The sequence below is a fragment of the Mixophyes fleayi genome, chromosome 2, assembly GCF_038048845.1.
Source record: "Mixophyes fleayi isolate aMixFle1 chromosome 2, aMixFle1.hap1, whole genome shotgun sequence".
Classification (NCBI taxonomy): Eukaryota; Metazoa; Chordata; class Amphibia; order Anura; family Limnodynastidae; genus Mixophyes; species Mixophyes fleayi.
This window is the reverse complement of record NC_134403.1, coordinates 216,188,976-216,333,154: the sequence shown is the minus strand read 5'-3', so window position 1 is coordinate 216,333,154 and position 144,179 is coordinate 216,188,976. Positions and strand designations below refer to the sequence as shown.

Here is a 144,179-nt window from a genome sequence, read left to right as displayed (position 1 = left end):
CTATACCATTGGACCCAGCATACTGATAAATGTAAGCAATGTCTCTGCAACTACCCATGGCTTTTAGGCAATTCTATGATCGAAAGAGGCAGAAGAGAAGTTCAAATGGCTGTAAGTTTATTTGAAATTAAAGTAAACATACACAGAAACTAATGATCATATTCAGTGAAAAGCTTGCTACTGATTTGTAAACACAGAACAAAGTCTATAGAAATGGCAGTCTCCAGAGGTACTGGCAATCTGTATTGCTTCACACAGAATAATTAAGGCACTGACTTGTAGAATTAGACACAGTACTCACAAGATGCAATCTTGGTAATGAAGAATATCCATTCTTCCTGATCTACCTGGAGACAGCAAAAGTTCAAGCTCAACTGAGATGAGTCCAGAGACTCTCGGTGCCATAATCAGCAAGCAGAGTAATATAGAAAGATTTCCTTCCTAGCCAGCTGACTAATGTTTAATAGTCGATGCAATGTTCAAACTGCTGCACTTAAAGAGAGAGGTTACAGTAAGCAGGATGCTGGAATGCTAAGTTAGAGTTAAATTGATGTTGTCAGGTGCCGTCCCGCTGTCTCCTCGGGGCGGCCGCCTGCGCCATTGCCCAGTGTGCCTGGTTGCCAGGCAACCAGACGCGAAAATTCTGGCCGCCTCCGACACCTGAAAAATTTGACGGAGATCCCAAGAGGTGCAGGGGTTTTCTGAAGCAATGTGCATTTCAGTTTGAAAGTAACCCAGGAGCCTTCCCATCAGAACGCACTAAAGTGGCATTCATCATCTCCCTCCTCAGCGGTCAAGCTCTCGTCTGGGCCTCATCGTTATGGGAACGAGGGGATCCCCTCCTTAACAACACCACCTCTTTCATCGAGGCCTTTAGGAGAGTCTTTGATGATCCCAGGAGAGTCGCTTCTGCAGCCACTAGTTTGTTGATCTATCTGTGGGACAATATGCAGTTCAGTTCTGGACTTTGGCTTCCGAGTTAAAATGAAACAACGAAGCACTAGTGGCAATCTTCTGGCAGGGTTTGGTCGACCGTATTAAGGATGAACTAATCTCCAGAGAACTTCCTGCAGATCTTGATTCCCTCATCTCAATGTGTATTAAGGTGGATCTGCGCTACCAGGAGCACACGCAGGATTGTCCCTCTAGTAAACGGTTCATACCACGACTGACACCTCAGTTCCAAAATCCCATCCTGCCAGTGGACGAACCTATGCAAGAAGGACGCTCTAAATTGTCCCCGGAAGAAAGGGAGAGACGCTTCAAGCAACGTCTGTGTCTTTATTGTGGAGATCCAGGACACCTCCTGTGGACTCCGGCTCCTCCGGGAACTTCATTTCTGCGAATCTTGCCTCGCAGCTCCAAATACCTTTGGAAGCCTTGCCTCAACCATTATCTTTGACGGCAGTCGACGGTAGTCGTGTCACTAACGGCTCCATCTCCTCCGTCACCTCTCCAGTTCGGTTGTTGGTAGGAGCACTTCATAGCGAGATGATCCAACTGTAAGCTCTACCCAAGTCCATTAACCCCCTTATCTTGGGGCTACCGTGGTTAAGGATGCATTCACCTCAAATGGATTGGAATTGTGCTCAGGTTACAGCATGGGGATCTGGATTTCTTCATAGATGTTTATCCAAGGTTTGGCCTCCCAAGCCTCATAGTATAGCTCACTCCAAGCTATCTTATCTTCCTTCAGCATATATGGAGTTCCAAGATGTATTCAGCAAGATTGAAGCAGAAACCCTGCCTCCTCATCGTCCATGGGATTGCGCTATTGACTTGTCTCCTGACCAACCGATCCCCAAAGGGCGGACCTATTCGTTATCTCGTCCAGAGACTTCGGCCATGTCCCAATGCATCACAGAGAACCTAAAACGGGGATTTATTCGTAAGTCTACATCCCCGGCTGGTGCAGGCTTTTTCTTTGTCAAGAAGAAAGATGGGTCTCTTTGGCCTTGTATCGATTATCGTCCTCCTAATCGCATCACCGTCAAAAATCGATATCCACTACCTCTCATCTCTGACCTCTTTGACAGACTCAGTGGATCTCAAATTTTTTCCAAATTAGACCTCCGTGGGGCCTACAATTTGATTTGCATCAAGAAAGGAAGACGGCCTTTAACACCACAGATGGGCACTTCGAGAACCTGGTGATGCCCTTCGGCCTCTGTAATGCCCCAGCTATCTTCCAAACATTCGTCAATGATATCTTTCAGGACCTGTTATACACTTCTGTGGTGGTGTATTTAGACGATATATTAATATTTTCTAAAGATTTGAAATTCCATAAGGAACAAGTGAAAGAGGTCCTACGTAGACTCCGGAAACACCACCTCTACTGCAAGTTGGAGAAATGCGTGTTTGAAGTCACTCAGGTACCTTTTCTTGGTTTCACTGTGTCTGGTCAAGGTCTATGTATTGATCCCACTAAGGTGACAGCCATCCTGGATTGGCCTCAGCCACAAGGCCTCAAAGCGATCCAAAGGTTCATTGGCTTTGTGAACTATTATCTCCAATTTATTTGGGGATTCTCCTCCATCATTGCTCCCATCACAGCCTTAACCAGGAAGACTGTCAATCCTAGGGTTTGGTCCCCGGAGGCCATGTCTGCCTTCGCAACACTAAAGAAGGCATTCTCTTCAGCTTCAGTTCTTTCCCAGCCAGACCAGGACCGACCCTTCTTCCTAGAAGTTGATGCATCTTCTGTAAGTATTGGAGCTGTGCTTTTTCAAAAATCTCCTTCTGGCTCGCACAACCCGTGTGGCTTTTTCTCCAGATGATTCCTTCCTAGTGAATGTTATTATGGAATTGGGGCTAAGGAGTTACTGGCCATCAAGGCTGCCCTGGAAGAGTGGCGACATCTGTTGGAGCGGGCCGTATATCCTGTTACGGTGTTTACTGATCATCGAAATCTAGTATTCATTCAGGAAGCTTGTTGCCTTAACCCTCAGCAAGTCCGATGGGCATCCTTCTTTGCCCGATTCAATTTGACGCTCACATTTTGTCCTGGAGCCAAGAACGGATGAGCAGATGCATTATCCCGCTCATTTGATGATTCTGATCACCTTAAACCGTTGGTACCTCAACACATCATTGATCCTTTGAACATTGTGGCTCTCACCAGAGCCAAGTCTTCCTCTCCTCCTCCAGGCCGCTCATTTGTAGAACCTTACCTACGGCTTAAGACTCTACAGTGGGCTCATTCATCCCGCATTGCCGGTCATGCTGGAATAGAAAGGCTACAGCATTGCTTTGTCAACGCTTTTGGTGGCCTACTGTACGGGCTGATAAATGCAAATTCATTTCTTCCTGTACTACCTGTGCCCAACACAAAACTTCTAGAAAAGCTACGGCAGGACTGCTTCGACCACTTCCTATGCCCAATGTTCCCTGGGAGAGTGTAGCTATGGATTTCATCACAGATCTACCTCCCAGTGCAGGGTTTACCACTATCTGGGTGGTCATTGATCGCTTTTCCAAGATGGCACACTTTATTCCTCTCCCTGGATTACCCACTTCCGGTCTTGCAGACATCTTTATTAAAGAGATCTTCAGGTTACATGACTGCCCTAAGGAGATTATTTCGGACCGCGGAGTCCAATTCACCTCTCTGTTCTGGAAAACCTTTTGCCATAAATTGAGTGTAGAACTAAAGTTTTCTTCGGGGTATCATCCCCAGACCAATGGGCAGACTGAACGAATTAATCAGCTCCTGGAGACTTTTCTTCGAAGTTTGTTTCACTTCTGACAACCAAAATAAGTGGTCTCAATTTCTTCCCTGGGCAGAATTCTCCCACAACTAACATGTTCATGAATCCAAAGGATTCTTCCCGTTCTTCATTGTTTATGGAAACCATCCTGTCTTTCCGGATCCCTTCCCAGTATCCTCCTCGTCAGTTCCAGCCGTTGATACCCTCTATCGAGAGTTTGCTCTTATCTGGGCCAAGACTAAAACGGCGCTACTCAAGGCCACACAGCATCACAAGATCTTTGCAGACCGTCATCGAAGATCCACTCCCCTCCTGAAAGTAGGGGACCAGGTATGGCTTTCCACCAGGAACTTGAAACTAAAGGTTCCTTCAATGAAGATGGCTCCACGATTTATCGGTCCTTACACCATCCTGCAAGCCATCAACCCTGTGTGCGTTAAACTCAAACTGCCTCCTTCTCTGAAATGTCATAATACCTTCCATGTATCTGACTACGTCCATTGGTACTCAACAAATTCTTTTGGGCTACCTGCCGACCTCCACCAGTACAAACTTCTATTGGAACCGAATTCCAGATCAATCGCATCTTGGCCTCTTGCATTTTTCATGGCAAAAAGCAATTTCTCGTCAATTGGAAAGGATATGGTCAAGAGGAGAGATCTTGGGTGGACGAGCAAGACGTTCACTCCGCTAGGATTCTTAAGAAATTTCTTCTAACAGGAGGAGGAAGAAGAGGAGGGTATACTGTCAGGCACCGTCCCACTGTCTCCTCGGGACAGCCGCCTGCGTCATTGCCCAGCGCGTCTGGTTGCCTGTAACACCCCTTAATAACTCATGCCCAGTTAAAGAGGCAATGGCAATATCCTAATAATGGTTCTTACTAATCTCCCACACAGAACACTGTCTAATGCAGCGATTCCCAAAGTGTGCGCTGCGGCTCCCAGGGGTGCCGCGGCGCTGTCACAGGGGTGCCGCAGCCAGGTAGAGAAACAAAAAAAACAACTTACCAATCCGGCGGCACCCGGGACCCAGCGTCCTCGCTTCTAACTGAATGTCGGGCGTGACGTCATCACTCTCGACATTCAGTGACAAGCGGCATGAGAGAGGAGGATTCTGGGTTCCGGGAACACCGGATTGGTAAGTTGTTTTTTTGTTTCTTTTTTTTCTCTTCCTGGCCCCTGCGATGCAGAGGGGGCACAGAGTGTGAGAGCGGAGGCTGCAGAGGGGGCACAGAGTGTGAGAGCGGAGGCTGCAGAGGGGGCACAGAGTGTGAGAGCGGAGGCTGCAGAGGGGGCACAGAGTGTGAGAGCGGAGGCTGCAGAGGGGGTACAGAGTGTGTGGTGATGAAGGAGGGCACAATGTGAGGTAGCTGTAAATTATTCTTTGACAGAATTATAATTGAAAAAAAATATATAAAAATATTCTTTTTCCTTGGATTTATGTGTATTATTTTTGCATACAACTAAATAAGTATTTCTGTCCTGACCTAAATACTTATTACATTTTTTTGACCAAACTACTTAGAAAACGGGACTGCTCTGTAATTATTTTGAAGGGGTGCCTTGAAAAAATTATGGAGACTCTAAGGGTGCCGCGAAATGAAAAAGTTTGGGAACCACTGATCTAATGTATCTCTTGATAGCAACCTTCTCACTCTGCATCTTGATTGGCAATACTCATCTCAACATACCTTTAATTACCAGACAAGGTCAAGGCTATCTCAATGATCTTGGGCTTGAACTCGAGTCAGACACTCACAAACTCAAACTGGCTTCCCAGAAAACCAGTTATGAGTAGATGGTTAACATTTTCAACTTATTCTCTGTACTCACATCTCTATATCCACTAGCAAGGATAAACACTCTCTCAATGTATTTGAACCTTCTTTACTCTCATTGCACTTGATAACACATCTGCACACACCAGCACATCAGCCCCATGCAATTGGATGGAGCCATTTCTAAATGCTTTGATCCGACAACTCGCTATGGATTCTCTTCCCTCCCCTGTAACAGAACCACTAGTCACCACCAACATGAGCACAACCCCCTATGGAGTGCTCAGCCTAAGGAACGTTACACATATAACTCCATATTCATACTATTCAGCCATGTGCCCACAACTTACAGTTCTAGTACCCACCACATACTGCACCATGCCAGCATAACATTTTCATGTCCACCAATACAGTACCATGCCAGTCATTTTTATTCCCATTGTAACACCACATTGCGGATGTACCAGAACCATATTTTAGGGATTAGTTGAACACAGAAACCTTTAACAAAAGATCAAGATATCAAACCAAATCTAAGCCCTACTATGCAAGAGAAAATTAGTCATTAGGTGCCTCAATTATATTTTTACGTGTCATTTTAGCTGAAATTTTAATAAAATTTGTCATTTTATTACCAGAAGTAATAATTATGCAATGAATTTATGACCATAAAGGCACAGCTCTTTAGTTTAAGCTTGTTTTCCTGTTGTTGAAACTGCTTTTGTGCCACTTGCATCTGGTTGTATGTCACAGTGGACAAGGGTGCAAAGCAAGAGGAAAAGGTTTACGTTGGATGATTTGAAGGTTGTGACATTTCTTATGCATAATGGTCTCTTTGCATTTGTGAACCAACATTAAGTGGAAAAAAAAATGAAAAATAGAAATTTCTCTATGCATGCAACATACTTAAAGCTACAATCTGGTGGAGACAGAGCAACTTTGCATGGCAGGACTTTTTTTCACAGAGCAAAAGACATTGATTTTAAGACCTCATTGGATGTTGTGTTAACAACTGCTTTTCAATGGAATCTCATTTGAAAAGGAGGAAGCTGTAATGTATCAGTGTATTCTTGCTTTCCAGAGTCCAATGATACCTACCTGAGGTTCAAAGAGCAGCACATTTGAAGAAAAAAGGAAACGTTGAATCTAATTGGCGGCAGTCCAAATAAGGAAGTAGATTGTTCCTGGTTCTACGTTTTTAACCTTTGTACACTATGCATTAGGGACACACAACAAACAACAGCAAAAAACAAAATGTTTGGATTCTGATGCGCTGGACAAAAGTCTTGCTAAAAACACACACACTTCTGTTGAATTCTGAAATGAATCATGATACCATATACGGTGGTTCATATCTGTGTGTTTCCACCCAATGTCCAAAAACATATTGGTAGGTTAACTGGCTGCTGACAAAAATGGACCCTAGTGTGTGTGTACTTGTATTGCTATACTTGTGTGGACATTGACCTGTTTACACACCAACAATCAAGAGAATTGAAGTCCTCTGCTGCAACATAGAACCGAAAGTGTCCTCAAAGGACCAGAAGAAAAGGAGATCACAACTTCCCCTCCTAATTACATATAACACAAATCAGAGAGAGAGAGAGACTGACTATCACAACATTCTCCTGCCAAAAGGAAGGTAGGAACAGTAGAGTATGACATGGATATTATAGCCTGGATAGCAGTGGAGATAAGTATGTCCCTGACTCTTCAGAAGAGAGAAGACACCAGAAACAGCAGTGAGGAGACACCATTGCAGTGAAGAGGTACAAAAATAAAAAACAGAGAGACCAGTTCTATATCCAACGCTTCTATACCAACACCAGTGTTTTAAACACTCAAGGCCGGAGCAGTGTCTGTCCAAACACTTTTCGAAATTAGAGATGGCTCCAGAGTGTATAACAAAAAGCACTACTGCCTATACTGTGAGAAACCTGCTTCAATTCTAGCCAGCATATGGAGCATGTTCATGATAATGAGACTGAGGTCACTTAAAGGAGAATACAATTTCAACACCTTCAAAATAGAGGCAACTTTCCACACATCTCTGAGGTAACAAGGACATGGCATGGAGTTCTGAGTCTATGCAAACAACCAAGAAAAGACCTGGTTCATAAAGGTTTCATGCACTGTCACTTGCCAAGGATTTTTGCAAGAAAATACATGCACATGAAGAAATGAAAACTAAGCCAAAAGTTTGACAAACCCAAACCTGGCAAAAACATCACACCTGTCTGATGGCTTTCTAAGTTATGTTTTGTTTAGACATACTAAAGTGTGCCAGTACCTTAAAAAAAAGTGTAATGTCAGGGGCTAGATTATGTGAAATAACCTCTGTCTTGTCCTCTTATTTAATGTTTTAGTGACTATTATAGATGGTCGGCAAGAATATTCATACTGTGTTTGCCTCACCTAAAGCGTAATGAACATATAAGAAGCAATCATAGTTTCCAATAAGAGATTAAACTGGCCACCAGCCTTTCCTTTGTCTTGATCCTCCAAAATACCAATCCTAAAAGCAACCAAAACACACACACAAAGAAAATAAACATAAAACACCCAAATACATACAGGCAACACCTGCCTTGTCTAGTATGTAACAAGTACATTGTTGCAGACTTTGCTCAAAACTTTGTAGCAACCAATACCCATTACATTAGACCAGACTTTGCCTATTACATTACAATACACCAATCTGCACCCACATGTTATAACAAACTATGGTCAAGACATTATGGGGCAGCATGGTGGCTTAGTGGTTAGCACCTTTGCCTCACAGCACAGGGGTCATGAGTTCAATTCCCAACCATGTGTGGAGTCTATATATTCTCCCCATGTTTGTGTGGGTTTTCTCCGGGTTCTCTGGTTTCCCACCACAATCCAAACACATACTAGTAGGTTAATTGGCTGCTATCAAATTGACCATAGTCTGTGTTTCTGTCTGTCTGTGTATATTAGGGAATTTAGACTGTAAGCTCCAAAGGGGCAGGCATCTCATGTGAGCGCGTTCTATCTACAGCACTGCGGAATTAGTGGCACTATATAAATAAATGATTATGAATATTCTGTCTCAGAATTACATTAGCCTGTGTCATTCCAACAATATCTCACTCCAAAACAACTTTATAGTGATATACACAATCACAGATAAATAAATGTAACATTGTAAAGAAAATACATATGTAATACAGATCAATATGAATGATATAATACCTGGAGAGCTTCTAGTTCACCAATGTGGGACTATTTATCAAGCATTAAACCATGCAGCAATGGTTTAGTCATAATTTAGTAATTTAACAAAAACCTAACGCAGGAGATATCTCCTGCAAGAAGTTAAGTATCGCAGAATACTGCAGTCCCCATAATTCTTAATGGTCTGCACCAATTTATCAAGCTCCAAAAAGCTTAGCTTTTCTGAACTTGACCCCAATGGCTGATGCCATCTTCAATGGTGTTAGACGTTCTTCGGATCCGTTTTTTGGGTTACTCTCCAGCAGGCTTATTGCTGTCCTGTCCATAATGAAAACTGACTTTGCATGACGTAAGATCACACATGCAAAGTAAAGACACTGGGTAGGAACCCTGAGTTCTTAGTAAAGCAGAGTCATCACCGGTACAGCCACTCTTATCAGATGTGCTCTCCCGACATAAATTTTTGATAGCCACCGATCGGATTATAGCTATCGTTTATTTTGTATATTCTACAAAATGATGTCTAGAATCTGATTGGTTGCTATAGGCAACATCTGCACTTTTAAAACCCGATGGAAATTCGCAGCTTAATACATTTAACCCCAGGAGTTTATGGTATTTTTATAACAAGCTAACTTCTCAAAATGATCCTTCAAACATACTTTCAGACTCTTTTCAGTAATCCCTTCATATTAACACTCATCTACAGATTCTGGCCCTCATACACATATATAACACTCTAACATATCTCCCTACCAGACATACTCACTGGTGAAGTGATACATTGCCACACCAACAATTTCAAACCTATTTATTACTTGTTGAAAACCTATATCTGTCATATGACTACATCTTGTCTGGCATTCTGTACTAGTTTATTTGAAAATAAAAATAAAACTTTAGTAGTTAAAAAAAACCTTAATTATATTTAATGGAACTGTTTAAGACTAATAATTATTTCATGGAGATTTGAAACTATATTTCCATATATATTGCAAATGTGTGACCTATGTTATTTGTACCATTATTTAATATAAAATGTAGGTTAAATAGACTTACCTTAGCCTGTGAGATGCCATATCAACAGGTACAGTCACAACAATAAATTTTGTGTATGTGTGCATTAATGTGTGTAATACACAGCACACCCTCAGCTGATAACTATCATCAGTTCTATACCAAGCAGTGACTTTTATATCAAAGCTAAGTGACATCACAAAGACTGTTTATGTTGTAAGTCAGTCACATGGTCAACTAGTCAGCTGTTCCATCTCAACCTACCTGATATTCACCACAGAAAGTAAAAACTTACCTTTTGCTTATAGGGAAAAAGTCATTGTTCCATGGACTAGAACCTAAGGTCCAATCAAGGTGTTTCCAATATTTTCTGTCAATTGTGACCTAAATGCTGTGTTATACTGTCTGGGTGTGTGTATGTTAGGGAATTTAGACTGTGAGCTCCAATGGGGCAGGGACTGATGTGAGTGAGTTCTCTGTACAGCACTGCGGAATTAGTGGCGCTATATAAATAAATGGTGATGATAATTCTACAGAGCACATTGTGAAAACAGGGGAGAAATCACTAAGAGACCATTTCAAATGGACTGAAAAGACAGAGAAATGGTTCTTCAGCTGCAGAAATAAGGACTTATTTCTTAATTTGATAGCAGTACTTTTTTAAAAATGTATACAAATTAGGTAGTACATAATAAATCACAATACATGTATTGCAAGATTTTTTGCTTATGTTTATAACCACACAATCCTTTATAATATGCTAGTGACCACTAAGCAAACTGCTACCCCAAAATACAAGCTCAACTGGAAAGCATATTTGTGCAGGCCATCAGATGAAGTCACATGGTCTACAGTAAGGGAAGATGTGACCGGATGGGCTTACTTCACCACCCGGTCTGTAGGGATAGCCCAGCCTCCTGATCCGACCAGGCAATGAAACGTTTCATATCCCATTAGATATGTTAACATCAAACATCAGGATATAATCTAATCTTGCATCTAACACAATTTAACTTTCACATCAACCTGATTTCCTCAAATTTGCTGTCTACATTGTTAGGAGGTTTCCTTTCTCTCTAACAAGACATGCAAGCAGCTAATTTTGGCATTCGGGCAAAAGTAGGTGTTTGTCACTTCTGAGACGAAAATACTTAATTAACTTAATTTAGGATTTCCTTTCCTCCTTACACACATTTTCTCCACCATTGCTACTGCATCAGAAATTAGTACACTTCTAATACAGAAACATAATACAGTATCAAAATCAGTACATTTGCAATTATATAAATTGGCACACTGCGCTAATAATTTAACTATATTCATACAATAAGTTATATATAAGTGATCCAGCCACAGTAGGGTATCGAAGATCTCTAGCTCTAGTCTCATTAAAGAAGATTCCTACAAAATCTACTACAGGTGGTAGCTGTTGCTAATTACCTTAGGGAGGATCCGTAGCTCAGCCTCATCCCAATGTTGGAGAGGTTGCGGAGAGGTCAGCTCTTTCTTCCCTATCTGGTGGACCTGCCCCAAGATATATCTTTATTGGGTCAATATTGCTGTCCCCCTCACTAATATCCCCCAAACACCCATCTCCAAAACCCATGGTCTTCCCTTAAAGGTCTCATATTTGAGGGTCTTGACCTTTTCCTGCAATCCCTCCATATTAACACTCATTTTCAGCTTTCGGTAACTATGCATATATACAGTATTACCTATAGCCTGTTACTTAGTACTGTGAAAATTTGACTTTTACCCACTGGGATCCCTGAACCTTGCTGCAACCCCCATTTATTTTATCCCTCCCTTTCCCTGGCCCTAATACATTCTGTACACATATATAACACTCTAACATACCTCCCTACCAGTCCTACTCACAGGTCAACTTACATTTCCAGTGTTACATTGCCCCACAAGCTATTTCAACCCTGATTATTACCCATTGTGCAACTATATCTTTCATATGACTATATCTTGTCTGGCATTGTCTGTACTAATTTATTTGAAAATAAAAATAAAACTTATTTAATTGAACTGTTTATGACTAATAATTGTAATAATTGCTTGACGAAGATTTGAAACTATATATTCATAAATATTGCAAATGTGTTGCCAATTGTAATTGTAACATTGTTTTAATATAAAATGTACATTAAAGAAGCTTACCTTAGACTGTCAGATGTGATATCAGGAGGCACAGTCAAATAAATAATGTGTGTCTATATTACTGTATGTGTGTAGTACACAGCTCACACACATCTATCTGATAAATAACTGTTTAATGCCAAGTAGTCACTTTTCTACCAAAGCTAAGTGACATCACAAAGACCGTTTATGATGTAAGTCAGTCACATGATCAGCCTAGTCTGCGGTTCCATATCAACCCACTGGCATTTCACCCAAGAAAGTAGGGATTTACCTGCTTCCTTATAGGAAAATAATCAATGCTCTATAGCAGGCCTGTCCAACCTGCGGCCCTCCAGGTATTGTGAAACTACAAGCCCCAGCATGCTTTGCCAGTAGACAACCTGTTGATAGCTGGAAGGGCATGCTGGGACTTGTAGTTTCACAACATCTGGAGAGCCGCAGGTTGGACAGGCCTGCTCTATAGACTGGAACTGGAGCTCCAATCAAGGTGCTTTTAATTTTTTCTGCCAGTTGTGACCTACTAGCCAAACGTTACCAGTGAAACTGAACTGTGTCTGCTTAACTGTTATTGTACAACTCCAACTTGACTCTCTCCTCTCACACTGTCCTCAGTACATAGCACAGTCTTTGTTGTGTGTGTATTCACAGATCTCTCTACTACTTAGTAATTTCCAGCACTTTCCTTTTTTCTCACGCCTCTCTTTTGCTCACTTCTTCTCTTTTTACACTTTCTTCACTTTTAATCTGATTATATATTATCACTTTGTCCGATTTTCATTCTGTCCCTATCTTTTCACTCTCAGTTTATCCAGACACAGGGATCTCTCTCACTGATCCTGAGTATCACACTCCTCTCTCCCTGTCACACCTGGCAACCACCATCCACTCCCAACTGTCACTTCTCCCTCAAGAACCTTTTTTTTTTTTTTTTTAAATCTTTATAAACACTTATAACAGGTGTCGAAGTCAGCAAATTGGATAAAGTAATTTCAATTTATATCGAGCAAACTTGGTTGTCTTTGTCTGAAAAGATGCGTAGAGCACGCTACGGCGTGGAAGGGCCTATCCAGCCGCAACACGTGACAGTTTTTACACTTTTACACACATTTGCACAAACACACACATTTGTAATTAGTACACATTAATTGTAGTTGCAACACATAGTTATTTATGTCAAAATTTAGTAGTATTTATGTTTAATATTATAAGTTATATGCATGTTAGTAAAACATAAGGTTCAGGTTATTGGAAATGTGTCATGTCTGGCATCATTTTAATCCCCTATTCATCAGCAGTTGTCCAGCTCTTTCGCCGAAGAGATCGCATATTGCATACTCTAGTTAGCGATGTTAGGATATAAATGTTTAAAGTGATACTGACTATAAAATGCTAATAGACTAGTTGAAACTGGATTCTTGGCGGAAAAGTCGGAGCACATCCCCTGGAGAGATGACCCTCACCTTTGAATATTTTGGTTTGAACTGGCCTTTGATCTGCAACATCCTGGACCTTCCTGAAACCTGGACCAATAAAAGCAAGCCACATCATCTGCATTGTTTTACTGTATTTCTGATTGCATATAAGCAGGTGCTCTTGATCTAGTGACCAGTCTTCTTTGACCACAGACTTCAAACCTGAATGACTGTTCACTGGATCCAGGCAACTGCGATAACTAATGGCTGTACTTATTTTCGCTTGAATTATTCTGCTACTTTTGGATAATAAATATCTTTGTGCGTTGGAAACACAAATTGAGATTCGACAATCGTTATTGGATAGCGACAAAACGTGCATAACAATTTGGGGGCTTGCGGCGGAAGTTATGCTACCTGACGATACGCAAGACCAACGGATTTCGGTTCCCCAACAAAAGGTGGAGACGCGTCATATAGGGGTAAGAACGCAATGTGTTCAGAACCTGTTTATCATTCTGTGTTGTAAAACCGAATGACCGTTTTTGCATAATCTAAGGAGTGCTAACTTGAACTTAGGGACAAAAGAGAAAACTGTTTATTTTTATTGTCATTTTGCATTTTAAATGTATTGCATTGCTTAGCGTATGTGTACTTCCTGCCTAGCCCATGTGAACTTCCGGTAGATTTTCCACATGTTTAAACAATCGTTTTGATAGTTTGTTATACATGCATAGTATAATCACTTGGGAAAGCCTCTAAAACGTTATTACTATTGTTGGGAATTTGATTTTCTGCACAGAAAAGGTGTATGTCGTGTGATTTGGTGACTTAAATACACTAACGTTTGATCTATTGTTGAATAGAGTGTCAGTTGCTGTCTGACAAGGCAGGTGCACAACTGGTGTACGGTATACAAGGCAGGTATACCGGTGGCGAAAGCAAAGCAAGTTTTTGCGACGTGCGCCCAATAGTAATCGCAAGTTGTAATAAACTCAACAGATTTGCTGGAGAGTCAAGGGTATCGAGGAGCTGATAGCCCTTTAGTCCTCATTGATATTTCTGTGTTAGGGGTCCTCGTTTAGCACGAGAGGAAGCGAGTGGATGCGGCTTGTAGCTAATACGTCCACAGGCCGGTAAATATCTCTAGCGGTAGATTGCAGGTGGCAGAGTGTTGAAAGTAGTGGCTGGATACTGTGATATTCCTGGGGCTGGGGCGGGGGGCAGGAGGGGCATCGGTCCCCCGGGCAGCTCCGTCTGACCCCTGTTCGGGCCCCCCCCCATGACTGCACGTTTTTTTTAATATTTACCTGCGGCCGCATCGCAAAACACACGATGCGGCCGCGTCAGCGCACAGGCGCCCGCATCACATGACAGGCCACCTGTGCGCTCCCCAGGCTGAGATTCGCCAGCCCGCGCCTGCCTGGGGCCTTATATTGCTCAACATGGCTGCTAAGCAGACGCTAAAGATGGCCGAGGTACTGCCTAAGGAAGGAGGTAAGGGTTGGATCAGCGCTCCCTGTATAATGTAAAGCAGCCACTCAGGAGATGGGATTGGGGTGGATGGATGGGGGGGGATAGATTGCCGGGAGAAGGGTAGCTCAACCCTGATGCAAACTAAGTGGTGTTTCCCTGGGCGCTAATGGAAAATGGATCTGCAACATGAAACAAGTAATAAGCACATTTAATTGTAAAAATGAGTTGCAACTCAATTGACAGTAATCAGTGACATGTCAGCATGGCTTACAGATTGAAGCACAGCATCCAAAATATAACACAACTTAGTTATGCTAATCGGATGGATATTACACAAAAAAAACAAAAAACAAAAAAGCACAAAACAAAAACAAAAACAGAAACACAATAAAACAGAGAAGCAAAGTATAGTCCAAATACAAAATAAAGTCCAAAGAACCAAGTCCTGTGAGAAATAAATTCCCACTGCCAATCCTTGTATGGCTAAAATTAGAAAATTACAATTAATCAGTCCTTGGACAGTAGCTGGTTAATAGATAAATTCCTTATTCAAGACCTAGGCAGTAGTGTCCAACGGATGAAGACCAGAGATTGAGGCTGGTAATCGGACTTACCCTTGAAGTTTTCAGGGCTACAGCTTAGCTGCAAAAGCTTCCGTATACCTAATCCACTTCTGTGTTACCTCTTGCTGGTTACCGCGGGGACGCAGAAAGCTTCCTGCTGCCAGGCGGATAGCTTGATGTTTCCAGAGTGTGGTGCACATGCGCATGCGACGATTCAATCCCGTTTATGGAGCGATGTGTAGAAAGGGTCCACGATAAATGTGGTGACAGCCTTGGTTGATGTGTTGAGTATGGGAGTATACAACCAACACGTTTCGCCCTGCTGGCTTCCTCAGGGATCGTAAAGAGGAATTCACATAGACTAGAATACTCACACCTACCCGCGCATGTTATAGCAGCAAATGCTGAGCAGGAAAGCGATAGTCAGCGCTAAGGGTCAGGTCAACCAGTGAGGTTAACAGAGAGTCTGAGGGAAGAACCAACAATGATAGTTGATATAGCTGGTAGGAAACAAACTTTTCTTGTAGATACAGGGGCGGCCAGATATGTGATAACCTCTCATTTCAATCTACAGGTGACCAGTAAAACTATTCCAGCTATGGGGGTAACGGGTAGAATGTTGCATTACCCCTTAACTAAACCCACAGAAGTTAATATCGGGCCTCTGCATACCAAGCATTCGTTTCTCTTGGTTGCAGCAGCTCCACTAACTTGCTGGGAAGGGACTTGTTATGTAAAATGGCATATACTGTACTCCTGATGGTATATTCCTAGATATACCCGAGAAGGTTGCGCATGAGGTACAGGATATATTGGACACCCTACAAAGGTTAATGTTGCACTCTACCGTTATAGAACAAAGTCCATCTCAGGTAAAGGGGATGTTGCTAGAAATACCGGGTTCCCTATAGACCAAAGATGGACAGGACACTGGATTGATGGCAAATGTAGCTCCTGTGATGGTAAATCTAAAAAGTGGTAGGATAGCTCTAAAAATCCCACAGTATCCATTAAAACCGGAGGTGGAATTAGGGGTGTATCCTGTTATTGAGAGGCTGTTGCAACAAGGGATCTTAATTCGTACATCCACCACAGCAGATATTCCCATTTTCCATGTGAAGAAGAGTGGGGGGAGGGGCTATAGATTAGTCCAGGACTTAAGGGGAATTAATAAAGTTGTTGAGAGCCAATTCCCCATAGTGCCCAATCCAGCTGTCATCCTCATGCAGATTCCACCGTCTGCTAGTCATTTCACTTTCATTGACCTGTGTTCTGCCTTCTTCTCAGTCCCTCTTCACCCTGACTGTCAATACCTTTTTGCAATATACATGGACCAGACTGTCCCAGGGGTTCATTGACAGTCCCAGTATTTTCTCCCAAGCCTTACATGACTGTTTACAATTCTTTCAACCAAGCAATGGGTCTGTTATGATTCAATATGTGGACGATTTGTTGTTGTGCTCTGATTCTTTTATGTGATGTTTACATGATACTAAATTGCTGTTACTTTATCTCTCGCAAACAGGGCACAAGGTGGCAAAGGACAAGTTACAGCCATGTCAGACTAAGGTTAAATACTTAGGACACTGTCTTACCCAGGGGCTAAGACACTTGACAATGGACAGAATTGAGGCCATACAACACATGACTCTGTCACAGAGCCTGAAGCAAATCCGTACCTTCTTGAGGATGTGTGGATACTGTAGATCCTGGATCCCAGTTTTTCTATTCTGTCATTACCATTGCAGGAGCAAGTTTCTTCCTCAAAACCAGAACGTGTTGTACACACAGAGGAGTCAGAACAAGAGTTCTTTAATCTTAAAGATAGTCTGACTAGAGCACCTGCATTTGGAATACCTGGTTATGAAAAGCCTTTTGAGCTATACTGTACGGAAAACAATTGGTTGTGCGGCAGGTGTCCTCACTCAGAAACATGGTGATGCTAACAGACCGGTAACATACTACAGTGCACAATTGGACACTGTGGCAAGATCACTCCCAACATGTCTCAGAAGTGTAGCAGCAACTGCTCTTCTGGTAAGTAAGAGCGAGGACGTAGTAGGACATAATTCAACTGTCTATACACCCCATGCTGTTTCAGCTCTGTTGAATTCAGCTCAAACCAGACATGTCTCTTCAGCTAGATTCACAAAATGGGAACTAGCTCTGATGGCACCCTCAAACATCACCATCAAACGATGTAGCACCTTAAATCCAGCTACATACCTTGCAAATGTGTCTCGAGAGACACAAAGAGTGGGAGGTGAGGAGACCCTGGTTGGTGATGAGTTTGGCAAGAGTACTGATACGCATGATTGTATGGAATACCTGAACTTTACTGCAAGGCCCGACATACGTGACACACCCTTAGAAAATTTAGATTTTACGTTTTATACAGACGGAAGTTGCCATAGACAGACGGAGACGGGAGAACTATGTACTGGTTATGCTGTTGTAGACGATCAGAACGTTGTAGAAGCTGGACCCCTTGGCCCACCTCACTCAGCTCAAGTGGCCGAACTAGTAGCATTAAGGAGAGCTTGTGAGTTGGCAAAGGGTAAGTCAGCTAATATATATACTGACTCTAGGTACGCCTTTGGGGTAGTGCACAATTTTGGGGCCCTTTGGCGTCTTATAAACTTTATGACAGCAGCAGGCACGACAGTGGCACACTCACAACACATAAAAGGACTTTTGACAGCGATACAGTAACCCAGGACAGTAGTCATCATAAAATGTAAAGCCCATACCTCTGAAGAAGACCCAGTGTCATTGGGCAACAATAGGTTGGACGAAGCTGCTAAATGGGCAGCAGGGCAACCTATGACTGTACAGTCCAAGACTATGATGGTTTTTCAGACATTAGACATGCAGAAATTAATTGAAATGCAAAATTTGTGTTCCCTGTAGGAAAAGGCAGTCTGGAAAGCGAAGGGATGTGGTCAAGAGTCCTCAGGACTCTGGAGAGATGGACAAGGTAAGCCTGTAGCTCCCAGAACATACTATCCAAGCCTGGCTGAAGCAACACATGGTGTGACTCACCTGGGTAAAGAAGGTATGTGCAAACTGGTGAGAGCATTCTGGTGTGCACCTGGATTTTTCTCTCAGGCTGGTAAGAAGGCAATGTCATGTCTTACTTGTTTGAGGAAAAATGTCGGGAAAACTATACCAACTGAGCCATCCCATATCCCTCCTACAGACAGACCTTTTCAGGTAATACAAATTGACTATATCCAATTACCACCTTGCAGGAATCTAAAGTATGTGTTAGTATGTATTGATGTGTTTTCCGGTTGGGTAGAAGCATATCCAGCTGTAGAAGAACAAGCTTGGTAAGATAATGGCTGAAACTGGGTTGGCGAGGCCTGAAGCTTTGCCACTAGTCCTCCATAGCATCCAAACCACTCCCAGACCTCCTCTTAATCTGTCCCCCTTTGAGATACTGTTACGCCGACAATCTCATTTAATCGTGAGTCCACAAGACGACTTGAAGTGTAATAATGAAGTGACTGTGCAATATCTTATAAAAATGAGCAGACAGCTAAAGCAATAACAACAAAAACTAAAAATGCTACCACCTGGTATGCCAGAAACGAACTGTCATCATGTTGAACCTGGGGAATATGTTATGATCCGCAATTTATTACGCTCAGGTTGTTTAACAGACCGTTGGGAAGGCCCGTACCAAGTGCTGCTGACCAGTACCACATCACTGAAGGATGCAGAGAGAGACACTTGGGTCCATTCCACCCACTGCAGGAAGGTCAGTAACCCGGAGAAAGTGCGAGATACTGACGGCACCGATCTGTCACTCATAAACCTGTTCTGGGAGACCTAAAGCCAGCAGTCAAGACACCTGAGCCAAAGACGTTGCCCCAAAACTATCTTTCCAGCGATGGAGGGGCAATTTTTGTTTCTCTGTTGTTCCAGGATATTTCTTGTTTTAACTTTTTATAGGACACTCAATTTTTGTGAAGGAGGATGGAAGACAGAGGCAGGATCTGGTAGTAATACCGATTAGATGGATGTCGAGGAAAAGTTATTAGAATACCCAGAGCAGACCATTATCATGCTTGGTCCAGGGGTTATGAAAAGGTCTGCTAACCTTGGAACTCGGAGACAGTGTGAGGGGCTATTGTCTGATGAATATTGTATTTGTAAGTACTGTAACTCCCTAGTTGAAGAGAAGTGCATCCAGCGATGCCAGTCCAATAATAATGTGGACATGGGCGGGCATCCTCTGGAGTATTATCGCTCCTTAGTGGGTAAGGTCCTAAACCAAACTGATTGCTGGGTGTGCTCTCATGTACCTCAGGGACAGCATAACATAGGACTTGTGCCGTTCCCACTAAACATCTCTGAGGTGCTCGAATTAAGGGGAGGGAGGTCCATAGAAGGGAAGTACAATAACACTAGGTCCCCTAATCTGAAGCTTCGACAATACTCCTTAGACAGATCTTTACTGTGCCTAAATATCTCACAAAACATCTGGAGAATTGGGAAGCTGACCTAACAGATCAGACAATGGCTCGCCACACTCATTTTGGAGGGAGATTTACAAGGTCACCAATAGGCAGGAATATTGATGGACACCATAAATTAGGACGTGTAACCAAACATAAGAAAGTATCCATTAGGAAGGTCTCTACAGGTAATTTTAAGAATGTTATCCATGCTGACACATGTCTTGAACAAATGGAGACACTAGGCATGGGTAGTTTTGTCAAAACCTTATGTGATATAATTAATGGGCATACTGTTCCTTATGTTCTCAAAGATGACGTGTACTTCGTGGGAGAAAAGCTTATTCCTGGGTGACTCCATGTTCCAAGGGTTTGTGTCTCTTAGGTCCTGAAATCATAACTATTACTCATGAAGAAATGGTTGGTATTCACAAGACTACATCCCCACCATATATACACACACACAGTATGAAGACCGTGGCAAGAGAAATATGATTCCTGGTGAGGAACCCATAGCTACAAAATTGATTAGTGAAACCTCTGGTTTTCAAGTTATGGTTGTTCGAGATCTTACCAGGAACGCTCGGGGAACTTTACATTTTAAGTATATTCAAGATCTGGCTAAATTGATAGACAATATCACCGAGATGTATGATGACACTTTCAGGTATACGGGAAGGGAGCTACAAGCGTATAAGAAGGAGTTGGTGCAACATAGGCTGGTACTGAATTATCTCACCTCTATTACTGGTGGATACTGAGTGACATTGGCCACCCAGTTTGGTGTCAAATGCTGCAAACATTTAAATTATATTGGTGCTCACCTTACAGCAGAGCCAGACTGGCCATCTGGTGATCAGATGGGCTTTGTCCCAGGCAGCCAGTGCACAGTGCATGCACCAACACTAACAGCCTGTCAGTGACAGACTTCCAGGCGGCTGGCTCCTCCCCAGGAAGCAGTCACCAGAAGTCATGTGCCACGCGCAGCGCTGCATTTTCTAACTGGCCAGGTCCTGCACTGTGTCTGAGGAGCCGACAGTAGAAGACAGAAGACAGAAACAAGATGAGAAAAGAAGATGAGAGGGTAAGTATACTAAAATGAGGGGGGGGGGGTGCCACACAGGAAAGGGAGAAGAGAAAGGATGCCACACAGGGGGGCAGAAGAGATGGGATTCCACACAGGGGGGGGAGATGAGAAAGAATGCCACATGGGGGGGGGAAGAAAGAAAGGATACAACACGGGGGGAAGAAGAGAAAGGATGCTACATGGGGGGAGAAGAGAAAGGATGACACATAGGGGGGAGAGATAGGATGCCCCACGGGGGGAGAAAGGATGCCACATGGGGGGGAGAAAGGATGCCACACTGGGGGAGAGAAAGGATCCATACAGGGGGGAGGAGAAAGGATGCCATACGGGGGGAGGAAAAAGGATGCCACACGGGGGGAGAGAAGAAAGAGGATGCCAGACAGGGGGGAGAAGGCCACATGGGGGAAAGAAAGGACGCCACACAGGGGGGCGGAGAGAAAGGATGCCACACAGGGGGGAGAGAAAGGATGCCACATAGGTGGTGGGGAGAAGAGGAAGGATGCCACACGGGGGGGGATAGGGTGCCACACGGGGGGGAGAAGAGAAAGAGTGCCACACAGGGGGGGGAGAGAGAGGATGAGAGGATGCCATACAGGGCGGGGAGATGAGAAAGAATGTCACACGGGGGGGAGAAGAGGAAGGATGCTGTATAGTCCATCATTATTCTTAATGAATATTTATATAAACTCACATTCTATACAAATATAATTTAGTGGTGTTAATATGTTCACTTTGTGGCATAATATGATTTGGGGGCACTATTGTGGCATAATATGGATTTTTGGGCATTACTGTATAGCATAATATGATTTGGGGGCACCACTGTATAGCATAATATGGTTTTGTGGGCACTACTGTATGGCGTAATATGATTTGGGGGCACTATTGTAGCATAATATGATTTGGGAGCACTATTGTGGCATAATATGAACTGGGGCACTATTGTGGCATAATATGATTTGGAGGCATAACTGTATAGCATAATATGATTTGTGGGCTCTATGGTGGATTAATATAACATAGTATTATAGTAACATAGTAACATAGTTGATGAAAAAAGACACAAGTCCATCAAGTTCAACCTAATTTGGATCTCCTGCGATCCCTCACTTATATGGGAAATTGATCCAGAGTAAGCAACCGCCAATCTGTTTCAATTGTGAAAATTCCCCCACACTCAATATTGCAGTCCTATTTTTACCCTATATCCATTACTATCTTTCATTTTAATTAACGGTCATATCCCTGGATACACCTTTCCGCTAAAAATTTGTCTAACCCTTTCTTAAACATCTATTGGATCTGCCATCACAACCTTCCCTGGCAATGAATTCCATATCTTGACTGCCCTTACTGTAAAGAACCCCTTCCTTTGCTAGTTGTGAAATTTCCTCTCCTCTAAACTTAGGGGGTGACCGCGTGTCCTGTGTATAGTTCTTGGGGTAAAAAGTTCCCATGAAAGTTCTCTGTATTGACCCTTAATGTATTTGTACATAATAATCATATCTCCCCTTAGACGCCTCTTTTCTTAAGTAAACATGCCTAAACTGGCTAACCTTTCCTCATAACTTAATGACTCCATACCCTTTATCAATTTTGTCGCACTTCTCTGAAATTATCTTTTTTATAGAGTGGTGCCCAGAACTGTACTGCATATTAAAGATGAGGTCTTCCCAACGATTTATACAGTGGCAAAATTACACTGTCTTCCCTTGCATCTATGCCCCTTTTTATGCATGCCAATACTTTGTTTGCCCTTGCAGCTGCTGCTTGACATTGAGCACTATTGCTAAGTCTACTGTCTACGAGCACTCCCAAATCCTTTTCCATTATAGATTCTCCTAAATTAATTCCATTTAATTTATAGATTGCGTTCTTATTTTTGATCCCTAAATGCATAACCTTACATTTATCTATGTTAAACCTCATATTCCATTTGGCCGCCCAATCCTCCAGTTTATTTAAGCCCCTCTGTAGAGAAGCTACATCTTGCTCTGATTTTATTACCTTACAGAGTTTAGTGTCATCTGCAAAAATAGAAACTTTTCTCTCTAAACCATCACCAAGGTCATTAATAAATATATTAAAAAGGAGTGGCCCCAGCACAGAACCTTGAGGTACTCCGCTTAAGACTTTTGACCAATTAGAAAATGTTCCATTTATCACAACTCTCTGTTCCCTATTCTCTTACCAGTTTTCGATCCAAGTAATGTTGATTCCTAGACCCAGTTCCCTTATTTTGTAAACCAACCTCTTATGTGGCACTGTATCAAAGGCTTTTGCAAAATCTAAGTAGACCACATCTACTGTGCTGCCCTGGTCTAAGTTCCCACTAACTTCCTCGTAGAAACTAATTATATTAGTTTGATATGAGCTATCCCTCACAAATCCATGTTGATTCCCACTAATAATTTTTTTGCGCACCAAGTAATCCTGAATACTATCCCTTAAAATACCTTCCAGTAGTTTCCCCCTATTGATGTCAGGTTTACAGGTCTTTAATTTCCTGGTTGTGATCTCGTCCCCTTTTTAAACAATGGAACCACATCTGCTGTTCGCCAGTCCCTTGGTACTGAGCCTGATGAGATTGAATCTCTGAAAATTAAGAATAGCGGTCTAGTTTAACTCCATAAGGACCCTTGGGTGTATGCCATCTGGACCTGGAGCTTTATTTATCTTAATATTCTTTAGTCACCTTTGGACTTCTTCCTCTGACAACCAAGTATTAAATAATGGTATGGTTTCATTTCCATTTTTATGTATTACTCCTACCATTTGTTCCTCTCTAGTAAATACTGAAGAAAAGAAAGTGTTTAATACATCTGCTTTTTCCTTAGTATCATTTATCAATTCACCCATCTCACTTCTTAGGGGTCTTATATTATGTTTTTTTAATCCTTTTGCCACTTATATACTTAAAAAACTTTTTGGGGTTTGTCTTACTTTCTTTTGCAACTTGCCTTTCATTTTCTAATTTAGCCAATCTAATTTCATTTTTGCATATTTTATTCCATTCCTTGTACCTACGGAAGGACTCCTCTGACCCTTCAGACTTAAACAATTTAAGTGCACGCTTCTTTCTTTGCATTTCTTCCCTTACCTTTTTATTTAGCCAAATTGGTTTAGACTTAATTCTTTTACATTTATTTCCCATAGGAATGATCTTATATGTGTATGTTTCCAACAACATCAATTGGGGACATGTACTCAGGCATGAGAGAAGGGGGAGAGTGTTAATATAATGTGGGAGGTATGCTATTTATTTAATGCTGGTGTTTAGGTGGGGGCTAGTTATTTAATTGGTGCTTTTTTACTTGTGGGGTGATGTGGGTCACTTTAATTTAATATTGGGGCCTAGCAATTTAGGAAGGGTTGATTGGACCTTTAATTTAATGCTGGGGTGGTTTGGGGACCATTAATTAAAAGTGGGGCTGTTTGGGAAAAAAGATAACTTCTATTTATTAAATGTGAATATGAATTATTTAATGGCAGTGATGGTTGCGGGCAATAGGTATATTTTTTAATCGTAAATGCTATTTAATTTATTGCTGGGGTTGTTTGGAGGGACGGAATTAAAATGTGAATACTATTATTTTAATGATGAGGCTGAGGGGAGGCCTAATTATAAAACATGGGTTGTATTGATTAAATTCCAGGGCTGGTTGCGGTTTTCTAAATTACATGTACCCATTTTTTTTCCAAATAGGGCCTCCAACATTTCAGGATCCAGACAAGCAGCAACTAAAGACACCAGCAGCCACAGGTGGTGAAAGTGACAAGAACAGGTAGGAGAGAGCAGTACTGTCTGCCAACTATCCCGAACTATGGTGACTGTCTCGTTTAGTGAGATTTGGTCCGACGACAAGGACAGTTGGGAGGTATGTCCCGGTGTACTGCTTGTGAAGGCAGAGCTGCGTGCAACTAACAGTATATTACACAATATTGCCTGTGTATTTGTCTAACATTTGTCTAAAATGATAACCATGTTCCATAATAGGGGCCCCCTGTCTTAAATACCCAGGACCCCCCGAGTGTTAATCCAGCTTTGGTTAGCAGGAGGGAGCGGATAGCTGATCCCAGTCCCTGGATAGGACACAGCCTGCAGAGCAAGCTGAGGAGCTCTAAGGCTCACAAGATTTGGTAATCCCGTCAGACTAAGAGCTTCCCTGCTCACTCGACAGGAAGTTCCCACCCTGATAGATGTCAGCAGCACCAGAAGCATAGATAAGTATAGTGGGCTGGGGGTGTCATAATGTGTCTGGGGGGGATGGCGTGATGTGGCTGAGAGGGCATGATAAATGTAATGTTTTATTATAATGTGTGCCCCATGTTGGCCACACCCACAACACAATGTGGTCATGCCCTTTTCGGCACACAGTTTCTTTCCTGCTGGAACTAAGATGGGCCTGTTTACTTTAAATGCCAGGGCCGATTTTTAGTCCCAGGCCAGCCCTGCCTTACAGAACACCTTTCTCAAAAAAAATGTATTACTACTATGCTCAGTATGTGCTCTACTACGTTGGCAAGTCACCCTCATAGCTGTTATAACCTTCAGATACCGGGTGGCTTACAAAAAAAAAGAAAACTATAGTGTGCATATAATCTTTCTCATTGTGTGTTAAATACTTCACAATAAATACATCACACTACAAAATTGTGTGTGTCTACAGTAAACTTTTTACTCTATTTTCTATCCCCTCATGGCGGTCCCTACCCACACAATTTTTTTGCAGGACCCTCTCCCCAGGAGATATATTAAAGAAATCCCCCCTTGTTGCTTGAAGAAGGGAATATCATAACCCTGACCTCACACTGTGCTATCCTTTATCATAGTGTGCCACTGCCTCCCTTAGTTTATTTACATTTGTATTGCGTACTTCTCTTCTGTTTTCTTCTTTTCTTTTTTCTGTTTTTTCGTCTTCTGTTCTATTTTCTTTCTTGTCTGTCGCACGCGCCGCTCATCTGTGAGTCTTGTTGTCGGGCATGATGACGTCACGCAGCGTCACTCACACCCGATATTCAGTGGAACGCAATGGAGCAGAGAGGAAGGAAGGAGGCTGCCGGGAACCGCCGCAATCGGGTGATTTTTTTTTTCCTCTGCAGCAATTTTTATTTTTTTGGGCTGGTGCCCCCACACCAGTGCCGGCATTCCGCCGGGCCCCGTGGGGACCGCTGGCCTCTAGGCAGGTGCCTAGGTTGCCTAGCGTTAAATCCGGCCCTAAGTTAGTGACAACTAATTGAGAAATAATTCCACCTTAAACTAATTGGAGCTTGGTCTTACCAGGTAATAGACCCAATCTACAGTTTTGATAAGTACTGTTTATCAACAGAGTAGAGTAGTCCTAGCTTAACACAATGTATTCTATGCTATTTAAAGCTGAAAATAAAGATAAAAGCACACTCTACAACCTAAAATTATGTGTACTGCTTAGGATGTGGAGCAACCCTTTACGCTCCACAATCAATCACTTTATAAATAAAGAAAAATCCTAATACACAACCCAGTTTTTTTAAAATCTAATATATCTTTTTGACAAATAAGTAGTCCAGACTTAAATTACGTCAAGAGTAATTATAAAAGATAAAATCTAATCTAATGTATTTTGAAACAAGTGATGACATACAAAGTATATCAAATAATGTTTCTCAATATGCTATAGGTTAAAATAACGTTATTTGATGTATGTATGTAAAATTAGATTGATATATTTATATATTTACGGTTTATTACATATATATTTTTTCCTCATTTTAGACCGCAGTGATATGGAAAAGGATACATCGCAATGAGCTAGACTCTATGATTGCAACATCTAATTTTAGTAGATCATACACTAAATAGTTATTTTAACCTATAGCATATTGAGAAACATTATGTGATATACTTTGTATATCATCACTTGTTTCAAAATACATTAAATTAGATTTTATCTCTTATAATTACTCTTGACGTAATTTAAGTCTGAACTAGTTATTTGTTACAAAGATATGTTACATTTTTAAAAACTGGGTCGTGTGCTAGGATTTTTCTATATTTATAAAATTCTATGCTATTCTAACCACTGAGTAGAATGTGTAGTCTCTAGCTTATGGATGCAATAAGCGGACCGGCGTATGTGCTTTGATGGTTTTTCCGCAATTGCTAATTTGATTTTCAGCACTTGTTTTCATTTTGATTAATTTAATACAGTATCTAAACATACATTTATATATTCTCCCACTAGTACGATTCCTCATGAAACTGCTCTAATTTGACATTTGAGAAGAATGATTGGTTGCAACCAGTTTCATAGATGGAACCAAATGTGAATTTGTGGGTGACATATGTGCCCTTAATTCATTTATAGTGACCCTTTTTGTCCCTTTTGGTGTTTGACACATTAAAGGGGAAGTTCTTCTACATGAGACTTCCCATACATTTTCTGGTTAAGGTTGTTTACCTTGAACAATATACATGAGAGATAAGAAATGTCAGAGCTTGAAGCTCGGGTCCCTGCTGACTATGGACTTTGTAGGTGTAATATCGGACTCTAACCAGAGGCGCTATGATTTTTATGGATTTCTGCAGTTTCAGCAATGCAGCAGTTAATCAACCCTGCTGCATTCCACATCAGTCAACAAGCTGTATCTGTGGCTGGGATTTTAAACTCTGGCTCTCCATATAATCAGGCAAGATCATTGGTGACCTTATGCTGTGACATGGCTGTGGTTCCTGTGATTCGATCCTGACTGTGTTCTTGTCATCCTAAGCTCATGGCCCTGCTTGTCTGAGTTTCTGTTATCTTGTTTCTGCAACCAGTTGTGACATAATTCCACAATAAACTAACTGGAGCCTTGTCTCACCAGGTAATAAGCCCAATCCTGCTCCTGCTAGCCATGTGCTCCTGACACTCTGCTACCCATGTGCTATTCTGTGTTCCTGACACTCTTCTACCCACAGGGTCGGACTGGCCTGCCGGGAAGCCGGGCTTTTCACCGGTAGGCCCCGACCCCTGTAAACTCTGTCCCCTTCGTTGGTGGGGGGAGCAGGTTTATATTTAAAAAATTTTATATTTATATATATATATATATATATATATATATATATATATATAGGATATATATACTTACCACGTTGCGGCGCCGGCGCCCCTCCTCCCTCCTCTCCGTTCCATTCGCATTGAATTTCGGGTGTGACGTCATCAAGTCACGCCCGACATTGAGTGAGGAGCGGCTCAGAGAGGACCCAGCACGGAAGAAAGAAGACAGAACACGAGAAGAGAATAAAAGAGATGAAAAAAGCAAATAGGAAGGTTAGTAAAAGAATGGAGACAAGGGGAGGGAAACAGAAAGGGACAGAGTGATGAAGAAGTGCAGGGAGCACAGAATGATGAAGAAGAGGGGGGGCACAGAGTGATTAAAAAGAGGGCGGGGAGGCACAGAGTGATGAAGAAGAGGGGGGCACAGAGTAATGAAGAAGACGGCAGAAAGGCACAGAGTGATGAAGAAAGGAGGGGCACAGATTGATGAAGAAGGGAGGGTCAGAAAGGCACAGAGTGATGAAGAAGGGGGGACAGAATGGCACAGAGTAATGAAGAGTGGAGGAAAGCAGCATGGCACATAGTGATGAAGAGGGGGGGCAGAAAGGCACAGTGTAATGAAGAAAGAAGGGCAGAAAGGCAAAGAGTAATGAAGATGAGGGAGCAGAAAGGCACCGAGTGATGAAGAAGGGGTGGGGCAGAAAAGCACAGAGTGATGAAGAAGGGAGCCAGAAAGGCACAGAGAGATGAAGAGTGGAGGAAAGCAGCATGGCACATAGTGATAAAGAGGGGGGGGGCAGAAAGGTACAGAGTGATGAAGAAGGGAGGAAGACACAGAGTGATGAAAAAGGGGAGCAGAAAGGCACAGACTGAATAAGAAAGGGGGCAGAAAGGCACAGAGTGGTGAAGAAGAGGTGGCAGAAAGGCACAGAGTGATGAAGAACGGGGGCAGAAAGGTACAAAATGATGAAGAAGGGGGAGGACAAAAAGGCACAGAGCAATGAAGAGTGGAGGAAAGCAGCATGGCACATAGTGATGAAGAGGGGCAGGGCACAAAGGCACAGAGTGATGAAGAAGGGGGCGAGGCACAGAGCGATGAAGAAGGGGGGGCCAGAAAGGCACAGATTGGCAAAGAAGAGAGGACAGAAAGGCACAGAGTGATGAAGAAGGGGGAGGACAAAAAGGCACAGAGTAATGAAGAGTGGAGGAAAGCAGCATGGCACATAGTGATGAAGAGGGGCAGGGCACAAAAGCACAGAGTGATGAAGAAGGGGGCGAGGCACAGAGCGATAAAGAAGGGGGGCAGAAAGGTACAGCGTGATGAAGAAGAGGGGGCAGAAAGGCACAGAGTGATGAAGAAGGCGGGAGACAGAAAGGCACAGAGTGATGAAGAGGGGAGGAAAGCAGCATGGCACATAGTGATAAAGGGGGGGGGCAGAAAGGCACAGAGTGATGAAGAAGGGGTGGGACTCACAGAGTGATGAAGAATGGTGGACAGAAAGGCACAGAGTGATGAAGAAGGGGTGGGACTCACAGAGTGATGAAGAAGGGTGGGCAGAAAGGCACAGAGTGATGAAGAAGGGGGGCAGAAAGGCACAGAGTGGTGAAGAAGGGGGGGGGGCAGAAAGGCACAAAGTGATGAAGAAAAGGTGGGGCACAGAGTGATGAAGGAGGGGGGGCAGAATGGCACAGAGTGACAAAGAAGGGGGGAGCAGAAAGGCACAGAGTGATGAAGAAGGGGGAGCAGAAAGGCACAGAGTGATGAAGAAGGGTGGGAGCAGAAAGGCACAGTGTGATGAAGGGGGGGAAGCAGCATGACACAGAGTGTTGAAGGGGGGGAGAACAGCATTGTACAGTGTGATGAAAGGGGGCCAGGTGAAGGGGGGAAAAGCTGCATGGAGGGTGCAGTGTGATCATAACGGGGCACAGCGTGGTGATCATAATGGGGCACAGTGTGATCATAAGGAGGCACAGCGTGGTGATGATGAAGGGGCACAGTAATGTGTCTGTGATGGCACATGGGGCTTGTGGCAATGTAGTGTGTGTGTGGTAGTGGTGGCTAATTAATTGGTGCTCTTTTGTTTGTGGGGTGATGGTGGGTCAATTTAATTTTATAGTGGGGACTATTAATTTTAGATGGGGTGGTTTGGGGTATATTAATTGAATGTGGCGGTGAGTTTGGGGAGAATGAAGTCTATTTATTAAATGTGAATATTAATTATTTAATGGCAAGCAATGGCTGCGGGAAACAGGTATATTTATTAAATGTAAATACTATTAATTTTTTGCAGGGGCTGTTTGGAGGGAGGGAAACAGGTTTGTTTATTAAATGGGAATACTATTACTTTAATGTTGGGTTTTGTTGGGGAGATATAGATCTATTTATTAAATGGGAATAATATTATTATAATGTTGGGGCTGGAGGAAGTTCTAATTATTAATCGTGGGTGCTATTGATTTAATGCCGGGGTTTGTTGGCATTTTCTAAATGTACCCATTTTTTTTTCCAAATAAGCCCCCCAACATTCCAGGATCCAGACAAGCCGCAAATAAAGAACCTGCAGCACAGGTGGTGAAAATGACAAGAATAGGTAGGAGAGAGCAGGACAGTCTGCCAACTTTTCTGATTCTAGTGGGACAATCATGATTTTTGGTGACTGTTCTAAGGGGCAGGCCAAGACTGTGTACTCTTTATATACACACTGCATTCTGTATTCTGTCCTTCGTGGGCTTGCCACACCCCCTCTAGTAGTTTGGTTATGCCTCTCTGGTGTGCCCCTACCATTGTATCACCCGGTGGGCCCTTCATGTTCCAGTCCGACACTGGCTATTCATGTGCTATCCTGAGTTCCTGACACTCTTCTTCCCATGTGCACTTGAGTTCCTGACATCTTTCCTAGCCATGTGCAATCATGTATTTCTGAAATTCTGCTACCTGTGTACAATCTGACCTCAGTGCTCCCAACCAATGTTTGCATGTTTTCAAAAAAATGTAAACTTTCATATATCTCTGATTTTACTTATAATTTAATTTCTGGGGGTATATTTACTAAACTGCGAGTTTGAAAAAGTGGAGATGCAGCCATTAGCAACCAATCAGATTCTAGGGCCTGATTCATTAAGGATCTTAACTTAAGAAACTTCTTATTTCAGTCTCCTGTACAAAACCATGTTACAATGCAAGGGGTGCAAATTAGTATTCTGTTTTGCACATAAGTTAAATACTGACTGTTTTTTCATGTAGCACACAAATACCAACTTTACATTTCAGTGTACAAATAAGCTATTTGTGTGCTACATGAAAAAACAGTCAGGAGACTGAAATAAGAAGTTTCTTAAGTTAAGATCCTTAATTTTCAGGTCCCTAGTTATCGTTTGTTTATTTAGTACACTCTACAAAATGACACCTAGAATCTGATCTCCACTTTTTCGAACCCAAAATTTAGTAAATAAATGTCACTCACCGGACTGTGAGTGCCATTTCTCCTGTGTTCAGGAACCGTGGCCGTCCGCCATCCTGAGGGTCTGCGCATGTGCAGCTCTTATGAGACCTTCAGGACCTGTTGCTTTTAGTTAATTGGCTGATCAGGCAACACTCCCTATTTAAAGCACCTGTGATCATTACCTAGTTGCCTGATCTTGGAGTCTCATTCCCCATGAGCCTCTGAAGATGTTCCTGTGTTTCCTCGTGTATTCAGCTCCAGCTGATTCCTGTCTACTACGATTGTGGTTTCCAGACCACTTCAACTCTCCTGTGTTCAGCGTGTCTGCTCTCCGCTGCCTCCGTTACTACTGCCGGGATCCAGACCGCCTCAACTCTCCTGTGTTCATCATGTCAGCTCTCCACTGATTCCTATCTGCGACTGCTGCTGGATTCCAGACCGTCTCAACTCTCCTGTGTTCAGCGTGTCTCCCATCCGCTGCCTCCGTTACTACTGCCGGATACCAGACAGCCTCAACTCTCCCGTGTTCATCATGTTTCCAGTTTTACTTACTACTGCTTCCTGAGTATTGCTCCTTTGATTACCGGTTACTTTTCGTGCGCTGCACCAACCTGATTACCGCTTCCATCCTCCAGTGGTCTCTCCTCCTGCCGTCGTTCAGCCGTTCAGGTATCCCTGCACTTCTCCGTGACAGCCTGCTCTCCTGAACCGCGGTATGCATACTTTCCATTGACTTTGCTATTGTATTGCATATCCGTCTGGACTGTGTTGTGTTCATCTCCGGAGTCTTCCATCTACCTGAAGCTATTGTTACTATTGACTTTGTTTCCTATTACCTGGATCTCTATAGTGACTTTGTATACTTCAAGCAGCGCTTGTCAGTTATTATTGTATTGTGGTTATCATCGTGGGATCAAGTTCCGTGTGCCGCCCGTGTATCCTCTGTATTCCATTCATCTCCTCGTGCCCCTCCTCACATATATATAGCAGGGGTACAACTTGCTGAACGCAGACCACTGACTTCTGTTTCCCATTGGCACCAGTTTCAAGTATTCTCTCACATAAGCAGTGGTACAACTTGCTGCACGCAGACCACTGACTTCCCCGTTACCTACTTGCCCCTGGAACCCATTCCTTCACTATAGACAGTGGGATAACTTGCTATACGCAGACCACTGACTTTCACTACCTCCTCTCTACTCCTGGACATTCCTCCTCACTATAGCAGTGGTACAAGTTGCTGTACGCAGACCACTGACTCTCCTCACGTTTACTTGTCCATCTGGTTCCTCGTGTTCATACATCTAAGTCATTACCAGTTGCTGCTTGTCATAGACTTTCCTTGAGCATTCTCTCACCATCTGCTGTTCTCCTGTTCCGTTGGCACCCTGCTACCAGAGGAACATAGTACCAGCTATATTACTCTGGTAAGAGCATCATCTGGTGATATCCTGGGCAAAGACTCCTAGTGCCCGTGACAATAAACCCCCTGATGACAAAATGATTTGTCCAAACTCGGAGCCCACTGTTTTTTTCAGAATTTCAAAACACTGGACTATATTAGTTTCCAAGACTTTTGCATGATGTGGAATGCAATTGATGAATTATCTAAATCAATGTGTCCATTATTTTCATACAAATCTACTACAATACCAAGAGAAGAATGCAGTGTTCTTCTTGTTCACTCAGCTAAAGGGTAATGCTCTGGAAGGGTCCACTAAACTGATTGACAAAGACAAAGGTCAGTATTTAGAAGTGAAGGTTAATTTACGCAGACATTGATTCAGAAGTGTGCACCTCCTACTCTTATTCACCCTTTTACCTCTGCGTCAGAGTCCTCACACTCTGCAATACTGAGTTATTGACAATATGCTACTATGTGTTATCCTGAGGTACTGACACTCTGCTATCCGTGTGCTATCCTGAGTTCCTGACACTCTACTCCCTGTGTGCTATCCTGAGTTCCTGACACTCTTCTATCCATTTACAGTTGTGATTTCTTTGCACTTTGCTGCCTGAGTGCAAACCTGAGGTCCTGGTACTCTACTATCCATGTGCAAACATGAGATACTCATATTCTGATATCCATGTGCAATCCTAATATACCTCTCCGGCCAAAGGACTCTCAACCATTGTTAATGTTTGCATGTTTTCAAAAAAATAATTCTCCACACTCAAAGATCTCCTATACCACTTGTGATTTAATTCCTTACACCCTGACAATAAGTGGGTAATGGGTGATGAGAAAGTGTGGTGCATTTGCAGTTAGTGACTAGCTAGATGATTGATGGGCCTTCCTAAAAAGTCTGTACCAGTGAAAGACTGTATCAACCATAATCTGTCTGACCTGGAAAAATTGGGAAATACAAGACTTTAACGTTAAGTCCATTCATTTTCTGAGTACATTTTCTTTGCTGGCATCTCGTTGCATGATCTTCGGGCACTTAGGCAACATCACACCTTTTGTGAACCTCTTCCCATTCACATTCTTGTGCTGGATGTTTGGTTGGTGATAGAGGTATGTTCCACTCCTTGGAGAGAATGTCTAGGTCTTGAGCTAATGTCGTCACATATTGCATGTTATTGTGAGCAATAATAAGTTTGATATGGAAACCCAATCTATATTTAATTTAGTGTGCTTTCAGCACCTCTGTGTATGGCTGACCCTGCTGTTTAAGGTGGCAGCTGCAAGTATGAATGAGCCAGGGTTCTGAAGTGTTTATAAAGGACTTTTGTTTATCTAGCAAGATATCTAACATTTGTTTAAAATTAGTTAGGTTTCAGTTTTCTTTATTTTTGATCAACTGTATGCCAACTATTGTACAGCTTGACAACCTTGCTATCAGTTTGACAACTGGGTAGGATAAACATGGGGTTGTTTTATTGAAGATGGCACCTGCAAAGGATTTAGTACGATTGATTTGTATTATAATGCCTGAATAAGAATTAAATGTAAATATGCCATATTTGCATAAAAGCACCGATGCATTTGAACACTTGTGTTTTCATGTCTGTATTTTCAATCGCATGCATCTTAAGATACATACAGCCTTACATCTAATGCTAAGTATAAGTATACAATGTAACAATCATCATCATCAACTCCAATAATTACACCCTATTAATGTAGGTTTGACAATTAAGCCTTCTAGCAACTCAAAATAAGACACATTTCAAAGGGGCATGCTTAACTTGCATCTGCACCCTCTTACTGTACCACACATCAACACCCCTTATCAGCATCTGCAGGCATAAGAAGGACATTTATTTAAACAGTGCTAATAAATTCCATAGCGCATTAAATTAGGAACAAACACAGAAATAAAATAATACTGGGTAATACAGACAGACAGAGAGGTAACCTTACAATCTGTGGGTATGTTCACATGGAGGCAATGTATATGGGTATGTCCATATGGAGGCACTCTCCATGCCTATATCTCGTGTATTGTAAAAAACAAACAAATCATAGGTTTTTTGAGAGTATGGTTTAAAAAATAAATAAAATAAAGTTAATTGAGGGAAGTTTTAGGAACATATTTCGAGGCTTCAAAACATATTGTATATTACAATGTTCCAGTAAAGTTAGTAAACATTATAAGTTTTCTGCGAATGAAGTGACCTTACATACATTTAAAAGCAACACTATAGTCTTCTATCTCCATAAGGGTTTGAACTAGGATCTGAAATAACAGAATGTACAGCTTGCTCCACTCAGAGCTAAGACCCTTATCCTGCTGGTATAAAAAAAATCATGTTTTTTCTGTCTTTTTTAGCACTAGTAAAAGCTATATAAACAGAGACTGGGACTACACCTAAACTTGGGAGTGCGTGAAGCATGGCAGCATTCTCTGGGCAACATAATTGTATACATATGCCCATTGTGGGCAAATTACCTAATTATCACAGTACTGAATGTAAATAAAAGTGCTTTAAATTGGCTTAAACATACTTTTCATTTGAATTTTCTTATTGCATTGAAGTGATACAAACATTACATTTAACATTATTTGCAACATTAAAAAGGTATTGCATTCATTTAATTTATGCTTTTCATATTTTTAGAGTACTGTGTGCAACATTAAATTCCTCTTTTATTTGGTGACTAGTTATACAGACTGTGATTAAAGCTACACAAACGATACACAAATAAATGTATTTAATGTCATTTCCCTCATAGAAAAGTCATACATTGTAAAAGCAAAATAACTTTATACAAATGTCTACTGAAACATAGAAATATTCCATATTTTTCCAAAGTCTCCAGATATGTTCCTAAATGTTCCTCAATTAACTTGAATGCAATTTGTTTTTAAAAAAACTCAAAAAAATCTACAAATGTTTTTGTTGTTTTGTTTTGTTTTTTAGAATATGCCAGGTACATACCCAAAAATATTTTTCCACTCAAAACCCACATTCTGTAGCTCTATCAATTGTCAAATCGTTCTGTCCTGCAAAAAGGCAGCATGACGGAAAGCAATCTCTACACACTCCTGACAATGCGCTTTTGGCAGCTGCAGGTGGAAAAGTTCCCAGCTGCCTCTGATTAGTGAAAACACTGTCACGCTAATCAGTCTTTTCATTATGTAGTTAGCTCTGCTCAATGTATTCACAGCATGCTGGTTACTGTTCAGTAAAGAGAAAAGACACTGAATGACAGGTACCTTAACCAATCACCACTATAACAGAGGTTATGGTGCACCCTATAACCTATGGTAAATGTCATAAATACAAATAACAAACATTACCTGCATTACCTTCCACCCTTCAAAGATTAACGGGTGCTTTTATGGTTGCTTTTACTTACAAAATATGCAGTGTGGGGTTAGGACTGTAATCCGTAAGGCTAATTAGTCTCTTTGGCAAATTGATATAAGCATAACACCAATCCAAAGACATATCACTGCTTCTGTACATGGAAGAAATATTGATATTATCCAGAGCATGAATAGTCAGTTGGGGTAGGATAAGGTTTTAGGAATCAGCAAAAATGAGGATTGTTAGATTGAAAAGAGGATAAATAGGGACAGAGAGAAATTGAGTTCAAGAGGATATCCGAGAAGCTGTGATAAATACATTGAGTAGCAGCAACTATCCCTTTCTTACCAAAATCCCAGGTCAGACACAGGAGAATAAACACGGTTTCAACCAGTGTTGCAACCATACACACTGCACTTTGGTCCCGGGTATATCCCGGGTCGCCCCCTTTCACACTGGACCCTTGTCTTCCCAGGACTTTCAAGTTGAGCGCCTCCAATGAGCTGCTTTTAACTGAACTGAATAACCTGGGAACATCTTTCAGACAGCAGCGTATCCGACTCCAACCCGCGAATAACCAAGGGACGTGGACCCGGATCGCATCACACATGACCTGGGTTATTCCCGGGTGCATGCCTCTGTGTGAAAGGGGTATTAGTCTAGATTCTGGGAAGCTCTGGATCTGTTAGGATCTTCTGTTGTCTAGTGTGGAGAGTACATAGGATAGAACTAATTATTAACAGAATAATAATAAAATAAATAATTATTCTAGATTATTATTATAGTAATTAAAGAAAATATTTATTTATTCAGATAGCAATTCTGGGGTAATCCACTTGTTATCATGTGTCTTTCCTTAAACCTTTGTTATTTTATTTGCTTATTTGTTTTTAATATTTCACTATTAAAACACACATACTATATATCTGCTAGAAGCACATACTGGGTTGGAAACAGAGTAGGAATCAGTTCATGAACATGACTACGCTGCCTTGGTCTCAGGCTTTGCATATGTTGTAAATGTACAGGTGTGCAGCAAGATCCATTGCACATGCTGAACTCAGACATCCAAAAGGCCCTGGACTAAGAAGCAAAAATGATCCAGGCCCCCTTCACATACCTCACCACTAAAAAAACTCAGCACACAAACACCTATGTAGTCCATCGACATTTCACCTCTAGTGTCTCAGAGGTCTGTGATATTGCTCCTTGTCTAAGCCTTGTATACCTGTCCCACTGTATCTCTTGTCTTTAATTCTTATGGCTGTCTTTACTCCTCACAGCACATAGAGGTTCTGGGGGGATCATTATGACTCTAGGGCTCTATAGCAGTCACTCACATCACTTTCCCTATTGCTACAGCTCTGACTAGCAGTGCTTTGCAGATACTCTGAACACAGTATGAGCCTGAGCTTAGTGGGGATCTCTAAAACCTGGGTTCCATCTTGTAATAACATTCAGCAAAGTTGTGGTATGATAAATTGATAGCTGGGTAGTGGATGCACAAATGTTTGTGCTTAGAAACCATATCTCTCAATCACTTGCTGTCCTTTAAAATGTGACTCCTGGCTGACATCATAACTGCAATATGGATCAGCAGGCATATCTGAAGGCATATGGGGAGATCTGATGACATGTGGAGAGATCTGATGACATGTGGGGTGACCTGAAGACATGTGGGTTGATCTGATGGCATGTGGGGAGATCTGATGGCATGCGGTGAGATCTGATGGGCATGGCGAAAGGTCTGATGGGCATTTGGTTTGATTTGATGGTTTGTGGTTAGATCTGATGGCATTTGGAGGGATCTGATGGGCATACGAGGAGGCTGATGTGCATGTGAAGATATTTGATAGCATGTGGGGAGATTTGATGGGCATGTAAGGGTCATGTGAAAAGCTCTCAAGGGCATGTTGGTCATTTATGACTTTTTTTTATCCCCACTTTAACAGTTCCCTCCACAGTGACTGTGGATGCAGTAGCAGCGTGGGCTACTGTGAAGTAACTATAGGTAGCCATTTGAACCCTCCTCCATTGGACACAGCAGTAAGGTTAGAGCTGTGCTGATTTGATGATTAGTGTGAACTTTTTGGCAATGTTGTATATTCTCTTTTTCGGTTAAGATAGTATAAATTATGTTAGATTTTCAAAATATGTGTGTATGATATGTATGTGTGCATTCATACTGTGTATATGTATATGCACACACATTTGAAAGGTAAAGTTGGCTCTTTGCGGTATCCATAAATATATTTTGGCTGCTGCTCTGCCTGGTTAGCCACCCCTGGTTTAAATGGACCAGTTCCATTTTTTTTCCCTTGAATGTTTAGATTTGTTGCTGATGACTCTTGCAGTCTCTACATCTGGCTGTTTGGCTGACACAGACTAACAATGTGTGGGGAAGTAAAATATAAATAAAATATAAATAAAAATAAAATATAAATAAAATATAAATAAAAATAAAATATAAATAAAATACTTATTTTATCTATAAGAATTATTATTATAATTATTAATTTATAAAGTGCCAACATCTTCTGCAGAGCACTACACAATATTCAGTACATAAAAAGTATTTGAATCATTACATCATTTTAATAGGTACACCATCATGAGTTAATAGGAAAGAAAATCCTGCTAAACTATAGAGTACTAAACAAGGTTATGTAGAATGTTCTACTTGAGGCGAAAGGTAGTTACTTGATACTAAATGGGGTGTTTTTTGCAGCCCTGACATTAAAGTGTTATTATTTAATAAGACAACCAACATATATTTTTCAAAATACTAGCTTGTAACTAATTTATATTTTATCTTAAGGTGAAATTATTTGAGTGTATGCTAATGAAGAGATAATTTGAGTTTTACAGAGATAACTGATTAAGCTAGAGTTAGTCTGTTAATATGTTCCCTCTAGATGTGTTCTGTGCAATGACTCACAACAGCCTAGTAGTGAAGTGGTTAAATGATAAAGCATACTTACAAGTGTTCCAACTTTAGTTATACAAACAGTGGGAGGGGATAAAAAGAGAAACAGTGGCCAGAGGGGGCTGCTTACAAAGAAAACTTCCTGGAGTCACTGTCAGAACAACGTGGGTTAGCTATACAAGGGAGCACTAAACAGTGTTCTTTAGTGACTTGTGATAATAGTACATCTTTCAGCCTTAAAAAGCCATCCAAGTGCACAGTACAGGCGGAAGACAAGTAGATATACCAAGTTGATGAGGACCATGGCCCTGATGCTATTGCTAAAGTGCTGGCTCTTGGTGACCTTCTTCCATTCAATGATGGGATCTCACCTGAAAGGCATAGACATCCCTGAAAAACGTCACCACAAAGTCCAGCATGGACAGTGCAGCTACACTTTTCTGCTCCCTGAAATAGATAACTGTTACCCACCTCCTGCTGACTACCAGGTATCCAACTCACTGCAGAGAGATGCCCCTGCACAGCCTGAGCACCACTGGCCCAGCAAGAAGATACAAGAACTGGAGAGCATCATGGAGAATAATACTCAGTGGCTGCAAAAGGTGAGAGATGTATATATTCATTGCTGCTAAATGTAGCCAACTGAAAATTAAATAAAATAGGAGTTAAAAGTGATGTGGGCAGTTTATATGTTAACCATGGTTTATAATAAAATATTTTTTAAATAATGTATGATTATGTCAACACTTTTTGTATTTGAGTGTTTGCTTTTATTTGTATGTCTGCATTCTGCTTAATTAAAGGGCACTTATTTTGCATTTTAAGTTCCTGTGAAGCCTACCTTCTTTTATTTGGCTATCCAAGCAAATGGCATGTTGCACTATATGATGTGTGAGATGTACCATGCAACTGTTATATGCAATAATGCACTGTTAATGGCAGCATAATGGTGCTATATAAATATAATTGATGTTTGTCAAAGTAATTTGCTTGTCTGTGTATTTTTGTTAAAAAAAATAGATGATACAAAATAAGTCAATTATAATGCTACATTAATTGTACCCTTTGTTATGCAGCAGGCTAAGTTAGGAGTGTGAAAATAGTAATACAGTGCAGCGTAAAGCCAAGAAATGTCATAATGTTGCTTTGTAGTTGTAGTGTACTGTGCTAGAAGCTGAAAAGCAAAACTGTGCTATGTATTAAAGTGCATTATATGTACAAGTCATTTTTGATACACAGAATAGTGTTTGAGTGGTGTGTGCAGTACTTTTGTTCATAATAATCCCTAGTAAATTTTTTACTCGTACATATATTACCATTCTTGAGACAGATAAAGTGAGTTATAGTGCAGAAAGTAACAAGCAGCTGATACCAGTCTAGACCACATATCAGTCTCAGCAGTTTCCGCTTTCCCCGCATTGTTGAACACTGGACAGGATATATTAGTGGAGTAAGACTGTTTACCTGTCCTAAAGCGATCGCATTTGGCATGTGCTGGTAACCAGCGTTTGCAGTTTGGGGTCATTGGAGGAAAGTAAGTAAACAGAGCTGGCAGAGTACAAAAGGTGGCTCTGCTCCTGACATCAGGTGCAAGTACAAGTGGATTGGTTATTGGGACCAGGTGTAATGGACCTGGACTTACTAAGGGGCCCTACATCACCTGGCTGGGCTGCCCCCTTTCCATCCTGCGATGCGGCAGCTCTCAGTCACTGATAGACCACCTTGCGGCACTCTTGGTTGGGTGGCGCTGTATGACATAAAAAATGGAGAGAACTGGAAAGGAAGCACGGAGGCAGAGAAGCAAAACTGTAAGCAAATTTGGGAGCTGGGTGTTAAAAATAAGTATATGGGTTCAGGGTTACACTAATAACTGTTCTAATAAACTTAAAAGTGTGATGTGTAAACAGGTAAAGGCAGTTAAATGTCTGTTGCAGGACTCATTGCTGCTAACATTGCTGCTAACGGTGCAGTTTGTTTATTGATCTACATTGATACCTCTGGATGTGGGATAATGACATATAATGAGAAGGAAAACAAAATAATATCATGTGAAGGGTTGTACTACAGTTACAGCAGATAGTTGCATAATAAAACAAACACAAATTCTTCACTGTAGTAGCGAATAACATACTTGCCAACTCACCCGGAATGTCCGGGAGACTCACGAATTCTGGGTGGGTCCTCTGGATTCCCAGGAGAGTATGAGTCTCCCGCATCTGCCCACTTCCTAGTGAAGTGGGCAGAATTAAATCCAAAATGCCGAGTTTAACTGGGAATAGCGGCATTTGGCCCCAACCCCCACTGTAAAATGACGTGTTTGTGTCATTACATCACGAGGGCGGGGCCAAAATGACGAGATTTTCGAAGACCTGCCCCCTGCAGCTCCAGGATCATACTTGCCATAAGTTGGCAAGTATGGCAAATAATGAATCCTGAGTTTACCATTATTCAATTTATCATAATTTTGTTATTCTCCTTTCAATATCTAATACGTTTTGGTATATAAAGCACTATTTAGTAATGTTTTTTTATTTTGACAGATTATTTTTCATACATGCTTTTTCGAGATCCTCTCTTTTGCCAGGGCAAGCAGTAATCAAGGTTTAGAGGAATGTGACTTTAAAATGTTCTTTCATATTCTAAGCCAGCTATAGAGTGTAGAAAATAATTATTTTTTCCAAGAATATATTGCTGAGACATAGGGGCGGGTATTCAATTGTTCCTCCGGGCGCCACCGGAACGAGCGCGTTAAAACTATTACCGTTAATACGGTAATCACTCGCTGAATTTCATCTCGCAGCTCCCTGAGCTGCGAGATGAAATTCAGCAAGTAAACTACCGTATTAACGGTTTTTAAGCGCAAGTTTACCGTATAAACAGTAATAGTTTTAACGCACTCGTTCCGGCGGCGCCCGGAGGAACAATTGAATACCCCCCAGGGGGTCTGATTCATTAAGGCACGCAAACTGAACGTATTCTGCGTATTTTAAACAGCACTTGCCATATTGAGACATACACAACACACTGTGGGATATGTATAAAACATAGGTGCAATATAAAGTCCCAGCAGAATTCACAGAAAAAAAATAGTATTTCATTATTGGCACCTGTTAAAAATTTAGTCATTAATGAAATTTTACAAAAAAGTTGTTCTTTTTCAATTTTTTTCCCATGAAAAACATTTATCAGGATATTATTAATGCTTACTGTACATAAAATGCATTTCTACAGTTGCTCTTGATTGCAAACATATGTTTGCATGCGTATGTGTAAGTGTTTGGATACATTTTTCCTTATGATATTCCACATTTTCAGCTTTGGATAGAGTTATCCTCTTAATATATGTAGAAACTCATGTGAAATATGTTCTTTTTTTGATGCTGGTGTCATCATTTTTATCTAGTGTTTAGCAATGTAGCTTATGTCACATGACTAATTTTGATTGTTGCGCAATGCACTGTACAGCTGTCAGCTGCCACAGCTGCCCAGCTAAACTTGGATATTAGTGTCACTACATATAAGCAACATTGTTATATTCTCAGATTAAACTTGTGTTACAAACAATAATGTATGCCTTATTTTCAATCATAACTGATATGAAGTCACATTGTAGTTCCTCTTTGGCTGTGGTCTTTATTATGGTCAAAATAAAGCTCTTCTGTGAGTTCTAGTATCCATATATTTCACATTATTGGGGATCATCCTATGTATTTCAAAGTGGAACTAACAACCACAATATACACTCAGTGACAACTGATCGCTTTATCAAATATCTATTCAGTCAATCATGTGGCAGCAAATCAATACATCAAAGCATGCAAACATGGTCAATAATTTCAGTTATGGTTTAAACTTTAAACCAAACACCAGAATGGGAAAGAAATATGATCTTTGACCATGGAATGATTGTTGGTGCCAGACGGGGTGCTTTGAGTATCAGTAACTGCTGATCTCCTGAGATTTTCACGCACAACACTCTCTAAAGTTTACAGAGAATGGAGCCCAAAAAACATCCAACGAGCAGCAGTTCTGTGAGCAAAAACACTTTGTTTTATGAGAGAGGTCAGGGGAGAATAGCCAGACTGGTTCACGCTGAAAGGAAGATGTCAGTAACTCAAGTAACTAAGTTTTACAACAGTGATATGCAGAAGAGGATAGATAGATAGATAGACAGTCAGTCAAGTCAGTCAAACGCATGGGCTACATCAATAGAAGTCCACACCACGTTCCACTCATAACACCTAACAACAGGTAACTGAGGCTACAGGCAGCATGGCTCACTAAAACTGAAAAGGTGAAGTTTGGAAAAATGTTGCCTGGTCTGACAAATCTCAATTTCTGCTGCAAAATGCAGAGGTAGGTGGTGGTATAATGGTGTAGGGAATGTTTTCTTGGCAGACGTTAGGCCACTTAATACCAACTGAACATTGTTTAAATGCAACAGGCTACCTGAGTATTATTGTTGACCGTGTTCATCCATTTATGGCCACAATCTACCCATCTTCTGATGATTACTTCCAGCAGGACAATGTGGCATGACACAAAACACACGTCATCTCAAGCTGGTTACATGAGCATGACAATGAGTTCTGTGCACTCCAATGGCCTCTACAGACATCAAGGGCTAGATTTACTAAACTGCGGGTTTCAAAAAGTGGAGATGTTGCCTATAGCAACCAATCAGATTCTAGCTGTCATCTTGTAGAAAGTACTAAATAAATGAAAGCTAGAATCCGATTGGTTGCTATAGGCAACATCCCCACTTTTTCAAACCCGCAGTTTAGTAAATATACCCCCAGATCTCAATCCAATAGAGCAGCTTTGGGAGATATGGTGTAACAGGAGATTTGCAGCAAGAGTTTGTAGCTGACAAATCAACAACTGCATGATGCTATCATGTCAACATGCACTAGAATCTCTAGGGAATGTTTCCAGCACCTTACTGAATTTATACCACAAAGAATTCAGGTTGTTTCTATCCTCATTTACATGTTCACTTATCCCATATTATAAATAGGAGGCAATCAATAGAAACATTGACATTACTTTATAATTTTCTTTCATTTAAGCATTCAGCACACTACTGTCCACTGTGACCGTCTCCAGTCAGCATAGTCTCATACTGTAGAACTAATGTAACTTAGAAGAAAATGTAATTTTATCACTTTTACAAGAATGAATAGATAACAAGGGATTTATTTTTTTTCTTCCTATTTCTGTTTAGTTCCACTTTATTTTCATAGTTCTTATCCATTTAAAAAAGTGTACATAAGTGACATTTGCTTTGTGATTCTGAGTGTTTTAATTTTTATTAAATGTTTCTGCTTTCTTCACTTTCATAAATGCCCACTTTGGGCCTCATTTAGAGTCGGACGCAATGTGCATCTAAGACATGAAAGAGTAGGAGTGGGAGTGTGCCGCAGCTTGGTAGGGTATTACGAGTGGCATGCAACCCCAGTTGCGTCCCACTCAAAATACCTTACCAAGCTGCGACCAGTTCCTGCAACTAGCTAACTACTTGCGCCTCCTATTTCCTGCCATACTTTTTCAGTCTTGTTTTGACGTGTGTTCCCCCTGCGTCTTGATCCGACTAGGGTAGTTTTTGCGGGTAGACACCCATAGTATCTGAATTTTTCACGGTCATGCCAACATAACTCCGTGTTCCACCCTTTCCCTCGTACTGAGACGCAAGCTGTCGCAGTGTGCACTTGCGTTTAAAAAGCAGACGGAATTGTAGGAAACTGTTGCTTACTGCGCATGCCCCATCAGTGGAAATGTGCAGGATGTGCCTGAAATGGACTTTGCGTCCGACTCTAAATGAGGCCCTCTGAGTGTTTACAAGTAAGTATAAAACAAAGCAATGTGTTTTATAATATATCGTGTGTTGTGCACTTTTCTTTTTTCTTTCATTTCTGTGTCTGTGGCTGTGCTGACAGCATTCAATACAATATAAACACAGGTGTTGGTTTAAAGTAGAGATGAGCGGGCTCGGATATCTGAAATCCAAGCCCACCCGAACGTTGCCGATCCGAGCCGGATCCGAGACAGATCCGGGTATTCCCACCAATTGCAAAACTGAAACCGAGGCTCTAAATCATAATCCTGCTGTCGGATATCGCGATACTCGTATTCTATAAATTCCCTGCTAGCCGCCGCCATCTTCACTCGGGCATTGATCAGGGTAGAGGGAGGTTGTGTTAGGTGGTCCTCTGTCCTGCTATATCTCGTGCTGTGCTGTGCTTTATTTTTCAAAATAAATTCAAAACCTTAAATCCGAACCAAAACCTTTTGTCAGGTGTTTTGCGAAACAATTTCGAACCCAAAACCTCAAGCAAATCCGAATCCAAAACACAAAACACGAGACATCAAAAGTGGCCGGTGCACATCCCTAGTTTAAAGCAGATCCATTGTTTACACACTGTAGTGGCAGTAGAGTTGTCATATGTGCAGTTTTCACTGACACATGCCATATTTGGAAGGTCTTGTACCAGACCTGCTAATAAACAGCTGTTCAGCAAGCTGATCACAACATGTCAGCCTGCTCTAATTTCTCAATAGTCTGTGATGAGCATATTGCAAGATTGTAACTAGCAGGAGCCATGGGATCTGCACTTTATCTGAGATTAGAGGTGAGACGTTCCTTCGCGATTGGCAGAGGGGTATATTGAATACTGTCTACATTATTCAAGGAAGGAGATACTAAAATAGTTAGGCCTGCATTGTACTGATTGGTGGTGCATTGTATCTAAGGGAGGGTGAAACCAGAAAAAGTTCTGCATTGAATTAGGAATCCAGAGGTATTGGAGTTCAAAAGAATTTCTGGATTGTACTGTGATGCTCGTGCATGTTTTCCCAATGTTTGAGACAACGTTACCAGAACAGGCTTTGCTATGGTACATGTTACTTGATAAATAGGCTTAATTAAGGGTAGCATGGTTATCATTGGTGATAACAGGGAGGTAACCCCTTTGATAAGGCAATGCGATAACAAGCCTTCCCTCTGGAAAAAACACCCGCTTTCACCAGCAATAGGGTTCTTCGCCCTTTGATAAATAAAACCCTTTGTGTTATACCACAGTTAGAGCATTGTGTTCATCGCAAAATTCATCATGTATTAATCACATATATAAGTAGAAACATGTCCCTTGTATGTTTTATAAAAGTTTACGTGATACATTAAAATAAGTAGGAATGTGGTTATGTCCTGTGTGTGGACCGTCAGCTTTTGGAACTTTACCTGTTTACCGAATTTGTTTTTCTCATTTTTACTTTCCCTGCACATTTTGCAATAATGCCCAATAATAAGAAATTCAGCTCCCAGACACTTGTCAAATATCTTACCTCAAGCCAACCAACCGTGCCTAAACCTTCACCCTCTCCATCAGGGAGCGATTCAGAAATGGATTCTATGATGGGCCTCCCTTCTGCCCAATATAACAAAGCAGTTATTGCTACCCTCTTTTTTGAAATAAAAACAATTAAACAAATCATTAAGGACAAGGTTACAAAGGTAATGTCCATCCTCACCTTAGAAGTTGCTGATATTGCTTGAAATTACACAGAAGGAGAGCATCCATTTCCAACTATCCTCAGAACAAGAGTTTGTTCATATACGAAATAGCCTTATGACACTGGATGGCAAACAAGAAGATAAAGAAAACAGGGGCAGATGCAATAATCTTAGGATCTGTAATATCCCTGAATCAGTTGAAGGGCTTCAACTAGAGGACTACCTTTTACACTTCTTTTGTATGCTGGCTCCCTCAATTTCTGACAACATGTTGTCACTTGACAGAGCTCACTGCGTCCTCTGCACCTGTTCCCAGGATTTGAACACTCCAAGGGATTTCATTCAATACCTGCTCTACTCTAAGGCAAAGGAACAAATACTCATTGAGGCGAGAAGACACCCAGAGATTTCAATACATGGGACTAAAGTTCTTATGCATCAAGACCTGGTCCCCTCAACTTTTCTCGAATGTAGAGATATGAGAGATATAACTAGAAGTCTTTACAGATGGGGCTTTCCTTTCTCCATAAAGTTCAAATGGATGGTAGAGTGTTAACAGCTAGAACCCTCGATGATGCCCAACTAATGCTCCGAAAATTAAATCTATAGACCCTGCATCATCATCTCCTGGCCATTCACCTGAAGGTAGTGTTACGCCTTTGCCTCAGAGGGCTCCAAAGCAGGTCTGGTACCGCGCCTCTTCCAAGGCGGAATATCCTCCTATCACATGAGATGTCCTTGGTCTCTTTTTGATTCATTTGCTCTCCTTTAGGACTCTTGTTGATTCATTTTTCAATGTTCACCAGTTTATGTTATTCAGTTTTCCATTCTCAAAGCTGATGTCTGGACTTGATTGTTTATGTTTCATCTGGTCCCTAAATCACACAGGAAACATTTTGATTTTTTTACCTTCGACTCCATTCAGATTCCCTAGAACATTTTGGTGTTCCTTCTCCAATAGAACCATGTTGTCTACTGTTAAATGCTATTATTTCTTTATCGTATATGGCTGATTTCTAGCCATCAATGTATCTATTTTGTGAATGTCCTTTTTTGTTTCCCTGCAGGTTTCTTAGACCACGTTCCCCTGATTCTATACCAGGCTTGTGACATGCACCTCTGTTCATGTTTCTAGCTTCTAAAGGCTTATTTCTCCTGCTAATTCACTGACATTGACTGTGGATAAGTCCTGTTATTATGTATATTCTCATACTTCAATATACAATGCTTCTTACACAAATTGGTATTGTTCTTCATGTTGTTATTTCTACTTGCACTAGTGTTCCATTTTACACATATTTTATTATATACTAGCAGGGTCACCCAGCGCTGCACAGGTCTAATTTGTAATGTGTAGCAGTTTTTATATATTAGCAAATTATTTGGTTGCTAAACCAAAAATGCTATTTAGAAAATAAGATTTGTTTCTTTGTCGCATTGTTGTTATGTAGTGTTGTCGCGAGATTTCCTACCAGCGTCAAACAACTGTTTTCAACAAAAACATTATGTTTTCAATATTTGTCTGTTTGTCACGTTGTTGCTAATAGGTTACCTTTTCGATACTAAATAACTATGTAAGAATTGACAGCTTTACCTTGAGAGCTGTGGAAGATATTCGCCAACAAATAAACAAACAAACAAATGAACTTCTTCTTTTATATATATATAGGGATTGCAATAGTCCTACCAGGCACCCTGGACCCCTACATTTTACATCTATCTCCTTTCTCTGTGAGAAGTGCCTGCACCATTATACCCCCCTCTGGTCAGGTAATATAGGAGGACCAGCCTTAGGCTTTCCATGCTGTTGAATGGAGCCCTTGTTCTCCCATCTCATATCCAGCCCCCTCGGCTCCTCCTTCTCCCTACCCCTGAGGCAGACTCCTTGGGCTGCCAGCGGCCTAGACTCCCTCTGTCTATACCATTTTTGTTAAGCTATGTGACCCCACTTATTTCATAAAACTCAAAGTGAAAGGTCTGTATTGTCCTCAAAAGTGATCTACCTTGTTCCACTCTCTAAATTGACCCACCAGAGTATAGCTAAGAATTCTAAGGCCTTATGAACTCTGCTCGCCCAGCACCTTCTCTTTGATGCATGGAGAGTCAGAGAACCCACTGCTAGAAGCATTACGTTTTACGCCCCTGACTATGACAAACTTTTGGCAGCAAAAGTGGAACTAAACCTTCTGCTTTCTGCCGAAGCGGAGAACTACCTTAAATTTTTAGACCAAACTTTCTATGAAAAGGGAGATAAGGCGGACAGGTTGCTAACTTGCAGACTGAGGTCAAAACTATGCCAAAGCAATGTTCTTCTGATTACATTACTTTAAAATTACCCATGATCCTAATCAGATTATAGAGGAGTTCTGGTCGATTTTACAGTAAACTCTATAACATCTCGCAAAAGGTATGCCCATCCCCCTCTTCTGTTAGGTTGACTTGAGGCTTTCTGTCCCAGTGTACGTTGCCCAGGCTCTCTTCTAGTGCACTCAAGGTGCTGGGTGTGGAATTCATCACCCAAGTAATTTCCGATGTTATTAAAAAACTAAAATCTAATAAGGCCCCAGGGCTTAATGGCTTCATGACCACATACTATAAAATGTTTAACTCTTTACTTTCGCCTTATCTTGCTGACGTGTTCAAGAGAGATACTTGAAGCTCGGATTATCGTTATCCTGAAAGAGTGCAAAGACCCCTCCAATTGTGCCCATTACAGCCCTATCTCACTCTTGAACATGAACATTAAGATATTTTGTTCGAATTTGTTCTGTGTGTGCTTCACTCTCACCTTGGCCGGCTATCTGCAAGAATTACTGTTTATTTTCTTGCATTGTATAGACAGTCTGTGCTTGCTTGGTGTCAGCTGGCCTACTATGTAAGATGACTATTATTATACACTTTATTGTTTTTTTCACATTGTTATTGAAAATATAAATACAGGTCTTAAAAAACATTCATAGCTTAAGAGAGATTGGCAATCCATGGTTACCAGTAAATTGTCTGCGAGAGACAGAATTATTGCTGTTCTAACACACTTCACTGGGCTACAGTGCTCTATATCCAGGGACCGTGACTTCTCCCCTTCCATTAAAATTACAGGAATTTGCCCGCAAATGGTATGCTAGCTGTCCCAAAGAAACTGGGAATTAACTTCTTACACTCTATCTACTGCCATATGCGTAAGGCTGCCATTTACATGAAATGAAACCTTGGATATATGTTTTCTTGGTGCCTAAAAATTGATCCTTCCTATATCTTTTTCAATTTCAAATTGATTAAAGCAATTACAGGAATCCACCAAAACACACACAGAAAAAAATTCAGTTCTATGAGAAATATGATATAATATGATATATCAAAAAATAAGTGTTCCAAGTTAAATCTCTAATCTCATTTAGGTGGGTTAAAAAAACCTTTAGTTATCAATCTTCATCTTCTGTACATTTGTAGGTCCCACATTTTGAAATAGAATAGAATGTTAATAGAATCAACTGTACTTTACCAGAATGGTCAAATTAGCATTTTTACAGGAGAGGCGTGCACTAATCCTGTAGCAGGCAGTGGCCTGGTCATTCATATTCATTATGTTTGTGAGGACAGGGTTACATATGACAGAGGAATGTCATCATGTCGGAAGGAGAATGGAGGCAAGTAGGAAGCCACAGACTGTGTGTTAGATACTTAAAGAAGCAGAGCCCTCCAACAGCACAGAGTGGTGATATAAGGCTCTTGTTAAAATGATGCAGAATGATTGTTGTGTAACAAAGTTCATAAATCCAGCTTTTGTATATATTGACGAAGTTGGCTACAACGAAACTCGTAGAGGATTGAAAAGTTAAACCAACTACATGGTTTCTGGCTACAGACTAACAATTCGTGTTCGTTCCATTTTATGTGCTGTTTCACAAGAAATCTTTTGGTACGTGTATATTTAAATGATTTTATACCATTAAAGTCTGATGATGCACTATGGAAGCGCCCCTCTCTGTTTGATTTTTAGATGATTATGTGCCTGTGGAGATCGGGTTAAAACAGGGAAGACGAGCGGCTTCTATACCGCTAGTGCTATAAAGAATCCGGCTATCCACACTAACAGATTTGGCTGGACTGATATCTTATCAAAGGACAATTGGGACTATTCTTTTGGCGCACTGTATAATCGTTACATATATATATATATATATATATATATATATATATATATATATATATATAATTTTTAATTTTTATTTTTTTCTTTGAGCAGAAAATAAGCACTGCTTGAAGACTAAATTTCTTTTTACAAGTGGCTTGGGCACTATTTGGCCCCTATTAATATGTCACATTGTCACCACAATTTACAAGGAAAATAATGCTGAGGAAACTGTCTCATACTCAGCTGCCTGGCATTAAAGAGAAGTCTTACCAATTTGCCAGCCAGTCTTGGTGCACATGCGTGACCTGGTTTTTCCGGTTCATGTATGTGCAATGGAAGTAGAAGCCTTGTCTTGGATTTTGAGATCTACTTATCAAAAAATAAAAAACAAAAAAATATGTTAAAAACATAAAGCACATAATTAAATAAATATTATTATTTTGTTGTCATTCCAATTAGAAAAAAATATTTAATATAAATAAAGCATTTTTCTTTTCAATACCTTCTGCTGTCTCCATCCTGAGATGCCAATACCAAAAGGAGGATTGCAGCGGTAGCCTTTGGTAGATAAAAAGGAGCCCTATCTCCTGTGAAAACACTAGTTGGTTTTTTTTTCTATTTATTAAATAGACCAGTATGTGACTTAAACAAAAACTATGTGCCATTATATTTGTAAACGGCAAATCTCAGCAATGGAGGCTCATAATTATTCCCGGACAGGTTCCTCCATAGGCATACATTCTGATGTGGTTTAATTTTATATATATGTTAACTATACATTATGACCTGCACCTCTGGGATAAATACATCTGTATTAAGGACCTCATTTAGAGTTACACACAAATATCCACCTTTTGTGTATAAGCTGTGCCTGTTTTAAATTATGCATATCAAAAGATACATGCAACCTTAAGTAGAGCAGATAATGCGTGTGGAGCAAAGACACAGCAGTCATCACCATCAAGTGGTAAATATGTAATCAGTAAAGATACACTGCCTAGAAGGCTTATCTAAAACATAAAGGCAACCAGATTAGGATGCCTCAAAGGGGTGTGATTAACTTGTACCTGCGCTGGGCAGTCTCTTAAAGTTCAAGTGGCCATCAGTGCGATACATTTTACGTTAAACGTAAAGTTACTACGCAGACATACATGCAGCTCTAAATGAGGCCCTAAATGGGGCAGGAGACTAAATTGTAATTTGTTTTTCTATGTAAATTGGCATTTAATTTAAAGAAAAAAGAAGAAGGCAGGACATGTGGGACCCATGCAATTTGTGGGTAGTTTGCCCAAATGTATTGCTCTTCCTTTAATGAGTAACATGTTCTGTTTGGCAACACTTGATTTAATAATTCAGCTTTATTGGCTTTTATGTGCAGAAGTTTAACCCTCTGCCTTTCCAATTGTTCTTTTGGCTGGAATATATAATTGTTTCTCCCAATTTCATAGTAGTGTACAATAGTATAAACATTTTGAGTTCATGTCATTTTATATCTAAACATTATTAGTTTATTGATTATATTTCATACAGTGTGAGACTAGTCCCTTCTGCTTCTATCATTGTGCAGACCATTGTGACTGTGCCATCAGTAACAAATGATTGCCTCTGTTGGGGTTGTACACACCTTAGCATACGTTCCTACTTTTTAAATTGCAGTTATCGGGACAGCGTGCACATGCTACCATGCACAAAAAGGGGGCATGGTGAAGCGTGGTCATGCATCACAGGGGCATGGTCTCGCCCCCTGGGGACATGACCAGCACCAGGAGTGTTTCTGGAAATACATGCAGCATGGAGGTTCATAACAGGTCGCATTAAAAGTATCAGAAGAGACTCAAAGCTGGTACAAGTTCCATGGTGATGAAAAGGTGCATTTAATGTGAACACCATGTGTACCGTCAGGAGCATGCTCACTGTGCTCCTGAGAAACCTCCTGTGACATCATTACTCTTCCAGCTTTTAGTACGTGGGCTCTGAATGGTCAGGTGAGGTCAGTATCAGAGGAACTTCTGCCTACACCAACTAATTTATATAATGTCCGAGGCAAGGACTCACAGACACTGTTTCATAGCTGATTCTTCTCATCAATGGAATGTGGTATTAATGGGCCTGATTCATTAAGAAAAGTTAAGCAAAAGTAAGTAAGTAAGGCAAAACCATGTTGCATTGGAGGGGAGGTAAATTTAAAATTTGAAAGCAGATTTATATTTGGGGTAGGGCATGTCTTAGGTCAACTTTAAATTTCAGTGTACAAATAAGCTATCAAGTATTTGTGTGCTACATGAAAAAACAGCCAGTATTTTCCTTATGTGCAAAATAATAAACTCATTTGCACCAGTTGAATTGTAACATGGTTTGTTCAGAAAACTTGAGTAAGAAAACATACTCATTTTTTTGGTTAACTTTTGAGAACATACAAACTCCACACAGATAAGGCATACTTCCCAACACTGAAGATTGTCAAAGCGGGACAGTGGACTAAAGGGGGCATTTCTGCATCAGCACGGGGGCATGTCTATGGCAACATAGGGCGTGTCTGCATCAGCACAGGGGCGTGTCTATGGCATAATAGAGTGTGTCTGCATCATCACAGGGGCGTGTCTATGGCATAATGGGGGTGTACCTGTACTTCATGGAGGAGTGAAGCCGTTCTGTAACAGGTGTCTCGGGCTCCGATCCCCGGCGTGCGTTTCACAGTGGAACGCACGCCCAGTTCCTGTTCCTGTGTGACGTATGGATGGAGGAATGACACATACCTTCCAAATTGGCCAAAAGTGGGACAACGCTGTCCGGATCGTAATGGTGGCACAGAGCCCTCAAATCGGGACTGTCCCGCCTAAATCGGGACAGTTGGGAGGTATGGATAAGGCCAAGGTCAGGAATCGAACTCATGACCCCAGTGCTGCTGCATTCTGCTACACAAGCCAAATCTTCATCATATTCTCTATTAACCAGTATTTGCCAATTGTGCTATTAATTGCTCATACAAGGTATTAATAAATATGATATGGAATGCAAAGGGTTAATGATTGTACCGATGAAGTAATACCTAACACCTAGTGAGCACGGTGAGTTATAAATAAGGGGGAGGGTTGTACTATTTTTTGTTTTCTTGACAAAGGGAGGCTGTGTACATAGTGGATTTTTATGTCTTTGTCAAAACGTTTGTGTTGAAGGATATGCGGTACAGACGTGTGTACATTTTGGAAATGGCTCATATCAGAGGCATAACTACACATTTGTGGGCTACATAGCAAAATAATAAGTGCTCCCAATTGCAAAGCGCTACAGAATCTGCTGGCGCTATATAAATAAATGTTGATGATGATGATGATGTATTGACCAGTGGTGAAATACGCATAAGCTGTTTGAGAGGGCAAGAGCTCCTTAGATAGTTAAGCTGACATACTCTGTGTATTGCAGTCAGAGCCAGAATATAGGTGAAGCAACTGGGGAGCTAGCAGCGGGGCCTTAACCCATCAGGGGCCCTCACACATACTAATTAGCACCCCGCCACAGAACATCATCATTATCAGCTATTTATAACAGCAACATTGGTTTGTGACAAATCTGCAGGGTTGTCTATTCGGGCCAACAGGAAGCCACAAGCAGAGAGGACGCTGCTTTCTATTGGTCTGTTTGGTCACACCCACTACTCTGCGCTAAAGCCAGTCCTGTGTGCTGGCGGGATAATAGGTGACAGGTTCCTCAAAGGTTACTAGCCCTGGGGCTCCCACAAATCTTATTTCAGCCCTGAATGCAACTCACTGAAATTAGTACATATAATGCTAATTTCAGAACATTTCCGAAAACCACTGTAGTTCTATTTTCATTATTCTTATGGTTTTCCATATTTGTTTTGCAGCTGGAAAGCTACATTCAGGAAAATGTCAAAGGTGAGATGGGAAATTCCCAGCAACCTCCTGTACAGAATCAAACAAACACCATATTGGAAATCGGAGCAAACCTGCTAACACAAACTGCTGAGCAGACACGCAAGCTGACTGATGTTGAGACTCAGGTACCATGGTTTGGATCAGCCCAAATATTATGTTGTCAATATGTAGTATGTGACATAATCTGTATTTCTTTTTAAATAAAGTATTTTTATTGATATTTTCACAACATACAAGTAAATACATCCTAACTAATTACCCCAACTTTCTAATCATGTCAAATGTGCCGGTACGAAACAATATTGTGTGAATCATTATAAACAGGTAAACCAACCAAAATACATATCTAGTATATCAATGTATTACAACCTATCAAATTGTAATCTGTGTCGCTTAACAAGTTGTCCACAAATTGAGATAACACAAAAAATTCTGCACACATGGCTACACAGGGCTGGAACATTAATGACTTGATAAAAATGCAATAATACACTTTTATTTAATATATCTATTCCCCTGTCTGCAGTGTCATCTATCTCTCTACATTTCCCTCCTAAAATGTTTCTATTTGTCTCAACTGCGGTCTTCCAGATATTCTCTAAATATTTCATTCATGGCTCCTGTCTCGTTCTTTAGCTTCTTTCATCCATCCCCAGTTAGTCTTCTGTAATAGTGAATCCTGTAGTAGCATTCAGGACATTTTTTCTGTAATCCTAACACTAACATGAAGTCAGTTACGTACATTACTTCTACAGTTATTTAGTTGGTTTCACTCTCAATGCAGTCTTGTTACCTTGTAGTCTGAAATTATTTAACACACTCATGCTTATTTTACCATTTACAATATATATTTATCTAATTTGATCTAATGCTATAATTGATAAATTTGTTTATCCTGTGTATAATAGTACTCGGTAGTATTATAACATGCAAATAACGTTTAAATAAATGCCTATTGTTTGCAGTGAAATGTGTGTTCATACTGTTTCTCTTTTATTACTCAAAATGAAAACATTGTATGTTGTATAAATATTGTATGTTTAGCTCCACATCTCACTAAATCATCTTCACTTATGAGCTACTTAGATCCAAAATGGTCCCTGCAATGTTCTTCAAACTATTTAAAGACAGGAAGTCTGGTGTGTTGAGAAAAATGCTTCCATGTAATCATCGTAGCTTTATCAGAAATACCCTAAGTTTTGTAGGAAAAAAAAAGAAAAGCTACATATTCTTGTGTCAATGTTACTAGTTGCTTTTGTTATGTGAGGCAACCTGCATGTTAGTTTTAGTATGTCATTTAATAAACACCCAGTAATTTCTCCCAAGAGGCCTGGGGAAGTGTACTATGGTGCAAAACTGACAAATAGATATAGAAGCCTATAGCAAATAATAAAGATAAATGTTCCATATTTATAATGAACGTCATCTAATCGGAAATATTTCTTGTATAAAAATGAAAATCTGGCTGTTTTTCATGGCCTATGAATAATGGCAGTATTTGTTCCTGATCTACACTATACAATCTAGACCATTGTAGTTGATCTGCCTCAATGTATCTGTATTTTATTATTTCGCTGCTTCCTCAGAAGAGAATTTTTAGGATGAGGTATGTACTTATAACTTATATTTATACTGCAGGTTCTGAACCAGACACACAAATTAGAGATCCAACTCCTGGAAAATTCTATATCTACCAACAAGCTGGAGAAAGAGTTACTGGTGCAGCGCCAAGAGATCAGCAAGTTACGTGAAAAGAACAGGTAGGAACCTATGGACAAATTAATTACTGGTATTAAATCATTGTTACATTGTTATCATCTAGTAAGTAGTATGTCTTGGCACATTGAAGTGACTTAATTTAGCAAGTTATATAGAGCTTTACATTCGCTGATTCAGAAATGACAATAGATGAAGTAGTATAAGAGTTTTCAATAAGTGCAAGACATTTACAGATATGTCCTCTACATAAATTTAGGGGAACTATAAAGGAAAAGGATTTGGGAGTTCTCTTAAACAGTAGACTTATCAATAATGCTCAATGTCAAGCAGCAGCTTCAAGGGCCAATAAAGTATTGGTATGCATAAAAAGGGGCATAGATACAATGGAAGATAGTATAGTTTTGCCACTATATAAATAATTGGTAAGACCTCATCTTGAATACGGAATATAGACCACTCTATAAAAATTACATTTTGGGACTAGAAAGGGATCAGAGAAGGGCGACAAAATAGATAAGGGGTATGAAGTCACTAAGTTATGAGACAAATTTGGCCAGTTTAGGCATGTTTACTTTAGAAAAGAGAAGTTTAAGAGGAGATATTATTACTATGTTCAAATAAATTAAGGGTCAATGCAGAGAACTTTCATGAGAACTTTTTACCCCAAGGCCCGAAAACAGGACATGAAGTCACCCGCTAAGGTTAGAGGAGAGGAAGTTTCACAACCAGCAAAGGAAGGGGTTCTTTACAGTAAGGGTAGTGAAGATATGGAATTCACTCCAAGGGAAGGTTGGGATGGCAGATTCAATTGATATGTTTAAGAAGGGGTTAGACACATTTTTAGTGGAAAAGGGTATCCAGAGTTACAACCATTGATTAAAATGAAGGATTGTAGTGCATCCATTGAGAATTATGTCTGAAATATTGGGTCAGGAGGGATTTTATCGGATTGAAACAGATTGGCGGTTGCTTCATCTGGATCAATTTCAAATATAGGAGGAAATCCAAAATAGGTTGAACTTGATGGACTAGTGTCTTCTTTCAACCTCATCAACTATGCTACTATCTAACATCATTGTATCAGGTATTGTCAGAGAATGTTCACAAGCTAAGCCTTGCTCGTCCCATATATTTTCTCATGTACACCATAAAGCAGCGGTTCCCAAAGTGTGCGCCGCGGCTCCCAGGGGTGCCGCGGAAAAGCCAGAAACAACAAGCACAAAAAAAAAAAAAATTACTTACCAATCCGCGCGGCGCCCGGGACCAGCATCCTCCTCTCTCCCTCAGCTGACAACTCGAGCAGTTTTATCCAGCACTGGACTCTGCAGACAGCTACTCACAGACGCTGGGTCCTGTGCTGTGCTTCTTGCCTTGCAGCTTGTAGAGCCTCTGCTGGTCATTGCAAATCAGTGGTCTGCTCTGAGGACGCAGATAGTGGTGGTCACTAGACTGCATCAGTTTCACTAAATGCTGGGAGAACGGGGAGTGAGTACCTTTCTATTTCTGCAACAGGAGTCACCATTACACAGCACTACACTTACCGCACTGCATAGGAGTGGCAGGAAAATGAACAGTAGGCTGTCTGCCAGTATCTGTGCCACACTCCAGTAACTGTCCCTGCTCTGGGGTATTTGAATCCTGCAACACTTTTCTACACAGTGGTGCATCAAATTGTCACAACTAGGTGCTTTTCAAGTTCCAGCATCGGGCATCAATAGATACTAATTGTCAATTGATGACAATCTATAATTAAGGACTGTATGTGGAAAACATTGTATTGGAATTTTTCACTTGGCTTAGGAACTTTAGTCTCTGAGCCCTTAGTGCTTCAGTGCACATATTTGACAATAAATACTGTGAGGTTGTATACACTGTGACAGAGAGAAAAGTGCCTGACTTTATAAGCATCCAATGCTTTGTCTTAGTATTTAGCCGTCACAAACTACCTGCAGTGTGAGGAAACACCTGTTATTGATCCCACAGCAGTACATATTTGTGGTATTGGTCTGCCTCCCTTCCACATCCCTGCTTTCCTAGTACCAAAATAATCAGGGGCTCAGTGTGCCTCGTCATAGCCCCACACAATATACCTACCTATAGCAGCGTATTCCTAGTTTAAATGGGTAAATTCAACCAAACTGTTGTAGCTGCATGCCTGGAGAAGTTTTCAAGATCTACGCCTGCCAATTCAGAGGACATTGTGACCACCTGTTAGCAACCTTCTGCTCCTGTCTATCCTCTTATTTCTCAAACCTGGTCTGAGCCATTTCTTCAAAAAGTTGTGAAGATAGCTGACAGCTGCGGAAGAGAGAGGAGAATGCTCGTTCCCGGGCGCCGTGCGGATTGGTAAGTTTTTTTTTCTTTGGCTGGCTGCGGCAGAAGAGGCAGCGTGACAAGGGGCAGAGGTGGCAGCGTGACAAGGGGCAGAAGAGGCAGCGTGACAAGGGGCAGAGGGGGCAGCGTGACAAGGGGCAGAGGGGGCAGCGTGACAAGGGGCAGAGGGGGCAGCGTGACACGGGGGAGAGGGGGGCAGCGTGACAAGGGGCAGAGGGGGCAGAGTGACAAGGGGCAGAGGGGGGCAGCGTGACACGGGGCAGAGGGGGGCAGCGTGACAAGGGGCAGAGGGGGGCAGAGTGACAAGGGGCAGAGGGGGGCAGCGTGACAAGGGGCAGAAGGGGCAGCGTGACAAGGGGCAGAGGAGGCAGCGTGACAAGGGGCAGAGGGGGCAGCGTGACAAGGGGCAGAGGGGGGCAGCGTGACAAGGGGCAGAGGGGGGCAGCGTGACAAGCGGCAGAGGGGGGCAGCGTGACAAGGGGCAGAGGGGGCAGCGTGACAAGGGGCAGAGGGGGCAGCGTGACAAGGGGCAGAGGCGGCAGCGTGACAAGGGGCAGAGTGAGAAGGGGTAGAGTGAGGGGACAGAGGGGGCAGCTTGTGTGGAGATGAAGGAGGGCACAGAGTGTGTGGAGATGAAAGAGGGCACAGAGTGAGTGGAGATGAAAGAGGGCACAGAGTGAGTTAGCTGTAAATTATTCTTTGGCAGAAATATAATTGAAAGAAATATATAAAAATATTCTTTTCCCTTGGATTTATGTGTATTATTTTTGCATACAACTAAATAAGTATTTCTGTCCTGACCTAAATACTTATTACTTTTTTTTGACCCAACTACTTCTATAACAGGACTGCTCTGTAATTATTTTGGAGGGGTGCCTTGAAAAAATTATGGAGACTCTAAGGGTGCCGCGAACTGCAAAAGTTTGGGAACCACTGCCATAGAGTGTCATGGGTAACAACATCATTCCATAAACAAAGGGTTCTCATACAGTATGTCTCACATGTAGGATTGAAATCTTGTTTTCTTACAATTCGGATAACTGATGTTATTTGGTAGCGGAAAGGTAATAAAGGGTGGCTTTAATGAACTGAATACATTTTAGGTGGTATGTTGTAAAAATACATGAGTCTTTTCTATACATGGCCATTTCCATTCCACCAATGTCCCCCACAATCTTCACATAGTTCTCCTTCTCTCGTCTTCTCTGGTTTTTGGAATTCATAGCCAGTATCAGTAAAATAGATTGTCTGACAAACTAGGATTGTTGAAAACCAGGATTTGTGTATAACATCTTAAAAATATCTGTGAATATATTACAGATGTGTCATATTTACAGTGCAGACCACAGTACGTTTATATATGAACATATCTTAGTGAGTTCAGGAGGTTTGGTGACAGATATACAGTATATCTTACATTGTAGTCATGTCTTTCAAATATATTTAGGCAGCTGTCTTTTCTACCCTTTGTAGAGCTGTTTCATTACACTATCATACAATTCTGTTGTTTGGGGGGCTAGTTAAAGATGACTGCCTCCTCATAGAGAAGTAAATAGAATGTGATCAATATACATTTGGAAATGAAAATTTAATTTAAAGGTAATTGAAACCATAATTACATAGGTTATGTTCATTATTTTGAAAGACACTAAATAAAATTTGTTGCAGTCCGCTGGTATTTAGGAATTCATCTATTTGAATTGCCCCTTGCTATCTGGCAGTCACTGAAGAGATCCATGCAGGCTTAATGTGATAATATCAGGCCAAAAACACTACCCACAGTAAACAAAAAATAACACCTTTTTTATTAAAAGGTGATATATCAGGTAAAAAAGTAAATAATGTACAAGGGATGAATAGAACATTTAGAATGGTAAAAGTTCTCTAACATCATTTAGGGAGGTTTTTAAAATATTTTGCACATAAAAAAGTGATGTTAGTGTTCATTTTCATGGTTCATTTTAAACTGAAAAATGGTACAATCTGATTGGTTGCCAGGTATAGCATCATGTGCTGTGTTGTACATAAATGTCCTTCATTGTGTGCTCAATATTTCATGATGTGCAGGAGCATTGCTAAGCTCAGTTCTCAGTCCTCAAGCACAGGGCCTGGGATCATTTTTTTTTATTTACTGTTACTGTTGTAATTAATAATGATTATAATATTTCTCCTACTAATTACTAATATGTACTATACACAATGGTCGAATTGGGGGTGTATATGGTGGTATACCATACCGCCACTTCTCCTACTACCTTCATTGTAAAACTATCAATTCTAGTTTCTTACATTCCCATTACATTCTTCATACCACCACTTATAAATTTCCATACCGTCACTTCTAAGTTTCCACTTCGACCACTGATTATACAGATATTATTTAAGTGAAGTTAAATGTATTCATGTAACTTGTGTATTTTATATGTATCATACCTTATAGCTATCTCTATAAAATATATGCCATTTCTGTGTATTTCATGTATTTTCAGTTTTCTAGAGACTAAAGTTCTGGAGATGGAGGGAAAACACCAGCAGGAAATAGAAGTACTGAGAGCTGAGAAACTGCATGTAGACGAGTTACTCTCCAAACAGAGTGCACTCATTGGGGAACTGGGACAGCAACTCAACACAGCAATGCTAAACAATAGCATGTTACAGAAACAGCAGGCATTCATCATGGAGACTGTGGGCCAACTTGCCAACTTGGTTTCCCAATACAATCGTTAGTACAGCTCCATGCTTTCTCAATAATGTATTGTATCCATAATACATGGGCTATATCAACAATACATGTCATTATAGAGTGGATCATGCAGGGTGGGAGTTTTATAACCAATAATGTGGCCAGTGTGCCATGTGAGGAGTAATGTTTGCTTTGTATGGACCAAACTGTTTTCTATGTGTTTTTGCTTAACACTATAGAGTCGCCTTTTTTGTAATGTTAGTGGACCCTTGACGGCTATAAATGTTGCAAAATTGCCGATCTTATGAAGAGAAGCCCCCCTACCCCCCCCCCCCGCCCTTGTTTTACTTTCTGGAACAGCAATAAAGAAAACAGTTTTACTGCCAAATAATTACAAATTCATGAAACATAAAATAAAACTGTGTCCAGGTGGATGTCTGGAACAACATAGCCCTAACGGGATTTCCTGCTGTATATGTCCAGTATTCCTGATACAGGAAAATAAGAACATGTCATAATATTCTCCCATCTTGTCATTTTCTCCCCTGTGACTCCAAGGACTCTACATTACCATTTAAAATGATGTATCATTTGTTTTCTCAGATATCCCTGTCATTCCAAAGGAAGAGCAGATGAGTTTTCGAGACTGTGCAGATGCTTATAAAGCTGGTCTCAAATCAAGTGGAGTCTACACACTGCATTTCTCTAACTCTACAGACTCAGTAAAAGTGAGTGGTAGTAAACTCTCATCTTTTAGGTGTTGTATAACTAGTGAACAATAAGTGGGCAGCTCACACACCTGCTTACATCCCAGACTAACTGTACAACACAGTTGCTGCCAATGCCTGACAAAAGCCATAATAGGTAATACACAGCTGTATTCGTAGGCCAGTAAAATATCAATTTCCCTTGTAATAACATTTGGCTGCAGTATGTGTTTTTTACTTTTTTCCAGAAAAATACAACAATCTGGCCAACCCAATGAAATGGCTTTATAGCGGCTTAGATTTTAGATATTTATATATTTACCTAGACAAATATTGTGATCTGTGCACTGACATGAGCGTTACATAAACAACCAATGTCGGAGTTTGCTTGGCTGCTGAGCACATTACTGTAAACCATATAGACATTACTTCAGAAAACCAAATTGTTTTGATTAAAACAGGAATAACTTAGACCCAACAGACATTTTTTCAATTAAGCAAATTATCGTATTTTCTCCTGATGAATGTGGAAGCCCAAAGGTTCTGTTTACTATGATTGATAGATTATCTTATTACACTAGATAAAAAGATAAAAACAATAAATCCTTACACACAGAAAAATAAGTAAACCCATTTCTCTGCACTAATGATTGTCAAATAAGCATCTAAAATAAGGAATGCAATGCATTCCATATGGAAACTGAACCAACATGTGTTAATGCTAGAGGTTTCATTTCATGATAGCAGCTGCCTAGAGATAAATATAACATAACTACACAATGATGTGCTGTTTTCATTTTACTTAAGTTATGAAAATTTGCTTAGATGGAAAAAATGAGCACGTGAGATAGAGCAGAGATACGAATCAATGACACTTGTATTTCATAGTGCACTAACATCACCATCAGTGAGATAGAGAAAACACAGGAGGCCCCCTATCCCAGAGCCGTAACGACGGCGGTGCGGGCGGTGCCACCGCCCCGGGCGCAAGCCCAAGGGGGCGCAGCCGCCCGATACCTGACTCCGTGCCCAGAGGAATCGCTGCTCTAATTCAGCTCCCCTACAAGCAGCAATTCATTCCCGGCAATGCAGTGAAACGCATGTGCGTTCCACCGAAAGCAGGAAGTTCGGCATTTGGAACGCTTTTGCGTTTCAAATGCAGAACTTCCTGTTGTTGGAACACATGCATTGCCGGGAATGGATTGTTACTTGTAGGTGAGCTGAATTAGAGCAGCGATTCCTCTGGGCACGGAGTCAGGTATCGGGCGGAATGCAGGACGGTAAAAGGCTGAAGACAAAAAACCCAGGATTCTACTAGTCGGAGGTAGGGGCGTGATCTACATAAGGACATATATATTTATATAGGCTTGCATTGGAACACATAGCGAGGAGTCTTTTACCTTGCTCTTCCATTAAACCATAGCAGACAAACCTTCAGCAGTTTTTTTAAAAAGGCTCAGCCACCACCACCTTTACATACAAGGGAAGAGAGCAGCGGCACACACAGAAAAGTGAGTCTATTTACAACAAAAGTATTTTATGTAAACCTCATCCTGTCTTGAAGCTGAACATGTCCTGCATATAGCCTAGGGAGATAGTAAAACCAGACAGAGAATTTATCATTGCTTAGAAACAGATACAGCAATAAAACAATAATATTTTGAGGGAATTAAAGAGATATATGTTGAGCTAGTTTTGTTATGGCTTTGTATATTAATAGAAGTATTTTTAATTGATTTGTGTAAAGTACCGGGAAACAATTGGTAGAGCGGAGATGCAGTAGAGGAACATATCTGGCCTCATTTAAAGGTGAAAGCAATTTTTCGTCCCAAAGGTACAAAATTGCACTCTTACCTAGTTGTTTTGAGTTGCTCATATCTGAAGATTTATTCTATGAATAAAGCATTTTTTTATGCTTTTGGTCTATTAACAGAACAGGTGTCATGGCATTAGTGTCATAATACTCGTTGAATAGACTTCCCCATGCCAAGGAATAGGGAAGCCTTTGCGAATGATGGGCTGTGAATATCGCTAGTGGTAACTGCTTTATTATCACTTAGTCCTATATTAATACATACTATTGCAATAGGAGTACAAATAAAAATATATTTCCCCCCATAAAGGACAAATTAATAAAGTAAAAATGTTTTGCAAAGAATTAAAAATGCAACGTGTGTGTGTGTGTACATATATATATATATATATATATATATATATATATTATAATATACAAATTCTTTCAGTAAAGTGCTAGCCACACCCACACTAGGTTGGCCACACCCACTCGTCAAATGCCACTCCCACTTAGATGGGGGGCGCCGGTGCCCAGTCTCGCCCAGGGCACCAAAATGTCTAGTTACGGCACTGCGGGCCTATCCATATACTTACCAGCAAGTAGCAGATTTTATGTTTGTTTGAGAAATGTTATGCTCTTCTGGGGAAGGCAATGGACTGCTTAGAAGTATTGATGATAGAGCATTTACATAGTCCTTGCTGAAGCCTGTGAGTGCCCTCATTTTTTATTTGTCTACATTTTATTTTACACGAGAAAAGTGCCCGTACCTAATCCTTATTAATACTAGAATAATGCTAGTAGTTACTAGATCCTAAAACACCATACGGTCCATAGGTGCAAAGAATTTCAGGAACACAAAATAGAAGCCACCTTACTTAAATCAGGGTCTATTAATCAGTATGTATTTTTCTTTTTATACAAATAAACTACAATAGCACAGGCACAAGTTCAGTTGGACTTTCTTTGCATTTTATAGATCGTTCTTTGCAGGAAACTTGGACTGTTGTTAACCTTTTATTACATGAATCACTTAACCCAGTACACAATGCTCTGTTCCCACTCACATCCCACTCTTTCTATTCCTACTTATATTGCAATTGCCATAACATGTGCTGAATTCATTTACTCGGTATAAACACCTTTCACAGCTACTCATTTATTCAGCATAAGTTACCATAATTACACTTGCAATTATATTGAACTATGTTATTTGATGCTCTACATACTACACATGTTTGAATGACATTATGATAATCATGTTAATATAATCAAGATCATTATTACAAGTTTGAATAAATGAATTAATATTACACACGTTCTTTAAAAGTTCAGTGGGATAAAATAGTGTTCAAAAGTTATAAAAAAAATGTATTGAACAACAAATTCCATTCAAAATCCATGACTTTATTTTTAATAAAAAATACATGAATGGTAAATCATTGGTTATAAAAATAAATACAGAAATAACAACAGGTTTTTATAAGATGTTAAAAATAATCAATTGATTTTACTTCAAAACATAATTTTAAAGACTTTTCTTACTAAGTATTTAAAAGAATACTCTTTTGTTTACTGACATTTCCATTAACCACCAATGACATTTTTTTACAAAGCAAATAAATGTACAATAGTGTGTTTCTTTCTTGCATAATTGTACTATGTTAACACTCATTTTTAATTTTAAATTTACACCATTTTATCCACTTTTGGAAAACATCACTTGTAGAGTAAAAATATGTATTAAATGTAATAATACTCATTACAAGCTCATTACAATAAAAAGATGATTAACAGTAACTGACTTGCATATTCCATACTGCTACACCAATAAAACATCATTGTTTTAATATTGTTTAATGGTCTATACAGGTATTGTGTGAGATGGATACTAGTGGAGGAGGATGGACTGTTATTCAGCATCGCAACGATGGATCTGTGAACTTCCACCGGACTTGGAAGGAATACAAAGAAGTAAGTTGATTTTTTACCTGTTATATTTTTTCCTCTCAGATTAAAGACACTTCATACCAATTTCACTAAACAAAATGCCCAGAATAGCAGATTTTCTCAGTGTTTTCCTTACCAGTTAACTCTCTGTGGGGCATATTCAATTGTTGGCATTACTTGGAAAAGTAACGTGGCGTGCACACTATTACAGTAATTACGGTACTAGTGCACGTAATTACCGTTATTAAGGTACCTTTAACGCTGGATTTCAGCTCAGGGAGCTGTGAGCTGAAATCCAGCTTAGTATTACCGTAATAACGGTAATACTTTTAAAGCCGCAGGAAAATCGAACAATTGAATATGCCCCTATGGATTTAGATGTATTAGGAAGTACCTTTCTATCAGAGGTGGAACTAGCGAGCTGTGGGCCCCGTTGCAGAAAGGCGGGAAGGAAGGAATCGGGTCCCTCGACCCTCTCTGCATCTGCCGTGCAGTAGGCCCCATTATCTCCATGGGCCCCGGTGCACTGCACCTGCTGCACCAATGTGTGTCACCCTGTTTTTTATTTGTAGTTTATTATTTACTACTATAGTAAACTGTGTTGGAGTTATATGTATGTCGTACGTATTTATTGAGTCTTAGTTAGAGAAGAAGCTATGTCCTTCCTGCTATAGTACCCCCTTTTATACCAAAATACCTTGGCCCACCAGGCTTTTTCACTGCACACAAACAGCCACCCTTGATATTATACCACTGCGGACTTAGTGGCACTATATAAATAGATGATGATGATGATGATGATGATGATGATGATGATGATGATGATGATGATGAATACTAGTTTTGGCCTATGTTTAAAGCAGGGCAAGTAGTATATAGAGGGAGTACTCTATATATCTTTTGCTTTGAAAGTGGTCAATGCTAATGTATTAGACAAGACAATTTGTTATAATGGAAATGCTCTTTATTTGCATAAAGTAAGATATAAGCAGTAAAATAAGTATTTTCTAGCATACTTTCCTAACACAGACTTTGCCTGTGTGATGGTCTTCTGCAAAAATAGGGCATCATTGGGTAAAGAATTAGTAAAATATGTTTGAAATAAACAAGGCTATTTATGGAGAGAAAAAACACAGTATACTCTCTGCTATAGTGGATCTCTAGGATCAGTTTGTACATAAACTCCAAAAAAGGACAGAGAGCCTGTGTTGTTTCACATCCAACCTTTATGAGTGCTGGGTTCTAGTACCTGTAATGGTGTCTATTAAGAAATAAGAACAGCACAGTTGTTTGCTGGAAATGCATGAGATGAACTTAAACCAATAAACAACAATTGTGATTTATAAAAAATATATAAAAGCAAGTGGGTAATCTAGAATTCAAACAAGTTATGCTACAACTGCAGGAATTAATGCTTTTCATCCCCTTACCAGCACTTCCAAAGAAAGCAATGTGCCTTCACATCAGCGTGTGTATGGGTGCAGTAAGAAAATGTGTTTTACGGTTCTGTGTAGTGCGCTAGTTAAACTAATATGGCCATGAGAATGACTTCCCTGTGATTTCTTGAGTAGATGCACTTATCATTAGTACAACGTGTAATCGCCTTGAAGAAGGTACCATTTACGATACACATTCCAGACAGATGGATCTGCTATACATTAGTGAACAGTGTATCACATACCACTTCACCATGTTTGCTGTAAACCAAGTCACAGGAGATTAGCTGGTTCATGGAGCACATAGTGATGTGTGCGCTCATAGCTATGTTGTTTTCATTACCATAGAAACAAGAACATTTTTTACATTTGCCCATTAATCAACTTGTAAAATATTCAAGTCTGGCAAGTTGTGAGCAGTTTAAACCTCCCTGACAAAACCAAGCTGTATTCAATTTTTTTTATTTACATACATGTCTAAATAAAGCTAACTAACAAAATGCAGAACAAGCACATAATGCCATGTGTCGATTAATAGACTTAATTTATTAAACACATGAAGGGATATTAGTACTATTTACACTATACTTAAAATTGTATGTACAAATAACTGCTGGATAATGTGTATTCAGATTGAACTGTTTGTGATACATCCACTTACAGTGCAATACATGCCAGACAAACTTGTTTTTGTGTTTCAATTAGTGATTTCTTGACATGTCTAGAGTCTTCTTGTAGTCAGAAAGTGCACTAGAGGTTTTACAGTGTTAGGCCATACCTTCAGACAATCAGAACAGAAAACATTCACAACACCTAACTTCCATCAGCAACAACTTGTTCATCTCCTGCTCTGATTTTTCAAAAACATTAGTGTACAATAATATGCAGAGAACTTCAGTAATATTAGAGCAAGAACTACATTTATTATTAGACCCTTAAAACAAAATGTATGTGACTTTAGGATGAAGTTATACAAATTATGTTGTGCATTACTATCTCCACGTAATCTAAACCACAAAGGAAACTGTGCTACTTATTTATTCTGTTTTGTTCTTACTTATGGAACTTCCCCAACTGTACTTATTGCCAAGTAAAACTAATTCTGCTTATAAAGCTTAAATTCAGCATTTGTAAAGCACTTAGATGGTGTTAGACAATGTTTGGACATTGGTTAGTTCAGAATTATTATTTTTTTTTTATTATTTAAATTTTGTGATAATATACATCTTATTAAAAATTAACAATAATATACTAAAATTATAACCAGGCAGGGGTAAGAACTGTGTCATAAAATCAAACATACAATATTTAAACACGGTAAATACCATATATAAGAAATGAGTAGAAGTCAAACACTGTATGTATTATAAGAATAAGGAAATTGTCATAATAAATTTCATGTGAAAAGTCCTTGGTTATCAAGAGTAGTCTTCTTCAGAACATAACATATACTTCGTTCAACAAAATATAATACTTATATTAAAATATAAATATATATATATAAATATATATATATATTAGCCATATGTCCAAATTATTTCAAAATAAGTCTTTAGACCTGCAGTATCCAAATATGAAAGCAATAGTGGCTAGGCGTCTGTCCAGCGCATAGTATCTAAGAGAGATCCACCTCCTGTAGCTCCCTCGTAACAAAAGGGGAAATTCTCCTTCTGTACCAAATATTTTCCTATTTAGTAGTCGAATTACGACTAGTATACAAAAAACGTTCATTTCCCACGGTATCATTAACAAGATCTATCCGTGCTTTTAGAATAAGACTGTCCGAATCCACTTCCTGGTAAGGGTCACTTTTGCCAACATAAACAGGGTAGTGATAAGTAGTTTAAGAAGTTTTTGTGTGTCCTCAGTTAGACACAGGCCAAACAAACATAGTCTCTACTACAAGCTTTATTACTAATCTCCCCTAGGTCAGCTTCCCATTTGTGTTGCAATTTCTGAAGGCCATCCACGCCCTCTTTCTCCAAGAGAAGTGAATATATATTCGAGACTTGATGTCTTCTGTTCAGCCTCTTTAATTGAACTCGTAGATGGTCTTCAAGGAGATCCGGGCTGGTTCCCCTAAACTGCAAAACCAAGGTGTGTCTAAGTTGTAGATATCTATAGAAATAACTTCCAGGTAGTTTGTACAGTCCTTGAAGTTGTTCAAAAGAACGTTATATCCCATCTATATATAATTGTCCAAGGTGGAGGATGCCATATGAGCGCCAGGCTTTAGTTTCCCCTATCTTTACTAGTTCACCATATCTAAATTATACCACAATGGAGTATTAGAGTCATAACCAGAGTTACTTATAATTTTAAGTGAAGTCTGCCAAATCTTTAGAGCCTGTGTTATTATGGAGGGTCACCTATAGATCATCTACCAGCTAGGAAAAATTGCATTCGGGAGTGTCTAGATCCTGTTTCAGAGACCAGGACATCATGAAGGTTTGAGCCCTCATGAGATTGCAGTCACATCTTAATATGTGGTAATTGAGATGCAAAATATTACATTTGCATATTTGTTAATGCAAGTCCCCCTGACTTCAGGGATCTACATAAGGTAGTAAACTTGACACTGGTTCGTTTATCCACCCATAGTAATAAGGAGATTAAGCAGTCAATTGTTTGAAAAACAGATTGAGGTATATAGACTGGCGATTGCTGTAATATATATAGAAACGTTGGCTAAAGGATCATTATTATGAATAATGAATTATGCTATTTCATTGTAAGAATGCCCACTTGACACCCTGCAAGCCCTCACCTTCTTCGAGCGCATGTGTCTACACTCCTCACTAACTAAAAGGATAATTTCAGTCATTTATAACTGGCTGATAGAGACCACCTTCGCCACGCACGGGTGTCATGAAAGGGTATGGGAGAGACATCTGAGACTCCCTCTAGATAAGTCCTGCTTGGAAGAGGTCCAGGAAGGGATTGCCAATAGATTGATGTCACTCACCGGACCGTGAGTGCCTCTGCGCTGGTGCGTGGTTCTCTACCCTTCCTGCCGGCGTCTGTCCTGAGCAGCGGCCGTCCTCCATCTTGATGGACTGCGCATGCGCAGCACCCAAGAACTCTTGTAACCTTTGCTTTTAATCTAATTGGTGGATCAGGCACCTCTCCCTATTTAAGGCACCTGTGCTCATTACATCGTTGCCTGATCTTGAGTCTCATTCCCTGTGAGTCTCTGAAGGTGTCTCCTGTGTCCTGCTCGTGTCTTCAGTTTCCTGCTGATTACATGCTCTACTCATCGGTGGTTCCCATACCCGCTACTGACTCCTGTGTCCTGCTCGTGTCTTCAGCTTCCTGCTGATTATCTGCTCTACTCATCGGTGGATCTCATACCCGCTACTGACTTCTGTATCCTGCTCGTGTCCTCAGCTGTCTGCTGGATTACCTGCTCCGCTCATCAGCGGTTCTCATACCCGCTACTGACTCTTGTATCCTGCTCGTGTCCTCAGCTGTCTGTTGGATTACCTGCTCTGCTCACCTGCGGTTCCCATACCCGCTTCAGCCGTTCAGCGCTCCTGCTGTGCCTGCATATCCTCGTTGGACAAGCTTCTCTACTCAGCAGCGGTATGCATACTTGTCACTGACTATCAGCTGTTATCCTGCATATCCGCTTTGGACAAGCTTCTCTACTCAGCAGCGGTATCCATACCCGCTATAGACTATTAGCCGTTACTTACTTGCTATTGACTTTCAACTGTTACCTTGCATATCCGCTTAGGACAAGCTTCTCACTCAGCAGCGGTATCCATACCCACTATAGGCTATTAGCTGATACGATGTATATCCGCTTTGTACAAGCCTCTCTACTCAGCAGCAGTACATACCGCCATAGACTATTAGCTATAACGCTGCATATCTGTTTGGAGCAAGTTCCTCTGTGCTCTCATTGTATTCATACAATTATTGACTCTATTCATTCCTCCACTTATCCTCACCTGGACAAGTCCTCACTTCCTTGCAGTGGTACAACTTGCTGTCCGCAGACCACTGACGCCTCCTCTACCTACCTGCACCTGGACAAGTCTTCTCATCACAGCAGTGGTACAGCTTGCTGAACGCAGACCACTGACTTCCCGCTACCCTACCTGCACCTGGACAAGTCTTCTCATCACAGCAGTGGTACAACTTGCTGAACGCAGACCACTGACTTCCTGCTACCTACCTGTACCTGGACAAGTCTTCCCTTCACAGCAGTGGTACAACTTGCTGAACGCAGACCACTGACTCTCCCATTACCTTCCTTCACCTGCTCACGTCCACCCGGCTCTCCATGGTTGAAACCTGCCTTCCACTATAGCTGCAAGTCGCTGACTTATCTACCAGTATAGCTGCAAGTCGCTGACTCATCTACCAGTATAGCTGCAAGTCACTGACTATCATCAATTCCATTGGCATCCTCTCTCCATCTGCTGTTATATATGTTCCACTATTCACCCTGCTGCCAGAGGATAGCTGTGCAAACTCCGCCCCTCTGGTAAGCATAGTCACCTGGTGAATCCTGGGCAGAACTCCTAGTGCCCGTGACAATTGATTTCCACATTATTCGTTCTTTCTCTCTCACCCCATACCTGATGAAAGCGCCCCCTCCAATAAGCAAATCTCCCATATACTAGCAGCTGGTAAGTGTCTGATAGCTAATTACTAGAATAATTCCAATCCCCCTTCCATGCAGGCTCTGCGGAATTATGTTTGGCTTATTACAAGCATGGAAGTATTACTTACTGTCTACATGATGAATGTCACTGTCGGGCGCCATCCCCGCACTTCTCCTAGGTGCCGGGGACAGACGCCTGTCTGTTCTCGCTGATGGCGTCCCGTTGCCTAGCAATGTGAAGCTCTTCCTGATTCTGGCTGGCCACGCTGTGCGTGCATGCGCAATGATGTCCATGTCCTGTTGCCGGCGGTTCAGGTGCTGATCGCCTAATCACCTCTGCCTATCACGGAGCACTTCCCTCTATTTAAAACTCCTTCTGGCTGTGTCTGGTGCCAGAGTATTGGTTCACCAGCTCCAGCCTTCAGTTCCTGTCCCTGTATTGTGTTTTGGCTCTGACCTTTGGTTTTATCCCCGGACTACTCTCTCGTGTTACTCCTGGTACCGTTCTCGTTTGTTTGGTTCAGACATCTGGCTTCCCTCTGACTATTCTCTGCATTATCCTTGGGTACTTTGCTCCTGTTTGGCCTCTGACCCGGACCTTTCAACCATTCCTGTTCCACACTACCACACTGGTGACTAACCTCGAGAACCGCGACCTGCGCACCTCACTCAGCCAAATCCATACCTTCTTGTGGGGGTCCATGGTGAACACTGGGGTTGCATTAGACTCCGCACCTCCTTGCTTAGTTGTGTCAATACCAGTCGGTAGCTCCTCCTGTATCCTTACCATGACAGTCACAAATGTGACCAGATTTGGGCCCCATGGTAGCTCTGTGAAAGCTGTAACTGTGTATCCAAAACCAGAGAAAAACAAGCCCAAGCTCGGTATATCCCACATTATATATGGTACCAGCTGCTTGGCAATAAGCCCGCGCTCGGTATATCCCATATTGTATGTGGTACCAGCTGCGTGGCAATATGAATGCCCATATATGTATACAAAACAAAAAGACAGTTGTCAGCGCTTATCCTTTTCACTGCATATCTGTGTGTGTCTAGCAAAATGAAAACATGAGGTATTAGTTCATATTTTGATCAAAAGATTTAAGCCCGCATCCCAACATCAAGGGAACCTCATTATATGCAGGTCCTACACTGACCTACATGCTTTAAACACCATTAAAATGCAGTTAAAATCAGATGCACTCACCTTCCAGGTATAGGAGTTTACATCTAGCAAGGGCTGGCTTGTGAGCCACACCCAAATGTGCCTTAAATAGGCTTGATGGACAGCTGCTATGACAAAAAGGCAATATTTTGAAACAAAACCAGAGAAAAACAAGCCCGCGCTCGGTATATCCCACATTATATATGGTACCAGCTGCTTGGCAATAAGCCCGCGCTCGGTATATCCCATATTGTATGTAGTACCAGCTGCATGGCAATATAAATGCCCATATATGTATACAAAACAAAAAGACAGCGCTTATCCTTTTCACTGCATATCTGTGTGTGTCTAGCAAAATGAAAACATGAGGTATTAGTTCATATTTTGATCAAAAGATTTATTGAAAGACAGTATAGGTGGGTGGCAACCCTGTAGTGTGAGTCACACTGACAATTAAAATATACAAGGCACATATAAACTTTGTGTAGCATGTAAGCTGGCTTTCAATGCTATAGACAGTAAATAAAGTCCATATTAGCCACAAACACACAGTTCTCTGATAGGGCTAATGAAGTCCACTGAATACCAGAGATATCAACACAGTCAATCCTATGTAGATGTGGCAATAGTAAATTCTCCTTTAGTATGCAAGTCCAGAAAGCCGCGGTTCTCTGATAGGGCTAATAGTCCGCTACTTGGCAGAGGTACCAAACACAGCAATTTCTATGCAGATATGGCAAATGTGAATGTTCCTTGTGGTCGGTCAACCGACAATCAGTTCCATTGGAGAAAGCCTGAGATAGGCTGGTGTTAGAGGACTTGCCCTCACTTTGAAGGACTGGTAGTTTTCTCTTAGGAAAACCTGCTCCGGTGCCGAGATAGCTGTTGCAATAGGCACAATTGTGCCTTCCCGCTGGAGTGCGATGGTGCAGATCCCGAAGTCGCGGGCTATGACAAAGTTGCGCATGCGTGAAGTGAGTCCGTTCGCTTCCCAAGGCGGCGGTCTCGGATGAATGTGTGATGCCCGTAGTGCCCGTGAGGGTACAGGGCTATATTAAAACAACGCGTTTCGCACTAGGCTTCTTCAGGGATTGGTAGTAAGTTGCAGGCAGTAGTTTGTGGTTTAAATAACCCACTTCCTGGAAGGGCTCCAATAGCTGATAGCCTGGGCTGGGTCTGCAAATGATGGACAGGTAAATGTCCAATCAGCGAGTTATAATAGTCCATAGTGTATTGGGATTGATTACTCCCGCTTATTGGTAAACATTGTCCATATGTGTCCACGAGTATGGGATAAAGGGGAATTGGATGTTTTGAAACAAAAAAGGCTATGCTCAGTCTCTGTTGGGTGTATTAAGTGTGTCCTCTTTGTATAATAGGAGTGTCGCTTTACCCAAATAGCAGGGGTTGTGAAGCACTAAATGAGTGATCACGATATTAATAAGCCTCCATAATTAATACATGAAAATTGCAAATATCCATTGTTGTGTTGCGGAACTTAGAGATTTCCCCAATATCAATAACTATAGAAAGGGGTGAATAAGATAAAGGTACTAAAGTGGAGGACCAATATTCTAGACAAAGGTCCTAAAGAAGAGGACTGAAAATACTAAGGGTACTGAACGTTGAACTAACTGGTGTAAAACCCATAAATATTGGTATTATATTATTGTAGAAAATGATTCAGCTCAAAGTCAATATTTAGACCCTCTGGTGCAAGGGTCTTTAGTCTGAATATAAGTTTGGATTCTTCCTTGGACATGTATTGAATGTAGTTACCCCCCTCCAAGGTTTGGGGACCTTTTTTATGCCCATAAACTTGAGTAGAGAAGGGTCCTTTGAATGATATTTGGCAAAATGATCAGAGACACTGTGTTTATCAAATCCATTACGGATGTTCCTCTGATGTTCGGATACTCGAGTATGCAGTTTTCTAATAGTTCTGCCTATGTATTGCAAACCACAGGGGCATTCTAGGAGGTAGATAACCCCTGTGGTGTCACATGTAATCTTGTCCTCTATAGTGAAATGTTCCCCAGTGGTGTGGGATATAAAATGGGTAGTGGATTTTGTCCAACTAATGCAGCTTTCCCTACAAGCTCCACATCTATTGCAATGATAGAACCCATTTTTATTCTCGTTGAGCCAGGTGTTATTCGTAGTGGATAGGTTGGGTGGGATGGTGCTTTTGACCAATTTTGTTCTTAAACTATTATCTTTTGTATATATAAACGTTGGTTTTTCTGGAATGACACCCCTCAGTTTTTTATCTTCCAGTAGAACTTTCCAGTGTTTTTTTACGATATGTTCAATCTTTTTTGCATCCTTGCTGCATTGATTAATAAAAGGAATTTCTATTGATGGTACTGTGTCTTTGTTTTTATTTAAGATGTTGTCCCTATCTGTATTTCTGACAGTGGATATGGCCTGTTCTACAGACAATGGATCATAGTTCTTTTCTAGGAACCGAGTTCTCAAAACCTCAGCCTGGGTGTTATAGTCATCTGTTTTTGAGCAATTACGCCTGATTCGCATAAATTGCCCTTTGGGAATATTTTGTAACCAGTTCTCATGGTGACTGCTATTTGAAGGAATGTAGGAATTGGAATCTACCTCCTTGAAAAAGGTTCTGGTTTCCAGCTTTGTATTCTCAACAAAGATCTGCAAGTCTAGGAAATTGATGGACTCGATGCTAGTGTGGGAGGTAAAATGAAGATTGAGGTTATTTTGATTGATATATTCTAGGAATAGGGTAAGTTCGTGTTTGCCTCCTGTCCAAATGAACAGGATATCATCGATGTACGGGCACCAAGGATTTAGGTATTGTAAAAATGGGTTGTTATTCCAGATGGCCTTGTTTTCCCATACAGCTACAAACAGGTTCGCGTAACTGGGCGCGAATTTCGCGCCCATAGCTGTTCCGCGAACCTGTTTGTAGAATGATCCCTCAGACCAAAAATAGTTATGGTTTAGGGTAAATGAAATGGCCTCAATAATTAAGTCGATTTGATCTGATGGGAGAGTGGAATCTTGCGTGAGAATATTTCGGACATGGGCACATCCGACATTGTGTTCAATGACGATATACAGAGAGGTGACGTCACAGGTAGCCAGTATGTAGCCTTCCTGCCAGGTAATGTTTCTAAGTATTTCTAGAACATGCCCAGTATCTTTAAGATAACTTTTTTGGGTGGAAACCAATGGTTGAAGAAAGGAATCTATGTAACTGGATATATGGGTAGTGAGTGATCCAATGCCCGAAACAATGGGTCTACCGGGTGGGTTTATATGCCTATATGTCGATGGGATATACCGAGCGCGGGCTTGTTTTTCTCTGGTTTTGTTTCAAAATATTGCCTTTTTGTCATAGCAGCTGTCCATCAAGCCTATTTAAGGCACATTTGGGTGTGGCTCACAAGCCAGCCCTTGCTAGATGTAAACCCCTATACCTGGGAGGTAAGTGCATCTGATTTTATCTGCATTTTAATGGTGTTTAAAGTATGTAGGTCAGTGTAGGACCTGCATATAATGAGGTTCCCTTGATGTTGGGATGTAGGAAAATATACATTTTGTTTGTTTAATGGATATGATGGATAAATCAATGAATTTAATACATTGGTTTATTGTAACCTAGAATAAGCCTGGAATAAATATATTTTTGTTGGCTTGTCAAGTTTTGATAAGTCTATAATGACTTGATCTTTGGTTGTTTAATGAAAGGTATGTGTAGTTAAACGACACTATGTAACTCAGGCTGATTGAAAGGAGTTTTGTAATCTGCCTAGCAATGAAGTGAGGAAATAAATTGTGATTGGATTAGCTTTATCTTTCAATCTATTGGATGGGGACCCAGGATTATTTTGATTGGCTGATGATCGAGAAATGCCATACAATGGGTTGGTGGAGTGAGAAAATAACTAGCCACAAATGATTGGCTCCTTTTTGGTCCCTATAAGCGATAACAGGTTATGATTGGACGATTATATACGGCATTCTTTAAAAAGGAGCTTAGTCTTAGTAAGCGTTACTTACCTCTGATGAAATTGTCAATCAGGACTGAGAAACGCGTCAGTGACATCACTTCCGGAACTACGATCGGCTACTAGAATAATATCAGCTGCTATATGTGAGGCAATTCTAACTCATTATCTGGATTGAATGGCCATTTGTCAGGATTTGCCTGCAAGCCTTGCGTTGCATGCTGCTTTGCCTGGCAGCTCCTGCCTTTTGGACTTTGTTATTGTGATATATATATTTTATATATATGTATTGTGGCAGTACCTCTGTTCCTTGTGTGTATTAGGGGTTAACCTGTTCACTAATTATTCCTTGCACCTGGGTGTGTCCCTTCTTATACTTGCCTCTCCCAGCATACATTGCTGGTTATTGTTGTTACATTCTGTTGTTACTTTGTTGTTGCTTACTTCTGGTTTACTTGCTGCTTGGGAGCTCATATTACCTCCTGCTTACCTGCATCAGCCATGTACCTGGTATTTACTGCAAGCTCATGACTACCTTCTGTGTTGTACTCTTCAGCTAATAAACATTGAGTGTTTTTCACCATATTCGTGGCTCCTAGCTGTATTCCTGCTTTGAACCGTGACACCATTCCTACGGACGGCATCATGCAGGAGTCTCCTTAATGATAAGTTATGTAACATACCATCGATTTACAGACACTGGATGCACACTGGTATCCTAATATTATATCTTTGGAGATCTTTACATCCCAATTGAGACCTTGTTTTGGGGATCTTATCCACTAATAGATATCAATCTTGGTGCGGATGCACATTAGTCCTATATACTGGACTGAGGAACAATATTAACATGGATCCAACAGGACTGTTGGAGATTATTGCTATGTAATATAACCCTCTTTCATATACATCGTTATTATGAGGACCATTTGAATTATCTACAACTGTTGGTTAACATCTTGATGTGCTAGCACTAGTTCAATCATATGCATGCCTGTTTATATTCAATCCGGATTGACTAAGTTCCGGGATTTACCGGTATAAATATACTTACCATTTATTTTTCTATCAGTATCCATTTTAAATGGTTTTATATGTATTTGAATAAATAATGTGCTAATTTTATCAGCGCTTCCCCATTATTTTTATTGTTATTGTAATTATACAACATTGCACATAAAGCTGTAGCAATTCTACCAGTGGTTTTATCTTGGCCCATACTTTTTTCTCTACCAGTGTACAGTCAGGGGACATCACTAATGGAAGACGAAGAGAAGCTCCTACTTTATTGAGGCAGCCATGGGTCTTATTTATTATGGTGTATTATCAACTGTATAGTGTAACTTGACAATTGTTCACAATTCCTGATTTTATGTTAATTTTATTGAAGCTATAAACATTTAGTTTATATTAATTATCACCCTCAGTTAAACCTCAACCACTTTTTAGCATAATCACATGGCTGCTCCACTAGAACATGCACTGTGTGCCACAATATACCTACCTTCGTGACTGGTATAGTCATGGCACTTATTTTTAGGGTTACAACAATGATTTCAATATATACTTTATTCAGCTTAGTATACAAAATACATATCATATTGCTTGTATAGGTTTGTAGCCCAACCGTGACAGGTAAGATGTTGTTTTTGTTTTTTAAACTTTGCCCTTGTGGGATGTTGTGAAGCACATTTTTTGTATAGGTGACAGTGTGTACAGACGTCACAGAGACACCCTATGCGTCACCCAGAGGGAAGATCTAAAAATTCTGCTTTTTTGTTTTTTGAGTTTGTTGTAAAAGTAATTTTTGAAGTTTACTAATGCAATGTTCAATTTTGCACTTAAAACATGGTTGCAGCAAGCATGAAGAGAACATTTAATCATAGGTGATTGATTAAGAGTTTTATTATTTCACTGAAATCTCTCTGTAGACAACATTATTTTTAGCTTATTATTGTTGAGGATTTGTACAATATTATTATAATAACATCAATAAGAACCACAGGTTATACAATATTCAAAACTACATTAAAAAGGTAAGGCCCGTCCAATCAGCTGCTTATTGACAACTGGAGGAAAGGGAGATTACTGTTAAAAAATGCTCTATTGTTTATAACTACAAGTATATTTATATGATGCTACAAACTTTAGACATTAGAATACAATATAAAAGAGTTTGCGATCAAATATAATATATAATACATAATATATACAATATATATCCCATTTCATAGTAAAATAGATAACACAACTTGCCTTTTTCAGGGTTTTGGTTCTCCTTCTGGTGAGTATTGGCTGGCCAATGAATTTGTTCACCAGTTAACGTCCCAAGGTTCATACACCCTGAGGATCCAGCTGCAAGACTGGGATGGAAATGAAGCTTACTCTCTATATGATCTTTTCTCTTTGGGTAGTGAGGAAAATAATTACAGGTGAGCATTAATAACACTATTAAAGAAATTAGTTTATAATCTTGTCAATAATGGGACCATCTATTGTATTGACCCAAAGCCATTCTGTGCAATCTTATCATGTGCAGAACAAGCTTTCTGACTGTAATTATAATAAGGAATGTTTCAGTGAGTCTAATTATTGCTTGCTCAGGTAACTGACACAATTCCATAGACTGGGAGTCATTGATAAACTTATTGTCCAATGTGTGTACATATCCCCATTCTGCATTTTATGGGCCATTTGAGCTGATGTGATTGTTCTATGTTCAGCCTGTGACTGCAAAGCACATGGCAGACGTTTAAAGTAATATCAGAGTACTGCCTCACACTTAGACCACCCCCTTATTTATATATATTTCGTTTTCACTTATTTCTGATAAAATACTCATTTGACCCTAATTTATGGATTATATAACACAGTACTGAAAGCAGTACAATTTTACAGATTTATGTTATTTTTACATTGTTTTACATATACACTTCCTCTATAAAAAGTGCCTACATTAAAAAAAAGTTGTACCATTGCAAGTGGTGACTATGGTCCGACTACCACTACTTTATTGGTGGAGTATAAATGTTTGCACATCTAAAAGGCTCAGCAGACTTCTGCTAGATTGTGAACAATCCTCCAAATGCTTGACGCTTTACAGCTCATTATAATATCCCTTACCGCAAAACCAACACCTTGGGGTAAATGTATGAACATGCGGGTTCTTCAACACCCGCGTGTTCAGCGTGTTCGGCGATTAAATTTCAAGCGGCGCTGCCTTGTAAAGGGAAGTTTCCCTTTACAATGCAGCGCCGCTTGAAATTTAATCGCTGAACACGCGGGTGTTGAAGAACCCGCATGTTCATACATTTACCCCCTTGTGTTTGTATTCAAGCACAGAATCATTAGTACATCTACTACACGTTCTCAATGGCATGCTACAACTGCTCCTCTGTGCACAGGTCCCTAAAAACAGATACAAAACTAACTGAATAAGGCACAAAATGGGAAAAAAATAATTTTTCCCTTGTGCCCTAATTTTCTTTAGATCATAAATGACATCCACTGTGAACTTAAATTGTGCCAAGATATATCTCTTTGTACTCACACATTAGTAAATGTTACAAGATGCCTTTTTATGTGGGATTTACTCTTTAGTAACAGTAGTGAGATGGAAAAGGGTTATGTGAAATAATATCATGTTATCCTTCCTTGTTTTCTGTCAGCTGTATTATTGACCATTTTAATTAGTGATATTCAGACACAGTCTAAGCAACCATCATTGGCTGACTATCAGCAGCCCCCTGCTCACTTCAAGACAAACAGGACATGTTTCTGTGTGGGTTGGAAGGCAGCTTGTTTTAAGAAAGCTGTTGTCTTTGTCATCACAGGCAAACAACACTTTAGATAAACAAGTGAAAATGTCACCGGGTATTTGGATTGGCTTGGCACGTCTGCACAGGGCATGCTTTGCTTTTGTCTGTCAACAGACATCAGACTGTAATGAATGCTTTGAAGCTATGTCCAAAAGGAAGGGAACCTGCATTGGTCTAAAAGCCCAAATATTATCACAGAAGGGAGGGAACAAAAATGCATATACAAGACATACATACTATGGGGCTTTAGACAGAGGCCTCAACTCTGATTGCTTCAATGTCCATATTATTCCAGCAGATGTTCCTATATTACAGCTGCAGTGTAATACACTGCTTATAGAATTAAAAGGCAGCTAAAGTTACTAAACACCAGTAAATTAACTGATCATCAGTAAAAAGAATCAACATTTTAACTGTCAGTTAGAAAAATGTCAAGGTCAGTAAATATTTTCTATACTACCACTACAATAATAAAGTCTCAAAAATGATTGTGTAGGGTTGTAAACCCCATACTTACCATCCCTAAGCCCCTTACTGTTGCATCCTAAGCGCAAATTATCATCTCGGCTTAGTACTGTTTGGAAATGAAACAGAAAAGGTCATGTGTATGATGTGGTCTTTAAATAATAATTTCTATAAAATGTGGTTTTGTTAAATTAATGGAACTGTATGTTACTCATTCAGAAATGTAATTTTTGTGTATAAAATTGAACTACAACGAAGTGCTTAATATTAAAACTTGTTTTCTCTTTTTATCAATGCTAATAATGCCCCAATCAATAAATGTAAGTCTTCACTGTCTTCCTTCCTCTAGGCTGAATCTGAGAGGATACAGTGGGACAGCGGGACGAACAAGCAGTTTTAGTCCCACAGGGATAGACTTCAGCACAAAGGATGTAGATAATGACAGGTGTAGCTGCAAATGTGCTCAAATTTCAACAGGAGGTAAAGTTACATATTTAGGTGCTACTGTACTAATGTTCCATTCTCATTCCTTGTCTGTGTTATTCATGTTCCATCCATCACAGGAGTACTGTATTCTTGTATATAGTTAGTTTTCATTGTCTTTGTAAATTTGTTTTAACATGTGGTAAGCACTGTCTGTGCATACTGCAGTCTAGGGGGCTCATGCAGAGTTGGTCACGTTTGCACCCTGAACGTGTTCAGGAAAAGACACATGCAACAAAAAGTGCATTTACATGTTCAGTCTGACAGCTCAAGATGCGTCCTGCTGTAAAACACTAGTATTTGTTCCAGATGTACATCAAGCCTAGAAGAGTGTCTACTTACACCCCACCATAGTGCAGAGAAAGTGTAAAGGCTTGGCAGTGTTAGTAGTAAATGCTAAAGTGCATTACCCTATTGGTACACAATATAATAATTTAATGAAGTAACATATACACAAGAGAGAATAGTGTCTTGACAGTTATGAATAAATGTAAAAGCCTCACTTTCAATATAAAATGTAATGACATACAAATATATATTAAATTATATTAAAATTAAATTACATTAAATAAAAATAACATCTGTTGTTTTCCCCTTTTGAGAATGAAATGGGAATTTTCCCTCTTAAAGTAGTACAAATGGAAATGCCAATTGAGTAATATGAAAAGATAGCCATGATGCTAATGATTTAAATACTATGACCTGGAGGGACCCATAAGCAATCAGCCAATCAGAAGCTGTTAGCTAGTGCTGCTGAGCACCATCATCATCACATTGCACCAGACACCTCCTGACAGGTGTATCTAAGTCTGTATCCAGATCTACTTGAGTTGCAATTAAATAAACATACCCTTACTGTACTTGGTCTACGCTTACCCGCCACTTACCTACCCTGTTCTTCCTCTTTAAGTGAAAGGAATAGTAAGTGTAAGTATACAATACGGTTTTTGAACATGCACAGTAGGAAAATGCACAAATTATGGGGAAACAATGTGTGTTCAACTCTACATGACCCTCTATATTTTCATGATAAAGCAAATCTTTCTGTACATATAAATATATTCATCAATCAATGTATCTTCAGTGTGAAAGGTAGAGTTAAGAGAAAAAATAGCACCCGTGAAAGCTTATTTACTAACCACAGAATATGCAGGTGCACAGCACACTTACATTTCCACAAAAGCACCTATATGTCAGCCAAGCACATACATAGGAGCATGCTCACTTCTTGCTAGTTAAAGTAACAAACTCATTTTTTCTAAAATATATAGTGGCAAGAGTGCAAGCTTTATTTCTTTTGTTCACCCTTCGTATTTAATATTTAAAGAAGAACAACACTCATATTAAAGTTTTTACATTAAGCCCCCTAATAGCATAATACACGTGATATTGTTATTTGAAATGTATCCTTATCATGGTTAAGTGATTCTATAGTACAAGTATTTCATAAAATCATACTGTTATTAAAAACGAAACTGCTATAGAGAATGCATAATGACAGTGGCATATTCATTATATGTGTTAGTACCATGATAATGTACAATATACTAAGTTTATACAGTTTTGAATATCCTCATGAAGAACCCTGTACTAATAAAGCCTCTTTTTTCCTTAGGATGGTGGTTCGATGCCTGTGGTCCATCCAACTTAAATGGAATCTATTATTCAGGTGGATCTGGTACAGCTAAGTACAATGGCATCAAGTGGCATTACTGGAAGGGACCCAGCCATGGCCTAAAGTCTGTCACCATGATGATCCGCCCTACAGACTTCTGATCTGGTCAACAGATTGGTTTTGAAAGCCTTGCTTAGAACTGTACTTGTTTTGTTTTTTTTAGATATTTGGAAACCATGCAAGAAATGGTCTGCATTCTGCACTGAAAATACAATACATGCTGCCCACTGTCTTTTATTCAGTGATGGCTCGTTTACCAGAGTATAGGGCAGGGAAGTTGGAACTAAAGCAAACAAGAGTCATATACAAGCTCACCATTGTTTCTGCACTGGCATGATAACTGGGTCTGCTGATTGTGTGATCACCACAACTGTTGGAGAACAGCATAAACCAACTATACACAATACTACTCAGCAGGAGTGATGTCCCTTTAAAGAAAGACTCTGAAATAAAATAACACTTCCACAGTGTAATACACTGTTTACCATTGTCTAGCAGCCTCATTTATTCAAAGCAAGACGTAATAATATGCACCCAACAACTGCTCAATTTGGTGATAACATCTCTCAACTGTTTGATCAACCTAATAACCTGAGATAAATAAAGTTCCAGGTTGAACTGATATTTTCCATGACTTACTTTATAAAAATGTTTTGCATCAGTAAACTTCCTTGATGACCCTATGGTCAATGACTGTGCTTCTCATGCTTATTCCAAGAGTGAGGTTGTCTTTCAAGGAAATCAAACTGGTAGCTATGTGTATAACCTCATGTCACACATAGTCACGTACGTGTTTTCCCCAATCTGGACATACTTTTAAATCTCACTTAAGTAAAAACTGTGCAGAGTGTTGAAAACTAGTGCTCAAGACAATGTCATGACCTCTGGGTCTACATGAACTGGAATTTCCTCCCGCTCACGCTCTTTTCTGGAACTAGAATCGTCTGGATCTTGGAATGTCAGCAATCACCATGGAGCTGTGAAAAGTGACTCCCATAGGTTTGATATTCATATTGTAATCAATATTGATATCAAAAGAGATTAACAAGTGACAACAAATGAAGATTCATGATCAACGACATCAAAATGGCTCTACAGACATATCTATGTCTCTAAATGACCCTATCACCTTTGTATTTTCTATTTTCTTATTGGAAACATATTTATATGTTAGAACTCCTCCTTTTGTATTTACATGCACAAGAGCTAGAACATCGCATAGAGGTTGAATGTCCTAGCATTCCTTGACCTGCTATTTTTATTAATTAAGACACCAAAATTATTTTAACTTCAACCTTAAAATGCACTGTAAAATCTACTTGGAAATAGAGGTCCCGCTAAATTTTTTGTAACGTAACTTCACAGATTGTACGTAAAAGCGAATGTTCTCGCAAAGTCGCATGGAATAACATAATACCAAGATTCAGCTATTCAAATATAGTTACCTGCTTTATATGGCTGTTTACTCCTTGTTGTCATGACTTTCCTTGCCCCCAATTCATCTGTTTTTATAGTATTTAATTTTTGTAGCATTAATTACTGTGCAATTAAATGATATTCAAACAAACCAGCATTTATCTGTCAATTACACACCCCAAAGTGTTGTATTAACACTCAGGTGAAAAGAATAAATGGAAGAATGTGTTCCTTTGTAGAGGAGACACCATCAATGCAATAAGTTACCTAAGTTGGCCAACAGGAAGCCTTTATTCCAACCGTGCCTTACGTTGCATCAGACTTTTGTCTAAAAACTACCAATTTATGTGAAATTGTTAAAATGTCGTCTTTCAAATTATTTTATTAATATTTTAATAAGTTGTTGACCAATGACAGTACACAATGGCAGATCACAGGTATAAGCTAAACATTTTATTTACAACAACTAAACTGAACTCAAAGGATGTAAGTTGTGTGTATAAAAAGGCTTCACTTATCTGTAATAGCTTTAGATGTGATTTTCTTCTGAAACTTTATATATATATATATATATATACACATATATATATATATATATATATATATATATATATATATATATATATATATATCTAATATATATAAGCCTAGCGGCGTGTGTTAGTGTGTGGAAAAAACTATTTTCTCAGAAAGGGCTGACCTGAAATTTGGTATACTGACATTATTTGACAAAAAAATTATAATAGTGAAGTCAGTTAACTTCCATCATCCCCCCTTCCCCCGGTGAGAGGGGTAGTAAAGGCTAAATTTACCAGTTGAGGGCTCAAACTCTTGACCGTGTGGGTATTTATTTACCAGAGCCTGTGTTTGGTCATGGACAATTGTATGTCGCATTTTCACGAGTACGGAGAAGCAGTGATGTGAAAGTGCAGGTTATGAATACTGCCCTTCAAGGAAGACTGATTGAGCACAGCGATAAGGTGTTTAGCAGAAACATTGTGGTTTTAGAACAGTAAGACGATGGAGATTAAGGATGTGGCGATGAAGATGAAGGATGAGGTGATGGAGAAGAATGATGAGGTGGTGACATGTGGACAAAACCACGTTAAAAAAGGGCGCTTACTTCGGGAAGTAACGCTCTTCCCCTGAGGAGGCCTGGCCTAGCCCCAAATGCATGACAAAAACCTTTTTAACACCTTAAGTAGCTTGATTTGACTAGAATGCATGAGTATCATGCACGGGTTAACTTGTGTGTGTATATATATATATATATATATATATATATATATATATAACCCTGTCAGAACCCTGACTCCTCCTGTACAGTTAATAAACAGGTGGAACATTGCTAGTACAATACACAGTCTCCTCAATCCTCTTACACAGTACTTTATTACAGTTGCACAATAAATTCAAGTTACATATCATACTTTCTAGGCCCAGTAGTTCTACAACTTCTCACAAGCTCCAGCCTCTCTGTGCTTCTTATATTTGCAGGCACACTGAAGGCTTTCTCACAGAGTTCTTGCATCGACCATCCCCAAACACTAGTTTGCAGGAACCTATGACCTGGAAACTGTATTTGTTCTGGAGAATAGTATTGCCACCTAGCAACAGCCGGTGGGCTAGGCAACAAGCCTTCCGAATACTCTGAGGCAGGGGAAAGTGAAATAATTTTCAGTTCCCCTGCCAGAAATGGAGCGGTGCACATGCTCCCGCTGTTCGTATGCATATCAGGTCGTGTGCACAACCATGGTCACGGGAGCACGTGCTTGAGCACCGCTGGTCAGATCTTTCGGAAGCTTAGAAAGGAATAGTGAAAAAGATAAATGATAACCGTTGAGCCTGACAGTTCTGGCACTTTTAAATTGTGGAGGAAGACCAAAGACAGATATGTTCTGTAATCATAAACAACAATTTATTGAACTTTAACTGAAAACTGATGATAACGGCTTATATGTTGCTGTTATAGTTAGTAGAGAAAGAAGCTGGAAAACATATTTGGCTCCAGAAATTAGGAATGGATTCTAACGCCGGGGAGTAGATCACTTCTGCTCCTTATTGATGGCTGCCTCAGTCTTCTCGTTCCTTGCTGCACCTAGAGGGATGGCGGAAGGAAATATTATTAATACATTAATGTAGAGTCTTCAAAGAAAACAACAGTATTAGCAACAGGAGAATTAGTGGTGATAGTTGCTGCTAGGTGGCAATCCTATTCCCTAGAACAAATCCAGTTTCCAGGTCATAGATTCCTGCTAACTGCTTAGCGAATGTACGAACTGAGGACCATCTTGCTGCCTTTAGCTGGCACTTTTGTGTCTGCTGCTTCTGTAGAGAGTGGCTTCTAAACTGGTTTGTATCTATCCCTGCAACTTTCATGGTCACCATAAAAGCTGGGTCATATGGGAGCCAACTAGGTGGATGGACACAACCCCAGACAAAGGTTAGGCTATGAAAAGTCATATATAGCATCTAATTCAGCTATGGGATTATTGAACGAGGAAGTCTTAATGTGACCTTTAAGAATGATGTGGTTCCCCATAGGAGTCTTTGAAAGCAACGGGTCTTAGGTGTGTATAAGGGCCAGTTCAGCTCCGCTAGCTGTTATGGCCAGAGCCAGCAAAGATGCCAATTTATGGGATAAATAATAAATGCTGGAGTCCATCTCCCATGAAGCTAGGGAGGAGAGGAATGGCTTGATATTGCAAGTTAGGGAGTTTTTTGGTAAAATGGGTCATGAAAGGTATATACCCTGTAACATATGGAGATATAGTTTCTTATCCGGTAAGACTGGAATCATTATAGCAATGATTTGATGGTAGCTTGTGTACATAAAATGGATACGTGGTTTTATAGAACCATCTTGCTTTTCTATAGAAAACAAGTGCCTAATCCAGCTTTTAGCAGCTGGGTCCGCCAATTCTATTTTTTCTTACCATAGGGCCAATGTCAGTGGCTCGTCTAATTGAGGACTGCAATTCCTTGAACAAAAAATATGAAATACCTGGTATGGGAAACAAATTAAAGGGAAGTTTAACCCTGGCTAGATTACTTTTAACAATCACCTGTCTGTGGTGATCTGCTGCAACTCCGAATATGACTGTGAGTTTTCTGGTGAGGAGGATATTTTGGTGAATATGCTGTAACTGCAGCCTCTCTTAGCATTGTTCCATGTATTTGTGGCTGATCCTCTGGTGGCATATTGGGATCTGTGAAAAATGCCTCCTCTTTGGACTCTTTTTGTGCCTTGAAAGTCTTGTGCCGGACCTTTGGCTCTCGAGCTCCGACCCCCTTGAATAAAGGGCCTCCTAAAAGGCTCATTTACTTTTTTGAGGTCTGAGAAGGATTTTCGTGCTATTTGGTATGTTTGACCACTTCTATAAACGGAGACATAAAAAGGTCTGCATCTGTCAGATATGGGAACTCAAGAGATTTGGGAGCAAGGTCTGCCAAACCTGCTCTGGTCAGCCACCTAGACCCGCAGGAGTTGCTATACTAATGACTTCAAGTAGGGCTAGCTTGATGCCACTAAAGAATGAACATCCGGACTCCCCTTCTCTCTCTGCCTTTGTCTAACATGAATAGCAGAGGCCCAGCTCTGGCCACTATCTTGTATTGGATCTTCCTTAATGTCTGTAGGGTCATTCATTTGTGTTGCATACTATGGGCACTTACAGGAAAAGGGGGAATATGACCTGAGCAGTGTTACCTGTGGTTAATTTTGTTTTTCACATTTTTTAGTTTTCTTTAAATTTTTCTTTGATGCCCGTGGACTCCCTGAACATGATGACGATTTTGCACTCTCATAAGGAATATTTTTCACCTCAGAATCTGAGGAGTAGGTGATTCTGAATTCCCTGACAGGAATTTCTTCTTTCTATTATAAATGATTTCCTCAGAGGAAGAAGAGGAAAATACTGCCCTTTTATGGGCTCTCTTTCCCTTTTTTACAGCCAGCAATGCCCTGGTGTGCACCATTCTGTTTCTGTCAGGGGAAGTAAGAATTCTTTCACTTTTACCTGCCTCAGCGTATTAGGGAAGCTTGCTGCCTAACCCATCTGCTGTTGCTAGGTGGCAAGCCTCCTGACGAACAAATATCCAGGGACTCTCCTTCTCATGATAACCATGCTGCCCTGATTCAGCGAGCACTACTTACTGTATGGGGGCACTTTCCAAGGGGGTTCCTCCTCCTCAACAGCTTCTACAATAGCAACGCTGCCTCTGCAGCAACTCACCCTACTACATATGGGGGTACTTCCAAAGGGTCTTTTTATATGGGGGCCTTCTTCACCTTTTCATGGGGACTCCTTTTTTACAAATGATGCCATGCTACATGATAAACATGGGAGCTCTACATAGAGGGTTCTGTCTTGCTGGAAATCCCCCTTCTATTATACAGTTAGCCAACACTGCAGTGCCGGGGGCCCACTTCCCAGCTATGCCTGGGATCACCTACCATCCTTTCTAAAATGACACTCTCTTTTGACCTCTTTTAAAAATTCTGGTCCCCATGTGATTTGTCAAGGCTGCTCGGCCATGCCCCAATAATGATGCAACTCTCAGAGTGACTGTCCGTCAGCTGCTGTCCCAGCAACCTCTGCCTGCTATGACCGGTGGGCGTTGTGTGGCACTTCAAGCGCTGGCAGGCTTTACATAGGGACTTGCCAGGAATAATATGTAATATTTTTGCAGCAAATAAATGTGTCTTTGTTTGTTTGTTTGTTTATTTGGTCATCGGAGAGTACATAAAGTTGAAACTGTCAAACTATAAATTAGGAAGAAAATAGTCCACACACCTTTTCTGCTAAGATCGTACCCCAATCCAACCTACATGCCTCCATTTAGTCTTGGCTATCCCCTTAATATTTTAGACTATAACCCCCATTTCTGCATAGTTGGGCCTGTCCTATGAAAATCAAGACTGTTGGAGCGGTATGCTGGTAAGCACAGGGCTACACTTTCGCATGTGGCATTATGTTTATTATGAAACGTCTGTTTAATTGATATATTATCTCATTAGACTTGATTCATAGGCCTTTTAAGATCCAGCATATATGAAATGCATTGGGGGAATATCATCTGTTTGAAGTGGCTCCATGCTGTACACCACTAGCATGCAGTCAAATTACCTCTTTTTTGTTGTTCACACTTCTGCTATCCATTTTCAATTATAGTAATCCGCCTTTGACAATAAGCTAAGTTATTGTGTGTCCAGCCTCTCTTGCTCAAACCTTGTCTGTGTTACTCTTGTAAAAATGTTGCGGTAATTAAAATGCTCAGCTACACTAATAGATTTCAGCAGCACTATAAAGCTCCATGGTACTGGAAGCTCAGAGCTTAGGTTAGAGGGCAAAGCATGAAATACAGAGATGTGTCTGACAGCCCTTACTTCATTGGATTCGGATGTAGGGATTTAATAATACCCCCATAGAGGACACAAACTGGAACAGCTGCTTTTGTTTCAAGCATTCGATCTCCCCTTCATGATAAGAAAATAATTCTAGTTACAAATGTCTGTAAAACAATAACATGTACATTTTAGATGTTTGTTTTTGTGCTCAGGCAATGTTAAATTGCAATGCATTTTTTTTTTACATTTTTCCAGCTGTAACAGTAAAAGGTAGTCATTTGGCCCAGACTATGTATGTAATAGTGTACCACAATCCTTATAGAGATTAATCACTGTGTACCTGATTGGATGCACCCAGGAACAATGACCAGCTTTAAGGACAAGCAGCAGTCATGGCTGGAACTATTCAGGGTTGAAAATTGATACCAATAGTTAATGATAAGTTACCAATGTGAACTTTTGTCAATACAAATATTGATGAAATTTCTTTACTCCTCATACTAGCAATTTCGAAAGTCCTTTAGTAGTTGCATTATTACTGGATACATTAGATATGGGTAGGCTTAAATATGTGATTGGACTGCCAATCAAGTTGAATTTTCCTTATGCACTCGCAGCCCGATAGTGCCAGTACAGCCATCATCATCATCGTCATCATCAATTATTTATATAGCACCAGCAGATTATGTAGCGCTTTACAATTGGAAACAAACAGTAATAAAACAATACTTGGTAATACAGACATACAGAGAGGTAAGAGGGCCCTGCTTGTAAACTTACAATCTATGGGACAGTGGAAGTAAGTATATATACACTTTATGGGTATAACCTTTGTATTTCAATGACACTTTATTTTTCCAAGTGGGGACACCAGTTCGCCAGTATATATGTGAGCATTACCGATGATTTCTTTAATAAAATCTTTGCAAACAGGCTTTTGTAATCACTTGTATTTATCACTGACAGAGCAGAGTCTGTGTCTAACTCCATTTGCAATTTAAGTCCTGCCCCTTCCATACTGACCAAAATCATTTGGTGCTCTTTTGCCGTTATGGTGTGCACCTCTAGGCAGTTTAGACCGGTTTTTTTCCCATTACTATCAGTAGAATCTGACTCATTGTCACATGATAAACCTGAGGTGCTGTGTATTTTCTCCCAGGGTCTTTTGAAACTTATGGGCAGTTGTGTGCTTTCCCCGACCAGCATACCCTTTCAATATGGCTTCTTTTGAGACATTTTCTACACACTATGGACCTGATTCATTAACGATCTTAAATTAAGAAGTTTCTTATTTAAGTCTCCTGGACAAAACCATGTTACAATGCAAGAGGTGCAAATTAGTTTTCTGTTTTGCACATAAGTTAAATACTGACTGTTTTTTCATGTAGCACACAAATATCAACTTTAAATTTCAGTGTACAAATAAGCTATCAAGTATTTGTGTGCTACATGAAAAAAGTCAGTATTTAACTTATGTGCAAAACAGAATACTAATTTGCACCCCTTGCATTGTAACATGGTTTTGTCCAGGAGACTTAAATAAGAAACTTCTTAATTTAAGATCCTTAATGAATCAGGCCCTATGTCTTTAAACCAGCACTGGCAGACATCATGTGAGGACTTTCCACAATGGAAACAGGACTGTCTCTGATTCCAGTGCATTGGATGTGTAGTATATTCTAGAATCTTTTTTTTTCAATTCTGACGCATCCCTGGTTGCAGTCTTCCCTGAAATACCAGTAGACATTGCCCGCTCTAAGGTCAGTTGAGGCTCAGCCAGCAATTTCTTTTGTGTATTCTCACTTGTCACATTACATTCTAAACAGTCTCTTAGGACATCTGATAACCTTGTTCCAAATTGACAGTGTACAGATAACTTTATCGGTTCGGCAATATATTCTATCACATTTTTACTTTTACCTTTGTTCCTTCTGTGAAACCGAAATCTCTCAGCAATCACTAATGATTTTAGGATTTAAATGCTTTTGCAAAATGTTCACTGCTATAATTAGCATCACAGTATAGTTCTTCTCTTTCAATATATGTGACCCAATCTTCTATACATACACTATAAAAGTATACAATAGAATACAATAGAATAGTAGAATACAAAAGTATTTGAACACTTGACCATTACACCAACAGTGCTATAATGACATTGTGCCTGATTTATTAAGGAACTCAGGCAAGAAATTTCTTACTTAAATCTTCTGGACAAACCATGTTAAAATGAAAGGGATGAAAACTAGTTTTCTATTTTGCACATAAGTTAAATACTGTCTGTGTTTTCATGTAGCACACAAATATCAACTTTAAATTTCTATGTCCAAATACGCTAGCAAGTATTTGTGTGTTAGATGAAAAAACAGCCAGTATTTAACTTATGTGCAAAATAGAAAACTAATTTTCACCCCTTTTATTTTAACATGGTTTTGTCCAGGAGACTTAAGTAAGAAATGAATCAGGCCCATTGTATTTAAATAAATATACTTTATTGTACTTTTGCAGTGATAACAGCTTCCACTATTCTTGGAAGGCTTTCCACAAGATGTTGGAGTGTTTCTGTGGGAATGCATTTATGATATCAGGCACTAATTTTGGAGGAGAAAGACCGTCTCTCAATCTCCATTCCAGTTCATGCTAAAAGGTGTTCTATGGGGTTGAGGTCAGGGCTCTGTGTGGGTCAAATAAAAGAAAAATGTTGTCCGGCGCTCAGAAACAAACAGAATTTAAAAATCACTGTGTCAGCATAAACATAAAGGAGAATTTTGTGCACAATATAGCTATATTGGGGTTAAGCTCACCTGCCGGACGTCAAGGCATCTCCTGTAGGTGAGTCCCTAAGCTAGTGATACAAATTTACATTCAGGGTGTTCTATTTAAAACCTTCCCCTGAACCTCCATCTTATAAAGGCTGCAGCACCTTTGTAGGGAGTGGTCAACTCCCAAAAAACTAGAAAATAGTGAAAGGAAAAAAGGGCGCTTCTTTAAATTAATGAAATGTGCACAAGTGTATAAAATCATTTGAAACGGCAGCCAAGGACAAATAGGACCAATGTGCAAGTGCAAATAAAAGAAAAATGTTGTCCGGCGCTCAGAAACAAACAGAATTTAAAAATCACGATTCAAATGATTTTATACACTTGTGCACATTTCATTAATTTAAAGAAGCGCCCTTTTTTCCTTTCACTATTTTCTAGTTTTTTGGGAGTTGACCACTCCCTACAAAGGTGCTGCAGGCTTTATAAGATGGAGGTTCAGGGGAAGGTTTTAAATGGAACACCCTGAATGTAAATTTGTATCACTAGCTTAGGGACTCACCTACAGGAGATGCCTTGACGTCCGGCAGGTGAGCTTAACCCCAATATAGCTATATTGTGCACAAAATTCTCCTTTATGTTTATGCTGACACAGTGATTTTTAAATTCTGTTTGTTTCTGAGCGCCGGACAACATTTTTCTTTTATTTGCACTTGCACATTGGTCCTATTTGTCCTTGGCTGCCGTCTCAAATGATTTTATACACTTGTGCACATTTCATTAATTTAAAGAAGCGCCCTTTTTTCCTTTCTCTGTGTGGGTCAGTCAAGTTCTTCCACACCGAACTCATCAAACCATGTCTTTGTAGTCCTTGCTTTGTGCACTGGGGCACAGTCATGTTGGAATAGAAAAGGGCCTTTCCCAATCTGTTGTCACAAAGTTGGAACTATAGCATTGTCTAAAATGACTTGGTATGCTCTAGTACTATCACTTAAGTTGACAGCGGAATATCCTGCAGGGATGATATCTCACAAAACTGTCTTATTGCAAAGGTGGCATCCTGTCACAGTACCACGTTTCAAGTCACTGAGTTCTTCAGAACAACCCATTTTGTATCACAAATGTTTGCAAATGGAGGCTGCATGGTTAGGTGCTTGATTTTATACCTCTGATTGAAACACTTCAATTCAATAATTAACATGTGTGGCCAAATACTTTTGTCCAAATAGTGTAGTTGCCTACTCTCCCAGAATGTCCGGGAGACTCACGATTTTTTGGAAGCTCTCCGGGACTCCCAAGAGATCAGGACAACCACCTGAATACTGCCTGCTGTGTTGGTGAACAGGGTTGCCAACTCGGAAATAAAAAACAAGCAACCACTTAGTGAAAAACAAGCCCAAAACAAGCTCAAACCAATCCTAAAAAGCCCCAAAAAAAAAGCCCAACTTACAGGGGACCCTCCTTTTCTATAACACTAATTTCTACACTGAATCTCCATTTAGAAAACCTTTATAAACACAAGAGGACACATTTATACACTGATATGGCAAATGAAAAAGCAAATGCTGTAATTTAGGACACTGGTATGTCTATACCACACAGCCTCATGATATAACAGTATAAGCAGGAGGCAGATGTTATATAGCAGTGTTACCTGCTATAAGTGCAGCGATCCTGTGTCTGTCACAGCACTTATTTCAGTAGGTTGCTGTAGATCATTCTTCCTGTGATTTATTCCATGTCCTCCTCTGACTCCGCCCACCCACAAAGCCCCACTTCATTGGAGGATGTTGTTGCACAACCCCCCCACAAAAAAAAAACCTGAATGCACTAATCACAAAATAGTAACAGAGGAAAAAAAACAAAATAAACGATTATGCAGCCTGTGGACATGGAGAACGTCTCCAAGCCCAAAAACAAGCTACCTGCGGCAGTGAAAAAAACCCTGCAACTTCACAAAAAAAGTAGCCCAATTCCGCTTGTTATAAGCAGAATTGGCAACTATGTTGGTGAAGTGAGAGGGGGCGAGGCTAATTGCATCATCCTTGCTCCACCCCCTGTTATAATAGGCTGAAACTGGTATTGTATAGCAGTGGCGAGGCCTAATGATGTCATTAGTGTGGCCACGCCCCCAAGACACGGCCAACTTTGGCGATCTCCCGGACTGGTGATCTACAAACTTGGCAAGTATGCCTTTACAGCACTATCAAAAGCAGCTAAAGTGCCAATGTATCCTGACATTTTGCCTTTATGTCCTTTTTAGAAAAAGAATTTTATAACTCATGTGCCCCTAGCCTGTGTGATTCTGGCAGTCTGCATGTGCTGCTCCTTCGCACCCCATAATTACTCCGCCAGGCCAGAGAACCAATGCTGATGAAGAGTTTAAACCTATTCACCAGTGTTAAGTCTGTGACTTATAATTCAATAGAAACTTTCTTAGTTACCAAGACACAGTGGTTATTGTACGCTACTTTACTATAGAACGGCAGAAAACACATTACATAGAAGATAGATTCATACACCAACTATATACAGCACAAAATAAGATCAGGTGTAACTCATAGGGCAATCTCTTGGTTCCTGGCCACTTAGTTAAGTGGCAGGACTTAGGACGCGATTCACCTCCCCGTCCCCTCACGCCCACCCCATCAACCGGATCTCTTGGTGACCAACTTGCTAAAGTTGGCAAGTATGGAACTACATTCACAACAGTCTTCTGCTTTAAATCATGTACTAGGTCATTTGCCCAATTGCCTCTCCTGGAATCTTGATCATTTGGCTTGGTGCTGCTTTGCTTTCTCTATAGCAGAATATCTGACATAGCTGTTCTAATTGAAAGCCTTAGAGCTGCTGTGTTGAATCTATAATCCTACAGAAAATTAACACTGAAGGCGATCGCCAGAAGTGCTATGTGAGTGTGGGTACCCACAGCCTATATTAGGTGCTAATATAGGGAAGTGGGGATTTAGTGCAGGGATTATTTTGTGGAAAGCCCCTTGTGTTACTTTAGATTTGTTTTTTTTAATGCCCTTTTTTTAGACAAATCATCTTACCCCATTTGAAGATTGCTAAGGGTCCTTCAGCCACCCCTCATATATTTTTCTACAGGGATTGTTTGTTGTTGTATATTAATTGTATCACATTTCTATATTCTTTTCACAAAAATATCTCCATCTGCTTTCATAGAAAAAAAAAGCCATGGCATATTATGTGTGACATTTGCTGTTTTCTGCACGTTATGGAGCTCATCATAATATATTACATAAAATATTGCACAAAAAATGCAAAGGCTGCCCTCTGGCGTTTGAAACAGCCACAAAAAAGTAACTTGTGTAAAGAAAACATTGCCCCTTGGTGGTGGAAAGCTGAACGGCTAGAGAAAACTACATTTCCCAGAGTCCCTGCATCTAATGGATAGGAAGCTGATGAATAGGAATTAGGAAGTTTGTTATTACACCGAACTAAGTTTGTAGGTATGTGTGTTTGATATCAGATGCTGTGTGCAGATTCCCTCCTCTTGTATGTGTAAATCAGGTTTTATTACTCTGCAGGTTTTTATGGGAGACTTTGTCATTTCCTTTGTTCCTTTATATTGATAATAACTACCAAATGTATTAACACTACTACACATATCCAAATTGATGACTGTATACAGAAACCAGAGGGCTAATTCTAGGTAACTGAGAGACGTTTTTGATATCAGTAGTGGTTTATCACAAATTGCAGATCTGTACTTTTATACATTATAATTTCATACAGATCTGCAGTATCATACATTATAAGGTTAGAATTCTTAAACACCACCCAGTTTACTTTTCACAGCAGAGTCATTTTAAATAAGGAATTTATAATTGGGCCACTTAGGATGTGGGTAAACTAACTTTAACCATCTACAACAAGCAAAGCTTTTCAGGGTAATGTAAAAATAAACAATTAGGGGTGCCAAGAGAAAAAAAGAATCTACTGTAAAAATGATATTCTAACAGAATCAATACTCCAAACATTTAGCCAGCACAAACATTATAAAATTTATTAAAAATTTATACATTTAACAAATAATAGATAAAAATACTGTCTAGGACACCACAAGTAAACAAAAAGAAAAGAAAACACTTTATAGTATCAGTAGGAGTGCTTATACCATAGATAGAACCAAACTAAAAAATGATATATAAAATTAATATAAATCCAGCATAGACCAAATTGATAGCTTAGGATTTAGTTCCAAAGTCTTGTATAAGAAACAGTCAGTATAAACAACTGAAAAGTTAGGGTGGTGGAGGTGAGTGGCCAGCTCACCCGAACAATCTTGAGAATTCTCTCTCCTTTGATTTTGAAATGTGGAAAACGTATATTTGAAGAAACATGGGTAAGAAGATGTTAAATTGGGGGATAACAGGGGCACTACAACCTCTCCGTCTGTTGATTTCTGACAGATGTATATCTCACCAGGGGGTAAATGTATCAAGCTGAGCGTTTTCCTGCGGGTTGAAAAACCAATCAGATTCTAGCTATTATTTATTTAGTGCATTCTACAAAATGAAATCTAGAATCTGATTGGTTGCTATAGGCAACATCTCCACTTTTCAAACCCGCCGGAAAACTCTCAGCTTGATACATTTACCCCCAGATGGTGAAGCAAATAGCTGTTTAGGGAGTTCTCATCCCCTCTTTCCACTAAACACAGCCCAATATACCTTGTCTTCACCTTGTAGTCATGTAAGGTTTTATCTCAGAAGGATCAGAAAATCTTCAGAGTTCAAATCCAATACGTAACTGCAGCTTAATTAGAAACTTTCAAATTATTTTCTCTGATCCAATAGTATTACTTAGTGTGGTCTTAGTGACATGGATGCTAAAACCAACTGACACGTTTTCTCACTTCAAGGTGACTTATTCAAAGATATTGTGGCTGTTTGTAGCAGAACACTGTTTAGCCATGATTCTCGCTTTACATTTTCAGGTGGAATTGGATGCTAGTGTAAATCTCCTTCTTTTACTCCTGCAGCTAAAGCATGAATCCAGTCATATTCTGCATGGGTAAGACCAGCATCCTGGCTGTATCCATGCTTTTACTACAGCTGTCAGACTGCATGGGACAGGATTATCCCTTTATGAACCCTTCACTGCCATGGGAGGTGCGAGTGAAGGACCTGATTGACCGGCTTAGCCTTGAAGAGATGGTGCTACAGGTAAGGAAGGTTGTCTACTGTATTCTTAAGGCATAAATACATATATATGTATTATACACCGACCAGCCACAACATTAAAACCACCTGCTTAATATTGTGTAGGGCCCCCTCTTGCCACCAAAAAAATTCTGACCCGTCGAGGTATGGACTCCAGAAGACCTCTAAAGACGTCCGGTGGTATCTGGCACTCAGACATTAGCAGCAGATCCTTTAAGTCCTGTGAGGTGGGACCTCCATGGCTCGGACTTGTTTTTCCAGCACATCCACATGCTGGATTTGATTGAGAACTAGGAAATTTGGAGGCCAAGTCAACACCTTGAACTCTTTGTTATGTTACTCTAACCATTCCTGAACAGTTGTTGCAGTGTGACAGGGCGCATTATCCTGCTGAAAGTGGCCACTGCCATCGGGGAATACCGTTACCATAATTGGGTTTACTTGGTCTGCAATAATCTTTAGGTAGGTAGTGTGTGCCAAAGTACCATCCACATGAATGCTGGGACAAACGGTTTCCCAGCAGTTCGATCATTGCTCAAAGCATCACACTGCTTCCATCAGCTTTCCCTCTTCCAATAGTGCACCCTGTTGCCTTCTCTTCCCCAAGTAAACAACTCACACGCACCTGGCTGTCCACATGATGTAAAAAAAAGTGTGATTCATCAGACCAGGCTACCTTCTTCCATTGCTCCATGGTTCAGTTCTGATGCTCACACTCCCATTGTGGGAGCTTTCGGTGGTGAACAGGGGTCAGCAAGGACACTCTGAGCGGTCTGCATGCTACACAGCAAGCTGTGATGCACTGTGTGCTCTGACACCTTTCTATCATAGCCAGCATTAACTTTTTCAGCAGTTTGTGCTACAGTAGCTCTTCTGTGGGATTGGACCAGACAGGCTAGCCTTCGATCCCCATGTACATAAATGAGCCTTGGGCATCTGACCCTGTCGCTGGTTCACTGGTTGTCCTTCCTTGGACCACTTTTGGTAGGTAGTAACCACTGCATAATAACACCACACAAAACCTGCCATTTTGGAGATGCTCTGACCCTGTCATCTAGCAATCACAATTTGGCCCTTGTCAAAGTCACTCAGATCCTTACACTTGCCCAGTTTTTCTAATTCCAACACATCAACTTCAAGAACTGACTGTTCACTTGCTGCCTAATATATCCCACCCCTTGACAGGTGTCATTGTAACAGGATAATGAATGTTATTCACGTCACTTGTTAGTGGTTTTAATCTTGTGGATGATCGGTTTATATATTCTATATTTATTTTGCTGTTAAGATGCATGTTTTGGTTGCTTGCAAAAGTAGTTCAGCATCTGCTGCAAGGACGAAATGGTACAGAACATATATATTTTCTAATGTAAGAACAGGTTGACACAAATGCAATGACATGCTTGAAAAATGGGGTGAGTCCTTTCTATCGGTGTGTGTGTTCCAACACATAAGTACAAGGTCCCTGAGGGCCATCTTGGAATACTACTATTTTTTCCTTAAGCCTATTAGGACTTCCCAGCATTCTATTACTCTGGTACATTTCAGAACCCTGGGTCTGACTGTCAGTCTTGCACTTTTCTAATGATCTATTCCAGTGTTGGGTAACCTGTGACACTCCAGGTGTTGTGAAACTACAAGTCCCAGTATACCCTCCCAGCAATAAGCTGCTATATATTGGCAAAGCATGCTGGGACTTGTAGTTTCACAAACACCTGGAGTGTCACAGGTTAGCCAACACTGATCTATTCAGATTGTTTTATGCAAAGACAAGTTCAATGGTAACTGACATTATTGCTTTGCCATTTGAGCTTTTTGTCTAGTATTCGTGCCATATTGTTTACTGTCTAAATGTTATGATATATGGGTTGTGAAAGAAAGGCTGGTTATATGCAATCACACTTTACTATTTAATAGTAACCTTCCACTGCATTAAGGTAAGACTGAACTGTGGATTTTTGCATAAAATTTAACTGTCTGTTCAAGTAAATTCTTGCTCCAATGCAGTGTATGTCTGTGTGAATAAAGTTTAATACCACCTACCTATACCTAATATTGCAATTAATAGTGAGTAATATCACTTATAACATATGCCCAGAAATTTACACCAATATTACCAGCACATACTGTGGACAATAACAATAAAATACAATAAAAAGATGAGAGAAAATACAACCATATTATTATGGTTCAGACTTTTTTCCCCACTGTAATAAAAAAACAGTTTTTTATTAGTAAAAATATTATTATTATTAATTTTTATTTATAGGGCGCCACAAAGTATCCGTAGCGCCGTACAAGGACAAACAATGGCACAGTACAAGGTGGAACAGCACAGTACAAGTAACAGTAAGCACTATAACTCTGGGGGCTCAGTCACAGCATGAAAGAGAGGGAGGGAGGGGAAAAGTGAGTATAGGCAGGTAACTATGGCCCAAGAGGGTGGGCACGGATGACAGGTTGAGAGTCACTGAGGGGAGCGGAGAGAAGCGAGAGGAGACAGAGGGCAGAGGGACTGAGAGGAGGTGAGCTGAGTAGCTGGAGAGTGCAGTTAAAAGGGATGGAAACAGAAGGTAGGAGAGCCCTGCTCAAAGGAGCGAACAATCTAAAGGGAGGGGAAGACAGACCGACACATGGATGAGACGGAGAGACGGGAGAAACGGAGACGGAGAGACGGGAGGAAGGGGGAGAAGGGAAGAAGGGATGAGAAAGAGAGGTAGCCGACCGGTGGGAGTTTAGGCATGAGACTGGAAGGCTTTAAGGAAAAGGTGGGTTTTTAATGTTCGTTTGAAAGAGGAAAGATTAGGGGAAGTTCTGATGGAGCAGGGGAGCTTGTTCCAATGGAGGGGAGCGGCGCGGGAGAAGTCTTGGATACGTGCGTAGGGTCTTGGACACCCTAGTAAAACTACTAAACTACACTTAACTTCATTCATTCATCTGAGTAACATTTCCAAAATCAAGTATTTGATTCCTTAAGAAGATCTTTCTACACTCATATGCATTTATGTTCTCACACTAAATTTATCAAGCTGCAGGTTTGAAAAATTGGAGATGTTGCCTATAGCAACCAATCAGATTCTAGCTGTCGTTTTGTAGTATGTAGTAAATAAATGATAACTGGAATCTGATTGCTATAGGCAACATCTCCACTTTTTCAAACCCGCAGCTTGATAAATTTGCCCCCTAGACTACTGCAATGCACTCTACTTGGGTCTCTCAAAAAAATAACTGTGCCGCTTGCAGTTGGAACAAAACGCAGCATCAAGGCTGTTATCTAACCAGCCCTGTTCCTTCCCTTTAACCCCTGTTCTCCATTCCTTTCACTGCCTGTAAGATAGGATTATTGTCCTTCAAACCCCTACATAAAATAGTTGAAACAACTTCTTATTCCCTATACTCCCACTTGCTCACTTTCATCCGCAGATAAAGGACAACTAACGTTACCTAGAATCTCCATAGTTAATATGGGGCCTAAGCATTTAGCTTAGGCCCCATATAAAGTATACTCAAAAAGTCTGAGTAAATATCTATTGACTCTTACTCAATAGTACCTCCTCTTTAGAAATCTTCAAAAACAGACTCAAGAACTCATTTACTCAAGCATTTCATTTACATCTCTACTTTCATAATACCTTATTTCTGTTAATCTTTAATATTTATCATGTGTTTTTATTCTGCAGTGATTTAAGTCCTATAAGAACCTATTACATGTGCCACAGCAGGACTAAATGCAGGTGTGAATCCTGTGTTTGTAATCTCTCACTTATTTTGTGCTTTGTTGCTGTTATTCCCAATTTTTATACCTTTTAGAATTACATAATATATTAGTAAATGTAAGTTTTCTGTAAGTAAATATTAAGCATTTGTCAGTGGAAATAATAAAATGTTTTCAACTCTGTCCTCCACTTCATCTTTATGTGTCCATTTTATCTTTCTGTTTGCTAATTTGATTCTACACTTGCAGTATAGGATCCCTGTGACATATTATACTGTAGCCAAAATTGGAGACCTGTATTACTTATCCTTGTATTTTATTTCTATAAGATGATTGCAGTTAAATAAATATCCTTTGTAATTAGTTTCACTGCTCTGCTACAGGCCCCAGGGGGTATATTTACTAAATTGCGGGTTTGAAGAAGTGGAGATGTTGCCTATAGCAACCAATTAGATTCTAGTTATCATTCATTTAATACATTCTACAAAATGACAGCTTGAATCTGATTGGTTGCTATAGGCAACATCTCCACTTTTTCAAACCCGCAGTTTAGTATATATACTTCTAGGTATCATCTTTGTGCAGGTCTCTGGGCTTTGTAAGATACCCTTAAATGTGCATTTTGTACAAATTACAAGTGATTTTAATATATGAATCTCGCATGCTTTTACAATTAATGAGGAAAAATGAGAGACAGCAATGATGGTAATGTGTCATCTATTTTGATAGTAATTATTTAATGTGTTGATTGACTTGTGTCTGGTCACAGATGGCAAGGGGAGGTGCCATGGAAAATGGCCCGGCTCCAGCTATCCCTCGTTTAGGTATCAAGCCCTATTCCTGGAACACGGAATGTCTGAGAGGAGATGTCCAGGCACCAGGCTGGGCCACTTCTTTTCCACAGGCTCTGGGGCTGGCTGCATCATTCAGGTATTTCAGATATAAAAAGTAGAACCAGAAATAATGGCCCTAAACAGTAACTTCCTGCTTCACTGTACCAGTTTCTGTAGTTGTTTGCCGGTTTGCACACGCACAATGGAACTGAAAGCCCAAAGTTTGGCTATCAGTTCCGTTGTAAATAAAATGTTAAAAATTGTTATAGTATTAGAAAAAAATACGAAAGAAGCTCACACCTAACCAACATTATATATAATATACATGTAACTTATGTATAATGTTGTTTTCAAATATAAATTAGTATACACTATTTTATGTATTGTAAGAATTAAATCAATATTTTTTTTAAACAATACTGTATTCCTTGTTCTGGTAACATCATCCTGAGATGCTTCTTCTTCTTATTGTGCAATGCGATAACGAGACGTATTGCCAGCGAAAACACATTCGCACCAATCTAGCCCTTTGCCCTTTCATAAATAGACCCTTGTGTTTGAGTTTGTGGTGCAATTTGTTTCCCTTCATTATTATTGTAGATTTGTAAGGCACCACTGTACTCTCCAACGCTCTTTGTGATTAATTGCAACACAATATGACTTGGTTCACTTAACTTTTGTCTACAGCCCAGAACTGGTAGCCAAGGTGGCTAATGCTACTGCCACTGAAGTTAGAGCCAAACACAACTACTTCATGTCTATTGGAAACTATGATGACCACACAGGACTCAGTTGCTTCAGTCCTGTGATAAATATCATGCGACATCCTCTGTGGGGGAGAAATCAGGTAAGTTTATGTCACTTCCAGGCATTTCTGTCTCTAAGACATGACAAAAGGTCATAGTCATCGTTGTCATCATCATCATCAAGATTGAGCTTGAGTTGTTGAGAGGACATCGAAGACGAAATGGCAGAAACGGGCAGTAACACAAGACAACACAGATGGTGAGAGATCAGGAAAGGATAGATAAACGTGTGTATCATCTGCATTTAGATGATACTGAAATCCAAAGGATGAGACAGTGCCTTCAAGACCTAGGGATTGTAGTGTTTGTATGAGGAGAGAGTGGTCAACAGTGTCAGATGCAGCAGAGAGATCCAGGAGAATTAGAAGAGAGCAATGGCCTTTAGTTTTAGCTGGGATCAAATCATTGACAACCTTGGTCAGTGAAGTCTTTGTAGAGTGTTCAGAGCGAAAACCTGACTGGAGAGAATCCAATAGATTGTTTGCAGAAAGGAAGCGTGTGAGGCGAGTGTAGGCAATTCTCTCGAGAAGTTTGGAGGGGCACGGGAGCTGAGAGATGGGACGGTAATTTCAGAGAGAGTTTGGGTCAGAATTTTGTTTTATTAGAATAGGAAGTAATCACTGCGTGCTTGAATAGCGATGTAAATATACCAGGAGAGAGAGAGAGAGAGAGAGAGATTATAGATTTTAGTTCCAAGATGAAATGGCAGAAAGACAGGGAGTAACGTGGGACAACACAGATGGAGAGAGATCCGAAGAAGATAGATAAATTTGTGTATCATCCGCATAGAGATCATACTGAAAGCCAACGGAGCTTATTAGTTTATTAGTCTAAAAGCTCACCTCTGTAATTTAAATACACTAGATATAAAATAATATTGTTTCTCATTAAGATATACACTGATGTGAGGGCTTAGTTTGCTGAAAAACCTAATAATTGTGCTACATTTCAGGCATGAGGTAATGAATGAAAGAATGCACTTACTAGTCCATTCCTTTGTTACCATCAAGTCACACCATGTGAACATCTTACAGTCAGTACCTGTCTATAAAATGGCACATTTGGATTTATAGTATTAACCTTTGCTGGAAAACAGTCTGGTATGATGTTCCATCTGCAGGAAACGTATGGAGAAGACCCGTTTCTTAGCGGACTTCTAGCTGCAGCATTCGTGAAAGGACTACAGGGAGACCACCCTCGCTATGTGAAAGCCAATGCAGGCTGCAAACACTTTGATGCCCATGGGGGTCCAGAAAATGTTCCCGTTTCCAGATTCAGCTTTGATGCCAAGGTAATATAGTGAGTACAGTACATTATGGTGTGATGGTATGTCATTTTAGGGATGTAGAATATTACCGATAAAACTCCAGCAAAAAGAGTAAAGTTTTCATTGTCAGCAGTGCTTTATATTATTAGATTTTTTTATTTATTTATTTGCTTGTGGGCTCTACTCTCAGGTTTGCAGTCTTGCAGTAGCATTATTTTACGTGACAGACCATATAGTATACATTAAAAAGTTGGATTTTCTCTGACAACATATTATGTCATTGTATTAAATGTAACAATATGCATATTTACCATGCTTCATTGTTAGCGTGCATTGTTGTACTTTCTCTTTCTAATAAATAAAGAATTTATAAAAAAAAAAAAGTTGGATTTGTGAACTATTTTTCATGGTCTGTTTGACACAACAATCTTATTGTGTCAATTTAACAGGAACCTCGCTTCAATATGTGTTGTTGTGATACCCTGCTCCTTCCAATATATAACCCTCAGATGATAGCTTGCAGCCCAGTCTTCACTTACTTACACACTAGTGGCCAGATCAGTGCGTCTACACCACGTTCATCTCTTGTAATATTCTGTGAACATTCTGATGATCTGATTGGTTACAGTTTGTTTAATCCCAACAACTTCAAACCTAGTTACACACAAACTTGCAGGAGATGTAGAATTAATGTAAAAGGTGCTTAGACCCTAGACAAAAGCTTCTGATAAAAGTGGTTCACTCTCTTCAACGATTCTTTAATAATATGGTGCAAATAGCAAAAGTATTTTGTTATTTTTATAGACTCTCGGATGTACTTGTATTTATTTTAATTGTTAGATCCCATTCACAAGAATAGTGTGGATGACAGTTTATTTATTTTATTTCCCTCTCTCAACTCAGTAGTGTTTGGTTTATCCTATAGCTATGTCGTTCTCATTATCATTAATTGTCCTGGTGCATGTATATTTTGTAAACATGCTGCAGCACATAACAACCAGTGAATTGTATGTTAGACTAATGAAGGCTAATATCTGATTGACTGTTGTGCGTTACAGGACATTTTTAAGCTTTCAATGTGCTGACCATGAGTAATGAGAGTGGGAGCTGGACCTTTCTTTTCAGCCTATGGGGAAAAATTCATTTCACCAGAAGGTGCTGCCAGAGCCTTGCGTGAAGTGCTCCTCTATGCACATTTTGTTAATACAGTAGAGGAATCTTTACTCATTTTATATGAAACAAGCAAAGATTTTAGGCCGGACATCGCACTGACTGACATCACACATGCTTTGGGGTCACTTCACTTAGTCTGCCCTTAAATTTGCTGCACATTTAAATAACTAATGGCTTCATCTGCCCTATGTGTTAACTACTCTCATTTTCCCACAGGTACAGGAGAGAGATTTGCGGATGACGTTTTTGCCTCAGTTCCAGGCTTGTATTGAAGCTGGCACGTACAGCATCATGTGCAGTTATAACAGGTTAGTGTCAAAGGAACATCATTGCAGTTGTCTTCATCTTTTTACTACAGCGCTATATATTTTTTTCAGGTGCTTAAGGCTGCTTCCAGAACCATAGAATGGGACCAGAATATTTATCACAAAATTACACTGCACAAAGCATTGACTTACGTAGAATGTTTATATGTTTAGCTTACAGAAACTGATATTTATAAAACATATTATTATGTGTGCCATGGTTTAGGATGCTCATATGTAGTGCACTTGTTTTATTATCCCTAGCACTTGCCACTGTTGCATGCTGTTCCATTCTGTAGTACAGTGTTGTGTATCAGGGGTCACTGTGCCACAAAGGCCCTCTGGCTTTAATACCCATTGCAAGAAGCACTACTAGTCCACATCTATTCACATTTCATCACTTCATTATAATAGTGATTTGTTGGTATTTTGCTAGAGTGAATGGAGTTCCAGCTTGTGCTAACAAAATGCTGCTAACGGACATACTGCGCTCAGAGTGGGGCTTTGAAGGTTATGTTGTGAGTGATGAGGGTGCCATCGAATTTATTATGGAGAAGCACAAGTACACCAGCAGCCTCCTGGAAACTGCAATAGGTGAGTCCTGAAATGGTTATCTTTGATGAAAAGGCTCACATTTATGCTCCTGCGGAAGCTATGTGTCAGCGGTAAACCCAGAGATCCCAGGTTGTGCTAAATTTCTCAAAGCAGACCATAGCCACATATATTAATATAATGACTAGATTAGGGGAACAGGTGCCATCTCCTGGGGTAGATGGTAGTGAACAGCAGCAGACAAGTCACACAAGTCCAAGGTTTTGGTACAACTGGCCTCAGCCACGTTTATTTAGCAGGAATAAACAGAGTAAACTTCCAAATAAACACCTTGTCTGTCCGGCTCTAACTAAACACATGTAATTCCTGACTATCAAACTAAATAAAACATAAGAAGTTCCAGCACATAAGGATTACTCACAATAGGTATCAGGTTATCTCCTGCAGTCCCTTTTCCCAGGCAGAGCAGAGAGTCAGACTGACCAAACTGACATCTGTTTATAACACACTTTACAAGTGGGCAGGATGGGAAGGGTGGCAGGATGCGGGAGAGTGGCCTGCTCTCCCGGGAGTCCAGGAGAACCACCCAGAATTCGGGTGTCTCTTGGACATTATGGGGAAGTGAGTAAGTATGAGTTAAACCATGATCTAGTTTCATGAACTATAATTAAAGAAAAATGGATAAGTAGTATCTTACTGTAGGGCAATATCTTACCATTTGTCTTCAGCTTCTGTGAACTCTGGATGCAATTTGGAGCTGTCCTTCAATCTGACGGACAATGTCTTTATGAGAATAAAAGATGCAGTGGCTTATGGTAACATCACTTTGGAGGTAAGGAGCAAAAAAAAACATTTTACAACTAAGTACTCAATTAAAAGGAACTTGTAGCTTACATGTTTTTTTCTGAATATGTTTTGTTGCGGACTGTCATATTTATTATAAAGCGATCTTTAATATAAATGTAAGTATAGCACTTATAAGGTTATCTGAGTAGATTTAGTGAGACCAAGGGGTATATTTACTAAACTGCGGGTTTAAAAAAGTGGAGGTGTTATCCATTCTAGCAATCATTTATTTAGTACATTCTACAAAATGACAGCTAGAATCTGATTGGTTGCTATAGGCAGCATCTCCACTTTTTCAAACCCGCAGTTTAGTAAATATACCCCCAAGCTGATGTGCAAGACTCTTGTAAAAAAATATTAGATCTTATTAGACAGCAATGATACATTCATAAACCATACAAAAATATTTTCTTGATTATTTTGTTCCTTTATTGATCTTTTATGCTTTGCTTTTGTAAATTCTAATAGGTCAACAAGCAATGATTAACATGTCATGCAAGACTCTCTTGAGAGCTCTTGTCTCCACTATCACAGCAAAAATAAGGGGAAGTAGAACAGCAGGGAAGATAATACAGAAAATACATCCATTTTAAGAGTTCTAAAAAACATTTATTAATTTATAGACCTTCAGTAATACGAAAGCCTCCGTTATGAATTGGTATTATGCAATATCATTAATTCTAAATCTAAATAAAAGCACAATTGCTGTAAAATCATGACGTGTTGCCATGATAAGTAAGCTATAGTGTATTTAACAAACTGATAGCCTAAAAATTGCTAGATTGGCTATTGCATAATAAATTGCAGTGGTACTGCCCTATGTATCGCTGTGATTTGCAGCGTTGCATAATGAGTGGTACCGGTGCGTTATAATAAATAGACCAGTTCTGTTGTGTGATGTAATATCTGTAATGTTATGTTTAAAACTCCTCTTTTTGATAATAAAATATGGTAAGAATGTGATGTTTGCATCTAGCCTGCTAATCTGTTTGTGTAATGTCTTAGACAGTGAAAGAGCGCGTATATCCCTTGTTCTATACTCGGATGCGTTTGGGAGAGTTTGATCCACCAGACATGAATCCCTACAGCACCCTAGACCTTAGTTCTGTTCAGAGCCAAGAACATAGAGACCTTGCAGTAGAGGCTGCGGTGAAGAGCTTTGTACTGCTGAAGAACCTTGGGGACACTTTGCCCATGGATTTACACAGCATCAGAGGGAAGAAAGTTGGGGTGTGTTTTATTTTTTTTTGAATTCTGTATTATGGTCAATGTAGATAGTCCTAAAAAATCCTTGTTTATTTCATCAGGCATCTTGTTTTCATATTGTTATAGCATATACCGGGAAATTCAATTGGCCACGTTACGGGTAAAAGTAACGCGGCCTGTGCATTATTGCCGTTATTACGGTAGTTTTAACGCCAGCTTCTTTGCGAGCGCAAAGCCGGGTTAAAACTACCGTAATAACGGTAATAGTTTTAATGCCGCAGAAATTCGGGGGGGATTTGAATTCCTCCCATAGAGTAACAACTGTGTTCCTTTAAATTTTGAACCGTACAGATCCTGGTAATGGTCAGTAGACTCTTCCAGGGTTCCTGTGGCTTCTGCCTAACTTCTACTACAGCTTAAACTTTGACCTGTCAGTTATTATTTAATCTTCATAATCTAATTCCATTAAAAGCTGAGTTTAAGCGCTACGGAATTTGCTGGCGCTATATAAATAAATGCTCATGATGACGATGATGAGTTTAGTGATGATCTCAGTAAGTGACATGTTTTCTTTTAAACCACTCATACATACGCATAGAAATTCAAGTGACATAGTCAGGACTTGTTTTATTTGATTCATCTCCACTAGATGTCACATACCTGGTGGATGATTGATATGTGGTTAGCGACTTGTCATGAACCTCTCTCTAATGCAAGGATGACAAAGTCATTTTACAAATATGCTGCTTTTGCTGACTTGGGGCTGTGAACAGGAGTTATGAATTGAATAGAGTCCTGGAAGAACTGATATGGATCAAGTCTTGCCAGCAGATCAGCATTAATAGATCCTATAGAATCTGAACTCAATCGTATCTGATTCATTCAAGATACATTTTTCGTATTTTCAAGTAAGTTTCCCTGTTTTTGATCTATGTAGGTTATCCTATGCTATTTTTCTTATTTAGCCAGGTCCTGAGTGTCTTCTTGAACCGCTGAGCTATAGATTGTCTCGCATTGTGCTATAATATTTTTAGTTTTAAAGATTCATTTGATCTTCAATACCAGAATGTGAAGAGATTTACTATTGACCTGCCCATTCACTGCTATGAATGGCACTGCTTGCCTGGTAGTGAATTCCTGATCCAGTCATCATTTTATTCCTTTAGGTGATTGGTCCTTTTGCAGATGACCCGGATGGACTGTTTGGAGACTATGAACCCCATCCAAATCCTCAATATATTTCCACTCCCAGGTAGAAAGTGGAGGGACCTCCTCTATACCACTGACTACATGTCTTTAGACCATATATAGACACACTGTGGCTCTCCAACTGTGGTGGGGCATCAAATCCCATGATGTATTATCCAAGTTGATAGGATGGGAACCTTGTAGTTCAGTTACAGTTGAAGAGGCATAGATTGCCCAAGCTTGTTTAAGACTGACTACAAACCCATCATAATTTCAGGTGTATAAGATGTACCCAGTGGCGAATCCAGAGGGGGGTGATCACCCTCCCTTGTTGGTGCTGGCTGCCTGCAGCATTACACTATGTACAATTGCCTGGCGGCCGAGAGGTAGTCAGAGAATGCTGCCTGGCTGCTCAGATTGTGTTTTAAACACAATTAGAGAGGCTGGACAGCATCCTCTGCCTACTTGTCTCTGTCGGCACTTGTACATAGTGTAATGCCGCAGGCAGCCAGCACCTGTTAGCAGTGAAGGAGGGAGTGAGGCCCACCAATCCCAATGATGGCGCCCCCATAAAAATAAGTACAGATTCTCCCCTGGATGTATCAAATTAACAGGTAAAGTTTTCTGCAAATTTGCACTTATAGGGCATTTTTAATAGCTGCTACTTAGAAGTAATCTACATTCACATATATCCAAAATGTACAGTTTCAACCTCCTCATTTTAGCCGGTTGACAAAATGTAGAGAACTTTAATTTGCACTCAATTGCTTAACAAGGTTACATACAATAATCTATATCAGCATGTCAAACTCAAACCCCTAATTGGGTCAAATAATCAAAGTCTAAGATTGTGTGGGGTGCAAGAAAAAGAAAAGGTCTCATATGCAATTTTGTACGGCTTATTAAGAATAAACAAAAATAAAGTTTAATGATTTCTTCCCGATGCTTGACACTGTGCCACCCATGCTACTTTTGCTCCCCTTCACCTGTCTCCCCTGTTTCACACTGCACCCTTCATGCTGCTTTTGCTCCCCTTCACCTGTCTCCCATTCCACACTGCACCCTTCATGCTGCTTTTGCTCCCCTTCACCTGTTGCCCCTGTATCACACTGTGCCCTCCATCATGCTGCTTTTGCTCCCCTTCACTTATCTTTCTATTGCCTTCTTTCTTCTCTTCTGTTTTCTTTTATTCCCTTCTTCTATTGGCTCCTCACTGCAAATGTCAGTCGTGATAACGTCACGCTCTACATTCAGTGCGAAGGGAGAAGGTGCAGTGGCCACCGTTGCCTCAGTTATGTATTTAAAAAAAAAAAAAATATATATATATATATATATATATATATATATATATTTATATATATATATATATATATATATATATATATATAATGGACCTGACAGAGCTTGACACATCTGACATCTATATGCTGTACAAACAACTGGTGTATTGTGGACTAAAGCAACGCCAGTGGACCACGCCAGAGGACCAATTAACAAGGAAAATTACCCTAGGTCCTGCATTTATGTGGGATTGTAGGGGTGAAAGTCAGGTCATAGGTAAACCAGTAGTCTCAGACAGCTTGTCTGTAGTCTTCTTTAATAGACTAAACTATAGCTGATATAAGAAGTCACCATGTTGAAAATACATCATCTTAAGACTTCTAAAGAAAATCTATTTTTACCAGTTGTTAGGGACCAGATAAATAGAGCTTATATCTCTATATGGAGACTAGAAAGTGGTTAAACTCTATGCACTGTCGGATGCCTTTTCAGAATCATTTTAGCTGTGGCTGGCAGTTTTAGGGGGCAGCAAAATTAATTTTATTAATGCAAGCTTAATTTCTGCCTGTTCCTCTGTTACTGGCTTTTCCAAGTCAAGAGACCGCTAGGACCTGTTCTGAAATACCTTTTCTCTTTATCAGGGGAGGCATTGCTAAGCTACCAGTGCAGGTGAGCTTTGCTGCCGGATGCAGTGATGCACAGTGTGATATCTACTCCTCTGAAGAGATTAAAGCCTTGGTGCAGTCTGTCGACATTACCATCGTATGCCTTGGGACTGGTGAGTGCAGTTCAGAAATATATTTGGGAGAACACAGGTTGAGGGATGAAATAGGTTATGTGTGGTGCTACTGTTAGATATGGCAGGGTGTTAATGGTTAACACATTTTATCACATTTTACATGTCGAATGTCGTTTTAAATGTTAGTTGCATAGTACAGCTTACACATTGTTTCAGAATGCAAGTAGGTAAATGACCCTGAATAACTCCGTTGTAAGAGGGATGTACAAGAATTCACTCCTTGCTGAGGATGTTAACATTTTGTTGTATGCGGATAGATCTCAGTGGGAAAAAACGGCAATTCATTTTTTAAGAAGACAACCTGAAACCATGTAATGTATTCTACCAGCGGGGTCTTCGTGCAAAAGCAGGTTGCTGTCTTCATAAAGTGAAAAAACTTACAAGTATTCAAATTAAAAAGTGTTTTTTTTACCTATACAATTATGCACAAAAGATTGCCCAATCCAGACAGAACAAGAAGTACAGTTAAATAGAGAGAAGCCCTATGTCCTGATATATACACGGCCTTATATTGCTCATTGTAGAAGTATCACCTATGTAATACAATAACAGGAACACTTTTTCCAGCAGGGGGTGCTACAGACAAATAATTTGTTGTACTGATGAACAGAAAGTAAAATAATTTATCATTTGATCTCTTTTCAACTAATCATTAACTACAATGGAAAAAATATTGTGATAGCATTAAAATATTTTTTATTTAATTTATATTAAATTTAAAGAAAACATTTAAAGACATAACATTCATAAATGAAATAATAGGCCCTTGCAAAATAATAATAAATATAAAAAGTAGAATAAGAAACATTAAATCACAAAAAACTGATATGTATTCCATGTATATGGGTAAATACTGCATCACCGTGACACAGCAAATTTTGTGGCTAGGGGTAATGCTGGCCCATACCTGAAGTTACTCCTAAGCATGTACAGGCTCTGGCACATGTGCACTAAAGCAACGTTTGGGCTTTCAGTTCTCGTACTGAAAGATCACATGAGGCTTCACTGTGCATGCATCAGAACAGCAGAGTGGAAGCGACTATACTGACATCACCAGCCCCCTCAACTCTGTGCCTCATAGCAAACACATCCAGGGAAAGGCTGGACTCTTTTACTATTAAAATAGGCTGCTGAGTCAAGTCTTGGCCACCTGGCTAAAATTTGCCAGCCCTCCCCTGAACGCATTCCATAGAACGGCAATAGTTCCACAACTGAAGTTCAGCTATGGGCTCAATGCTGGAAGAATCTGGCTAGTAGTTAAAGTTGATGGTTGTGGTACCTTCAATTTATTACACTACTCTGTGTCCAAAAAAGATTGTGATTATGGGAGTAAAGGCTAGTCCACTTGGTCCACAGAAGAGCTACTCTAGCACAAATTGCTGAAAAAGTTAATGCTAGATACGATAGAAAGGTGTCAGAGTCTCTAGAAAGTTCCTTCCCATTTAGCTGGCGTCTTCAAAAAATCAAATACCTCAGGGTATATCTGACTAAGCATCTTCACCAGCTTTTTCAGGCCAACTTTCCTCGCATTCTTGCTCAAATTAAATCGGATCTTGTTTCATGGTCGCAGTTATATATCTCGTGGATAGGTCGTATTAATGCGGTCAAGATGAATATACTCCCTAGACTCCTTTATCTTTTTCAAACCCTCCCCATCCAGGTCCCCCCCTATGTTTTCAAGTTTCTCCATTTTCATGTATCTAAATTTATCTAGGCTGGTAAGCGCCCCCGAGTCCGGTTTAAGCTTTTACAAAGAGCCCCGCGGGGAGGGGGATTGGGAATCCCTGATTTCCGACGCTACTATCTCTCTGCTCAGCTAGCTCAATGTGTTCTGTGGTGTGGTTTACCACCCTCTAGAGGCTTGGTTGAGATCGAGGCTGAAAGTCTGGGTATGCTATCTCTATCCACTCTCCTATGGCTCCCATGGGCTCGTCGACCAAAACGTGTCTCCCTTTATCCGGTCATTGCACATTCCCTGGCGGTCTGGGACTCTTCCTCTGAGAAATTTGGCCTTTCCCCCCATCCTTCTCCCCTAATTTCTCTATTTAACTCCTCTGACTTCGCTCCAGGCCTTACCCCTAAAGTATTCTCCTCGTGGACCTCACAAGGGGTCCGTTTCTTAAATGATCTCACCTCCACGGTAGTGTTCCCCTCGTTTACTGACATCCAATCGCGAATGGATAATTTTTCTACCAATTTCTCCAGCTTCGTCATTTTCACCACACAGCTAAAACTCGCCTCTCTTCCCGTCCCCTTACCACGTTCGAAAATCTCTGTCTCCGCCAGTCCTCTACGAAAGGCCTTATTTCAACATTGTACTATGAACTCGCTCCACCCTCTTCAGACCTTAGAGATTCGCATGAACTGGCTTGGGAACGTGGCTTGGGTAAAGTCCTTCTGAGCGAAGAATGGTCGGAGATATACGAAAATGCTGCCTCCAGTTCAATCTGCATTAAAATAAAGGAGAACGTCTATAAGGTATTGTACCGATGGTACTACGTTCCCTCCCGGATTCATAAAATTCTCCCAGACTCTTCTGATTGCTGTTGGCGGGGGTGCTCCCATGAGGGTAACTTTATCCACATATGGTGGACTTGTCCCAATTTAACAAACTTTTGGGCCGAGATTAAACAACTGATCCAATCAATACTCCAGGTAACAATACCATTAGAGCCTAAATTTTTTCTCTTGCCCTTGGGAGTGCCCACGGCGACTCAACACCAGAATAAGCTGGCTAGGCATATCTTGTCAGCAGCTACCTGCCAAATTGCAGCAGACTGGAGGCAGCAGTCACCACCATCACTCCAGGCCGTTATTAACAGAGTCTGGCAGGTCCAGCGCCTGGAACACATGACCAGTATTATCAATAGGACGTCAAGATCGTTCACTAAGGTATGGAGTCCATGGCTCTCGTTTTTTTCAGGCTTATTCCCCCTTCACTTAACTCTGCACCTACATGTATCCGTCCTCTTTCCCTTAATCTCTTTCCTTCTTTTCTTTCCTGCTCCGTTCTAGTCTTTCTCTTTCCCTCTCTCTGCATCATGCCCTCTTCTCTCGTGGCAGGTCGCTCTCTCCTTCACATCTTTTTTTTTAAAAAAAAATTCTGGTCAATCTCTATACACATGTATATCTTATCACTCTCACTGTACGTTGGATTTTTTTTTTGTGTGTGTGTCTTGACCTTCCAAACATAAAAAAAAAAGGTGTCAGAACACGCAGTGAATCGCAGCTTGCTGCGTATGGAACTGCATAGCCACAGACTAATGAGCGTGCCCATGTTGACCCTTGTTCACCACCGAAAGCGCCTACAATGGGCACATGGACACAAGAACTGGATCACTGAACAATGGAAGAAGGTGGCCTGGACTAATGAATAATGTTTTCTTCATGTGGACGGCTGGGTGCGTGTGCATCAGTTTGGCAAGCCAGCAGAGGCAATGTGATCCTCTGGGCAATGTTCTGCTGGGATACCTTGAATCCTAGCATTCATGTGGATGTTACTTTGACCAAGTAAACTGCTTCATGGCAACGGTATTCCCTGATGGCAGTGGTCTATTTCAGCAGGATAATGTGCCCTACCACACTCCAAAAATTGTTCAGGAATGGTTTGAGAAACCTGACAAAGAGTTCAAGGTGTTGACTTGGCCTTCAAAATTCCCAGATTTCAATTCAACCTAGTATCTATGGGATGTGCTGGAAAAACAAGTCCGAGCCATGGAGGCCCCACCCCGCATCTTACAGGACTTAAAGGATCTGCTGTAAAGTCATGGTGCCAGATACCACAGGACACCTTCAGGTCTTGTGGAGCTATTGTCTCAACAGTGCTGTTTTGGCGGCACGAGTGGGACCTACACAATATTAGACTGGAGGCTTTAATGTTGGGGCTGATTGATATATATATATATATATATATATATAAGTTAGCCCGTACATGATACTCATGCATTCTAGTCAAATCAAGCTACTTAAGGTGTTAAAAAGGTTCTTGTCATGCATTTGGGGCTAGGCCAGGCCTCAGGGGAAGAGCGTTACTTCCCAAAGTAAGCGCCCTTTTTTAACGTGGTTTTGTCCACATGTCACCACCTCATCATTCTTCTCCATCACCTCATCCTTCATCTTCATCGCCACATCCTTAATCTCCATCGTCTTACTGTTCTAAAACCTCTCGATACACAACGTTTCTGCTAAACACCTTATCGCTGTGCTCAATCAGTCTTCCTTGAAGGGCAGTATTCATAACCTGCACTTTCACATCACTGCTTCTCCGTACTCGTGAAAATGCGACATACAATTGTCCATGACCAAACACGGGCTCTGGTAAATAAATACCCACACGGTCAAGAGTTTGAGCCCTCAACTGGTAAATTTAGCCTTTACTACCCCTCCCACGGGGGGAAGGGGGGATGATGGAAGTTAACTGACTTCACTATTATATTTTTTTGTCAAATAATGTCAGTATACCAAATTTCAGGTCAATTGGATGAGCCCTTTCTGAGAAAATAGTTTTTCCACACACACTAACACACACCGCTAGGCTTATATATATATATATTAGACACACACACACACTATATAGACAAAAGTATTTGGCCACACCTGTTAATTGTATTGAGGTGCTGTTGCCAGAGGTGTATATAATCAAGCACCTAGCCATGCAGTCTCCATTTGTGAAATTTCATCCCTGCTGGATATTCCACGGTCAACTGTAAGTGATATTATTAGAAAGTGGAAACATTTAGGAATAACAGCCACGAAGCGGAAGACCAAGTAAAATCACAGAGCGGGGTCAACGACTAATAAGGCGCATGATCCATAAAAGTCGCCAACGCTCTGCTGATGCCATAGCTGAAAACTTCTACTGGCATTAATGTAAGCACAAAAACTGTGAGTAAGGAGCTTAAGGGAATGGGTTTCCATGGCCGAGCAGCTGAATGCAAGCCTCACATCACCAATGCCAAGCTTCGGATGGAGTGGTGTAAAGCACACTGACACTGGACTGTGAAGCAGTGGAAACTTATTCTGTGGAGTGACGAATCACACTTCTCTGTTTGGCAGTCAGATTGGCGAGCTTGTGTTTGGCAGATGCCAGGAGAACATTACCTGCCTGACTGCATTTGGAGGAGGAGGGATAATGGTATGGGGCTGTTTTTCAGGGGTTGGGCTAGGCTCCTTATCTCCAGTGAAGGGCAGTCTCAATACTTCAGCATATCAAGTCATTTTGGACTATGCTATGATTCAGCTTTGTGGCAACAGTTTGGTGAAGGCCCTTTTCTATTCCAACATGACTGTACCCCAGTGCACAAAGCAAGGACTGGAAAGACATGGTTTGATGAGTCCGGTGTGAAAGAAGTTGATTGGCCCACACAGCCCTGAACCTCAACCCCATAGAACACCTTTGGGATGAACTGGAACGGAGATAGTGAGCCAGGCCTTGTCCAACATAAGTGCCTGACCTCATAAATGTTCTACAGAATGAATGGGCACAAATGCCCACAGAAGCACTCCAACATCTTATGGAAAGCCTTCCAAGAAGAGTGGTAGCTGCTATCACTGCAAAAGGGGGACCGACATACATACATACATATATATATATATATATATATATATATATATATATATATATATATATATATATATATATATATATATATATATTCAGAATATATATGACCGTCCATCCACACCATATAACTCTTCCTTCTTTTAAGGAGGCTGCCTTCAATATATCGGGTGGTAAATTCGAGTAAATGGTAATCGGAAGAAATAAACGATAAGAAGGACAAATGGAGCCTAACACTGTGGTGGTTTAGGGAAATCGGCCAAGAACTGCAAGGTGTCAATTAAAAGCATAACAGATATATATGTCAATAAGGCACAAAAACTTTAATATTAGGTGCCCTTTGTGTGTGTGTCTCTCTCTCTCTCTTGTTATCTGGTAACAACCTACTGCTGTATATTGCATACATATATTGTTTATCTTTGTCCCTATACATGTTCAACTGATCTGCATATTGCCTTCCCTTGAAAGATTTATTATAAAGAGAAAGTTATGTAACACTGTAACACCCCCTTTCCCACACCCTGGGAGTGATGTATGTAAACATATAAGAGACTTTTTTTAGCTGACAGAGTCCTGACACATGGGTTATTGAGTAACCTCCTGTCTACCACTAACATATGCACAAGTCACAAAATGGTGTACAAGCCATCCCGGCACATTTTTAAGCACAGCAAAATGCAGCAGTCCCTCCTTTTTTTGTATTTAGTATAAAAATATATAACAATAAATATCAGCACAAAAAAACAGGAAATTGATCATTTTAACTGAACAATGCACCAGAATGTAGACTAACACATTACAATATTGTAATTGAATGCAAATAAACAGTCAAAACCTTGAGCAAAACCTACTGTGTCTCTAACTTATCACATTAAACAGTGTTGGATATATGCAGCTTACTTACAGCTAACAACAGACACAAACTTCATGCAACATAACACAAGTAACTTTCTTGGATTGGAGCTCAGTGGCTTTTGTATTTTGTCCTCACCAAATAGATGACAAAGAGGCTGAAATATCAACTTCCTTCAATGCATAAATTGATTTAAATGTTCACAAACTACCAAGATGGCTGCCTGCATTATCTCCACTGTTAGGTTGTTTTTGCACCTGTAGTGCCACAAGTAAGTTGTACTAGCAATCCAAATTCAAAACAGCAAATGCAATTGTCTTCAGAGATATTCCCTTCTATCCCTCACTCTTCACCCTATTGGCGGTATCTCAGTCCATAACAATTATATTGCCACATAGCAACACAGGTCCTTCTGAGCTAATATCTTTATTCCTATAATGTTCACTTTACTGGCAATACCTCTGTAGCGCCTGCGGGGAAGAGGACAGACGCAACACAAAAGAACTTACCTTGTAAACGATGGTCACCTCCAGTCCGCTTCCGATATCCCAGCTGCGATTCGATCCCAGCAGATCAGCAGCCGCAACCCTTGTCACCTCCAACCACGTCCCTCTAAGAAAGAGACAGAGATTACGACCGTGCCTACCAGGTAAGGGCTGTCCGAGAATACGGAAATGAACAAGGACACTCTCAGTCCAAGCCCCCTTGCCACCTCCTCACTTTGCTCTCGCCAAGGCACGGGGGACTACATGCACTTGAGACCAGGACTAGTCCCGCCTCAAGTGCCTCGCACACCTCCCGGTGAGGGCCTAACCGAAAGGGGGAATCCAGCTTGATACTCACCGGGACACTCCTACTTCCGATCCGGTTCTCCTGCACCTCCCCGACACCTGCTGATGACAAGGAACACACAGCCTCCCTCTGCACTCTCAGTGAGACTAAGATGGGCAACCACAAACGCTAAACTGACTACAACAGCGACCCGACCCTAACAACGCTCTAATGATCGGCAACGCAACTAAGTCAAACAACTATGACTAACCAGGTGTGGTGCACTAACGGAACTACTCACTAACCACTACGGGGAACACCAGCCGGTGTTCACGGACTATACCGGAGGGCGGTTTCTAACCCCCTCACCCAGGTCATACCAAGGAGACTGTCTCCTTACTATGGGGTCACCCACGGACCCTAAGGGCCGGCTGCACCAGGCCCGACTGAGGCTCGCTGGAACAGCACACTAACCCGCGGGCCGACTGCCGCACGGAACAGCCGATCAAAACTGAACCGCCCGACTGCCTGTACTCGGGTATCGAACACGTATCCTTACACCCGGAACCACAGGATGACCTGCACGGAACTCGGGCTTGGGGACCCTCAACCAGAACCACGGGCCGCCCCTGGAACTGCCTCAAGGTGTGCTGCACTGCCACCGACTCACTCAGTCACCCCCTCTGGGAACCAGCGTGACCCCAGGGACGGGAAAACTACGTATGTTCTTCCCTGACTATGTGTAAGCTGGTAACTACACTTGTCCCCCACAGCACGGGTTAGCACAGGAAAACACAGGAAACAAGAGCCTACCTTTAATGGGGGCCTGACGTCTTGCCCCTGGATACAATTATGTAGCACACCCAAAGATACATTAATACAGACAATACTCGCCGCACAGACAGAATAAATACAGTATACAGTACTTTGCACGCTACTCACCAGAGCACACAGCTGCTAGCCAACCAGCCGGTTGCTATAGCACCCACAGGAGCCTCCGCTCCACTGTACCTTCTAACTCCGTGTGCTCACCTCACACAGGACTGCGCCTACACTCACAAGGCTCTCACGCCTCTGTCACACCACCAGGGCCTTATGCCCTACACACCATGGGCCTCTGCCCAGCTACATACAGAGCCTTGTGCTCTCGGTATGGGCCTCACCCCCCTCTCTAACTCAGGGCTCTGAGCCCACTACCTAGGGCCTTGTGCCCTGCTACCTAGGGGCACTAGCCCCTGCCTACTCAGGCCTCCCTCTCTAACTACTTGCCTTGTGCCATTGTACCTGGAAGCTCTGAGCCTCCCCTGCCTAGCTAACTAACAGGGCCTTGTGCCCTTTAATACTTATGGCCTACTGACCCACTACTTCATCGGGACCTTGTGCCCCTATTACATAAGGGAAAAAGGAGAGTTGCGCAGAAGTACCTAATAGGTTTTTAATAAAAAATGTCAAACAGCTGTGTAAAATACATGTATCGCATGCTGATTACATGCTGCATGGGCCTAGTGCCGACCTATTGCTGAGGCTACTTATCTGCTCCGCGCAGGAATCTCAGCTTGCCACACCGTCTTCTGCCTTCTCTTCCAGACCCTCCAGCCGGCGGTGCCTCTTCTCCTGTTCGGCGCTGTTGAGGGCTGCTTGGCGGGGGCGCTCTTAGCCCTGACAAGGGCTCCCCGCCGACGATCTCCGCTCCGGCGGCTTGCTTGCAGTCTTCTTTCTCCGCCGCCGCTCCAGACGTCTGATCTTCTTCTCCGCCGACGGACTTCTGCCAAAATTATTTAGTCGCCGGTGCGACATCATCAGCCGGCGCGAGCGCCAATTGGCTCGCGTCGGCGCCAATCTTTTAAATGGCCGAGCGCGAGCCGCGATTGGCTCGCGTATCCGGCCGCTGATTGGCCAGCGGGGAAAGATGAGCCCTGATTGGCTCATCCTTCCTCCGCTGTCAGAACCTGCAAGAAAGAGTGAATACTTACCGCCGCTGGATCGCCGGACAGGTAAGTAAGTTCTTTCTTATTTCCTCTTCACCCACTTGTAGGGCTCAGCAATCTGGGGACTATTCAGCCCCTCCAGGGGCACAGCGAGGCCAGGCATCTCCGCGGGCACCAACTTTACACCTCCGTTCATAAGTCATGAAAGTAGTGAAATAACCAGTGATACTGAAGTCTCTCCACCATTTCTTCTGATGAGCTCCTGCTGAATTTGCTGTAGTGGGGTTCCACTCTGTCCCAAATGGTAAGCCATACTTGCCCACTCTTTTGGATTTTCCTGGAGACTCCTAAATTCCTGGTAGGTTTACCAGACTCCCGGGAGAGCAGGCTGTTCTCTCACTTTCACTTCCAAGTCAAGTGGGCAGGTTGAGTGCCTTCATGATGCGATTGGACCAGCTTTGCGATCCCGTCCTCACAATTCACCTCCCCCCAGCATAGGCAAACAGAGGGGGGGTTTCCTAGTGCCTGGAAACCCCTCCCCCCTCCAAGCCTGGTGCACTGTATAGTTAAGGTGGCTGGACCCTGCCCCAGCTTCACACGGCTCTGCTTGAAAAGGGAGAGCTGCGTGCACCTAACAGTAGTGCACGCAGCATTGCCCATGTATATTATGGGGGTAGAAAGGGTTGGAGAGCAGCCAAGCACTGTCTAAAATTATAGCCATGCCCACTGGTGGCGTGGTGTGGAAACCCCCTTCTACAAATTCTGCGTTTGCCCCTGCCCCAGGATCTTCTGGAGGCGAAGAGTGAAACTGCAACACTTTCCTTATCCTCTCTCTGTCTCTGCTCTTTCCTTCTCAGCTCTGTTCACTACCTTTCTACTGCAATCTCTATCTCTCTGTATCACAGCTCCTCTCACATCCTCTTTTCTCGCTTTCAGAGCTGGCTCCGCCTCTCTTTACCCTCCGATCTAGCTCTGACTCTCCATTTTGGCACTTCTTTTTCCCAGTTTTTCCATGCAAGTCTCTGCAGGGCAAAACTTCTCCATTCTCCTCTCTGCTGCAGTGCTCCCTGGGAGATGTAGTTTTCCACTGTCATTGGCACATGCATCGTTGCACACTGACGCAGGTGTCATAGTTCAATAAAAAGATATTAAAGAAATACTGTTCTATGGTGGTTAATGTGGGAAGGACAAATCAATTATTTCATGTTTCTGTGCTACTATTTACATTTATAATCTGTAACCATTTAAGACACAAAGGCAATACATATGTCTTAAGTAATTTTGCTCTTTGTATGTGCTTTGCTTCCAAGGTGTGACTGTAGAGACGGAAGGTAAGGACCGACTAAACCTATCTCTTCCCGGACACCAGACTACTCTGCTTAAAGATGCTGTTGACTCAGGTAAAACACTGTACACTCCTGTATCTGGCATATTACCAGTGCACAACTTAGACTTGTTTTATGATGGCTGGACAAATCCCAGAAGCCAGGAAGACAGTGTACCTATAAATGACTCTTGGGGCCTGATTCATTATGGAAAGTACTCATTTTTTTTACTTAAGTTTTGTCCTGGACAAAACCATGTTACAATACAAGGTGTGCAAATTAGTTTATTATTTTGCACATAAGTTAAATACTGGGTTTTTTTTCCTACTTTAAATTTCAGTGTACAAATAAGCTATCAAGTATTTGTGTGCTACATGAAAAAATAGCCAGTATTTAACTTATGTGCAAAATAAAAAACTAATTTGCACCCGTTGCATTGCAACATGGTTTTGTCCAGAAAACTTAAGTAAGAAAACTTACTCAATTTCTTGCTTAACTTTCCTTAATGAACCAGGCCCTTGGTGTCTAACTTTTGGGAGTAGTTCTATTGCTGTCCATGGATACACCTCTTCCCTGCTTCTTTATATATCCCGTTGGCTCCTAGATTTCACATAACTGGCTCCCAAATACTTCTACTCACATATGTTACAGTAGAACAAAACATAAAAAACTATTTTATACGGTCATTGAGAAATGTGAGGCTTCTTTTGTTAGGATCTTTCTGTCTCACTTTCTGTCAAATGGGATTGTTGCAGCTGGCATATTCCAAGTTTTTCTGCTATTTACTTAGATCTTTGAAACTAGACAGTTAGACTGAAATGTCAAGGGACTGTCATAAAAGGAAATGTCATTATCCCCTCCCATATTTAGTCGGCTATGACTAGAATAGCAACAGCCATAACCCTTCTCTTACCAAAAAAACGTATGTATGTTTACATAGCACTTACACAGAAACGTAAACCTTCCCCCTCCCTATCCTGGTTCCATGGTTTCATACACTGTTCTTTGGCACAACTCAGCAAGTCAGTAAATGCAGTAAAGATTAAAAGAAGATTAAAAGAAGGGGAAACGTTCACTTCTCACCTCCCCTAAAAATCTACTGTTGTTGCAAATATAGAAAGAATAGTGTTTATTGCTCAGATATAGGCCTAAAAGGACTGTTGTACATCACTATGTGGCAGTGAAGATACACCCAGGAGTAAACTAAACCACACACAGAATACAACCACATATGCTCTTTAGGCTAGGTACACACTGGGGAGTTTTCCGACCAATCTGTTATCTACAACGGTTGTACCTACGACTGAAGGTCTGAACGGTCGGGCGATTCATGCATACACACCACACATGATTTACCTTCAGATCTGTGGTCTTTATCTGGTCCTATAGTCGTTTAGGGAATGACCGCACAATATGCATTCATTAATTCATTCCTGTTACACTGATTAACTGCCTTGTTATAGCTGTCCACATGCCATAACAAATTTCGTTAGCTTCTGTGACTCTGAAATTAAATATTCAGTCTCAGAGCTAATGAACAAATTATTCCATCTACAGCACTCTCTACATTTAGTCACCAGGACATGTTCATTGCTGGCATTGGCTGAAAAGACCATGGGCTAGATTTACTAAGCTGCGGGTTTGAAAAAGTGGGGATGTTGCCTATAGCAACCAATCAGATTCTAGCTTTCATTTATTTAGTACCTTCTACAAAATGACAGCTAGAATCTGATTGGTTGCTATAGGCAGCATCCCCACTTTTTCAAACCCGCAGCTTAGTAAATCTAGCCCCATGACTCTAAACTCTATAAAGATTGTGATTGTGAGTGCATACACACTGCAGGTGTTTGGAACAAGATTATTAAACAGTATGACTAACCAAATGAAACGACAATCAGCACTTTGGGACGACTGTCGTTCATTGTGTAAGTAACACAATATCTGACCAAACAGTCGCATATTGGCTTATTGGCCCGATGATTGGCTGAGAAACTTAAGTGTGTACCTAGCCTTATACAGAGCCAAAGCGATTATCCACCCCTGCCATAAATTCAAATAAGTACTTGAAATACTGAACCAATCCAAGTAGATAATTCTATTGAGAGGGGGAGACTGGTTGGCACACGGCAATCAGAACTAGATATGACTGGGCCATTGGACAAGGACTCAGGCAGTTCATTTTTCCATGGGTAATCACGAGAACAGACATCTTCTCTTGCAAACAGGAGAGTTTTCAATCACAGTGAAATTACATATTAATGGTTGGGGTAGCTATGGCGACAGGGAACAGTAAATTATCTAAAATTGGGATTTAAGCATGGTTTACAGTAATCTGTGACTCTCAAATAAATGCATTGTTCACCATTGGGACAATTTCCACTGCTAGTCTTTTTCGACAAGAACCCCCACTGGCTACTCAATCAAAAGAATGAGGTGGCCAAGGTAGCAACAGTCATCTATCTGCACTTAGACCAGATGCTAATTAACATGCTCTTTACACAAACATGCTGTAGGCATCCTATCTCAGAAATCAGTATCTGCACACACTTTATGCATTTACAATAATGTATAGCAACCACACTGCACCAATATTAGAAATACTTTTATACAGCAAATTATTTCTTCTCATTTTGGTGTTTGGGAGGGTAGATCCAGCCATATTATCTGTTTCAATGACGGAGACGTGAGGAAACAGCATGTGAATGTAGGTATGGGGAATTTTCGGAAAGGAGTCATTTTAATATACAAAATAGGTAAATGCAACAAACTACAATACACATTTAATTGCCTAACATACTTTCATAATGGCTAACAACATATTCAATTAAATCTTAGGGTGGCAAAATAGGGATACTGGTGCACATAATAACAGTCAAACCCACTCAGTATCCCCGTTTCCACTTGGTACTGACTACTGTACCTAAAGACTCTTGGACAGAAAGTTGGTACAACCCGTTTTTGCTTCAGCCTATGGACGGGTAACATGACATTCTCTTGCTTGTACAATGCAGAGTTCATGGATTCCTCAATGATTGTGAGCTGTCCAGGGCTATTATTGAGCCCTAAACCATTACATGTCATACTCATCCTTCCTTATTCATGTCAGCAAGCCTATCTTCTGTTCCTTTCTGTTCGCCATTCATCACCCCAGGCTATGGTCCTTATATTTCTACAATCATCACCCCATTGTCACGTCATCCCTTTTCTTCCAAACGGCATATGCATTTAAAGTCGTCAAACTATCTTTTCTCAAATTCCCTATTAGACCCTCTATAATATGTTTTTCGCTTTCATCACAGAAACAGCCCCTCCTGAAGTAGCCAGTGATATATTCTCTGCTAAATCCAAAGCGCATTAATTGATACTTATTCTACTAGATCTATTTGTAGCTTTTGACATGTTCGATCACTCTCTGCTAATGCACTGTCTTGGATCTCCTCCTATTTTCCTATTGCATGCTATAACACAACCATGTCTAAAGATGCTTGAAAATATTGACAGGTTCCAAATTTGATAGAATTTCATCAGTTCAATGGTCATGAACATGTTTGCGATACAATATTCAGTATATGCCAATTTAATTTTGTGGTTCTTTATTCACAATTCATGCTTGTATTCATGCTTCGCATTAAAATTAATGGTTTTTACATATATTTATTTATTTTAAAATACTATTTAAATAATATTTTTAAATAATAAAAAGTATTTTAACATTTTTTAAAATTCGAACAGTGACTATTACTGTGTTCAAAGTTCAAATTTTGTTGTGCACTGTTCCAGTTCTGCCGTTCACTGTTTACATTGGAAAGCAATTTAAATGTATCAGTTTCAGCTAGAAAATGTTCAAGCTGGATCGACCATGTTTGATGTGACTTTATGTTGTGTGAACTGTGTTGCCCAAGGTCAATTCTGCTCACTTTGTTCAAATTTAACTTGATTTATAAAAAAAAAAAACATTTTAATCAATCTAAATTTTGAGAAATTCCATAGTTTGTTTTTGACTTGTTGTTATTATTCAGTCAACTGGCTTGAGAAACAGTCACAAAACACAATTTTCATGATGCGTTGTGTTTATGAGCAACACATATAAATCTGGGAACAAATAAAGCAATTTTTTCTTTTATTCAGTGGACTCATCACGTATATATAACACTATAAGCTATTAATGTTAGGAGTTTAAACTCAATGATGTCTGGATAGTGAAGCACTAATGGAGACAATCATATCTTGCTTCTGACTACCTGAATAAGCTCTGAAGCCGGATGCAGCCTTTAGATACATTTGCACAGAGAGTATGTCTAGTGAAGCCTTTTTACGTTTCACCCCCCTCAGATCTACAATGGCAGGGGTCCATCCTTGTTTTCAAAATAGAGGATTAATTTGTCGTGACATGTCAATGTCAAGGTAAACAATAAATATGAATAGGTAATTACATTTTTACCATTTATGGCTGACACTGATGCAATGTGTGTGACTTATAGTGCCTGTTTCGCTGGGTATATATAGCTGTGTGTGTATTTATTTCTATTACAATCTCTTAGCTGAAGGGCGTCCTGTTATCCTAATGCTGTTTAATGCCGGACCTCTGGATGTTTCCTGGGCCCAGAACAGTAAGGGTGTGCATGCCATCTTGGAGTGCTTTTTCCCTGCAGAAGCTGCAGGCACTGCTATTGCTAAGATCTTAATAGGAGCAGATGGAGCAAATCCTGCAGGCAGGCTACCATCCACATGGCCAGCTGGGATGGAGCAGGTGAGTCTTCTAGCCATTAGGGCGCCATGTTGTACTGTGAAATCTCAAAATAAAGACTATTTGTGTAAAAAATACTTATTTTTTCTGAACATTGTAATGCTGAGGTTTACCTGTTACTAGTATTGTGAACCAAATAAAAGAAATAGGTAGATGTCTAAATTGTGGTCCTCTACCTAAGGTGCCTGCTATGGACAACTACACTATGGAGGGGCGGACCTATCGTTATTACGGGAGTCAGACACCTCTATACCCCTTTGGGTATGGACTTTCCTACACTACATTTCAGTACACTGATCTGACAGTGACACCAAGTACCTTGCATCTGTGTGAGACCCTTCACTTGTCTGTGCTGGTGAAAAATTCCGGCTCCAGAACGGGGGATGAGGTGAGAATAAAACAACCCACACTGCACTCACTTCAAACTATACATTTTGGAAGAAGTGATGGAGATATTAGCTGAATTAGCTTGTTAATTAGAATACATCTGAAATAATATATTTATATTTCAGTACATTTCCTTGCTTAAGGAAACCAGGTTGCTTGACTGTCTGCCACCCAGCTGTTGGGTGGCACTGACCTCTTGGGGTTATGGCATTATTGGTGGGCTGAGCCAGTGATGTGGTGGCACCCAATCATAAATAATAACCTTAATAATATAGGATATGTTGTTTCTTTAAAATCTATTTCTATGTATATGTATCATGAGAACATGCTAAAAACAGACATACAGTTATAATATGCTGTCCTAATAAACATAATTCCTATCTTACACATAACTTGTTCAAGCTGTCTGTTCACCATCAAAGATTTGTAGTAACCTCTGTGTCCTTTCCACAGGTGGCACAGGTGTATATGAGCTGGTCTGGTGCCTCTGTGCCAGTCCCCAGCTGGCAGTTAGTAGGAACTCAACGCGTAACAGTCCCAGTTGGTGGCTCTGTGAAGGTCTCTCTGTCAGTGTTGCCTAGACAGCGGGCAGTTTGGACTAATCTCTGGATTCTTGAAGCAGGGGAATTTTGCCTTTATGTTGGGGGTCAGCAGCCTTTTCAAGTTACAAGTGTGTCATCCAATGTTTTAAAGGCTATCTTCACAGTACAAGGAGCGTCCCGTCCTCTCAGTACATGCTGAAGGAACAACTCCTGCACTGTCTTCTTTCTCCACCAGGTGGAGATGTCTTAAAAAAATTACCGGCTTGTACCACGCTGACTATTGTTATTCACCAACAACGCGAGTTAATCAATAAGCCACCTGTGTGGACAATGCTGTGCTTACTACTTGTGCCAAACAAAACGTTTGTAGCCTTTACTCTTCCTTCCCTTCTTTATTATATGATAAAAGGTGGTTAAACATTATTATGTATTCTCTTATTAGACTTCATTCATAAAGTGCCAACATGTTCTAAAGGGTTGATCCTTGTGGAAGAAAGTATCATGCAATTTCAAGAAACACATACAATACAATGCTATAAAGAGTAAACACCCTATCTAGTATTTTCCATATCTAATCTCAAATAAAGTAATAACTCTACATTTTTTTTCTTAAACTATTACAAATAAAAAACAGTTCTTGATGAAATGAATACTGACCTCTTCCACTAGGAGATACCTAAATAAACCCTGGAGCAATCAGTTGTCAAAGAGGTCACATAATTGATTGGAGGTCAGCTGTGTCCAATAAAACTGTTTCATTAGCTTTCAAAATAAATACATCTGGACAGAGCCGTAACTTAAAATTTTAGAGCCTGGGGCGAAAAACAAAAATGCCCCCCCTCCTCTAGCCCTCACTTTTAACCAAATGAACCTAAAATATTCATAAACTGCACCTCCTTCAGCGTTGCATCCTGGGCGGTCGCCCCTATTGCACAGCCCTAGTTACAGTCCTGTATTTGAATGTGGGAGGTCCCACATTTGGTTACTGCATGTCCAAACAAAACCTTCATCGTGAAGATTAAATAATATTTAAAGCAAATTTGAAAAGCGCAAATCATGGGAAGGATTAAAAAAGACGTCAGTGGATTTAAATCATCTAGAGGACTGTCAAGTCCATCATAAAGAAATGGAAAGACTCTGAATTTGTACTAACCATCCATGCAAAAAGACCTGTGACAATTATGAGAGTTAGTCTTCTATGACAGAAATGGCAGAAATTGACCATGGAACAATAATAGCTCAGACACTTCACAGATATGCTGTTCATGAGAGGGTATCAAAAAGAAAATTATTGTTGAAGAAAAGAGTTTGTCCAAAAGCTTGTGGGAGTCCCACATCTAAGTATTGTCTTTATTTTTATTTTTTTATTGTTATTCTTTGAGAGTTGTTTTAGTTGACATTATAGAGAATTTTGTGTTGATCAGTGATGAAAATTTCGAAATAAAGTGCATTTTGATTCCATGATAGAATAATATAAAATGTGAATACTTTTTGTTGCCGCGGTATGTAAACATAGTAATGCAAGAAATGGTTAATTAAATTTAATAGCTGTGACGGCACAACATCATCTGCTATTTATATAGCGCCACTAATTTTGCAGCGCTGTACAGAGAACTGCCTTACATCAGTCCCTGCTCCTACGATACTTAGAGAGAGACTAAGGTCAATTTAATAGCGGCCAATTAACCTACTAGTATGTTTTTGGAGTGTGGGAGGAAACTGGAGCACCCATAGGAAACTCACACAAACACTTGGAGAGCATACAAACTCCACACAGATAAGGCCCTGGTCAGGAATCAAACTCATGACCTCTGCACTGTGGTGCAGAAGTGCTAACCACTAAGCCACCGTGCTGTCTACAACATGCAAAATCACAGGCTGAAAGTATGTTGCATTGTGACACATTGCAGGTTTTAGTGCAATTCTTTATTTCCTTATTTATACCCCATTCATACTGCACCAAAATCCCGGGTTTTTGCCGGGGCGAGATCAAACGACCCGGGTCTTGGTGCAGTATGAATGGTACAAGTCTAAAAACCCGGGTCTTCAACCCGGGATTTATCGAGGGGTAATTCCCGGGTCGGACCCAGGTTGCCTGCACTATGAATGGTGCAACCCGGGTTTTTCAACCCGGGTTGCACAGAAAACAAGCTGATTGGCTGTCTGCCTGTCTCTGGAGGATGATGCCATCGGTGGGAGCCCGTGGAAGATTCGAGAAGGAGTTGAGGAGAAATGGTGGATGACATCACCATTTTTCAGCGAATGAAAACTGCTCTGGTGATGACTCCCACAAATTGCCAGGGCACAGACTTGTGCAGTATGAATGGGGTCAACCCGGGAAATTCCCGGGTCCGAGGTGCACTATGAATGGTGTTTCTGAGCTGGGACGCTCCGAGCCCCGGCAAAAACCCGGCTTGAAAAACCCGGAATATTGCTGGGGCGGCAGTATGAAAGCGGTATTATTGGTACCTTAGCATATTAGAAATAACAGACTTTTCAAATGATTGATATAGTAATGTATGTGTGTGTATATATTTTTATTAAGCAATGCTAGACATACTATGAGGCAAGTTTTACCAGTTGAACAATGAATAGGACAGATATGAAGAAAAGTATATGTTTCCATGTCAGCTGACATAATGTAATGGAAGCATTTGCACATTCTATGTACTAAAGAGTTCCTCTTTCATTTCTTCTTGTTTCCTTACTCTATAGAAAAATGTAGCTCAGAGGTCTTGCATTAGATTTATTAATAAATTCCATTTGTCTCTACACGTACACAGAGCTTCTAAAACCTCCAGGCTCTTATTATTCAGACTTGTGCTTTGTAGATTGTAGTTTGACATATTGTTCATTTAACAAAACAAGTATGCCAGCAACCTGTTTCTTGTGTACAGCTTTAAATAGTCAGTGTGTACTCATTGTCTGTTATCAGTGGTCTCTTAATGTTGTCTAACTTATCTAGATAAACTGCTCATATTTTCCACATCACACATTCTGAATAAAATGATACTTATGAGGAGTGAGTTATATACAAACAAAGCAGACAACATGGTGATGGCAGGGGCGGAACAATACATTGCCTGAACCCATAGCAAAACTTGGGAGGGGGACATGGCAATGCGGTATGTCCTTCACAAAATATGGTTCACAAATATGTCCACACAAAGGCCGAAGGCATGGTTCTGGGCTTCCTCTCCCTCCCATGTAATCTGTCATTTGCCTCCCCAAATACACACACAAACTCCCTCCATTACATTGTTTTTTACTATTAATATAAATAATACAGTTACTCTTTATACCACTACCTTCATAATGCCACCATGACTTACTGCTGGGTGCACAATGTTGGTTTACTTTTATTTTTATATTTTTGTTTATTTTAGTAATACTTGCTATCTTCCCGTAAAAACCGGGAGACAAATTGGGGGGAGTCATCCCAGTCTCCTTGGGGAAACAGACTACCCTCCTAGATCCAGCTTCTACTTCTGCCCCTGCAATTGCCCTATGGACCTCCCCTCCAGAAAGCCAGTCCGTATGATTTTAATTTTTTAACCTATGGAGCTTGAAGACTTTTACAGGAGACTTCAATAGGTTGCTTTTATTTCAAATACAGATTTAAGGCATCATTTAGAGTTTGAAGTAAATCCAGCTAGAATTTGCAATTTTGCACTGTGGAAAATCACATTGCACCACAGGGGGGGGCAGATTTAAAATGTGCAGACAGATTAATTGGAAGGAGTGAGGCACATCTTAGCTGAATTTATAATCGCAGGGTAAAATTAAAACTGCCCAGTTTAAGAACATGCTGTATTTTCCCTGCATGCAATTAAAAAATGAATATGAACCCCTAGCAACACGGATTTGATCCTAACTCTAAGTGAGGCCATTATTGTAAACTGGGCCTAATAGCAGTTACTTTCAGATCTAGGTGGACACTGATGTTCATGGTCTTTGATGTATCTGAACTTTCATAAGAATTGAACATACAATAGGAGGTTTGTCAGACCATGAAGCAAAGTTTGCTTATAAATAGAGAGCCGATGTGTCAGATCTCCCCTGCTACAGAGAGAGACAGTCAGAGCCGAAGGTGATTGGCAGAGATCTCATCTATATACAGTCATGGCCAAAAGTTTTGAGAATGACTCAAGTATTGGTTTTCACAAAGTTTACTGCTTCATCGTTTTTAGACTTTTTTGTCAGAGGTTGCTATGATATACTGAAGTAAAATTACAAGCATTTCATAACTGTCAAAGGCTTTTATTGACAATTACATTAAGTTTATGCAAAGAGTCAATATTTGCAGTGTTGACCCTTCTTTTTGAAGACCTCTGTAATTCGCCCTGGCATGCTATCAATCAACTTCTGGGCCACATTCTGACTGATGGGCACCCATTCTTGCCTAATCATTGCTTGGAGTTTGTCAGAATTTGTGGGTTTTTGTTTGTCCACTCACCTCTTGAGGATTGACCACAAGTTCACAATGGGATTAAGGTCTGGGGAGATTCCTGGCCATGGATTCAAATTTTTGATTAATTGATTCCCTAGCCACTTAGTGTTTGCCTTATGGCAAGGTGCTCCATCATGCTGGAAAAGGCATTGTTCGACACCAAACTGTTCTTGGATGGTTGGGAGAAGTTGGTCTTTGAGGATGTTTTGGTACCATTCTTTTGGCCATGACTGTATAAGAGTCCTTTTAATTAAATATTGATCAAACAGCAGGTGGCCTCTTGAAAATTTTATTGTGTAATTAATTGCATTAGAAAATGGTTTAGATATTTGACATTTTATGTGAATATCTTAAGGAATGAGAAGTTTTTAGAAATATATGTATGCATGTTTTCATAGTTGTTTTCATATTGCAGCAACTTTTATTTTATATCTTATCGTACTTAATTTTTAAATATAGTGGGCAAATGTATACCATTAGCACTACTTTTCAGGCACTGTACCGACACATGTATAACCACAACTGTATTTAGAAAGTATGCGGCACTAGTACTAGGCACATAAGAATATTGACACCTCTTTGAGCAGGGCTAAATCAATAAAGAGTACTGGATGTGCAGCACAATGCACTTTTGCTTTGTAAATGTGCACTTAGTATGTCCAACGTGTGCACATCAAGGTGCAAACCTACTCTCTGCTATTGAGAGAAATCTTCTGGTGAAATAAGGGAAATAAAGACTGAAATAGGAATTTAATGATAGTGTAATATACTCTCACTATTTGTTATATTATTCCTAGATAGGATTGTTAATTACTTGCAGCCTTCCCACACTTTTCCTTGAGCTATTTGCACCAACATCCACTCCAGTACTTTCTACCACTGCATGAAAAAAATCCGGCATGCAGATGGCAGTTAGAGATGGCTGCACTATAGGTGAGCTGTGTGCCGGCTGCACTGTCATCTCTGTGCCCTACCTTTCACATAATCTCATGAACATTTACAAATGTATATAAAGGCAGTGTGAAATTCCAAGTTGGTGCTGAAGAGTACCATCACACCAAGGACAGGGTTGTTTAGAAGATCTACTGGAATACCTTCTCAGTTCAGCTGCTGGACCCAGAGAGCTTAACTTGCTCCTTTTGTGATCTCCAAGGCCTCCTTGACAGCCTCTTTAGTGACAGCAGCTGCCACTGCAACATCTGTGAACATAAAGAACAAGTATCCTGGCTCTTTGTCCCGCAGTGAGCATGACAACATTGAAAAACACCAGGCTCAGAGCTACTCCAAGCTAGCAGGTAACCATAAGACCAACCTTGCAGCACAAAGTGAAAGCCTTCTCTGGAACCAGGATAGGAAGCATGTTCAGTTAATAAAAATGGTATCTATAATAAACAGCCTGCACACAGTTACTACAAGAGATGGAGTTAAACCTTGAGACTGCAATCAATATTTGTATTTGGAGTGAACAATCAGAGAGTTGTGTAAGGAAAGTGACAGAAGTGCACAATGTCCAGTACACACTACCCCTACACAAACAGTGTATGAACTGTGCTGGGCACCACTACCGTGACAGGCAAAAATGTCCAGCCTTTAACAAGCCATGCAGTGCAAATGGAACCACTGCCAAATATTGCAGGTTTAAAACATATGCAGGTAGCTAGACTGCCATTTGAAACACAGAGACATAGAACACCACACAAAGTGAATCTGGTGGAGTCAGAATAAGAACATATTAGCATGTTATATTGTGAGAGCATTGACCTCATAACTTAGCAAGACGAGGGGGTAAATGTATTTTGGTCCAATTTTTTTCAACTCGCCGAAAATTTACAAGCCAGCGCCGCTTTAAATTTTAGCTGTAAACTCGCCGATTTCCGGTTAGTTGAAAAAAATCGGACCATAATACATTTACCCCGAAATCTTCACTAGTTAAGCGCAATAACAGTATCATGAAAATAAAAATTTGTATTCAAAATGAATCCACCTTATAGCATATGGAGGTAAGATAATCAAGACCCTGGGCATCCTGGCCTTAACCGCTACCAAACACAGGGCTTGTGAATAATTTTTCGGTTACAATGTACAGTATTATTGAAAGGACAGTGGGCTTATGTGCACCATGTAATGCGCTCAAAGCTCATCAACCTATGAAACTGAGGAACCACTGCAGGGTTGGACTGGCCCGCCGGGGTATTCCACTGTAGGCCCCGGAGCTGATGGCTCCACCCTCTTAATTGTTGGGGTGAGGTACTAAAAAAAAACAACAACAAAAAATACTTAACTCATCCCGGCATCGGCGCCCCTCCTCCCTTCTCCGTTTGCACTGAATGTCAGGTGTGATATCATCACGCCCAAGATTCAGTGAGCAGAGCAGAGAGGAGCCTGCAAGCAAGAAGTCAGAAGAGAAGAAAGAAGCCAAGCACGATGGCACAGAGTGGTGAAGGTCAGGGGGAAAGCAAGATGGCACAGAGTGATGAAGGGGAGGGAGCAGGATGGCACAGAGTGAGGAAGGTGGAGCAAAGGCAGCATGGCACAGAGTGATGAAGGGGGGAGCAGGGTGGCACAGAGTGAGAAAGGGGGAAGGAGCAGGGTGGCACAGAGTGAGGAAGGGGGAGCAAAGGCAGCATGGCACAGGGTGATGAAGGGGGGGACCAAAAGCAGCATGTCATAGTGTGAGGAATGGGGCCAAGAGAAAGGGGGGAGCAAAAGCAGCATGGAGGGCACAGTGTGATGATAAAGGGGCACAGTAATGTGTGTATGATGGCACAGGGGGCTTGTGATAATGTAATGTGTGTGATGGCACAGGGGGCTTGTAGTAATGTAATGTGTGTGTGTGTGATGACATAGGGGGATTGTGCCAATGTAGTGTTTGTGTGTGATGGCACAGGGGGCTTGTGGTAATGTAGTGTGTGGTTGAGGTAGGTGGTTAATGGGTGGTTAATTAATGGGTGCTATTTTGTTGGTGGGGACTATTAATTTAAGATGGGGTGGTTTGGGGGCTATTATTTGAAAGTGGGGGTGAGTTTGGGGAGAGTGAGGTCTATTTATTAAATGTAAATATGAATTATTTAATGGCAGTGGCGGTTGCGGGAAATAGGTATGTTTATTAAATGTAAATACTATTACTTTACAGTTGGGGTTGGTTGGAGGGATTTAGATCTATTTATTACATTTCAATACTATTATTTTAATGTTCGAGCTGGAGGAAGGCCTAATTATTAATCGTGAGTGCTATTGACTTAACGCCGGGGCTGGTTGAAATTTTCTAAATGTACCCATTTTTTTACAAATAGGGCCCCCACATTCCAGGGTCCAGTCAAGCCGCAACTAAAGAAACCAGCAGCCCCAGGTGGTGAAAGTAACAAAAGAACTGGAGGAGAGAGCAGGTCAGTCTGTCAAATGTTCTGATTCTAGTGGGGCAATCCCGATTTTTGGTGACTGTTCTGTCCAATCTAAGTGGCAGGTCAAGACTGTGAACTCTTTATATACACACTGCATTCTTTATATACAACACTATGGTGCTAGCTGTCCTTCGTGGGCTTACCACACCCCTTCTAGTGGTTTGGTTATGCCTCTCTAGTGGCTGGCCACACCCCCTCTGGTGGGCCTCTACCATTGTATTCCCCTGTGGGCCCTTCATGCCCCAGTCCGATACTGCACCACTGCACCTTCATGTTGTTATGGACTTACCTTGGTCTATCACTGCTGCTGACATCTTTGAATGGCGCGGTAAGGAATATTTGGTGCTGGTTGACTCTTCCTCAAACTGGTTTGAGATTGATTACTTATCTAACTTCGCCAGTGCACTAGTCATTTCCAAACTCAAGGGACACTTCGCTGTACATGGCATACCACAACAACTCATCAAAGATAACACTGGGTAGTTTGTTATGGTGCAAAAATGTGGCAGAGTGTCAAGTGCTGTGCTTGGGCTTTTAAAGCACTTCCAGTATTCTATGCAGTAACATTCAGAAGTACCAAATGACAGTTATCTCCCAGTTTAGCTCCTCTGTCTGATTTCCAGCCTACTAGGGGCCCAGGTTCCCATGGACAAAATGAGGGAGGTCACTCAGGCAATATGAAAACTGTAAAAAAAAAGTATCGGCCCTAGTAAAAGATGTTCGTATGCTATTCCCATCAGACTTCACCATTGGGCATGATTGCAGATGAGTGTAATCACACACCAGTCACAAGTAGGTAAACTCTACTAGTGTGTTCATGCTGTTCGGAGCACATCCAAGTATCCAGAGTGAGCTCATCAAAAGAAGAAAGCCTCTGTGGCTGGTTGCCTGTCTAAGCTTAGGGACAGAAAAGGGAAGTCAGAATATATGACATGCGGCTAGCAAAGAGCCCCATACTAGATTACCGCAGAGCACAAGATCCATACCCAGAAGTACAAAAGAGCCACTGACACTACTCGGTTGTCTGTATAAATATGTTTCCCTAATATCAATGTGATATATGGTTATATAGTGCTTTAGTTTATTAGTTAAGACTGTTTCTATGTTTATGTTTATAATAAAACTGGTTTATTGTTTGTCGGTCTCAGTGTGGACTATTATTCTCACACTGTAAAGCTATCTAGTTTCTTGTCTTCTAGATACTAATAACAGTCCAGTGAATCTAGAGGTGTCTCCATGACAAATCTGAGGAGGTTACCAGCTGTAACTGGGTCCCAGGAAAATCATCTCCCATAAATATACTTACACCTCTGCAATCTGGACGTATGGTGTGTAGGGACGCTGGAAATCTGAAGGAGCACACTATATAAAAGTGTACACATCACACTGAAAAACCCACCTACTACCACTTTCGAACCACCTTTTCAATCATTTAAACTTTTTTGTTTTACTGTTTATGTCTTAAGTTAATCATGAGAGTAAGAGAACAAGAGAACTTTCTTTATTAAGTATGGCTTCTTCACCAAAGTGCAATTGTAGGGTGCAAGATGAGCCCCATTAAAAGTATATGTAGGGACCAGAGTAATTTTTGCACAATGCCACAAGGAACACCCTCACCCCACTCATCTCCTCCCATCGGCTAGTGCAAACTTCTGCTCCTCCTATAACACTGCCTTCTTGCTCCATATTAATAAGTACATTGATGAAAATCTAGGTGTAATCGCACAAATCAAGGTTAACAGCACCTTCAAAGAGGGTTTTGCTTTGCACCTTAGCTGTTTTTGCACTCATAAATGAGCCCCAATGACTTTTTTCCATTCTGGGGAAGGATCAACCAAACATCACATTAATATTGCCAATTCACACAATATTGTACATTCACAAAATATTTCCATACACAGTCTGACAAAATTCAGTGCTATCTAGAAGGGAGATTAGTATACCTGCTGACTTTGTGTAGTTTATATAAGGAACAGCTTCCCTTCATTTAAATAAGCCAGCGATTTCTGTTTAGTATATTGCTATGCAAACGAAATGTTAAAATAAACATGATAACATATTTAAAGCCTCTTGTGATCTTCACACTGTAACTCACATTAATATATTATCAGCCCTCTGTTACGCCATATACCAGCACTGGTTAAAAAATCCTTTGTATCACAATTACTGCCAAATTAATTATACAAGTATTGCAGTGGGATAGAGAGGTTCACTTGGGTTAACACATTGGTTAATGGTTTACATTATTGTATTTCTTTAGATGTACTGTACAATTGATCTGCTGATATTAATTCTTGCTTTGGTACACGTTAATAAACTGACTGCAGATGACTGACTGACTGATGAAGACAATCAAAGTTAAAGTACTGCCACCATTGGAATATATTATCCTGTCCTACTACCTTATACATTTTTTTCCACTGTACATAACACTACCAGCCTGAGTTTAGCAGCACCAGTGGTCGGAATCAGATGGGTTAACACGTTGTACCTCCTGAGACACTGATGCAGTTTATGTTCTATCTAGCTTGTCAGCTAGGTTGTAATTACAGTCTGGGCTTCCAGGCACAGCCTCTATCTATGTCCCTGACCCCTCCCTTACTCAGTTAACAGCTCCAAACATGTTAATTAGTTAGATTCTCTATAATTAATTAGCTTCAGGCACACATATTCACTTTGCACAGTAGCATAGTTTCATTTCTAACACACTATAATCTATTATCTGGAGTAATTAATGCTCCAATATGCAGAATTAAAAGAGCAGCATCCCAGAGCCAAGTCAGTGACCACACCTTGAAGCCTACATGAAAATATATCAACAGTAATAACATGTGGCCTCCTGGTCCATGATTATGGGTTTAAATTTTATACCACAGATTAATTTCTTCCACGCACAAAATCTCTCAACAGGCATTTTCACAAATCTCTTACCACCTAATAAATAAAAACTCAAACAACTTCTAGTTTGGCTGAATAGGTCACAGTTTATTAATGATTAAGTATAAACCTGAGGCTTAATGTGCCTCACTTTACATTTTCTGCTTTGAAATTGCATTGGTCAGTCTAACACATTTTGATCATATCGGGCCTGAGTCATTAAGGCAAAAAAGGAGTAAATGTTCTCTGGGACAAACCATGTTACAATTTAAGGGGTGCAAATTTGTTTATTATTTTGCACATAAGTTAAATACTGGCAGTTTTTTCATCTAGCACACAAATACTTGATAGCTTTATTATTACACTGAAATTTAAAGTTGTTCTAGGACATGTCCTATCCCAACTATAAATCTGTCCCCACATTTTAAATTTAGCTCCCCCTCCAATGCAGCATGGTTTTGCCCAGGTGCAAATGTTACTCCTTTTTTATGCTTTGCTCTCCTTATTGATTCAGGCCCATCATCTATAAGTGCAATGAGTGGGACTAGGATATACAGAATTAGCTACAAGCTATTAGATGTCTTTGAGCATGAAAAAAATGTCAATGGGCATGATGTTGGACGTATGCCTGTTTGTACGCATAAAACCTGAAAATTCGTACTGTGTATGTCCTCAAATAAAGCTACAAGTGTGATAATCAGACGCAACTGTAGGAACAGAAGTGGAATTCCCAAACACTCAGTAACTACCCTGTAGAATATCAATGAGAAGTACAAAAGGAAAATCCCAGCTTGTTATAAAAACTTGTAATTTTGCAGTTTTAACCAAAATTTGAAGATAAATAAGGGCCTGTATAGTTAAGGAGGGGAGACTGTAGAGCACTGGACTTCCCAACAAACAAATTTTAATGTGCAAGGATGTTAGAATAAAAAAGAAAATTATAATAAATTACATAGGAATGTTAAATAATGTAGTATTTGATATTAATAATCTAGACATATCATATGTTTACTTTATAAATCAATTGTTTTAAATAAATTTGTATAGTTTGAAACTTTGCTGTGTGAATTGTCAAGTTAACATATGATGATTAGCAAAAAAATAAAAAGAGCTGACAGGAGTCTATGAGAGAGGTTAAGAGAACAACTACAGATAGGTACAACAGTAATGGGGCATCGTCTGAGATTGATCCAGTACCTGATGAGGGTTTGTTAGGTATGCACAGGAATAAAAAGGTTATGTTGTAGTAAAAAACGTTATGGACTATATTGCAGAATCAAGAGCAAACAGGAAAAGCATAAACACTGAAGTAATGCAGGAATGAGTAATTGCCAGAACAAAATATGCGAGTTAAGTAGTCTTTGGTTGCATCACTGAAATAAACAGTACATCTTAAAGTAATACTAGAGTATATATTCAGTCTAGACACGGCAAGGCAATAAACAATATGTCTTGACACTATACAGAAGCACATTACACGTTCTTTAGGCAAGACAACACAGTGCACAATGTTTCTTGAAGCAATGCTGGTACAGATGAACACAAAGTCCTTTATCACTGTAAAGTCCCTCTTTGTGTAATATGTAAATAAAAATATCTCTTGCAGATTATACAGTTTTTAAAAAAGCAAGATAATGTACAATGGCTTTTCAGCCATGGCTGATGTAAATTAACTCAGTGTACAATAATCACTGGGAAGCCCCTCTAGAGAGCAAAGCATAGTTACCACAGTCCGTGCCTGGGTATTCTGAATTGCGCTATATGTGAATAGCTTATAGATAGACTAGTAGACAGAAGCCAGGAGACAAACGGAAACATACTTGAATGATGCAACCCGCTATCAGGAGTCCAATATGAACAGAGCCAGAACCCAGCAGATTTGTATGGTGCTGTCCAGACATCTGAATATAAATAATGCAGAACCAAGAACCGGTGCAAAGTCAAGAATAAACTTGGACTAGATAAACTGAACAAGATACAGGAGACAAAAAGCATGCATGTCTTAGGCTATCCAACTCTATCACTGGCAAGGCATGAAGTCAGGAGGGGTCTTTAAATAGTACAGCCCACCAATCAGCTATTCAAGGAAGGTACACCTGTACAGTAGCTCATTTCAAAGCAAGGATGCAAGAAACAGTTCTTTTGTGGGTGGCACACCTACACAGCAGCTTAGACTTGACAGAAAGCAAGATGAAGGGAGTAATCAGCTGAATCCTAACATGGATGATATATACCTTCCAGAGAGATATATGACAACACTTATTCTATATTATTTAGCATTCTTATGCAATTTCGTAGCATTTTCTCATTCTGACTTATACACTGAAATTTATTTATAGGGCAGTCCAAGGCCCTATACACACATATACGGGACAGGGAAGGGACTGTGTAATGTAGGCCAAGTAAGTAATTGTAAACAGATGTATATAAGCCATATTAATTGTACATGCCTGAGGTTTGGTGCAAATACAAATATATTTTTTCCATTTTATTCAAGAAATATTATATCTGCTTTATTATAGATGGTGATTTATTTAAATCCAACTGAAAAGTTTTCTTGTACTTATAACCTAGTTAGGTGTGTTTCTGGATGTAAGTATACCTGAAGTAAACCTGGCACATATGACAAAACTGTGGCAGCTGCTACCTAACAGTGAAAGTTGTCCACTGTCGGCCCTGGTATACTGAGGGAAAGAGTAGTATTTCCACCTCCTGCCAAAATGGAGGACACAGCGCAGGCGGCAGACTAGGATAATAAATAAACAGGCTAAGATCAGTGCAGGCAGCAGACAAGAATGCTAAATAGACAGCAGGGTCAAAAATCCGACAGACAACAAAACAGATACAGAGCACAGTGCCTAAGCTAATGCTATAACAGTCAATGAGAGTGTGCCGCTGAGTGCCTTATAAAGCCACCTGGAATCATTCCCATTAAGTCAATCTGCCCAGGCCTCAATGTGCCGATCAGTGATGCTAAGAACCTGAGTTTCAGGGAAGCTAAGTGATGTCAAGGCGACCAGTGGAAATAGGCTACTATATTGGAATGTCTTATTCATCTCTGTTTTTATCCCAAATTCTGTTCATAATCCTGACACAGTGCTAAGGGTTGTAGGGAAATCAGCTAAACAGTGAAGCGACAGAATTGTTTAATATGAATACTTAATGCACTTGGAATATCCCTTCGGGAGTGTATAACCTGTTGTAAGATGTTGGTTATTAAAATATTGGACACCAGCCATTTTAGTACAATCTTAAACATTTTCTTGAAACAAAATGTTAAGAAGGGTTTGGATAAGTCCAGAATACCTCAGAAGCAATGCTATTTTCTCATATCAGTGTTCAGGCTTGAAACTTTTAGAACAGTGCAGTATCTTTGGGGACATATGGCAAAAGTAGAGAATGCAGTTTTTAAATAAACTTTTTTTGAATACAACTCAGCACAATAACACTTAATTTCATTTTTAAAAACCTTTTTTGTTCTTTTTTTCTTTATCCAGTGTCCAAATGGGAAAAAAAAAACCTAAAACAACCTCAGAAAAAAAAACCTCACATGCAGGGGAGGGCTGGCAAATTTTAGCCCGGGGGGCAAGACTCAACTCAGCAGCCTATTAGGAACATTTTAAAGGAAAAAAATGCAGGTTGCTCAGTGACCAAGCCCAAAGTAGCCCACTATGGGACCGGCCCAGCCTGCCCCTGCTCACATGCATGATATCACAGACCAATGCTAAATGGTCAGCATGAAAAAACACATCTGATAGGCTGGCCGGCGAAGGGGAGTCCTGAGGACCCCCAGCTGTATTCATTTAGTGGCAGTGAGCCTTAGTGCATGGGTGGGTCTTCTTCGTTTTCTGCTTTTTTTTGGGGGGGAAGGGTCACTTGGACTACTTTGGATAAGAAAAGACAAAAGAAAGAGAGTTTTACTTAATAAATTGATTAATGTGAAAGTTTGTGGAGTCAAGTATTCTATTCCATTAAAAAACGTTTTTTATAATGGTATGGGGACTTAGGAACTGAAGTAGGAAATGCTAATGTTAAGGAAAATTCCTTATACCTTATCATTAACTAATATAATTAATAATTAGGGTATAAGACCATTTGTGTATTTTCCACTATTTTATGTCACATTGAATAATATGGCATCCATGGCACATTACTAAAGCAGGGACGGACTGTCCATACACTTTTCCAGGACTTTTCCCAGTAGGCCGGTGGCGTAATGGGGTTGCTCTGAGGCTGCTTGATGTTGTTTTACTTTTTCAATTTGCATTTCCGTTTTGTGTGGGATTTTTCACTAGGAGGGGGCGAGTGGGTGTTACTCATCAGGGAGCTAGTCAAGCTGCTTTGTAAATGGGAATGTGGTTGCCACATTCTCCAGTGGGTATATTTATTCATACATTTTTGGTAAGTTACCAGACTGATTCACAAAATAATTTGCCAATGGCTAGTCTCAAATTCAGCCAAATTAATTTCCCCATTTCTACCTATGACAGGTAATAAAAGGGCATAGTTTTAGTTAAAAAAATATCAACAAATTTAGCCAGCCACCACATGGGCTACCATAGTGATGAAGAGTATATAAATAATCTATTATTTTATATTTAATTTTATAATATATGAGCAGATTCAGTTATAATTTAAATAGAAGGTGACTAGGCACAAAGCTCTCCTCCCCAACGTAATTAGAAAAGCAGGTTTTTGCTATTGAGCACTTCCTGTGGAAAGGTAAATTCCACCCAGGAAAAAAGGATTTTGATCTCATGTAACAAGTGGAAGTGAAGCTCTCTTGGTTGGCTGCTTTGACCTGGATAGGTCATGCAGAGACAGCTCCTGGCTGCTGGAAACTAAGTTTAATGGAATGGCGATCTGTATATGGGGCCTGGGAAGGCCCTAGCTAGCAGGAAAAATGTTATAATGGGGTTTTGAATGGATTAAATAGAAGGTGGTTGAATCTGGATGCAAATGGTTAGTATGTAAAAAATAATTGATTATTTGGAGTTCCTGTGATGTTTGGGATGGATTGTTGGTTTAAAAAGTAGTTTGTAATATGAATAATGCAGTTTACTGCTGGATAAATTTAAATAGTTAATATGGCAGCAAGGTGATCTAGAATCTACCATGTGTGTAAAATGACTGACATCTAGCAGCTTCCATGTGAAAGGAATGTAGATAGTGAATAACGGCTAATGTGAAGCATGATGAAATTTATACTACACATTTTTAACTTTGTCTGAAATAAGTGAAATGAAATAATAGGAGAATAAATAATAGACGTTTATAGATGGATAAATGGTAG

General features: G+C 40.4%; 2 protein-coding genes across 4 annotated transcripts; both read left to right on the top strand.

Annotated features, from left to right (window-relative positions):
* The first annotated feature begins 39,164 nt into the window (after positions 1 to 39,164).
* Positions 39,165 to 84,927, top strand: LOC142138636 (angiopoietin-2-like). Its single transcript, XM_075195459.1, has 9 exons — positions 39,165 to 39,599; positions 54,508 to 54,663; positions 56,177 to 56,298; positions 61,081 to 61,313; positions 61,878 to 62,002; positions 65,646 to 65,747; positions 79,185 to 79,351; positions 81,552 to 81,682; positions 83,301 to 84,927. Exons 1-9 carry the CDS (start codon positions 39,291 to 39,293, stop codon positions 83,459 to 83,461), a joined length of 1,506 nt encoding a protein of 501 aa, XP_075051560.1. The 5' UTR covers positions 39,165 to 39,290; the 3' UTR covers positions 83,462 to 84,927.
* An 11,362-nt stretch (positions 84,928 to 96,289) lies between these two features.
* LOC142138635 (uncharacterized) lies at positions 96,290 to 128,756 on the top strand. 3 transcript variants are annotated; one of them, XM_075195458.1, is made up of 16 exons: positions 98,022 to 98,077; positions 100,344 to 100,423; positions 101,755 to 101,808; positions 102,559 to 102,719; positions 103,310 to 103,469; positions 104,549 to 104,719; positions 106,085 to 106,176; positions 106,610 to 106,767; positions 107,454 to 107,557; positions 108,577 to 108,801; positions 109,944 to 110,029; positions 111,888 to 112,024; positions 122,468 to 122,557; positions 127,024 to 127,232; positions 127,411 to 127,617; positions 128,070 to 128,756. In XM_075195458.1, the coding sequence occupies exons 3-16, from the start codon at positions 101,803 to 101,805 to the stop codon at positions 128,355 to 128,357; spliced, it is 2,094 nt and encodes a 697-aa protein (XP_075051559.1). In that variant the 5' UTR covers positions 98,022 to 98,077; positions 100,344 to 100,423; positions 101,755 to 101,802; the 3' UTR covers positions 128,358 to 128,756. The 3 variants fall into 3 exon arrangements, with proteins under 3 accessions (XP_075051557.1, XP_075051558.1, XP_075051559.1); XM_075195456.1 differs by lacking the exons at positions 100,344 to 100,423; positions 101,755 to 101,808 and adding an exon at positions 96,290 to 96,358 and having other exon boundaries at positions 97,894 to 98,077; XM_075195457.1 differs by lacking the exons at positions 100,344 to 100,423; positions 101,755 to 101,808 and adding an exon at positions 96,376 to 96,404 and having other exon boundaries at positions 97,894 to 98,077.
* The last annotated feature ends 15,423 nt before the right edge of the window (positions 128,757 to 144,179 follow it).

Bases quoted from the DNA above. Each gene is read 5' to 3' on its own strand.
- LOC142138636 (XM_075195459.1), top strand. From the start codon at position 39,291: ATGAGGACCATGGCCCTGATGCTATTGCTAAAGTGCTGGCTCTTGGTG. The intron at 54,664-56,176 runs GTACCATGGTTT...TTTATACTGCAG, and splicing joins TGACTGATGTTGAGACTCAG to GTTCTGAACCAGACACACAA. The intron at 65,748-79,184 runs GTAAGTTGATTT...TGCCTTTTTCAG, and splicing joins CTTGGAAGGAATACAAAGAA to GGTTTTGGTTCTCCTTCTGG.
- LOC142138635 (XM_075195456.1), top strand. From the start codon at position 97,901: ATGAATCCAGTCATATTCTGCATGGGTAAGACCAGCATCCTGGCTGTA. The intron at 104,720-106,084 runs GTAATATAGTGA...ATTTTCCCACAG, and splicing joins GATTCAGCTTTGATGCCAAG to GTACAGGAGAGAGATTTGCG. The intron at 122,558-127,023 runs GTAAAACACTGT...ACAATCTCTTAG, and splicing joins TAAAGATGCTGTTGACTCAG to CTGAAGGGCGTCCTGTTATC.